The 103,214-nt window shown below is 64.7% G+C and overlaps 7 protein-coding genes across 11 annotated transcripts; 3 read left to right on the top strand and 4 right to left on the bottom strand.

The window, feature by feature from the left end:
* The first annotated feature begins 1,856 nt into the window (after nt 1-1,856).
* R3HDM4 (R3H domain containing 4) lies at nt 1,857-12,355 on the top strand. The gene is made up of 8 exons (XM_080826170.1): nt 1,857-1,980; nt 6,571-6,725; nt 7,111-7,235; nt 7,666-7,789; nt 9,514-9,599; nt 10,264-10,349; nt 10,433-10,488; nt 11,380-12,355. Exons 1-8 carry the CDS (start codon nt 1,898-1,900, stop codon nt 11,481-11,483), a joined length of 819 nt encoding a protein of 272 aa, XP_080682296.1. The 5' UTR covers nt 1,857-1,897; the 3' UTR covers nt 11,484-12,355.
* A 1,258-nt stretch (nt 12,356-13,613) lies between these two features.
* Nucleotides 13,614-26,376, top strand: MED16 (mediator complex subunit 16). The gene is made up of 15 exons (XM_080804323.1): nt 13,614-13,734; nt 15,560-15,738; nt 16,487-16,594; nt 16,939-17,108; nt 17,850-18,281; nt 18,783-18,888; nt 20,869-21,024; nt 21,125-21,336; nt 21,965-22,171; nt 22,381-22,591; nt 22,939-23,072; nt 23,597-23,789; nt 24,069-24,285; nt 25,224-25,307; nt 25,725-26,376. The coding sequence occupies exons 2-15, from the start codon at nt 15,606-15,608 to the stop codon at nt 25,849-25,851; spliced, it is 2,490 nt and encodes an 829-aa protein (XP_080660449.1). The 5' UTR covers nt 13,614-13,734; nt 15,560-15,605; the 3' UTR covers nt 25,852-26,376.
* A 2,568-nt stretch (nt 26,377-28,944) lies between these two features.
* On the bottom strand, nt 28,945-31,955 carry CFD (complement factor D). Of its 3 annotated transcripts, none has more exons than XM_080804327.1 (6): nt 31,808-31,955; nt 30,713-31,010; nt 30,034-30,190; nt 29,804-29,948; nt 29,400-29,657; nt 28,945-29,160 (listed from the first exon to the last, which is right to left on the bottom strand). In XM_080804327.1, the coding sequence occupies exons 2-6, from the start codon at nt 30,768-30,770 to the stop codon at nt 28,999-29,001; spliced, it is 780 nt and encodes a 259-aa protein (XP_080660453.1). In that variant the 5' UTR covers nt 30,771-31,010; nt 31,808-31,955; the 3' UTR covers nt 28,945-28,998. The 3 variants fall into 3 exon arrangements, with proteins under 3 accessions (XP_080660453.1, XP_080660454.1, XP_080660452.1); XM_080804328.1 differs by having other exon boundaries at nt 31,873-31,950; XM_080804326.1 differs by having other exon boundaries at nt 31,782-31,884.
* Nucleotides 31,956-33,339: 1,384 nt separating this feature from the next.
* Nucleotides 33,340-35,490, bottom strand: LOC308355200 (neutrophil elastase-like; the record flags this gene model as incomplete). The annotated part of the gene is made up of 5 exons (XM_080823239.1): nt 33,340-33,540; nt 33,702-33,932; nt 34,480-34,621; nt 34,877-35,033; nt 35,424-35,490. 5 exons carry the CDS (start codon nt 35,488-35,490, stop codon nt 33,340-33,342), a joined length of 798 nt encoding a protein of 265 aa, XP_080679365.1.
* Nucleotides 35,491-55,196: 19,706 nt separating this feature from the next.
* Nucleotides 55,197-60,574, top strand: PLPPR3 (phospholipid phosphatase related 3; the record flags this gene model as incomplete). Of its 3 annotated transcripts, none has more annotated exons than XM_080817674.1 (7): nt 55,197-55,271; nt 57,738-57,923; nt 58,007-58,148; nt 58,228-58,423; nt 58,504-58,561; nt 58,632-58,805; nt 59,198-60,574. In XM_080817674.1, the coding sequence occupies 7 exons, from the start codon at nt 55,197-55,199 to the stop codon at nt 60,572-60,574; spliced, it is 2,208 nt and encodes a 735-aa protein (XP_080673800.1). The 3 variants fall into 3 exon arrangements, with proteins under 3 accessions (XP_080673800.1, XP_080673801.1, XP_080673802.1); XM_080817675.1 differs by having other exon boundaries at nt 58,731-58,805; XM_080817676.1 differs by lacking the exon at nt 57,738-57,923.
* Nucleotides 60,575-60,997: 423 nt separating this feature from the next.
* PTBP1 (polypyrimidine tract binding protein 1) lies at nt 60,998-73,347 on the bottom strand. Its single transcript, XM_080809644.1, has 15 exons — nt 73,275-73,347; nt 70,686-70,716; nt 67,397-67,472; nt 66,932-67,104; nt 66,704-66,850; nt 66,439-66,609; nt 66,237-66,347; nt 65,992-66,166; nt 65,668-65,745; nt 64,821-64,969; nt 63,671-63,704; nt 63,142-63,234; nt 62,822-63,038; nt 62,548-62,625; nt 60,998-62,459 (listed from the first exon to the last, which is right to left on the bottom strand). Exons 1-15 carry the CDS (start codon nt 73,280-73,282, stop codon nt 62,327-62,329), a joined length of 1,674 nt encoding a protein of 557 aa, XP_080665770.1. The 5' UTR covers nt 73,283-73,347; the 3' UTR covers nt 60,998-62,326.
* Nucleotides 73,348-96,458: 23,111 nt separating this feature from the next.
* On the bottom strand, nt 96,459-100,194 carry MISP (mitotic spindle positioning; the record flags this gene model as incomplete). Its single annotated transcript, XM_080823372.1, has 4 exons — nt 98,502-100,194; nt 97,893-98,020; nt 97,064-97,102; nt 96,459-96,548 (listed from the first exon to the last, which is right to left on the bottom strand). The coding sequence occupies exons 1-4, from the start codon at nt 100,189-100,191 to the stop codon at nt 96,459-96,461; spliced, it is 1,947 nt and encodes a 648-aa protein (XP_080679498.1). The 5' UTR covers nt 100,192-100,194.
* Between the last annotated feature and the right edge of the window lie 3,020 nt (nt 100,195-103,214).

Raw genomic sequence — 103,214 nt, forward strand, 5'->3', positions numbered from 1 at the left:
GCACCTGTGACCTTGGTGGCAGGAACCAGGTGGAGGGCATTCTGCAAGGACACTGTTGACCCCCAAAACCCACACCCAGAAACTACCCCAGATACTACCCACGAGGCATGCCTCAGTGTGGCAGAATGCTCCTGCCGTCGCGGAGTACCACGCAGAGACAAAAAGAGGCAGTCATTGAGGAAACCGTGACTAAGAGGTGGGGGAGGGGAGAAACGGGGAAACAGGCCCTGGGCCCCTGCGGCACATCAGTCATCACCATCGCCAAAGACTCTGTGACAGGGGGTATTGCCCGTTCACCTTCTTTCCACCTTCAAGATTATTCTCGACCCTGGCCTAGAAAATCAGAAGGGGAATGAGCAGCAGACCAGCATGAGGAGAGCCAAGCTTGCTAGGAGGGAGGGACTCTTTTGGGGCCGCAGCTGAGTCTAAGGGCCTGGCAGAGCGCTGAGGGCATGGCTGGACCTTTGAGGTGGGGGCCGCGGGCAGCGGCGGCTCCTGGGGCACCGAGGGTCCACGAGGGGGTTGGGAGGGTGCCGCGCAGGTTTCCCGGGAAGGAGACTCCCGAATCAGGCCGAGGCCCACACTGCGCCCCTCCGACCAGCACGTTCATGGAGCCGCTAGTCGTCATGGGCCCGACCAGGGGACCAAAGGCTCCTGGCCCTCAGGACCCCCTGCCTGTCCCTCTGCCCAGAGGCGCCTTCTCCCCGGGGTTTGAATCACCATCGATTCCTGGGGCGTCTTCTCACATTTATCTATGTGACGTCACACAGCACGTGCTCTGGGGGCGTTTAGCAGTCCCTCCTCCTCATCACACTCCTCCCGAACCTGTTGCTCTCTATTTGTTAAAGCGATCTGGTCGTGTGTCCTGCACAATTTCCGGCAGGCTGCGTGTGGCAGGTTATCCCTGTGCTGTCACTTGACATGGTCCTAGACCCCCACTCTTCTTGCAGATGGAAGGGGGTTCTAGATTCCACGGCAGCTTTAATTCTCTTCTCTACCTCCCCCATAGCTCCCCGTTGCCTCTGAACAAAGACCAGACCTCCCCTCCCAGGACCTCCAGGCTCACGGATCCACCCTCTGCCGTCTACCCCCATCCCCCGTGTGCTCACTCATCACCCTCTCTGGGCACTCGGGATGCCCCAGGACCTTTGCACTGGCTGTTCCCTCTGCCTGACATGCCCTTCCCACTTTGCAGCTGACCAGTCCCTCTCTCAGAGAACTCCTCTTTCCTATCCCACTCGGTGGGGAAGGGGTCTGCCTTGGTCACTGCTGCATCCCCAGAGCCCATTACTGGGCCGTGCGCACAGGGGGCATTCGTTAAATGAAGAAATCCTTAAAGGTGAAAGGGGGTGAAAGCTGATGTCCTCCTTTTAGAGACGAGTAAACCGAGGCACCCCGCGCATGCTCCAGGGCTCCCCTGGAACACGGGCTGGGAGGGGCTGGTGGAAGGAAAAGCCAAGCTGGCGCTGGGGGGTAGGGGAGCTGGGGCTTGGGTCCTTTCACCTGTCCCCTGCCTCTGAAACGGACGCCCCTCCTCTCTCCCGGCTGCCCAGGCCTCAGTTTCTCCCGCCACCCTCCGCCCGGCTTCACGGCAGGGATCTGGCTCCCTCCCCCCTCCGTCTCCGCGTCTGCTCCTCGGGGCTGGGCGTGCCCCCACCCCACACCCGCAACCCGGAGTCTTGGCTGCGGTCCCCGTTCTCCGCCCCGGCTGTCCCGCCCGACCCCCGGGGCTGGGTGCCCGCCGCCCGCAGCCCGGGATCCGCCGGCTTCGTGGCCTCGGCCCCCGCCCCGCGCGTCCAGCTTCCAGGCTCCGCCCCGGCCCGCCTCTGGGCGCCCGTCACTTCCTGCTCGGGCCGAGAAGGCCCTGCCGGGCGGCGGCGACCACAGCGGCCGAGCCATGGTCGCCCTGGAGAACCCGGAGGGCGGCTCGGAGGAGGCGGCGGCGGCGGTGGGAAGCGCCCCGGGCGGGCTGCGGACGCTGTGAGCGCGGCAGGGCGGGCGGCCAGGCCTCCGGGGACTCCTACACCCGCTCTGCTCCCCTCTCCCCTGCTGTCCGGCTGCAGCCCCAGGCCGCCCCGCCCCTTCTCCTGGCGGAGACCCCCGAGCGCCGTGGGGTGGGGGTGGGGGGCTTTGTTGCCACCCCGGAGAGCCCAGCCGCGGCGCGTCCGGGTGTCTGGGCAGGGGGGGGCACACCCCGTCTGTGCGTTTACGTGCCTCCGAGGCCCAGAGGTGCCCCCCCCCACCCCGGCCCGGTGCCCGGGCGCTGACTCGCATGGGGGGGGTCTCCTGCGCCTCGCCCCCGGCTCAGGTGAGGGGTGCCCCTGCGCGAGGCGCCCCCGGAAACCGCTTTGCTCTTCGGGGTGTTTACGCACGGGCCGCTGTTCCTGCCCCCCAGGCTGGGTAGGGAGCCCCCCCACCCGCCGCCTGCCCGCGCTTGCCTGGGGGGTCTCTCGGCCCCCCACCTCCCGAGCAGACAAGGCCCTTTGTTCCCGTCCGGGTACTTGACAGATGCGACGCTTGGGGTGCCCCGAACCCGGGGGGCGGAGCCGCCCACTCCGGGTGCAGACCCGAGAGCGGCTGGGCTAGAGTCCTGTTTAACCGGGATGCTCCCGCAGAAAACAGCCGCCCACCCTGTGGTCCTGGTTTGTGGGGGGCAAGGAGGCAGCTGCCTCCTCCGTGTGTTGGCCCGGCCGCCTGGGCAGTATATGCCTCAGTTTCCCCATCTGTAAAACGAGGTATAGTAGCGGCCTCTTCTCAGAATGGCTGGGAGGGGCAGGGGGGAGGTCAGCAGCCCAGCAGAAGCGAGCAGCCATTCTTTAATTATAATCTGAAACATCTTACTGTGTAATTTGTTTCATTATACATTTATTATTACTCCTTTGTTACCTCCCCCTGGGCCTTCACCCGGAAGCCACGTGGGCTCTACAGATTGGGTATTTTCCGTCTTTCAAGGGGACTTACCCATCCGAGTGGGTATTAACCTGCCAGTGGGTCCCCCCGGATGTCCCCAATGCTCCTTCACCCCTGTGTGTCCCCGGGGGGTGCGGTCACTGCTGGAGGCCCCAGGTGGCCCCACCCCAGCCTGAGTCACCTCTGTGCTCCGAACCTGCCCCCCTCAGTTTCCTGCGCCGGGAAATAGGTTCCTCTCTTGCCTGTTCCTGGGGGAGGGGACTGGTGCCAGAGAAAAGTATATTTTAGCCCAAGAGAAAAGGTGCTCAACCTGCTTTGGCCACTGTTTCTACCTGGGGCCTGTCCACCTTCATGGGGCATGAGCAGCTTTCATGGTGCAGCCATTTCCCGAGTCCTGTTGGGGCCAGGAAGGCCAGGGTGCCCTGTCTGGGTCCCCAATTTCCCCATCTGTAAAGTGGTCTCTTTGGGTGGTCTGGGAAATAGCTGACCTGGCCCTTGGCAGGTGCTGGGGACACTCCTGTTCATAAGGGTCCGGCATGGGAGGTGAGGTGTTAGTAGTAAACAGGTGCCTGGGCCCCTGATTGGGCCAGCCAGGAGCAGGGCGGCTTCTCCCAGACGACGTCTGAGCAGAAGCCAGAATGTGCTGAGAAAGTGCACTGGAGGCAGCAGGCTCAGCATGCAAAGGCCCTGAGGTCGACTGTTCCTGGGGGTTTGAGGCCCTGTGAGGGTGTCCCTGTGCCTGGAGTGGAGGACCCGCAACCTTCATTACAAATCTGATTTACTGGGTATTTGTGGCCTGCTGCTTCTGCCCTGCCTGCTTCTGCTGTTCGTTCTTTCTTTCTTTCTTTCTTTCTTTCTTTATTTTTTCAGATTTTATTTACTATTTGACAGAGAGACACAGTGAGAGAGGGAACACAAGCGGGGGGAGTGGGAGAGGGAGAAGCAACCTTCAGGCTGAGCAAGGAGCCCGATGTAGGGCTCGATCCCAGGACCCTGGGACCATGACCTGAGCCGAAGGCAGACATTTAACGACTGAGCCACCGAGGCGCCCCTGTCCTCTCCTTCTTGAGTGGGGGTCCAAGCCCAGGCGTTGGCCCTGGAGCCCACATGTTTCTTGCCTTCTGCTGGAATGTGGTTGACGTCAGCCGCCTTGAGTTGGTGGTGGGATTCAATTTCCAGATGAGGTCGGGCGCATTCAGGGTGGTGTGGCCGTAGACAGGGACTCACCTTCCAGCGCTCAGCTCAGCGCATGAGGCCCACGAGAGGGTGGCGAGCCCCCCGAAAGCCTGTGGGGCCAGGCACAGACCCCTGTGTTCCCGGTGCTGGACAGGGCGGGGCTGGGCCTGGCCCTGAGGGTTCTGGGGAGCCATGGATGGTGGTGGGGCAGGGCAGGGCCAGCTGGGTTTTCACTAGGTGGGGGGAGGAACTCTGTGGAGTCAGAGGAGCAGGAGGCTAGATGGCTCACGCGGAGTGTTCCCCTTCTGACCAGGTTCCAATCCTGGTTCTGCCACTCTCATGAGATGGGGAGGCCCCGTTCGTCAGAGCCCCATGTCCCCAGGGCTCAACCCTGCTCTGACATCCCTGATAAGCACCCCCGGATGCGGACTCTTATCGGCCCCAGCAGGCTGCCACTCTGGGCTCTTTCCAGCTGCCAAGGTAGAGACACAGCACGGGAGCCCTGAGGAGGCTGGGGGTGAGCTGGGGCTCACGGTGGGGGTGCTCGGGCCTCAGGGGGTAGCCCTTAGTGGAGCCAGCCTCACAGTCATTGACTCGGTGCTGACTTGGTTTACTTTGGCCCGTCTTTGCTGGCTTCTTTGCAATGGTGGGATCGCGGTGTCATGACCCTGTGCCTCAGTTGCAATTCTGTATAATGGGTGTCAGTGTGATATCACCGGCCTCGTGGCGGGATAGTGATGGGGAAAAGGAACATTCAATCCAGGGACGATGCTGTGATCAACAGTGTGACGGGGGTGAGCTCCCCATAACAGGAGGAAACCAAGGAGGTGCTGCTGAGTCAGGCGGGAAGGGTGTCTGTCAGGCCCTCTTGGCTCTGAGTATCCCCTTTCAGACCCAAGGGCACCCACGGAAGCCATTTTTCTCTTCACGTGGCCGGGGGAGAGCTGGGGTTCCAGGTCCCACAGCAAAGCACCCTAGCTGGGGTTTGAACTCAGGACTGACATTCCAGGGTCCAGCCGTGCCGCTGCCTGCGCGCCCCTGCTGACTGGTGCTGGTTCCGGTGTGAGCTTGTTTGTGAGGCAATGGCATGGGTTTTGGGGGGAACTGTTACCCACTGGGCCTGGGCTGCTCACCGGCCCCGCTGGGACATCCACGGTGTGGGTCTCAACCTGTCTGCTTTTTGGAGAGATCACGGCCATTCTGCACCGAACAGATAGATCCTTAATGCTGGGGACGCTTTAGATCTGTGTAGGCCCCGAGGAGCACTGGCTTCCTCCCTAACCCTACAAGGCTTCTCCTCCAAGAGGTTCGTGGCTCAGAGGGGAAAGGCCGAACTTCTGTTTTTAGTTTGTGTCCTGGGAACTTTGGCTACTAGGAAAGTGTGGGGGTACTTTGGACTCTGGGTTCCACTTGGTCTTGGAGTCATGGTTTTTTTTTTTTCTTTGAGACCTCACCCCACGGGGCATGGCTGTGAATGTCTACATGGGGATTGCCGCGTCACGGGCGAGGGGGGCGAGGGGGGCGAGGGGGGCGAGGGGGGCGGTTAGCTTTGAAGCAGAACCAGTGATCAGAAATGCGAAGGCACGTGTCATATAGCGGCCGGGGGGCTCTGGAGAGGTTTTAACAGAGCCAAAGGGGACGAGCGAGGGAGCCAGTCAGAGTCTGGGGGAGTGTGCACCAGGCAGGGGCCCACAGCTGGGACTGTGCCCGGCATGCTGGGGGTGGGGCGAGGAGGCCACATGCCCTTGGCCCGTGGTCTGGGGGCTATCGGGGCAGACAGGAAGGCCAGGAACTCCTTGGCAGGATACCTCCTTCCGGTGCTCCGTGCGCACGCCGCCCCCCCCCCCCAGTGCCCCAGTATCTGCAGGTGGCCCTTGTGTCCCAGTGGGAGGCCCAGCCAAGCCGCTAATCCATCCCCACATTAATGCATTTGCTTGGAGGAGGGCAGATTAGTTGGGGGGGTGGAGGGGGGGCCCTCCGGCCTGCCTCTGGGCACACTCTGGGGGGGACACCAGGGGCTTGCGCACATGGGCTCAGGCCTCACCCTGAGCTGTTGGAGGCTGTCGCCTGGTTTACCGGCTGCCGCCAGGGAGATGCTCCGTTGGGTCACGTCTCCTGAGACCCTTGCGGGGCGGGTGGTGGTCCAGTCCTGCAGACGCTGGGGCCCACCGGCTTGCAGTTAAGGTCTGGAAGCCTGGGGGAGGCGAGAGGAGCTTTTCTTGGCCACCCACCCACAATGTGAACGCGGGCACGGGTCTTCTCTTCTCTGGCCCCCGGCTTACTGATCTGTCCTCACCATTGTACGGGCCTCCTGGGTGATGGGACCGTGAAACACAATGGAATTTGGGGGGTCTGGGGTTGTCCATTGCTGAGGGAGCCCAAGCCGGGGATGTCCCGGTACAGGGGCCGGATAGGGTTCTGCCTGGCGGTCCTGGCCCGGGTCGGCCCTGAGGCCTGCCTCCCCACCCCCACCCCGGCCCACAGGCCCCTTCCGCGCTGCCTGCCCACGCTAGCTGGCCCACAGGCGAAGAGGCTGTCGGCCTCCAAGCGGAAACAGCATTTCATCAACCAGGCTGTGCGGAACTCAGACCTCGTGCCCAAGGCCAAGGGGCGGAAGAGCCTCCAGCGGCTGGAGAACAGTGAGCAGGGCTGGGGGCACCTCCTGGGGCTTCCTAGGGCTCGCACGAGAATGGCCTGTATGTTGCTCTCATCTGCTGCTTTTGCCACGAGGCCGGCCCTGAGCTGGGCAGTGCTGGGGCGGGGCTGTAAGGAGCTCTGGGCATGGGGGCTTGGGTTCTCGAAGACGTCTAGGAGGTCAGCAAGCCAGGGAGAAGCAAGCGTTCTGGAGGTGGAGGCTGGGTGGTTTCTGTGCCTTCTGGGAGAGACGGCTGGAGCATGGAGGTGGGGAGACGGTGTGAGCCGGAGGGTAAAGGCCCTAAATGCAGAGGCCAAGGGTTTCCGTGGAGACATTTGGGGGGCCCAGATGCCACCCCCCCAGCCCAGAGATCATCTGCTTCCATCTAGCCCAGTACCTCCTAACCCTGCTGGAGACAGACGGGGGCACAGCCGGTCTGGACGACGGGGACCTGGCACCCCCGGCAGCACCCGGGATCTTCGCAGAGGCCTGCAGCAATGAGACCTACGTGGAGGTGCGGCTCCCGTGACCCGCCCGCCCCCGCTCCTGTTCTGGCTTCCACGCCACACCTGGCCTGTGCCGGTCCCTCCCTCAGGAGCGCCCATCAGCACCCAGCCCCCTCGGTCCCTTGATGAACACCGGCTCTGCTTCCCTCGGGGCCCCCACACCAAGCCAGAACTCCTACCGCACCCCAGAACTTTCCAGCACTCCTGATTCCTCTGCCCATCCTTGGGAATGAATGAGTCCACTGGGGGCTTAGCTGGTCCCCGACAATCCCCCGCCCCAGACAGGCAGGTCTGCGGGTACCCCATAAACTCTTGGCCAGCCCGGTGGGCAGAAGTGTCTAGAGGAGTATGTCCATACACTTGGGGGCCCTCTGTGGCCATTGGCTAAATGGAGAACCCGGGGCTCCTGAGCCTGGGTCCTGCCTGCCTCTCTTCTAGGTCTGGAATGACTTCATGAACCGCTCCGGGGAGGAGCAGGAAAGGGTTCTCCGCTACCTGGAGGATGAGGGCAAGAGCAAGACCCGGAGGAGGGGGCCGGGCCGCGGGGAGGACCGAAGGAGAGGTGTGGGCCTAGACGGGAGGTTGGGGCCACCGAGGAGTGAAGGCTGGGGGCCTGGCTGATCCTGTTGTGGGCGGGCCAGGGATCGGTGCAGAGAAGCCCTGGGGGACGGGGGGAGGGCAGCCTGGCGAGTGGGCGGTACCTGGGGGATGAGTGGGGAGGGGCCTGGGGTGGGGGGAGGAGCCTGGCCAGTGGGCGGTACCTGGGTATGGGTGGGGAGGAGCCTGGCGAGTGGGCGGTACCTGGGGGATGAGTGGGGAGGAGCCTGGTGAGTGGGCGGTACCTGGGTATGGGTGGGGAGGAGCCTGGCGAGTGGGCGGTACCTGGGGGATGAGTGGGGAGGAGCCTGGCCAGTGGGCGGTACCTGGGTATGGGTGGGGAGGGGCCTGGTGAGTGGGCGGTACCTGGGGGAATGGGTGGGGAGGAGCCTGGTGAGTGGGCGGTACCTGGGTATGGGTGGGGAGGAGCCTGGCGAGTGGGCGGTACCTGGGGGATGAGTGGGGAGGGGCCTGGGGTGGGGGGAGGAGCCTGGCGAGTGGGCGGTACCTGGGGATGAGTGGGGAGGAGCCTGGCGAGTGGGCGGTACCTGGGGGATGAGTGGGGAGGAGCCTGGCCAGTGGGCGGTACCTGGGTATGGGTGGGGAGGGGCCTGGTGAGTGGGCGGTACCTGGGGAATGGGTGGGGAGGGGCCTGGTGAGTGGGCGGTACCTGGGTATGGGTGGGGAGGAGCCTGGAGAGTGGGCGGTACCTGGGGGATGAATGGGGAGGGGCCTGGGGTGGGGGAGGAGCCTGGCCAGTGGGCGGTACCTGGGTATGGGTGGGGAGGAGCCTGGCGAGTGGGCGGTACCTGGGGAATGGGTGGGGAGGGGCCTGGGGTGGGGGAGGAGCCTGGCGAGTGGGCGGTACCTGGGGAATGGGTGGGGAGGGGCCTGGGGTGGGGGAGGAGCCTGGCCAGTGGGCGGTACCTGGGGAATGGGTGGGGAGGGGCCTGGGGTGGGGGAGGAGCCTGGCCAGTGGGCGGTACCTGGGTATGGGTGGGGAGGAGCCTGGCGAGTGGGCGGTACCTGGGGGATGAGTGGGGAGGGGCCTGGGGTGGGGGAGGAGCCTGGCCAGTGGGCGGTACCTGGGGAATGGGTGGGGAGGGGCCTGGTGAGTGGGCGGTACCTGGGTATGGGTGGGGAGGAGCCTGGAGAGTGGGCGGTACCTGGGGGATGAGTGGGGAGGGGCCTGGGGTGGGGGAGGAGCCTGGCCAGTGGGCGGTACCTGGGGAATGGGTGGGGAGGGGCCTGGGGTGGGGGAGGAGCCTGGCCAGTGGGCGGTACCTGGGGAATGGGTGGGGAGGGGCCTGGGGTGGGGGAGGAGCCTGGCCAGTGGGCGGTACCTGGGTATGGGTGGGGAGGAGCCTGGCGAGTGGGCGGTACCTGGGGGATGAGTGGGGAGGGGCCTGGGGTGGGGGAGGAGCCTGGCCAGTGGGCGGTACCTGGGGAATGGGTGGGGAGGGGCCTGGTGAGTGGGCGGTACCTGGGTATGGGTGGGGAGGGGCCTGGTGAGTGGGCGGTACCTGGGTATGGGTGGGGAGGAGCCTGGAGAGTGGGCGGTACCTAGAGATGAACGGGGAGGGGCCTGGAGTGGGGGTGGTGCCCCGGGGACCGCATGGGGAGGAGCCTGGCTTGTGGGCCGGCCGGAGGCTTGCTGCTCCGGGGGCTCCACGCAAGGACATCTTGCAGAGGACCCGGCCTACACACCCCGTGACTGCTTCCAGCGCATCAGCCGGCGTCTGAGAGCCGTCCTCAAGCGGAGCCGCATCCCCATGGTGAGTACCAGGCCAGGCTGCGTCTTTCCCCACCTGCTTGGTCTTTTTATTTATTTATTTATTTATTTGACAGACAGAGATCACAAGCGGGCAGAGAGGCAGGCAGAGATGGCGGGGGGGGGGGGGGGGAAGCAGGCTCCCTGCTGAGCCGAGAGCCCGATGCGGGGCTCGATCCCAGGACCCTGGGATCCTGACCTGAGCCGAAGGCAGAGGCCCCACCCACTGAGCCACCCAGGCGCTCCTGCTTGGTCTTTTTTGATAGCTTTTCTTTCTCCCCTTCCTAATCGGCGGTGATGGGAGATCTGCTACCCAGTGCAGGTGGTGTTGTTGGAGACGAGGCAGGGTACAGACCAGACCAGTGTGATCAGCGTGCAGGAACCAGGGCTGGGAAAGGGCTTTCCCCGAGGGTGGGGGGGCAGGGACAGTGAAGGTGGGTACTGCGGGATGCGTAGGAGTCCACCAGGCAGAAGGCCCAGGAGTCCAACAGTATGGCCATATCTCAGTCCTGCTATCTTTGGGAAGGGTTCCGTAGCCTCCTGGGGCAGGTCAAAGGCCACATCTGAACCGAGGCTTCTGGGCTCCAGAGGCTGCCCTGGGCGTGGGGCCTGGACAGCTTGTCCACAGTCTCGAGGTTGGCCTCACCCCAGGCCCGTTTCTCCCACAGGGAACACTGGAGACCTGGGAGGAGCGGCTGCTGAGGTTTTTCTCCGTGTCTCCCCAGGCCGTGTACACGGCCATGCTGGACAGCAGGTGACTGGGTGGCAGTGAGCGCCGTGTGGTCCGCCAGGGGTCTGGCCCTGGCCCACGGCCACTTACCGTCTGTTTCCCTCCAGTTTTGAGAGGCTCCTGCTTCACGCCGTCTGCCAGTACATGGACCTCATCTCAGCCAGTAAGTGCTGCTGGCCCGCAGGGCCCCACTGGGCTGGTGCGGCCCAGGGAAACCGAGGCCAGAGTCACGCAGGGGCTTGTCCCTCAGGGGGAGGCTTCTCAGGGAGGAGGGCGCCATGAGCCAAGGGTGGGTAGTGGGACAGCACGTTCATGCATCAGAGGCCCCCCGTGTGCCTGGCCCTGTGCTGGGCGATGCTGGGGGCACAGATGCTCCCTGGGAACGTGGGGCCTGTGCGGGCATCTGGAGCCCCCAAGACAGAGGCGGAGCTCTGTTTAGCTCGTCTCGCCACTGTGCCATGTGACATTGGCAAGTGCCCCCTCCTGGGGCCCGTGTTCTCTCTTTGATAATGCAGGTGTTCTCCTGACGCGGTCCCCCAGGGAGGGTCCTCACAGGCCCTTGCTGGGTCTGGGTGCCCCATGGGGTCCGGGCAGGATCCTCATCGTGGGGACCTGCCTGAGTTGCTGAGGAGACGGTTTCCATGGCAACTCTAGGCCGCTTCCTCCTCCCGGCTCCCTCCGGTGGACTCCGAACTTTGTTCGTTCCGCAGAGCCAGGACCCAGGGGCGGGGCCGGGGTGCTTCTCTGTCGGAGCTGAGCGGGGCCTGAACACAGAGGAGGAGGGGCCCTGAGCCGAGGGAGTAGGCGCGCTGGAGTGCACCCCCCCGCCCCCCCACCCCCGCCCCGCAAAGGCCTGAAAGCCGGGCGGAGCTTGGGGGGCACAGGGCTAGTTCAGGGGTGGGAGTGAAGGGAGGTGAGGGAGAGGGAGGGAGGTTGGTGGGCGCCGGGCCACCCAGCGCTGGATGCCAGAGGAGCCTGGAGGGATGGAGATGGCGACCTGGGGACCCGTGACTTGCGTAGTCCGGTCACTGCTGCCGCCCTTGCCTCCTCACAGGTGCGGACCTGGAAGGCAAGAGGCAGATGAAGGTCAGCAACCGGCACCTGGACTTCCTGCCCCCGGGGCTGCTCCTGTCCGCCTACCTGGAGCAGCGGAGCTGATGGCAGCCGCGCCCTCCCCGCCTCCCCCCGCCGACTCCTTGCGGTCGCGCTCTTGCCTCTGGTGGCTCTCTCTCACTCTGGCCCCTCCCCTGTCCACCTGTCCCCTTGAGTGCTGGGGGCTGGGGCCGCACCGGACTGGCCCGGCCTGGCCTTGCTCCTCTGGCTCTGTATTGCAGCCAGGAGACCCGGCCTGGTCACCTCCGTGTTCCTTCCTTCTGCTTTTCCGGCCCCGTTTGAAGCCTAAGCGGGGAGTGAAAGGCTGGGTTTTTATCACTTTTAATGAATTTGGCATGATTTGTTGTACATTTTTAAATTTCCCTTTTGGGAAGAAAAACCAAACACTTGCCCCAACTGATAAATGGGGGGCTTTGTTCTAGTCCCTGCTTTAACCCCCCACCCAGTTTTTTGCTTGGTTGGTGGGGGCGTCCCTGGGGCTCTGCCCCTTTTCCCGGGAGTGTTCTGTCGTGTGTGCGTGTGTGTGCGCGCCTGTGTGTGCCTGTGCCCTGCAGCCCTGGACAGAAGCTACATCTTAGAGGCTGGTCTTACCACCGTTTGGAATGTGTGTTGTTCTCCCCTGGTGGCTTTTGGTGGCTCTTGGGGCCCTTTCTGGTCTGCACACCTCCTCCCTTCATACTGGGGGATTGGGACTTCCAGCCAGAAGCGTCTGCCCTCGGACTGCCCCATTCTCCTTGCCGTGTCCCCTTGCTCCCTCCCCCACCCGGCTCTGGCCTGTTGCCTTGGGTTGTCCTTACACTGGTCACCCCGGCGTGTCCCACAGGAGCAGAGCTGGGGGACACCCCTCCCGTGTGTGTGGCTAGTTGTGCTTTGGGAAAAGTGGAGAATTCAATAAATTTCTGGTGCTCTGATCACCAGCTGTGGGTTTTCCTTTCCTCCAACAGGTGCTCAGGACGTGCTTAGGTCCTGGTCACGGAACGCTGCAGGCCTCAGGGGATGAAAGTTCACACGGAGTGACCACCCCCCCCCCCCATGGAAGGCGGGTGTGTGGGGAGATGCTCCTGGGAGCGCTGGGTCCATTGGCTCTGCTGCCCTGGCTTGTCCCGTTCCCAGGTGCCCAGGTTCAAACCCCAGCTCTGCCACTTCCCAGCCGTCAAGGGCCCAAAAGTCACTCGGAGGAGCCTCCTGGGGCGGCCAGAACGAAGTACCCCAGCTGTGGCTTAAAACCGCAGGAACTTATTGTGGCTCCGGAAGCCGGAAGTCCAAACTCCACCTGCGGCCGGCCGGAAGCTCCAGGGGCGGGTCCTTCTGGCCCCTCGGGGGTCCCTGGTTTCCTTGGCTTGTGACCCCCACATGGCAGCCCCGGCCTCCGTCTTCTGGCCTCCCCGTGTTCCTTCCCGTCGGCTTCCCTCTGCGGGTGTCTGGGACTGGCCGGGGGTCCCGCAGGACGTCCCCAGGCTGGGCGCGCTGCTTCGCTTCTGCCCCGGGAGGCTCCTCGCCCAGCCCCCGCCGTCGGGGGCAGCGGGTGCTGTGAGCCGGCCCCGAGGGCGGGTCTGTGTCGGTAACGGGACATCCCGCGGGGACGCTTGTCTCCTCTCGCCCGGGGACTCACTTCTCCCACCACTGAGACCAGCGGGGACCACGAGGGCCGGCGGCTCTGCAGGTGGCCCTGCAGGTGGCCCGTCGCCGGCTCCCCCGCCGGGGCTCGGTCCGGGGCTCTTCCCTCTCGGCCGCCGCGGGCCGGCTGCGCTGCGGAAGGTCCCGCACAGACGCCTACAGTGCGCGTCCGCGGGCCGGGACAAAATATGGAACGCTTCACGAATTTGCGTGTCATCCTTGCGCAGGGGCCATGCTAATCTTCTCTGTATCGTTCCAATTTTAGTATATGTGCTGCCGAAGCGAGCACGGTCTTCAGGACCGCCCGGGAGCTATTTATAGTGCTCAGGATGAATGACTTTACAGAGAGGGTGAATTTCCTAAAGAAAGGGTCAGCCATCTATTTTTTTTTCTTTATCTGCACAACATAGAGAACCATGAAAGGGAGCCTTCACTGGAGTTGAAAAAGCGTTCACTCTTCCACCAAATACAGCTCAGGTGGCTGCTGGGACGCTACCAAAAGGCCTATGCAAATTTCCGGGAGCGGGGCGGAGTCACCGCCTTCCCAGAAGTCCCTGGGAAGCGGCCGCGCTGCGCGGGCAACTCGCTGGTCCCGGGGAAGATGGCGGCGCCGGAGCCGCGGAGCTAGGGCGAGTGCGGGCAGCGGCTGCCCGCTCGGCTTGGAGTCTGGGCCGGCCCGGTGAGCACGGGGATGCGGGGCCGGAGGGGTCGGCTCGCCTCCGGCCGGAGCCCCCGGCCGGGGAAACGCAGCCCGGAGAAGGCGGTCCGGCGGGCCCGGGGCGGAGCCCGCGGCGGCAGAGGGCGGGCCTGGGTGGGGGGGCCGAGGGCGCTGGGCGCGCGGGCGGGGTCTGGGGTGGGTGCGGAGACTTGCGCGGAGCCTGCGGCGGACCGGGGGTGGGGCACGGAGAGCCGGGGCGGGCGTGGGGCGTGGGAGGCCCGAGGGTTACGGGGGGTTAGGCGGGGCTCCGGGAGGGCCCTGGGTCCGGCGGCGCGCGAGGCGCTGGTGTCTGGGATGGAGTCTGAGGGCTTAGGCCGGGCTGGGGGCTCAAGGGGCAACCTGGGAAGCGGAGATCGTGGGGGATGGAGGCTTTGGGGGCGAGACTTAAAGACTCGCAGGGGCTTGTGGGCGGGGCCTGGGTGTCCCCGTCAGGACCTGGGGGTGGTGACTGAGAAAAACGGGGCGGGTCGTCCGCGGGGCCTCCTTGGCCTGCCGCGGAGGAAAGAGCAGGAGCCCGTGCTCGCTGCTGGCGCGCCGAGGGCCGTGGGGAGGCTTCTCCACCGGGACCGTCGTCCGACTTCTCGGGTCCCGCCTCCGCTTCCCCTGGAGGTGGTGTCCTCGCGGCTCTCGCCGGTCTGCCCACGGGCCCTGCCGCGAGACAGACCCACGGCCCGCCTCGACGCGCACTAGCCCCTGCCCTCTTCGTGGCTCCACCCCGTCCCTGCCTGTGCGCTCCAGACCGCCAGAGAGGCCCTGGGTAGCTCGCGGCCCTCTGGGGGCCCCCCGCCCCCTGGGGTGAGAGCCTCCAGGGCCCTGTGGGACTGGCCGCATCACCTCCTGCCCCACCTTGCCCCCTTTATCCCTTCGCGCATCTGCTCCAGCCGCAGGGGCCTCTTGGCCACTCCTCCAGCACCCGAGGTGTCGCGCACCCTCTGCGTCTTGGCGCAGGTGTTCCCTCCGCCTGCCGTGACCTTCCCCCAGGCACGTGCGAGCCTCGCTCCCTCGCTGCTACGCTGGGATGCTGTTTTCTTGATTAGGCCTCCCTGTTCCTCCATGTTTATTTTATTTTTTTAAAGCTTTTATTGGGGGCGCCTGGGTGGCTCAGTCGTTCATTGTCTGCCTTCTGCACCGGTGGTGATCCCGAGGTCCTGGGCCTGAGCCCTGCGTGGGGCTCAGCGGGAAGCCTGCTCCCCCCCCCCCCCGCATATGTTCCCTCTCTCTCGCTGTGTGTCTGTCAAACAATAAAATCTTTACAAAACAATAAGAAATAAATAAAAGATTTTATTTATTTTTTAAATAAGATTTATTTGTTTACTTATTTATTTGACAGCAAGATCACAAGTAGGCCCAGAGGCAGGCGGAGAAAGAGGGGGAAGCAGGCTTCCCGCTGAGCGGGGCGCCCGACTCAGGGCTCATCCCAGGACCCTGAGACCGGGACCGAGCTGAACGCAGAGGCGCTCCAAAGATGTTAGTTATTGAGAAAGAAAGCACGAGTCAGGGGGCAGAGGCAGAGGGTGAGGGAGAAGCAGGCTCCCTGCTGAGCAGGGAGCCTGAAGTGGGGCTCATCCCAGGACCCTGAGATAGGACGCCAGCTGGAGGCAGACGTGTAACTGACTGAGACCCCAGGTGCCGTCCTTCCGTGTTTAAAATGCAGCTGCCCTTACATAGCACACGAGACCCTGGGACAGGGGTTGGGTTCCTTTCATTACCTGGGGTAAGTTAGCATGCAGCGTGGAGCTTGGTGTCCTGTGGGCACTCCGCGAGTGTCCGTGTCAACCTCCCTCAGGAGCTGCTGACCATCCTCCGTGTGTGACCTGTGGCCTGTGGGCACAATGGATCTGGCTTACGTCTGCGAGTGGGAGAGATGGCCCAAGAGTACCCACTGCCCGTCAGTGCCTCTGGCCTGTGCTTGGTCCTGCCGTAACCTCATTGCCTTCACTACTGACCTTCGAAACGACGACCAAGGTGTGTCTCCTTGCCCTCCAGCCCAGCCCCCCCATCCCTGGTGTCCCACTGGGGGGGCCTCTGGGTCTCCAGGCCTGCCTGGGAGCTGCTCCTCCCCCAAGGGGGCCCTCTCAGGGTTTTTTCCTCTGTCACCAGGGTTGGTGAGGACCGTAGCCTCACGGGTGTGTGCAGGACAGATGCACTGCGCTCCTGCATCTGGTGCTGGGCCAGAGTGGGGGAAAGACCCTGGAATCACCCCTTTGGGATGGAGCGGAGCAGGGGCGTGTGGTCCCCTAGGGCTTGGAGACTTGATGCCCAGTTTTCCAGAACTTACATGTCATTATCTTGCTTTTGGAAGCCTCAAAGTCACTTTGCCGGGACCTGTTTTCCGTCTGTTGTTGAATACTGTGCGCCTATTAGAGAAAACTAGAAAAGCAGAGAAATTTAGCTTAAGGAAAAAAAGTCGCGGAGAGATGCCCACCATTAGGGTTTGGAGGTCGTCTTCTTCCAGTCCTGTTTTCTGTGTCTCTTTGAAAAAACGTGACCACGCTTGTGGTCACAAGCCTGCTTTGGTCTCCAGAGGGAACCCAGGAACACAAAAGCCTGTTCTGCGCTAGCACTGGGGCTGTCTGCATGGTCAGCAACAGAGCAGCCCCCTGTCGTCCCCATGGGTGCGATGTTCCCTGGTTTCCTCCCTGAGGCCTCCAGGGGTCATCAGAAGCTTCGGGGTATTAGGGCTGCTGTGCTGAGCATGTGCTGTCCTCTGCAGACCTCACCCGCATGATCCATATCCTGGATACGGAGCACCCCTGGGACGTGCACTCCGTCAACTCAGAGCACAGCGAGGCCATCACCTGCCTTGAGTGGGACCAGTCCGGTGAGGACGGGCCAGGGGCGGGTGGTCCTGAATGGCTGAGGGAGACAGTGGTGCTCATCCTTGATCCTGAATCTCAGAGTATCGTGCTCTGTCTTCCTGGTGACGTCCCCAGAGTCCACAGCAGGGACTGGAAGCCTCAACCTTCGGCTTTGTGGCCACTGCTGTTCACATTCCCCAAGGGCACCCTTGTCAGGAGCCCGCCTTGTGCCCCTCCTGTGCTCCACTGCCGCCGGGCCTGCTCCTCCCAGGCCCTGGCATACTAGCAGCCATTGTCCCGGCCGACCGTGAAGGTTGGTAACCGTGAAGGCTGGTAACGCAGGTTTGCTCCTCCCCACCCCCAACAGGCTCCCGGCTCCTGTCGGCCGATGCCGATGGGCAGATCAAGTGCTGGAGCATGGCGGACCACCTGGCCAACAGCTGGGAGAGCCATGTGGGCAGCCTGGTGGAAGGAGACCCCATTGTGGCCCTGTCCTGGCTGCACAATGGTGTGAAGCTGGCCCTGCACGTGGAAAAGGTGGGTGTCCTACCTGAGCAAGTGGGTGCCGTAGGTGAGATCATTCACCCTGCTTGTCTGCCTGCTCCTCTTTATGGGGCTCCTCGTCTCCCGCCACCGGCATCCTTTGGTTTCTCTAGTCCTGGGCCCAACTCATGCTTGCAATCAGGCTGTCAGCATCTGCGTCTTAAGTGAGCCACCCATTTAACTGATGGCCACTGTCCCCAGTGAACTTTCCATTTAACTGAAAGCTGCTGTTCTTAGTAAACCATTCCTTTAACTGAAGACTGCTGTTCTCAGTGAACCTCCTATTTAATTGGTGGTTGCTATCCTTAGGGAATCATTGATCATTGATGGTTGGTTCTCAAAATCCAACCCACTGGGTTTTTTTTTTTTTTTTTTTATGGTTTTGTTTACTTATTTGATAGAGACACAACGAGAGAGGGAACACAAGCAGGGGGAGTGAGAAAGGGAGAAGCAGACTCTCTGCCGAGTGGTGAGCCCGATGTGGGGCTCGATCCCTGGACCCTGGGATCCTGACCCGAGCTGCAGGCAGGTGTTTAACAACTGAGCCACCCAGATGCGCCCCCCACCCCCGGCCTGGCACTGTTTAATTCAGTAATACCCCAGCATTCCTCTTTCTGTGCCCCCAGAGCAGGGTAGTCAGGTCACAGAGGGCAGAGCCCTAAAAGCTGGTGAGGGCCCTTAGCTGGGGTTGGGATTGGCAGTAAACAGACCCCGTGCTCCGTTCTCCCCCCATAGTCAGGTGCCTCCAGCTTCGGGGAGAAGTTCTCCCGTGTCAAATTCTCACCGTCACTCACGCTGTTTGGCGGCAAGCCTATGGAGGGCTGGATCGCAGTGACGGTCAGTGGCCTGGTCACCGTGTCTCTGCTCAAGCCCAGCGGGCAGGTGCTAACATCCACGGAGAGTCTGTGCCGGCTGCGTGGCCGTGTGGCCCTGGCTGACATCGCCTTCACTGGTGGTGGCAACATCGTGGTGGCCACCGCGGACGGCAGCAGCGCCTCCCCCGTGCAGTTCTACAAGGTGTGCGTGAGCGTGGTCAGCGAGAAGTGCCGCATTGACACCGAGATCCTGCCCTCACTCTTCATGCGCTGCACCACCGACCTCAACCGCAAGGACAAGTTCCCCGCCATCACCCACCTCAAGTTCCTGGCCCGCGACATGTCGGAGCAGGTGAGGCCCTGCCTGGAGGGTGCCCCTCTCTGGCTGTGGCAGCAGAGCTCCACACGCTTCTCGTCTCAAGCGCTGGGGTCCTGGGTCTGACGTGGACCTCACAAGGCTGAAACCCCGGCGCGGGTAGGGCTGGTCCCCCCGGGGCCCCAGGGAGACCCGGCTCCTGCCCTTTCCTGGCCCGCAGCCCCCGCTTCATCCTCCCCGCCAGTAGCACGGGGTCTGCCCGTCTCTGGGACCCTCACCTGCCCTCTGCTTCCCTCTCGTGAGGACCTGGTGAGGACACCGGGCCCCAGAGCCTATAGGTCTGGGAACTCGGGATGGGGTCCTCTTTGGGGACATCTTTGTGGCCGTTGGTCAGCGGTCACCCAGGGTAACCACACGTCAGTAAAGCCCCCAACTTCATGAAGCTCTGATAGTTTCCGTGGCTGCACCCCTGCTCGCCACCAGGACCACGTCTGCCATTCCGGCTGCACCCTCTTGACCAGCTGCTGCCGTCCCCAGGTGCTCCTGTGTGCGTCCAGCCAGACGAGCAGCATCGTGGAGTGCTGGTCCCTGCGGAAGGAGGGGCTCCCGGTGAACAATGTTTTCCAGCAGATCTCACCTGTGGGTGAGTCTCCCCACTCCCAGGGGCACTAGGCTCCCAGCACAACACGTGGGAGCTGTTCTAAATGGCTGCACAACGTCGGCTTGCGCTGCCCTCTTCGTCCCTGCTCTGCAGCCGCTTCATTCCTGTCCTTGAGAGCCTCCTGTGCTGGGGCTCAGACGTCAGGTCTGCCGGTCAGCCCTCAGGCAGGTGGCCTGACTGCCTCACGTCTGATGCTTCTCGCAGCGAGCGTGTGCCTGCTTGAGGGAATAGCAGTGCAAAGGTCCTGGGGCAGAGGCCAGGAGCTAGAGTGGCTGAGTAAGGGGGGGGCATAAATGGGCACTGCAGCAGCAGTGGGGGTACCTGCAGCCCCCTGGGCCACAGAGGGCACTTAATCCTAAAAACCAGAGTCCTCCAAGACGTCTGGTCTGTGGTGAGGAGACTGAGGCCCAGAGGGCGTGACCAAGTCCGCTCGGAACATGCCTACTGGCTCCCCTCCCCTTCCCCTGTCCCTGCAGCCACATGGAACTCCAGTGGCACCAGATGGCAGCGCGCCCCCCCCCCCCACACCAATGGACCCTGGGACATGCTGGCCCCACTTGAAGCCACAGAGAAGTCAGAAAAGCCCCTGGATTTTCACCCCCCACCCGGGGCCCAACAGAGATGATTTCCAGTAGATGCGAGCTGGGCTCTGTGCCGATGAGCGCTAATGGAGCCCAGAGTGGCTCGCTGTGCAGGGGGTACTGCATGGGAGCTGCTAATGAAGCTGTGTCGGGGGCCCCACGGCTCCTGTCCCCACCGGGCGGTTACATAAGCTGCACGCTGGGGGGCAGAGCGATTACCGCAAAGACTGTCCCAGCTGCCCTGTCCCCAGACCCCGCGAACTTGGGGAGCTTGTCGGTGGTGGGCAGGGCCACAGGTGTGTGTGGTCCCCTGCCCTGTGCAGACGGTGACCAGCCCCAGGGCCAGCCTGGCCATAGCCATGACCTAGCATTTGTGCCCGATCCGGATGCAGGTGGCTCGGCGAGCTGCCTGGACGCCGCCGAGGGTGCTGTTCCCCTCTGCTGTCACTGTTAGGTGCTGGATTGCCCTCTGTGGCCTTAGGCAGTCTCAGTGCTCTCTGGGCTTCAGTTTCCCTGGGGGACAGCGCTTGCTAGGACTCCGTCCCTGGGCTCATGGCAGGTTTGTAAGTTGTGACAAACCATTTAGGGCGGAGTTCTCAAGGCAGAGTGGTGGCAGGAAGAAGCTATGTGATAGCTGTCGTGGTGTGACAAACCAGCCCCGAACTCAGTAGCTCGAGGCGCAGCTCCACGCTCTGCTGCTCGGCCCCAGCGGTGTGTCTGCTGTCACCCTCCAGGTGGCTCTGGCTGCTGTCGGCTGGGCCCCCGGTCTCCCCACATGGCACGTGTGTCCCAGCAGGCTTGCCCCGGCGTGTCCCAGTGCGTGCGCACCTCATGAGTCTCTGCCTACGTCCCGTTTCCCGATACCCAGCAGCCAGGCCCAGACGCACGGAAGCCGCTCTGCCCGTCGTCGGGGGTTTCATCACCAAGGGTGTGGGTGCGAGGGGCGCCGATCTGTGGTGCCTTGACTGTCCGGCTCAAGCCTCGTGAGGCGGGTAGAGCTGGGGTCCCCCTGGGACCCTTAACGTCACAAGAAAACCCCACACAGGCTGGCCAGGTCTTGAGGGGGGGTGTGGTGGTGGGGTCTGGGGTGCGGTCTGTCTGTTGGTGTGTTGGCTCCTGCCAGGGGCACGGCAGCCTCACTCCCACCAGCCCCATCCTCGCCGTCCCGTGGAGTCCAGGGCAGGCGCGGGTTGGTTCAGATGCTGTCCCCGGCCCGTCGTGAACCGTGCAGCTGGCTGGGCTGTGGAGCATCTGAGTGGTCATTCTGGGCCAGGCCCCCAACGTGCGGGGCCAGGGGGTGGGGGGGCCCCTGCAGGGGTCTGGCCTGCTGCACGTCTCATCTTGTTTTGCTTTCTTGCCCACCCCCTGCCCCCGTTTGCAGTCGGCGACAAACAGCCCATGATCCTGAAATGGCGGATCCTGTCGGCCACCAACGACCTGGACCGCGTGTCCGCCGTGGCACTGCCGAAGCTGCCCATCTCGCTCACCAACACCGACCTGAAGGTGGCCAGCGACACCCAGTTCTACCCCGGCCTTGGTACCGCCCCCCCTCCTCTGGGCAGGCCCTGCCAGCCCCGACTGCCGGCGCATGTCCCCGGCCCTCCGCCCGGCTCAGCTGCCCGCGCTCCCACACACAGGGCTGGCCCTGGCCTTTCACGACGGCAGCGTCCACATCGTGCACCGGCTGTCGCTGCAAAGCATGGCCGTCTTCTACAGCTCGGCCACCCCGCGCTCCGCAGATGAGCCGGCCATCAAGCGTCCGCGGGCCAGCGGCCCTGCCGTCCATTTCAAGGCCATGCAGCTCTCCTGGACCTCGCTGGCCTTGGTCGGCATCGACAACCATGGGAAGGTGAGCTGTGAAGCTGCCGCCTGGCGGGATGGGGGGGGTGTGAGGCCCCGGGACTGCGGTCCCTGCTGCTTGGGCGGCAGGAGGTTCCTCGCCGGTGGGGTGGGCTCCTCCGGCCCTGGAGGTCTCGGAGAAAGCTCCACTGTGGTCTGGGGTGCAGAGTAGGTGCCCTGCCAGCAGGAGCCGTGAGGACGGTGGTTCTCCACCGCCGGGACGCAGGTAAGCGACCTGTGGCTCTGGGGCCTCATAGGAGCTCACTAATCCTTGCTCCTGGGGGCCTTGGCCTGGCCGATGGGCGCGCTGTGCACGCTTGCCCTCCGCCCCAGGCTGTGCAGACCCTGGACAGATCAGCTTCTGAGAGCCGCTTTTCCTCACGCCTCCTGCCTGAATCCACTTCCCGGCGGCCCCGTCCTCGGCGTGTGGTGCGGCAGGCCAGCCAGAGGGCCTCTCCTTGCCGGAGGGGTTCTGCTTCCAGAGACCCCCGTGGCCTGAGAGTGGATCTGCGAGGCCTGCAGAGGGGCATGGGGGGCTGGGGTCGCTAGGTGTGGGGCGGGGCCCGGGTCCCCTCCATTGTTCCCCTTCCTGCCGGAGGGCGCCGTTGGGCCCGGCCCTCACTGGCCGCTCCCCCCAGCTGAGCATGCTGCGCATCTCGCCGTCCATGGGCCACACGCTGGACGTGAGCCTGGCCCTGCGGCACCTGCTGTTCCTGTTGGAGTACTGCATGGTGACGGGCTACGACTGGTGGGACACTCTGCTGCACGTGCAGCCCGCCATGGTGCAGAGCCTGGTGGAGAAGCTGCACGAGGAGTACACCCGCCAGAACGCCGCCCTGCAGCAGGTAGTGCCCGGCTCGCGGCCCCGCCCCCCGGAGCCCGGAAGCCCCGCCCCCCGGCCCTGTTCTGCCCGAAGTCCGAGCTGGGGGAGGTGGTGGGCCTGCCGGCGCGGTGGCCGCTCTACCCTGCTCTGGCGAATGCTGCTTCCCGGGCTCCTGGGGGGAGGGAGTGTCCCTGCCTGCCGGCTGCTCCCATCCCCCGCCCCCCCCCCCAGGTCCTATCCACCCGGATCCTGGCCATGAAGGCCTCACTGTGCAAGCTGTCCCCCTGCACGGTGGCCCGTGTGTGTGACTACCACGCCAAGCTCTTCCTGGTGGCCGTGAGCTCCACGCTCAAGTCCCTCCTGCGCCCTCACTTCCTTAACACCCCCGACAAGAGTCCTGGTGACCGGCTGACCGAGGTCTGCAGCAAGATCACCGACGCCGGTGGGTCCCGCCCCCGAGTCCCTTCACGGGGTCGTCCTAAGCCCCACCTGAGGGGTGGGGGTGTGGACCGCCCAGGCACAGGGTGGGGGCGGTCACCTAAAGGTGTGGATGCATCCCATCCCTCGGGGCTCGCGGCAGAGCTGGGGACCGATGCTAGCCGCAGGGGAGCCTCAGCCGGGCCCTCCCGACGGCCACCCTGACCCAGGGTCCTCTTCTTCGAGGTCCGAGGTCTGGGGCACGGCTCTCAGGGTGCAGAGCCAGGCGTGCCCGTGTCCGCGCGTGTGCTGCACGCACCGCGAGGCCACGGTGTGCCTGACTGCCCGGGTGTGCCTGACTCCCCATCCCAGACATCGACAAGGTCATGATCAACCTCAAGACAGAGGAGTTCGTCCTGGACATGAACACGCTCCAGGCGCTGCAGCAGCTGCTGCAGTGGGTGGGGGACTTCGTGCTCTACCTGCTGGCCAGCCTGCCCAACCAGGTGCGCCTTCCCAGGCGGCCCCAGTCCCCCCTGCTCTGCCCCACCCCCCTCCACCCTCTGCAGCGGCGCCCCGCCCCCTGGCTCCCAACCCGCTTTGACCCTCTGCAGCGTCCCCCTTGTGCCCCAACCGTCCCTCTCTGTAGCGGTGCCCTGACCCACTCCCTTCCTGCCCCCCAGCCCCTCCGCACGGGACCTCAGGGGCATTGAGCTGTGTGCACCCACTCTCCCCGGGAGCTTGTGCAGACGGGTCTGCGCCATACCCGCTCTGACCTCAGGCCACGAGGGTGGCCAAGTGCATCTCCCGGCCCAGATTTAAGTCCATGGTCCTTCCGGGAGCGATTTGAAGTCCCTTCTCCCCTTCCCCACATGGGCTGCCCGGGGTAACCACTTTGCCTCCTCCCGGCGCCGCGCGGTGGCTGAGTATGCTCTCCGAGTGCCGGTGGCCCAGTGGCCTGTTGGCCCGGGTCTGCCCTGGCCCATCTCCCTGCGTGCCGAAGCCTCCAGCCAAGGGCCTCTCCCTGCAGGGCTCCCCGCTGCGGCCGGGCCACAGCTTCCTGCGGGACGGCCCCTCGCTGGGCCTGCTGCGCGAGCTCATGGTGGTCATCCGCATCTGGGGCCTGCTGAAGCCCAGCTGCCTGCCGGTGTACACGGCCACCTCGGACACCCAGGACAGCATGTCCCTGCTCTTCCGTCTGCTCACCAAGCTCTGGATCTGTTGTGAGTCCCCGGCCCTTGGCTCTCAGCCCCCCACCACGGCTCAGGTCCCGGCCCGGTCGCCCCCACCCCTGGGTCACACCGGCTTGGGCCCCAGCACCCAGCGCGGGTGCTCTCAGAGCGGCAGCCGTGTGCTTGTCCCAGGGCGCCGGACGGCACGTCTCCGGGTGGTGTCCCCTCGTTCCCAGACCCCTGCCACCGGGAAGGCTACCCGGTGCTGGTCGGTCCCGGGGCCTGTGCCTCCCCGGTGGGCAGTACATCCCCGCGGTCCCTTCCCCACAGGCCGCGACGAGGGCCCCACAAGCGAGCCGGACGAGGCGCTGGTGGACGAGTGTTGCCTGCTGCCCAGCCAGCTGCTCATCCCCAGCCTGGACTGGCTGCCCGTCAGCGACGGCCTGGTCAGCCGCTTGCAGCCCAAGCAGCCTCTGCGCCTGCACTTCGGCAAGGCCCCCACACTGCCCGCCGGCGCCGGCGCCCTGCCGCTGGACGGCCTGGTCCGGTGCGTGCCCGCCTCTGCCCCATGGCCTCTCCCTGCGCCGGGCCGGCCACTGCCCTCTGGCCTCGACCTGGACGCTGGCCCCAGGGACACCCCTGCCCCTTTCTGCATCCCTGCATTCAGTCGTCTGGGGGATACCACTGTGCCTCCGCTCTGCTATCCCCGCATGGAGTGTCCCGTCGCTGCCCTTTGTCTCAGGCTCCAGGCCCCGCAGAGCTGGACGGCATGCTGCGTGGCCCGTGGCTTGTGGCCCGCCGTGGATGAGCCTAGTGCAGGCACTGCAGCGCAGTCCAGGGGGGGACAAACCACAGCCTCTGGCAGGGTGTCCTCAGGGCCAAGGGGCCCCTTCCAGAAGCCCGCTGCACGCCACTGCTGCCGGAGAGCACGGGGCCGGCCTTCACGGCCCGGCCGCACCGCAGGGCTGCCTCTGTCCCCAGTCTTCAGGCAGGAAAGATGCGTCCACCCAGGGTCGTGCAAGGGCTTCCCCGTGTAGACACTCAGGTGACCGAGAGACTCGCGTGAATTCCCCACATGGTCTGTTACCTTGGGTGGAAATTTCAGAAAACATAAGCCAAAGGAAGACAGCCCTGTGTGATCCCCTCCGGGTGACGTGCTCTGTGAGCCCTGGCGTCTTCCTTCTTGTCTCACGGGGGGGGACTGCCCCGGGAGTCCAGGCTTGCGTTTGTGTTTGGGTTTCAAGATAAACTTTAAGAAGAGAGGGGGTCGATCACAAAGAGGTTTTGAGTTCAGTGATCTGGAACATTTAGACTTACTTAATACCCGGGTAGCCCAGCCCCCACGACCTCTCCCGCGGGCAGTCCTGTACCTTCCATCACCCCCGTGTCTGCAGCGGAGGGCTCACGTGTCAGCGGGGGTCTGTGCCCACTCACATGTCAGCGGGGGTCCGCCCCGAGCCGCTCATGTGTTCCCTTGTCCGCCAGGGCTCCGGGCCAGCCCAAGGTCGATCACCTGCGGAGGCTGCACCTGGGATCCTTCCCCACGGAGGAGTGCAAGGCTTGCACCAGGTGAGCTGCCTGCCGGCTCCTGGGACCGATTCCCAGCCGGCCCAGCCGGCCGTGGGGTGCCCGGTCTCACCCCGGGGGCGAGGGGGGGGCGAGCAGGTGTCTGCGTCCTGGTGAGCGCACGCAGCCTGTGCCTGCCCCGGGGGAGCTCTCTGGGTCCAAGAGGACAGAAGCAAGCATGGGCCCTGGATAGATACAACCCCAGTTGTTGGCTCACGACCCTGGACACGGGCTCTGGCTCCCAGGGTCCCCCTGCTAGGGAGCCGCCAATCATGGGCTCAGAAGCTCCACGACCCTCGCTCATTCGCTCCCAGAGGGGAGGGGGGCAGTGCCTGAGCTGGGCTGTAGGGGTGTGCGGGAGGCAGCTCGGCGCCCAGCGCTGCGTGTGCCAGGGCCTCAGCCTCCCGGCTCTGCCCCCAGGTGTGGCTGCGTCACCATGCTCAGGTCACCCAATAAGACGACAGCTGTCAAGCAGTGGGAGCAGCGCTGGATCAAGAACTGTCTGTGTGGGGGGCTGTGGCGGCGGGTGCCCCTCAGCTGCCCCTGACAGGCCCTCGCCGGGGACACGACGTTCCACACGCTCCGGACCTTTGTCAGGCGCACCGAGAAACAGCTGTCCTGGGAGTGGTCTGTGCCCTGTCAGCAGAGCGGCAGGGAAGGACGTGGTCTGGGGGCGTACGTTGGTCACCCACTGCCCCGTGGGTGCTGCTTTCTCTTCCTCGAAGCCTAATGGTGGATCCCAGGCGGGGGGACCCCGGCCACCTGTCCGCCCGTGCCAGGTGGGGACGGAGATGGGCCTGTGGATCCCATGGCCACGGGCAGGACCACAGTGCACGCACTGCCCTCCCCGGGTGCCCAGACCTCCAGCGGCTCCCGTGGGAACCCTAAGTCCCAGCTCCGGGGGTCCGGGGCGGCCTGGGCCTCTGTCTAGAACATGCCCTGCGAACTTGCGGGCCGTCGGGCGTTTGCGTGGGTGCTGCAGGCGGTGCCGGCAGGGGCACCTGCTTCCGTCTTCCAGCCGTGCCCCAGTGGCTCTGACCTCAGCAGGCCCAATAAACATCCCGCCGGCTCACAGGTGTCCCGTCTGTGCGGAGCTGCTATGCCTTCCCGTTCCCGTCCCCGACCCCGTTCTGGGCTCTTGTGCCCTCGCGTCTCACTGTCTCGCTGTCAGCGTTCCTCGAGCACCTAATGCTAATCACGAGGTCCCTGCGGGGAGTCGCGGGCCCGGCGCAGTGGGGGGGGCTTCTGCTGATGCCCGTGTCTACCTCTTCTGGACCCCCGCGTCCCCCCTTGATCATCCCATCCCCCCACCGGACACCAAGGCCTCTGGGTTTCTGGAAGCTCAGGCCTGGTTCCCCTGGGGTTCTGCCTTCTGTCGACAAGCACTTTCCCCAATTATGTCCTGCTCTGCGGCCCCAAGACAGAGTGCCCTGCCTGTGGGGCGGTAATTGGTTCTCTTGTTCTCCTGCAGGAAGGCTCTGGGGGTGCAGGCCAGGTGGAGGCCCCCGGGAGGTAAACGCTGCATGTATCCCTGTGCTCAGGGCTCCGTGAGCCCTGTTACCTGGCCGGGCCCTGTCGCCCACGAGGGCCGGCTATCGGAGCTGATGCTTTCTGTGGGGATTTGGCACTCGTGGGCCCACCCTGGGGGCAGGCTTGAAGGTGGGGAGCTGGCCCTTGACGGAGTTGGTGGGCTCCTGCTGCCTGCCTCGCCGCCCGCTCTGCTCATCACCACGGCGGTCCCCCTTTAGTGACACAGGGACCCCGAGGGCATCCTCCGGTGGCCAAGGCGTGCCTGGATGTGTGGTCCCTGGGGACGCACGGAGCCATCCGAGCCCAGGGTGGGCAGTGTGCCAATCATTGGTCTGCCTCAGACAGAGGGCAGAGGCGGGGATGGTTTTGGGGAGCGGGGAAGCAGCCTCTCCTCCCGGAGAAGGGCTCCACGGGGCCCCCTCCCGGACGGTGCCCAGCCCCCTCTGCTTGAAGCGTCTGTGGCTCCGGTTTGGGGCTCCTGCGGGCTTCTGCCCCTCGCCTCCCGCTGGGCCCTCCTCTTCTCTGCCATGTGTCCTTCTCAAGTCCTGCTGTTTAAGCTGGTTACTTGCTTTAGGGCAGCAGGCCCGTTTCGCGGTCACATTTCACGGGTTTAAGGTTGTGGTTTTAAGACATGAACACAACTCCCACCAAGAGGTGGGTCCGGGTCCCCTCCTCTCGGGTCTGGCAGGGCTCACCCACGCCTGCGTCCGAGTCTGCGGAAGCGATGCCCGTGGCCTCCTCATGGGTGGACATGGCCTTGCCCGCGGCCCCTCTCCCTGGAGCCCGAGCCACTGTGAGGAAGCCCATGCGCCAGGGGAGGCCGCTGAGGACGCCCACGGGCCCCCCAGACAGGGCAGGGTGGGGCAGGCCTCCCCAGTGCTTGTCCCCTTCCTGACCTGCAGGTGCCAGGGTCTGGGCCCCCAGCGTCGGGTCGTCAGCCTGCCACCGTGCTGGCTAGTTTTGAATTTCAGATGAACAAATGTTTTAGTACAAGCCTGTCCCAAATACCGTGTGATTACTCATGATACAAGTTGTTTTTCTGAAATTGCCGTTTACCTGGACATAACTGTATTTCTATTTGCCAAGTCTGGTAACCCCACCCCACCCCCAACCTGGACTATCTCATTCAGGAAATACCCGCTGAATGGATGAGTCTCCTGTGTTTGAATGACCAGCACTTTCGTTTCCCTTTCCCTTGGATTTCCGTACAGTTTGTTAAGTTTGGCAGGAAGCCATGAGCCCCATGGCCCTCAGAAGGGCTATGGGACTAAATGACTGTGAGCAGGCGTCTGTCCCCAGTGCCCAGCCCAGGACTGAGTATACATTAGGTGCTCACTAAGTGCGTATTTCATACAGAGAGTATGACTCCCAAGGTGAACACTCTATGGCAGGAAAGTGAAACTTGGCCACAGGTTCCAGCCCCTGTTCTCCAACCCCCAGTGGGGCCCATGACTTCACCTCTCAGACCCTCAGTCTCCTTTTCAACAAAAGGGAAGTCGTGAACCCCTTTGGTGGACCAAGCTTGTCACCTGGGGCCAGCAGGTGCTGGGTCTCAATGACTCCTCATCCAGGTGGGAGAAAGTAAAGGGCCTCAGGGCCTGGGTTCTGCCCCCTGACCTCCCTGTCGTTGCCCAGAAGGGTAAACTGAGGCCCAGGGTGCCAGTCAGTTTGGCTGCTCTAGGACACCCATCAACCTAACTCATGCTGTGACCCTGGGAGCCGCTGGAGAGGACCCCGAACGCAGGTGCAGGGGTTTGGCCGAATCCGGGCTTTGCCCGGAAGCTTCCCGGGACCCCAGGAGAGTCGCGAAGCCTCGAGCCTCAGTGTCTCGATGTGGGACATGGGTCGTAAGAACACAACTGACTTCGGAGGGTCTGCGAGCCTAAGGCTCAGCCCAGAGCGGGGCGTCGCACGCAGTGGGCCCTCCCGTCCCGCTTGGGAAGGCCGGACATCCGCGGGAGGGGAAGGGGCACCTGGGACGTGAGCCCCTCCCCGATCGCGCGTGGGAGAGTCGGGGCGCCCGGCTGCGGTCAAAGTGTGGAGCGGCGCCCTCGGGTCCCGGGCCCCCTCCCCCCGCAGCCGGCGGCGCGTGGTCAGGGCAGGCGGGCGCTGGCAGGACAGAACTTTATTGCTGGCCCCCGTGACCGCCGCCCCCCGGGAGCCCTCAGGCGGCCGCACCCTCGGCCAGCACGCCGTCGATCCAGTCCGCGTAGCTCGCCAAGCGCGTGTAGATGCCGGGCTTCTTGCGGTTGCCGCACACGCGCGAGCCCGAAGTGACCACGGCCTCGGCCACGCCGCCGCACACCAGCGGGCCCCCGGAGTCGCCCTGTGGGGACGGGCCGTGAGCGCTGCGTCCGCGCACCCCCCGGCCCCCGGCCCCCGGCCCTTCCTCTCCTCCCCACCCGTCCGGACCTCGGTCCAGCCCCGCCCCCGGGGGCGGGGACCACCCCGGCCGGGCTCCCGCCTCGGGCCACGCCCGCCCGCAAGCCCCGCCCCCGGGTCCTCCTCGCCGCACGCCCCGCCCCCTCGTGGCCCCGCCCCCTCGTGGCCCCCGCCCCCGCGCACCGCGCAGGTGTCGCGGCGGTTGCTCTCCCCGCACATCATGCGCGCGGTGATGGCGCCGTCGTGGTACGGGCGCAGGTTGCAGGTGGCGCGGGCCATCACCCGCAGGGACAGGTGCTGCAGGCGGTCCGGCCGGCGGCCCGCGTGGGTGACCACACCCCAGCCGGCCACGTCGCAAAGCGTGCCGGCCTCCACGTCGCGGTCCTCGCGCTGCCAAGGCAGGGGCTGCACGGCGGGGCCCAGCTGGGCCTTCTCTGACAGCTGCGGGACGGGGCGGAAGCGAGCGTCGGGGCGGGGGCCGTCCAGCAGGAGCGGGCGCGGCTGGCCCGGTGGGACGGCGGTCGGGGGTCGGGGGAGGCGGGCGGGGAGGCGTGCGGCAGGAGGGGGTGCGGCTGGACTTGGCTGACCTTCAGCAGCAGGAGGTCGTGGTCGATTGTGTCGGGCCGGCTGCCTGGGTGGGGCACTGCGCGGAGTACGTCGTACCGGCGCTTGGAGGGCTCCGGCTGCGACAGGGAGTGCGCGCCCAGGAGCACCTGCACCTTCCCGTCGGCCCTGGGAGTGGGGTCCACCTCAGAGCCGCGTCCCCACCCCACCCCCACCCCCTCGCGCGCTCTTCGCTCCGCCTCAGGCCACTCACGCCTCCTCCAGGCAGTGCGCCGCGCTCAGGACCCACTGCTCGGACACCAGGAAGCCGCCGCATAAGTGCCTGCCGTTCACCTGCACCGACGCCATGTAGGGCCGCGCGTGGGACACGGCCTCGCCGCCGCCCAGGATGCGCCCGCGAGGCTGCGCCGCTGGGGGTGGGCAGGTGGGCCTGAGCGCTTCGGGGCTGACCCGCGCCGGGCCCGCACACCTCCGTCCAACCCCCCACGCCCCGACCCCCGGCCCCGCTGCAGCCCACGCCTGGGATTCTGCCCACCAGAGCTGCAAACCGCGTTGAGGACCAGGGGCACAGCCAGCGGACATAATGATAGGGAGTGGTGGGGTCTGGGGCAAATCCCCCCGCCTGCACACTGCGCCTAACAGCCTCAAGGCAGATGTGAGCTGAGGGGGGCTGCGGTCCTGCCGGCCTCGGCTTTGCTGGCCCCCAGTCCTGTCCCCTGCAGCCCCGTGAAGCCACGGATCCTCCCTGTGGGGGCAGCTCAGGCCTTACGGTCCAAGTTCTGAATGTTCCCGCACTTGAGAGCCTTCCATTCACGTGGACTCTGTCCCCCTTCCTGTCCACCTAGTGGAGCCAGTGGGGGAGGGGGGTGCTGGCTGCCTGACTGCCCTCCGGACTGGGGACTCCTGCTGTCCCCTTATCCAGGTCCACTCACCACAGACGGCGGCTCCTAGGAGGACCAGAGTCACCAGGCGCATCCAGCGGCCTGCCATGTTGCTGCTGTGTGGCTGGAGCCTGGTGAGGGGGCACTTGTAGGGCCGTGGCTGGGGGCGGTGCTTCCGCCCAGCCGTCTGTTGGGTGGGCAGCCGTCCAGCTGGGGAAAGCGGCACCTGCCTGGCCTGCTTCCCGCCTCCCCAGCAGTGGGATTAAGCCCCCTCAGTGCTCCACCCCAAGAGTGCGCAGGCGGCTGGAGGGCTGGGCCAGGGCTGGTCCTCGCGTGGGCAGGAGACCCTCTGGACGGGCAGAGAGCAGAGCAGGATGGACCCACCCTCCAGCCTCTCCTGCCCTGGCCGCCCCCCCCCCACTAGCCCAGGCTCCCCAGGGTGCCCTCCCAGCCCCAAAGTTTCCCAACAGCAGCTGGAGGCCGGAGCTGTAAACAACCAGCTTCCTCCTTCTGCCCCTCCCTTCTTTCTCTTCCTCCCCAACTGGGAGAGGAGGTTGGGTGGGGGTGGAAAGGTCATCTGATGGCTTTGTCCCTGCTGGTTCTGGGCCTGATACCCCCAACAACTCGAGTATTAGAAAGGCGGCGCGTAGGGGCAGCTGGGAAGCCTGCTGGATACGAGTGATGGAAAAACCAAGTTAAGGGGCGATGAGGCGGCTGCCTTTGGCTCAGGTCATGATCCCGGGGTCCTAGGATCGAGCCCCACATTGGGCTCTTGCTCAGCAGGGAGTCTGCTTCTCCCTCTGCCCCTCCCCCTGCTTGTTCTCTCTCTCTCTCTCATAAATAAATAACAATCTTTTTGAGAAAGTAAAAGAACATGGGCGCCTGGGTGACTCAGTCGGTGAAAGCGTCTGCCTTCGGCTTAGCTCATGATCCCCGGGTCCTGGGATCCAGCCCCACGCAGAGAGCCTGCTTCTCCATCTCCCTCTACCCCTTCCCCCAGCTTGTACCTTCTCTCTCTTTCTGACAAATAAATTAAAAAAAAAAAAAAAAAGAAACAGAACAATCAAGTTGAACTCGGTGGAGTCTTCAAGGAAGTTTAAATGGAAATTTCAGGGTCTACCTTCAGGTGTGGCTTGACCCAGGTACCTGAATAATATCAGGTTTCTATGTTTCTGGTTTCTCCTCTCCTGTTTGGTGTCTTTTCTGCTCACCAGGCTCTCCTGTTGTGGGCCCAGGGGCCCCAGACTCAGCCCAGTGGCTCAGTGGGCCCTTTCCCAGAATTCACCTTCATTCTAACCAGCTTCTCAAGGCTGCGTCTGGTTCACTGAGCTTTGATTGCATGTCCCCTCCCAAACCAATCACTGTGAGCAAGGCATGGCAGGCTCTGATGAGCACAAGGTGGGTTACATGGCCCTTTATAAGGTGGGGATGACAGATCAACGTCTTGTGAACCTATGGCGGGGCCAGTGCTGGGACCACAAGGGTGGGGTGGACTGCAGTGGACTGTTTCATACACAGAAGAATAGAAAAAAATACAACCAGTGTGATTTGTTAGTTCCTAACATGTTTACTTATTAAAATCAGAAACTCTGAACAAAAGCCTGTTAGGGTATGGAGTCCAGATTATGTAAGAGTTGCAAATTGCGACAAAATTTGGGAATGACTCAGCAAGACAGGACAGTTCAATAAATAACCTTGAATACCCCCAGAGGCTGTGCTGGCGAGCAGAGACCGCTAGTGTGACGTTGGAAGCTACCCCTGGGTGGTCCAGTCGGTTAAGCATCCGTCTTTGGCTCAGATCGTGATCCCTGGGTTGGTCCAGGGATCCGGCCCCACGTCGGGCTCCCCGCTTCTCCCTCTGCCTGCTGCTCCCCCTCCCCTGCCTGTGCTCGGTCTCTTAAATAAGTAGGTAGGTAGATGATAGATAGATGATAGCGGCATGGACAGGCCGCTAGGCTGTACTACAGTGTTCCGTGGAGGAGCAAATTGGAGGGCAGACGCCGTAGCGGACAGGACCCGGGAGGAGGTGTGGTGAGGGGAGCGGAGGGAGCGCCAAAGCCCGGAAGAAGGAGAGCCCAGGCGGGTGACCCCCAGCCAAGTGGAGGTCAGAGGGGTGGGCGGGGCTGAGGCTGGTCTGGGGCCTGGACCTCTTACCTCCCTCCTTCCTGCAGGGAAACTGAGCCTCAGGGAAAGAGAGCCAGTTGCCCAAAGTCACAGAGCTGGGACTCAAACCTGGGCTCCTGGGCAGCGCGGCCTCGCACCTGTCTGGACCCCCAGTCCTTCATCTGTAAAACGGGGCGTGAGTAGGACCTGCCTCAAGGGCCAGAGAGAGGGCCCGCTGAGTGAACACGGGCGGGTCCTGCCCCGCGACCCTCAGGGAGCTCCTGCCGGGCGCCATCACCCCCCGCAGCACTAATTCCACCCGCTGAGCCTGGGAACCGAAATGGCAACTGGGCTCCTTCCATGAGGGCGGGGAAGGGGCTTCCTACCCTGATGCCCTGAGTTTGCCGCTCGTTGGTGACAGCACACTCTTGAGATTTCCCAGATGCTAGAGACCCCGCTAGACCCAGCGGCACAGCCACCAACACCCGGACACGTTCGTACAAAACAGAGAGGGTTTTTATTGTGTGTGATGCGAAGGGGGCCGTGTGGGCAGGGCCCGGCCTGGGGCAGCCCTTCTAGATGTTCCTGCTGGCCGGGTCCCGTGGGTGGACGGGCGGCCGGTCGTCCCGGCGACGGATGATGGAGTTTATCCAGTCTGCGAACTGGGCGACGGGAGCAAAGGCGTCTGGGTAGATCCCGGAGCCGCAGCCCCCGCGGATGAAGGAGTCGACGCCCTGGACGAGCCCATTGCAAACCAGGGGCCCGCCAGAGTCCCCCTGTGGAGACAGACAGGGCTGGGGGCCCGGTGTCTGGGGCTCGGGCCAGCCCCGCCGGAGCCCTCCCACAGAGACGGACAGGGGTGGGGGGTGTTGGGGGGCTGGGTGTCTGGGAGCAGGAGCGGGGTGGGGACGCAGGGGGAGGGGCTGGTGGTACGCACAAAGCAGATGCCAGCCTGCCGGCGGGGCACCAGCGTGCACACGTTGGTACGGCGACAGAGTGTGGTCACCACGGTCACATTGAGCTCCTGCAGGACCCTGGCCAGTGGCCGGGCCGTGCCCAGCTGGCCCCAGCCCATGGCCAGGCACGGGACCCCACTGCCCACGCCTTGATTCTGGGCAGGCAGCCTGGCCAACTGCACGTTCCTGTTGATGGTGGCCGACCCGTTGAGCTGCAGTGGGCCGGAGGGAGCGTCAGAGCGTCCCAGGGGGTGGGGAGCCATGACCCTCCCCTCCCCGGGCCTCAGTTTCCCCATCTCTACAGTGGGAGCGACCACAGTGGCTCAGAGCATCTCTGGACGTCTTGAATGCAGTAAACAATAGGTACTCAATAAAACACAGCATTCCAGAACATTCTCAGACAATAATCATAACTTGCAAGCACTGGGGAAGAGAGGGTTTCCTCCTTAAATCTCCCGCCAGCTGAATGTGGGGAATTTTGCCCCGTTTCACAAAGACAGGAGCTGTCCCTGTGCTCGGTCACATAAAATAAGTTTGTTGATCGACAATGGCTCAGAGCTTCCCCTATGATCTCATTTAATTTCTCAACGGCCCTGCCAGGTGGGGTTTGTTTCACCCTGTTACAGAGGTGGGGACTGAGGCACAACGGGGTGACGTACCCACTTAGAGCCGGGGCCCCAGTCACGTCCCGCAGTCTCCAGCCCCCTCCCCGGGAGTCCTGCCCTGGGCGTCCCCTCCCCACCCTCCCCGGCTTCCCACCTGGAGGATCACGATGTCATTCAGCAGCCTCTGCGGGTCGAAGCCGCTTTCAAAGACCCGCCGGATGGCAAATGATTGCGTGGTGGGCTCTCGCCGCCCCAGCTCATGTGCCCCCAGCACCACCACCACTGACCGGAAGTCCCTCAAGCAAGGGAGAGACAGGAGGTGACCGGAGGTGGCCCCGGTGGTGGGGAGCCCCCAGAGCTCAGCTGTGCCCCATCTGAGCCCTGGGGCGGGGGGCCTGGTGGGGAAGCGGCGCTCATGGGGCGCGGGGCGGGCGCGGGGCAGGCTCGGGGCAGACCCCCGGGGGGACGCGGGCTCCCGGTCTCCCTCTCTCCCCACACATAGATGTGGGACCGGGGCTCCAAGGAGGGAAGGCAGGATGGGGGGGACTCACAGACCGTCCACGCAGTGGGCAGCCGACATGACAAAGTTGGGGGCGATGAGGGTAGCCCCGCAGAAGTGGCCTCCGCGCCGCTGCAGGGACACCATGAAGGGCCATGCATGGGGCCGGGCCGCGCGGCCCCCCACGATCTCCGAGGCCAGGGCTGGGCCTGAGGACACCGGGAGGGGGTGGAGCGGTGAGGGCCATGGAGGAGCCCTGCGGGCCGGGTGTCCTCCGATGGGACAGCAGGGTGGGGGCTCCTCACGGGCCTGCAGCCCCGGTGAGGGAACTGAGGCCCTGAGGGCAGAGAGGACCTGCCACCACCTGCACCTCCACCCGGCACAGCTGGACTGAGACCCAACGGCTTCGGAGTCCCCAGGGTGCGACCTCTGGTTCAGCCCGGCTCCGGGCTCCCTGGGCGGCCTCAGCACTCAGAGCCGGCGTCCTCCTCTGCAGACGGGCCCCCTCGTCCAGTTGCTACCTCCCGACAAGGGCGAGGGGCCCCCAGGGTCTGGGCAGGCGGGGAGGGACGGACAGACAGACCCGTGGCCCCACTCACCACCCAGCAGTGCGGCCAGCAGCAGGGGAACAAGGGTAGGTCTGGAGGAGCTGTGGCTCGGGGTCATGGCGGGGCCGGGGCTCTGGCGTGTCTGCCCCCCCGTGCCCACCCGTCCCTCTTATAGCCCCATGCCTGGAGGCCGTTACAGGGGCCCCACAGTGGGGCCAGGTGTCCCCACTTCCTCTCCCCCACCCCGGGAGGTGAGTGACGGGAAGAGGAGGGTGGGAGGAGGTGCGTGAGGGGTGTCTGAGGGGTGCACGAGGGGTCCAGCAGGGTCTCAGCGAGGGCTGCACGAGTAAATGGGAGGGTCAGATAAACATTTTTTTTAGTATAATTAGCTCCCAAATATTGCACAGGACACACTTGTCTGTAGTTAGTCCCTGTTTACCTGATATTCACATAGAACTAGGTGTCCTGTGTGTTTACTAAATCTGGCACCCTAGGCCCAAAAGTCCTTGGCTGGGGCCCCCACGTGCCTCAGTTTACCCAGGGCACCGTGCGAGGTCCTGACATTCCACAGGGGCGGCAAGGCTGCTGGGCCCCCATCTGAGACGAAGCAGAGCGAGGGCCTCCCCCATGAGTTCCCATCCAGTGACCCCCAGGAGATCTGGGGCCGGCCCCAGGCCCCATGGTTCACAGCAGGGTGGGGTCTGCAGCCCTTCCTGATCAGGGCTGGGCCCTCCAGCCTCTCCGGCTGTAGCTCAGGCAGAGCTCACTCTCAGTGGGGCCAGAAATTCTGGGAAGCAACCCCAGTCCCCAACTCCCTGAGCGCCGCTGAACCCCCTTCCCACCCGAGCATGGCCAGCTGGCGGTCCTGGATTCCGGCCCGGGCCGACAGGCTGGGGCGCTCCTGCCTGGAGCAGCAGAGGAACTCAGTGGAACAACGGAGCTGGGGTCCCCAGGGCCCAGCCCCCACCCTCATGACCCCTGTTCCACTTCCCGCCTCCCCCAGGACGCTCCAGCTCCAACAGCCTGCCGGCCACTGTCGCAAGAAGCAACGTTCTCCGGCTCGGGCAAGGTTCAGGGGAAGGAGCAACGGATCCTCCTGCGGGGGGGGGGGGGGGGGGCGGGGGGGCGGGGGGGCCCCCAGGGCTGCCCAGAACTGGGGCCACCATGGGGGTCCCCTTTGTCCCACGTGGCCACAGACGAGTGAATCCCATACTCTGCAGGGGTGAGGACACCAGCCCTGCTGTCCCCGAGCCCGGCATACAGCAGGTGCTCCATGTCCACTCTTTATCCCCTCCCCTTGGTCTGATGCACAGTGACGAGGCCTGCCCCCTCCCCTCCTGGCAGGGTCCCCCCAACCTGCTTCGTTCAAGGGACCATAGAGCACTTAGTAAGAACCCCTTTCCAGTCTGGGGATGGGGGAGAGGGGAGGCAGCCCTGTCTTTGGAGGAGGTGGTTCTGCAGGGACGGCCGATTTAACCAACGCTGCATCTGTTGAGCACCATCTGTATACCACGTTCATCTGTGTCACGGTGGTCAAGTGTGCTGACTTTGGGTTCATACCCTCATGTGGCCGCTTGCCTACCGCACGGGTCCAGGCCACCGGCTCTAGTGCTCTGTGCCTCAGTGTCCCCGTTGGGAGGACAACAGCTTGCACACCAGGCTCTGTCTCCTGATTGGCCCAAGGATGAAAAGAACGGAGGTTTCTGAAGTCCTGAGACAAGAAAGTGCTGTCCTTGAGGGTTGTTAACCATTAACCTCCCTTAGGAGGGCAGGTGGGGACGCTTTGGGGAGCACAAGCCGGGGAGGCTCTAATTCCAGACCAGAGTGACCGGCGACTCCGAGGCACGTGCCGGCAAACAGGCCTGGCGCCCGCGGGCTGCGTGCACTTTAGGTCTGAGTTAGGCCACAGTAAGAAAGTGATTTGAGTATGGGGGGTGGCCCCACGGGGCGCAGACCCCGGCCTCCAGGGGACCCTCACTCCCAGAGGCCTCGACTCTGTGGTTTTGTGAGTCCCTGAGTCTCCACAAGCCCAGCCCACCTCCCGCAAATCGCCCCGACGCCCCAGTCCTCCCCTCCTGGGGTCTGATCCCGGCTGCGAGCCCGCGTCTCCGAGCCAGCGCCATAGGCATGAGCCCACGGGAAACCGGGGTGGCGGCGGCCGGATTTCTGGGCTCTCTGTTCCCATCAATGGGCTTCATTCCCTCCAGCAAGCCTCCCCGACCTCCTTCTCTGGGCACTAAAGGTCCCTCTGGGCTTTTTAGGGAAACCACTTCCCTGCCTTGGGCTCCTCAGCAAACATTTCCCAGGATCGGGCCAGGACGCCGGAGCTGGCAGGCTGCTTTGAGCGCGGGGCTCCTGCCCCCACCCCCCTCCCGCCAGGTCAGCCCCGCGGCAAGAGCTCCGGAGAGGGCGGGCGAGGGGTTGGGGGTGGGGGTGGCGCCGAGGCGCGCGCTGCCGCCAGGTGGCAGCAGAGCCGACCCAGAAGGGGAGCCCCACCTTCCCAGTCCGTGTGTCCCCTCTCTGAGGCCTGACGGCCTCCCTGCCACGACCACTCGCCCCCTCCTGGCCAAGGACCCTTACCTCTTCCCAGCCTCCGACCTCTCCTCTAGGCCCAGCCCAGCTCATTTCCGGGACCCCGCAGCCCCCTGACCTGCCCTCCTCCTTGGCCTTGCCTCGTCCCATCCACACCGCTGGCCTTGCTGGTCCTAAGGCTGAGCCCTCGCACCTGCTGTGCCCCTGCCTGCGGCCCTCTCCTTATGTTCCTCTCCATGCAGCGGCAGTCAGCTCGGTCATGGCCACCTCCTCCAGGAAGCCTCCCTAATGATCCCTGTGCTGGGAGCTGGGAGAACAGGGCTGGTCCCTGACGGCCAGGGTGGGGCTCCCTGGACAGTTCTGCGAAATGTCTGGGGTGACTCCATTTTCTAGACAAGGAACCTGAGAGACGGGTAGCATCTTAACCAGGGTCACCCTGCAGGGCTGGATTAAAACCCGAGTCCGTGTGCGTCCGGGAAGTGAGAGCCACCGTGACCGGGGCCCTCCAGGCCTCTGCCCCACCCCCCCATTCCTGAGTTTGGGGCTCGGGGACAGGGGTGCTGGGCGTCCTCGGCCACTGTCCGCACTAAGAAAGGCCAGGCAGAAGCCTGGGAAGGAGTTTCAACTTTCGCTGACGTGGCTGTAGGGTACGGGGCTCCCGAGAACCCTGCCGCGCGCCCAAGGGCCATCTGTGGGCGGGGGAGGGAGGAAGCCGCCTCCTGCTCACACTCTGCACACAGTTCCCCGACTCAGGGCTGTGGTCGCCCCCTGGCTTGGGGCCTCTGCGGGAGGGGTGGGGGGCCTCAGGGGCCACACTCACACCCCGCACGGGCCCCGTCCACGGTGGGGGGGCGGCGGCCGGAGCGCTGGGGGGTGGTACCGTCCCAGACCACAAAGGGGTCCACAGTCTGAGGGATGTGGCTGCAGACCAAGGGGTGGCTGAGTCCTCCAGGAAGGGTGGGGACAGGCGGGTGGGTCACCCGGGCTGGGCCCAGGTGGCCACGGTGTGAGAGGCTGGGGTGCCAGCTAGGGGTAAATGTTTGTCTGGATCTTTCCGATGCGCGGACGAGGAGGGAGATAAGGCCAGGGGAGAGCAGGGCGCACTGCATACGCGGCCCCTGGATTTGGGCTGTGGCTCCCAGAACAACACCGAAATGACCCTAACCCACACCTCCCCAAGGCGGGGAAGCCCCCAGACCCACGAAGGCTGCTGCATACACTCAGCCCACCCTGCCTTGTGGGGGTGAGGCCGGCCGGCACATCGCCCCACGGAAGCCCCCCGTCCAGGTCCAGGTGGGGACACCGAGTGCGGCCGCAGCTGCTCAGTGGGTGCCCGGCCACCCTCCGTCCCCCGGGCCGTCCCTAGAGTCCCTCTGTTCCAGGGCACCCAGGCCCCTCGGGAGCCCCTCCGGCCACGCGACCAAGCCGCCAGGAGCTGGGGACACGCACGTCCAGGGCAGATGCCGGGGCTGGAGCGAGCGACGGTGAGGCGGCGTCCGGGAAGCTGGGGGCACCAGCCGGTCCTGCTGGGGGCACGGGGCCCCCACCATCTGGGCATGGAGGGCGGCGGGGAAGTCCGGCTGGGGCAGAGCGCGGTCGGCCGACCCCACAACCTCCCCCCTGCATCCATGCGCGTCCTGCCTACGCCAAAGAGCCTCTTCCGGCACTGGCCCACACTGTCCCCTCCACCTGGCCCCTCTCGCTCACCCTCCGGCTCCACCTGGAAGTTACCTCCTCCGGGGAGCCTGCCCAGCTGACCCTCTAAACCCTGCCAGGGCTGTTTTCTCTGACTCCAGGGGCCTCTGCCTTGTAACATCAGTCACGTTGGTTGATTAGTTCACTTACAAAGCACGGAGTGCCAGCTGATTTCTTGGTCCTATGCTAGGCCCTGGGGATCCTGCCTCTGCCCTGGGAAGCCAATTTTCAGGGTGGGAGGGCCCAGGCCTAGGGGAGGAGGACTGAAGGTGGAGTGGAGGTGAGCAGGAAAGCAGGGCGGGTGGAAGTTACACCAAGAAGGGTAAGGTTGGCAGCAAGGCTGGGGTGGCCAGGGCCAGGCTTGGAGGCAGGGGCGCCCAAAGGGTGACTATGGGGCTGTGACTCTGTCGTTGCCAAGCCAGTTGCACATCCGGCCGTGTCCCAGCATCTGCATGGGGCTTTGTAAACAGCAGGCACTCCATAAATGCATACTGTGGGCTGAGTGATGGGGTCCTGCAGGCCTGCCGGCCCTGCCCACCCACTGAACGCTGCGCATGGCATCGCCGTTGACTTCAAACAAGTGAGCAAAGCTGACCTTGGCAGGCGGGCTCGCGGCCTGCAGGGGCGGGTCCAGGCGCCACACCCACCAGGCGCCTGTCTTCTGGCCCCTTGTTCACTGGCTCCCCTGCCCCCGAGACACCCAGAGCACAGACTCCCCAAAGCTTCCTGGGAGGGCCTGACCGTCTGGTCTGCGCTCTTGCCCCGAGGTATGAGGGGTGCTGGGCCTGGGGTCAGGACACGTGGCTTGAGCTCAGCCCTCCTGGGCCCTGTCCTGACACCAGGGGACCGGCTCAGGCTGCGCAGCAGGGGAAAGGCTTCACCTAGTTTGGCACAAGAGGGTTGGGCAGAGGGAAGGAGGGGGTGGCCTGGGATGGGGCCAGCTCCCCCCAGACCTCAGGGCAGGACTGACTCCCCCCCCAAACCCCAGGGAAGGGCTGCTTCCCCACTGCAGACCCCAGGGCAGGGCCAGCTCCCAGCAGACACCAGGGCAGGGCCGGCTCACAGGACTGCAGGGGGTGGACAGTGGGCAGCACAGAGCTTGAACAGATGCCCGCCATGTAGGGCCGTGAGTGGGGCTCAGCTTCTGGCCCACGCATGGTCTCTGCCACCACTGGGGCCCAGGGAGCCCCCAGACTGGGAGAGGGCAAAGCCACGGTGTGACCTCACCCAGACCCAGGACCTCTTGGAGCCTCTGTCTCCCCATCTGTAAAATGGGTGTCCCGTGGCTTGTCCACATGTCGCTGGGGTCTGCCGGCGGAAGGACGTGGGTCCGGGCAGAGCCACTGCTGGGGGGCGGGGGAGCCTGGCAGCCACATCCTTAGTATTTCTGAAGGTTTCCGGGGGTGGCAGCGCGCGGTCCTGAAGGCCAGGGAGGGTTTGAAGAAGCAGGAGGGGGAAGCCGGTGAGGCGACCCATTTTCCAAATGAGGAAACTGAGGCCCGTAACATCCTCATCCGGGTGAAGGCTCTGGACGGCCTCTGGCTCCGCCTCCTCTAGCACCTTCGTCACTGACCCGCCCGCCGGCCGCTACCCCCTCCGCTGTGCTGTGCGCCCCCCCTCGTCCCCCCGCCCCCTCGCGCCCCGCCCCGCCCCCTCGCGCCCCGCCCCGCCCCCTCGCGCCCCGCCCCGCCCCCTCGCGCCCCCGCCCCGCCCCTCGCGCCCCGCCCCGCCCCTCGCGCCCCGCCCCGCCCCCTCGCGCCCCGCCCCGCCCCTCGCGCCCCGCCCCCTCGCGCCCCGCCCCGCCCCCTCGCGCCCCCCGCCCCGCCCCCTCGCGCCCCCCGCCGCCCCGCCCCCTCGCGCCCCCGCCCCGCCCCCGCCGCACCGGCACCTACGGAAGCCGGGAGCTCACGTTTCCTCCCCAGGGCAGCCGCGAGGTTCTGCCCGTTTGACGGACGCGGAAACGGCCAAGCGGCCCCGAGATGCCCCATTGTCTTCGCGTCCCTCCCCTCCCCATTCATCCAGGCAGTAGGTGGAGCCTGCCCTGGTCCCGCCTCAGTGTCCCCGCTTCGGCCTGAGGGCCCTGGACGGACTGGCTTGCGGGCACATTCCCCCAGAATCAGCAGGGCCCAGGCGGCTAGACGGACACGTGGCCCAACGCGTGGCCAGCAGGGCGGGTGTGAGGGCCACGGTGGTGGGGCTGGGGCCCCAGGGGTCCCCCCTGCCTGCCGCCCCCACTTCCTCCTTGCACCATTGGGACCACGGGGAGCGCGGGAAGTTAGAACCGCACCCCGGGGAGGACGCAGGGGCGTGACTGTGTCCCAGGGGACACGGGGCAGTGTCCGGGCGTCTGTGGCTGCCGCACTGGAGCTTCTGGTGCCCAGGGGCTGGGGTCAGGGACGTGGCTCCACCCCAGCCCAGCCCCAGAGCCCCCACGGTGAACGACCCTCTGTCCATGTCTGCAAGGAGAAGTCCAGGTGGAGAGGAGATAAATGTTTTTGAGATTTGATTTATTTACTTGTTTGACAGCGAGAGCACAGGCAGGGAGCGGCAGGCAGAGGGAGAGGGAGACGGAGAGGGAGACGCAGGATCCCCCGCAGAGCAGGGAGCCCGATGCGGGGCTCGATCCCAGGACCCTGAGATCACGACCTGAGCTGAAGGCAGACGCTCAACAGGCTGAGCCGCCCAGGCGCCCCTAAGAGGAAATGTTTATGCATTTATTTCTAACTGAGAGGTTTAAACCTGCAGAAATGTAGAGAGAGGAACTCACCAAACTTGGGGACAAAAAAGGAAACGCTTTCTAACTCTTCATTTTGGAATGACATCATGCTTGCCGAAGTCAGAGGACGCCCCAGGTTTGTGCCGCCGGCTTCCCCCGACACAGCCGGGACTGCAGGCTGGTGGCCTCCTGCATCGGCCTGGTGTCCCTTGTCTCCTCCGCGCCGGGACGACCCCGCGGCCTCTCCTGTCCCTTGGCGATATTTTCAGGGACCTCACCGGTCTGCAGGGGCCCAAGTGTGCGGTTGGCGGTGGGCAGCGCTCCTGCGTTCTTGGCAGGAGACCCACGGGCGACACTGGGGCTCCTGGGTCACCGCCTCCGAGGCCGCTGCGGACGGTGCTGACCTGGAGCCCTGCCCGGTGGCTCCGAGAGCTCGGTTTCTGCATTGGCACACCCTCAGCCTGGCTGCGTCCCTCTGTCTGTCCCCCACAGACATCGGTTGGCTTCTGCCCTCTGGACGGGCCATGCCTTCCATCGGGCCAGCCCCTGTGTCCACGCACCCCGGGGCGTCCACCTTCGCCCGCGTGGGGGCCCACGTGCGCCTGCAGAAACCGCAGGGTCATGGGGCGCCCAGCCCCCCCACCGCGCCAGCTGGGCTGAGCTGCCCAGACCTCCGCCTCCCCACTGGTGACGTGGGGACAGCGATAGCACCGTCCTCAGGGCGGTGATGTTTGGAAGGTGCTCGACCCACAGCGAGGGTGAGGTAAGGGCGGGAAGGCACCTTGTCACCCTTGTCACTGTCCCTGTCCCTGTCACCACCCAACCCGGCTCAGCCCCTCCTCATTTCCCAGGCTCTTCTGGGAGCAGACACGCACCTGCCGCCTGGGCTCGGGTTCTACTGGGCTCTGGGGTCCTGGGGTGGACATATGGCCTCCTGAGCCTCAGTCTCCCCAGCTGCCGAGTGGGACGATGAGAACAGCCCTGCCCCATAGGGCTTCAGTTACCAAACACACAGAGGAGCTTGTCAGCCGTTAGCTGACAGATGAACAGACACACGTGCGGTCCCCACGCATGGGAGCATCCCCCAGCTGTGGACAGGAGCGAAGCCCCCACCCGCCACTCTGGGGACGGACCCCGAGCCCACAGCACGCAGGGAGGGGACCAGACACAGGAGGCCACACGGGGTGTGAGTCCACGTGTGCGACACCCCAGACCAGGCTCCTCCACGGACCAGAAGGGGGCTTGTGGGGGCTGGGGGCTGTGGGAGGGGTGTGAGGTGATGGCTGACGGGGACGGGGCTGCCGTTGGGGAGATGGAACGTTCTGGAAGTAGACAGAGGTGATGGCTGACCACCCTGTGAATGTACCTAATGCCACTAGATTGTAACTTTAACATGGTGAATTTTATGTTCTGCAAATTTTACCTCAATTAAAACACTGTTTTTTAACATCTGTGGGTTTCCGGGCCCCTCCCCGGTCTGCAGACACTGAGGCCCAGGGCCGGGACCCCTCCCCACTAGACCGGGCCTGGTCTTCTCCAGCAGATGCGCTCTCTCTCCCACCCCACCCGTGCCTGCGCCCGTCCCCCCGGCCAGGTGCGGCCGACTCCCAGGCAGGGGTACGTGTGGGGAGCAGCCCCTCTGGCGGGTTTCTGTGGGCGCGTGTCCCCAGGGAAACCGCGACCACCACCCGCGCAGACTGCGGCGTCGGGCCTTTAAAACGAGTCTTGGACGAAAATTTCCCACACAGGTGGCTCGACTGTCCAAAAAGGGAGCAGGTGCCAAGTGTCCCGGCCGGGCCACCCGGGGTCCTCCGTCCCGAGCCAGCGCCCAGCGGCCCTCACGGCCCCTTCCGGAGCGTGCGGAGAGAGACTCTGGGCCCCTTTACGCCGGACCCGGCTGCGGCCCCGCTCGGTCCAGGCTCTCTGGCCTTGGACCCTCACCCGCTCGCGGGGGCCGGCGCTGTCCCGACCCGGGCTAGCAGGTGGGGGGACAGAGGCTCAGGTTCTCACAGCCCAGGCCACCTTGTTGGGGTGAAGCCGTGTCCCCCGCTGCCTGGTTTCCTCGGACGGAAGGCGTGCACACACGGAGGACACCAAACTGAGGACAGGGCAGACAGAAAGTCCGCATGGAGTGTGGGCTCTCCGAGGGGCCGCGCTGGCTCCCGGCCGGGAAGGAACCCTCAGCACAGCGGGGACAGCGGCTGCGAGAGGACGCGGGGTACCTGCAGCCACTGCCCGCCGTGCGGGGTCAGTGCCAGCCTGCCCCGGGTCCCGTGGCCCCAACGACCCTAGAGGTGCCACCTGCAGGGTGTGGGGGAAGCCGCGTCCCTCTGAGCTGGGGGTCCTGGTCTGCCTGGCCTCCGCTACCCCTCGGACGAGGCCTCTTGTCCCTCTGGCACCGAGGGGAACCTGAAACCCGAAGGGATGGGGCATTCTCTTGGGGCCTCAGTTTGTCTGCCTGTGAAGCGGGCCTGAGCAGGGGCCCCTGACTCAGGGGAGTGAGGCGGGGGTAGCGTGGGGCTGGGGAAACCGAGTCCCCCGCTCCCACCAACAAAGGCCTGAGTGTCTGGCCAAGAGACCCGACACTGGTTGTCGTCGCTACTTTGTTTGGGGAGATCTCGCCGCAGGCGTGGGTTTCATGGACTTTTTTAGGAAGCAGATGGTGCACGTGTCCCAGCTGGGGAGACGGCCATGGGGCCGGGGGCTTCGGTCAGTCACGCCTTCCCGGGCATGAAGACGCCCCAGCTCGGAGAGCCAGCAGTGCAGGGAACCCGTCGGAAGAAAAGGGCAGGTGGCAAGGGCGGGGGAGGCTGGGGCGGGGGCAGCGGCCGCGGAAGGGCCCACACGTTTGTCCCGAGGGCAGCGTGGCCCTGACCACAGCGCGGCCTGGAAGGTGCCACAGGTGGCCGCGGGCGTGGGGCCGCCTCGTCCCGAGTCCAGACCCTCTTGCCCGCCCCACAGCCCGTCTCTCACACCGGCCTATTTATAACGGGAGCCACGGAAACTTCCCCAGGCTCCATGGAGCTGCTCCCGTCCATCAGTCACGGGCGGGACGATGGTTCCTCCCCGGGGAGCAGCCAGCAGCCCCCGCGCCCTGCTCGGGCTTCCTCTGGATGCTGGGACCGCCGGGCAGACCGTCCCCCCAAAAGATCAAATGGGATTCCCGTGTGGCCCCGAAATTCCCCTCCCAGCAAAGGTGAAGAACCGAACCATGACCTAGATCCACATGCATGTTCGTGACATGACTGGCGGCAGGCGACACCCCCGGTGCCCACCGCCCGTGAGCGGACACGCCATGCAGTCCCCACGTGCGGCAGCGTCCCCGGGCCACCAGCAGGAGCGAGGCCCCCACATGCGGCCCCGGGGACGGAGCCCGAGCCCACGCCACGCAGGGAGGGAACCAGACACAGAAGGGCACGCGGGGTGAGTCCACGCGTGTGACACGCCCAGAACAGGCTCCTCCAGGGACAGGAAGGGGGCCGTGGGGTCTGGGGGCTGGGGGAGGGGTGGGGGAGGGGTGGGCGTGACAGCTGATGGGGCTGGGGCTTCTTTTGGGGCTGATGAAATGTTCTGGAATCAGATAGAAGTGATGGTCACACAACTTTGTGAATGTACCAGATGCCATTGAACCGTTAAATGGATGAATTGTACTGAATGTGGATTTAAATAAAAGTTTAACCAAAAAAAAAAAAAAAGGGGGAAGGGAGTGGGAGGGGGAGGGAAAGAAACGAAGACTCCCGTGACCGGAGGCTCGACCTGTAGTGTGTCCGTCTCTCTTTCTCTCTTTCTCTTCTCTTCTCCTTCAAAGAGAAAAATACTCCTTTCTTGGGTCTGAGTTACGGCTCCAGGCCCCCTCAGGCCTCAGTTTCCCCCTCTGAATGATGAGCAGGTGGTGATCTCTTTAGGTCCTGAGCCACAGGCCTTTCCCTCTGGGCCTCAGCCTCCCAGTCTCTAAGACGGGATAATAGCAACTCAAGTAACCTTGGTGGCCGGTCAGTCTGGCTGAGCGCCGGGGGCTTCTGGGGTGCAGGGCAGCCCTGGGGCACCCGGGTTCAGGGCAGGAAGCTGAGGGACCGCTCTAGGCAGGGTGCTGGCCCCCGAGAGCCCCTGTCCCCACCTTCACGTGGAGAAGGTAGTCCCTGAAGCCCCACCAGTGGCCGGGAGAGTCCGAGCTGTGCTGTCTCCCTGTGGGCCCCAGGGCTGGAGGTCTTTGCGTGCTGCAGACCCCAAGTGACCTCCAGCGTTGCGGGGTCAGCGGTGCTGGTGCTCGGTGAGGCTCAGAGCACCGCCCGCGGCGTGTCCCTCCTGGTGCGCCCCCCCCCCCGGATTGCTGCTCTCTAACTCAGTACCGCATTCCTAACTCCACCTGGACCTTCCGCCGGGTCAGCCGTCTGTGGCACGCGGAGGAAGTCCCCGCAGGAGGGGCGGCTGGGGGCTCGCGCGGCTGAGCGGCAGACCCTCGGTTTGGGTGCAGGTCATGCTCTCCGTCAGGGCCGAGACCTGGGGGTCCTGGCTTCGGGTAGGTGGGGCATCTGCGGGAGATTCTCCTTCTCCCTCCGCCCCTCCCCCTGCTCACGCACACGCTCTCTCTCAAAGATAAATAAATTAATCTTAAGAAAAAGAAAGAATGAAAGTCTCTGCGGGAAAGACTGGAAAGCCTTGCGTCCCCGCCCGGCTAAGCCTCGTGTTCCCCCGCCTCTGGGTGCGCCAGCCGGCCCCCGACAGGTGGCTCTCCGACCCCCCCACCCCCGCCGCCACTGTCCCATGGAGACCCCACGGGGTGGTGGCCAAGGAGCCCAGGCCTTCTCCACATCTGTGCCACGTTCCTGTGGTGGCTGCGTTCTGTGGTCTCCTGCTGGGGACACGGGACTGTGTGTGCGATGAGATCCTGCCGGGCTCCCCGGACCCAGCCGCCCAGGCACCCACACTGCTGCCGTCAGGGGGCAGCTCTCTGCACAGCCTCTCGCCGAAAAACAGGGTCTCGGGGAGGTCTGCTCACGCCTCTCCAACCCCAGTGAGGCGAGGGGGTCCCCACCTGCTCCAGAACCTCTCGGGGCCTCAGCTGAGCCGTCTGTGCCCGCCCCGTGCCTTCACCTGCTCCTGGGCTGACGTCTGCGCACGGACCGTGGGACTCCTCGCGTGCCGGAGTTAGTGCCCCGTCTGTCGGGTGTTATTAAGTGTGCACGTGTATGTTGTAAATATATAGCCACATACACTAAATGCGTATTGTTTAACTTGCCTTTTTTCCCGTTTTTGAGAGAGAGCGCACGCGTGGGAAAAGGGGAAGGGGCACAGGGAGAGGGACACGCAGGCCCCCCGCTGAGCAGAGAACCCCACGCAGGGCTCGATCCCAGGACCCTGAGATCACGACCTGAGCTGAAACCAAGAGCCTGATGCTTCCCGGACGGAGCCCCCCAGCCTCTCTGAGCCTTGGCGGCCCCTCCCTCTGCCAGGGTGAGGGCAGGGAAGAGGGTCCTTCTGGCTGGAGGCCGGGAGCGCTAGCCCTGCAAAGCCACAGTCAGGAGGGAATGGGATTACTTAGTAAGGCTGCAGCCTGGGGGCAAGGGCAGGGAGGCCCAGGGTGTGGCTGGTGTAAGGTGCACCCCGGTCTGGGCTCCCGAGAGCTCACGGCCCCCTCCCCCAGGCTTGTCTGCTCCCACCGGGGAGTGGAGAACAGATACCCAGCCTGGGCAGATGGCTGCTCCGGCGAAGCCCTGCAGGCTCCTGCCACAAGGCCCCCGGGGAAAAGGAGGCCATTACAGGCCTCCAGGCCCTTACAGATGAGGAGAGTGCCCCCAATTCCCTGGCCCAGGCCCAGCTCCTTACCCTACTCCCAGCCCAGAATCCCAACCCGCCAGCCACTCTGACAACTTGAGCCTTCCTCCTGCAAATCTTGTTCCAACCCCAGGATCTTTGCACATGCAGGCCCTCATCTCTACGCGCTTCCCCTCGCCTTCTCCTGATTAACTCCTGCTCATAGTTTGGGTCCCAGATGCCTCCAGGAATTCCCTGATGCCCCAAGGCCGGGCCGGGCGCCCTGCCCCCCAAGGCAAGCATGACGTCCCGTGTGCGCCTCTGTCTTGTGTGTCTCTTTAGCTTGGCATGCCGGCTGGGACACAAACCCACAGTCCCCGGCTGCAGGTGCACAGCCCTACCCTGGTCCACGTCTGACTGCCCCCACCCAGGGGGCCTCGGAGCTCCAAAGGGGCAGGCCGTGGTCTGTGCTGTTCCCCACGGCCTCCCGCGATCCCAGAGCGCTCGACACTGGAGTTTAATAAACACCATTTCTCACGCTATTAAAACGCTCAAATGTTTGAGACATCTGATTCCCATTCAATGCTCAACCCGGGAGCTTCATCCCGGAGTAGCTCTCTTCCTGTGCAAGGAGTCCCCCCTGATCCGGGCACGGCCTGGCAGACAGTGTGCGAGGATGTCAGCCCACCAGTGTTGGGGCGATACTGGTCTGAAAGCGTCGTGGTGGCCTGGAGGACCCTGGGTGGCCTGCGGGTCAGGGGTACCAGCACCAGGCTCCCGCGGAGGCCGGCATCACGGTCCGATGGACGGGGAAACCAAGTCAGGAGACAGCCTCCTGGGGCCCAGCCGGGGCCAGAGCAGCAGCAACGTGAGTTTCAGTCCGTAGAGAGACCCGGGTTCCAATCCCAGCTTGGGTAGTCCTCTGCCACGGGATCCTGGCCACGGGGCTCCTCCCCGCAGAAGGAGAATCGCGGGTCTGTTCCAGGACAGAGATCTGGTTCCAGCTCACGTCTGGACAATCAGTACTTGGGAGCCAGGTCATGGTGGTAAAGGGGACGGGGCTTTATCTGGGAAATGGGTGACCTGGGACGAGGGGGACAGAGGCCCCGAAGGCCACCTTTCTCGAGGGATGGGGGCGGTGCGTGGGGGCACAGAGGCCGGGCGGGCTGTCATGTGCCGGTTGACATGACCCGGCCGGACTCGCCGGCATCCCGGGCAGGGGTTTCCGAAAGCAGGCTGGCCTTATCTTCTGGAAAGTCAGGCCTCCACCCCTCAAGGCCAGCGGTCTGCACAGCTCACGTGGGTTAGCCCTGCTCTCGACCACGGCCTTGGGCCCACGAGCTGGGAGCAAGGGGCCGGGTGCGGGTTCAGGTCTCAGACCGCCCGGAAGGCTGTGACCAGCCCGCCAGCACCGACAGGGCAGGGCCTGCCCAGGAGATGCCGACCCCACAGCCAGGTACCCGTCCCCCAAAATGTCACAGTCGTAGCAGCCGGTGTCAGTAACAACGTGGGGACGTGAGACGTCTCCAGTTCCGCTGGGGGGACGCGAGTCGGCTCCACTGGTGTGCCTGCCCCAGGACGCTTTGTGAAGCAGGGCTCACAGAAGAATTCACCGCGATTGCGCCCGCCACCCTGCAGACATCAGGAACGGGGCTCCAGCAGCAGAAGGCCGGCCGGCCGGGGCCCCCGCGGGCTCCTCTCTCCCTTAGCGCCCCTCGTCAGCCCTGTCCCCACCCGCAGGAGCAGGTCCTCCGGATTCTGCGGGCGGCACGGCCTCTGCTGCTGCTCCCGGTGGACGCCAACCTTCCACCCCTGACCTCCCACAGCGCCCCCGGGACCGGGCGGCTGGATTCCCTTCTGCGTCCAGATGAGGAGACAGAGACCCTTCTGCTCTCCGGAGTCCCCCCCATCTCCCTCCTCCCCATCACCGCTGACCGCAGCCCCAGAACCAGGAAATGAGCCAGGATCCAGCCTCCTCCCACCTCCAGAAGCGAGTCCCCTCGCCACTCGGGGTCCTGGTGGGGGTGGGGGGCGCACCTCAGTCTCAGCCCCGTCCCTGGGGAGACCCCGGCCTCCCCTCCCCACTAGGTCCAGGACCCTTTGGGCAGGTCTGGCTGTGTGGCTGGGGCTGTGTTGCTTTCCCTCTCTGAGCCCAGGGGCACGGGGGCTGGGACCTTTTGGTCCCTCCCACTTGGGCCTCCTGTCCTGAAGCTGGACCCCCAGCACAGACCGGATGTCTGGCTGGGGGTGGGCACTCGCTGGCCCCAGAGGTTGCCAAAGGCCAGCCAGCAGAGCCAGGAGTCTGCATGTCTGCCCGATTGGTTGCCTGGGGCGGCGGGGCGGGGGCACTTGGCAGCCCCCCTACCCAGGCACACGCCCTTCCCCAGAAGTGCGGTCAGCCTCTGCCTTGGGGAAAACAGGGTCTTGCCCAAGGCCTCCACCACCAACTGCTCCCAGGGCCGGCCTGGACTGCTCCAACAGGCCTGCCCCGTGCCTCAGTTTCCCCCGATGCAGGGTGGGTGAGGGTGGTGACGGTCGCTGTTGCGGAGACCCGGCGCCCGACACGCGTGAGACAGACGCCCACCGTGGTGGCGGCATTGGGAGCGCCCGTCCAAATGCCCTGTAGGCCTCCGTCTCCCCAGCCTGAGTGCGGGCGGACCCAGCCCCACCCACCCGGCCGTGGAGGCAGCAGGCCCGGGAGGGGGTCCCGCTGGCCCCCGGGCTGTGGGCTTCACCACCTTCTGCCTGTGTCGCCGTTTCCGCAGGACGTGAGGGACCCAGTCAAGTGTGCCGCGCGGGCGCCCTTCGGCCCTTGCCGGAGTTCCGCAGCCCCCACCGTGTTAAACAGCCCAACACCCCGGAAAGAAACCTCCGGACTCTGAGTGGCCCGCCCCCGGCCCCCCGACCCCTTCCCGTCCGGGGATGAGCCTGGCTCGGACGTGCCGCGCCCGTGGAATCCCCCACGGGGCCTTCTGTGACCAGCTCTTCAGGGACTGTCCACAGTGTTTATGCGGGAACTGGGCCGGGTCCTCACCCGCCCTCAGCCCGTGCACCTGCGAAGCGGGTAGAGCCCCCCGTGGCGCCCCCCGGAGCTGGGGGTACGGAAGCGGCCTCCCCTCCCTCACCTCTCAGCAGGGTCTTGGGAGGTCTGAGACACCCCGGACCCCGGAGGGGAAGGAGAAGCAGGGCTGGGGCATGTGCGGAAATCTTAGGGGGCGCCCGGGGGGCTCCGTGGGTTGAGCCTCTGCCTTCCGCTCGGGTCATGTCTCGGGGTCCTGGGACCAGCCCCGCGTCGGGCGCTCTGCTCGGCGGGGAGCCTGCTTCCCCCCTCCCCGCCTGCCTCTCTGCTGCTTGTGGTCTCTGTCTGTCAAACAGATAAATAAATTCTTTAAAAATAATAAAAATAAAATAAAATTAGGAAGTCTTAGGAGTAACAACAGAAAGACAAATGGTCCCGTTTCAAGACGGGCAAAGCCGCTGAGTGGACACTCAGGGACACTCAGGGACCGGCAAGGTGCAAACGGCCGAGGGCGGGGCGCCGGCTCGCGGGCGCGGGTGGGCGGAGCCGCAACTAGACTCCGCCCCGCACCCCCCAGGACGGCCCCAAGGAGAGACCCTGGAACCGGGGTTCTGGAGGCCGTGGGGGACGGGGGCCACAGGCACCGCTGGGGAAAGTCTGACCTGCGGAGGACACACCGCAGAGCAGGTTAGGGCCCGCGACGCGGACGGACCTGCGCGCGTGGACGCTGGCGGCCGCGAGCGTGGGAACTGCCCCACACGTCCAGCCGCTTGTGAGCGGATACACGTGCGGCCGCACGCGGGAGCGGCCAGGCGCCCGCACGTGTGGCCCCGGGGACGGACCCGAGCCCACGACACGCAGGGAGGGAACCAGACAGAGGAGGCCACGCGGGGTGTGAGCGCTCGTCCAGACCAGGCTCCTCCATGGGAGGGAAGGGGGCTCGCGGGGGGCCGGGGTCTGGGGAGTGACAGCTGATGAGATGGGGTCTGTTCGGAGTGACGGAATGTTCTGGAATTAGACTGTGATGACGGTTACACAACTCTGTGAAGATTTTAAAAAACCATTGCATGGCACAGTTTAAAACAGCTCATTTTTTTTAAGCTTTTACTTATTTATTTGACAGAGAGACACAGCGGGAGAGGGAACACAAGCAGGGGGAGCGGGAGAGGGAGAAGCAGGCCTCCTGCTGAGCAGGGAGCCCGATGCAGGGCTCGATCCGGGGACCCAGGGGTCATGACCTGAGCCCAACGCTGATGCTTCACCGACTGAGCCACCCAGGTGTCCCTTAAGACAACTAATTTTTAATTTATTTTCATTTTTTTAGAGATTTTATTTATTTATGAGAGCGAGCGCGTGTGCGCAAACAGGGGGAGCGGCAGGTGGAGGGAGAGGGGGAAGCAGGACCCCCGCTGAGCCCCATGTGGAACTTGATCCCAGGACCCTGGGATCATGACCTGAGATGAAGGCAGAGGCTTAACCGACCTAGACACCCAGGTGCCCCCAAACAGCTCATTTTTTAAAATGGGTTTATTTCCAAGGTGAGACTGAGAGGTTTGAGAAGGGTGGTGGCCCCCCATGCCTCGGGGACACCAGAGTGTCTGGAGCGGTGGGGGGCTCTTCCAGGGTGATTTTCCCCTCCCACGGGCGGCTTGGGGAGTGGGAGTCAGGGTGGAATGCTGGGGTCGTGGGGGCTTCGGCCAGGTCCTCACCCAGCCTCACGGTGCAGTGTCCCTTTGCGCCCCTCAGGCCTCTGCCTCAGTCCAGTGCCCTCAAGTCTGCTTCCCCTCTCCCCTCCTGATCCCCCCGCCCACCCTTTCCTCTCCCATGGACCAGGCTGGCCAGAGCACAGTGTAGAAAGTTCCGTCCCTTCCCACCCGGGAGCCCTCCGGGTCCCGGCGCACCAATCCCCCAGGAGCTGCCGTGGCTGAGTTAGTACCGGCATGTTTCTGAGCAGCACGCCCTGTGCTCAACCCTTCTTTCCCGCTAAACTCTCCCGTGGGTCCCCAGTGTCCCAGACCCAAGTCCAGGCTCCCCAGCTGGGGGATGTCTCCCCACAGCCAGGCTTTGCCCATCGCCATCACCGGGGACCCGACGGGAAGAAGGACCTCCACCCCGACCCTTAGACCCCCCCATACCCTCTCCCACCCACCCCTGCGATGTCAGGAGGGGCCCCAGGACAACCCTTCCTGCTCCTGCCCCCAGGAAGCACCCAAGAGCGATCGCCTCATTTCCCCCTTCTCCTCCTGCCTTTGGAGGGCTGTTTGTGGACACCTTTCAACACCGGGATTCCGAACCACTGCCCTCGCTCTGCCCCTGGCTGGCAGAGGAAACCAACGCCCACCCGAGGTCTCCCGGAGGTGGGACAGCCAGTCCGATGCAGCCCTTGTCACGCCCATTTACAGGTGAGGAAACTGAGGCCCCGGAGAGGTGGATTTGAACCCTCTGGAGCTCAGTCTTCACCACACAGACCATCGTCTTCGAAAACCCAAGGAGCTGTCTCTTTCATACCAGAAGGGTCAAAGCCACAACAGGGATGGGGTCTAAATGGCTGAATAGAAATAAAGACCACAGGCGACAAACAGGAGGCGCTCAATTAATGCAGGCCCCACCCTCTGCTCCCACGAGGCGCTTAACTTCAGGATTAGTCAGGGTCTGCCCACTTCTCAGTGGCTCCGCAGAGACTCTACAGGGTCCAGTATACAGTGGGCGCTCACGAGCTTGTGAATAAATGAACTGAATAAAATCCTGCCGTTTGAGGCCTGGCGACCTCGGACAGTGATTTAAGTTCCCCGGGGCCTCAGGTGCCCCCTTCATAAGATGAAGGGTCAGCCAGTCCCTACCCCACACGGTGTGCGTGGGAAGGGGGAAGCGCCCGCCAGCCCCAAGCGCCGCCTCGGCGCGCACCCCGCATTCACCGCGAGACCCGGACCTGCCGCCCCGCATCCCGGGCGTCGTGCCGTGCGCCTCGGCCCGCTGGGAGCCTGGCGAGGCGCCTGCAGACCCGCAGAGCAAAGGGCAGACCCCGGGAGGGCGCGCGAGGCGGGGGTGGGGGCACGGTAGGGACCTGGACAAGCTCCCCGGGCCTCTCTTGTCTCCAGACTGCGCCGGCGCTCGGGGCCCTCGCCATGGAAACGCGCCCCGGCGAGCGGCGGGCCCCGGGGAGGGGTCAGAGACCCGGCGTGGGGCGGGCAGAGACAGGCGGGGACCCGGCGAGACCCACGGAGAGCCGGGGACCCGGGGACCCAGAGACCCCGCCCCGCACCCAGCGTCCAGGAGGCTCCCGAGGCCGACGCGAGGGGCCCGGCAGGGGAGGGGAGCGCCGACCCCGGCCCTAGTCCGCCCCCTACGGGGACCCGAGACCCCAGAGACCCCCGAGGTCCCCGGACGCAGGGAGCGGGGGCCCGGCGCGCGCCCGGGGAACCAGCCCAGCGACGGACGCGCGCGGCGCCCCCGACGCGCCGAGACAAAGAGCCCCCGCCCCTCGCGCCGCACGTAGGCCGTCGCGGGCGCGGGGTCTCGGGCCGGGCGCGGCCCCCTCCCCTCCCAGCCCTCGCGCGCGCCGCGCCCCTGCGCCCCCGCGGGGGAGGGGCCGCGCTTTGTGCTCGCCGCGCCGCAGCCCCCGCCCCGCGCGCCCGCCGGCTCCGCCCTCCGAGCGCCCGCGCGCCAGGTGAGGGGCCTGCGGGCGGAGGGCCGGGGCCGCACCCCTTTTCCGGCCGCCGGGACCCTCCGTTCCCTACCCCCGGGCCCCGCCCTGACGCGGGCCGCGGCCCCAGCCGGGGGTGGGGGGGTGGGGGAGGCTCCTAAATCCGGCCGGCCTCGCCCTCTACTGGGCCCCTGCCCACCCCCTGTCTGCGGTGCATGGGGGGAGGGGGCGCGGCAGCTGGACTGTTTGGCAGCGCCGCAGTGCGCGGCGTCGGGGAGGGGAGGACGCGGGGCCACCCCTTTCCCCCAGCCTCAGTTTCCCGGGGCGGTTCTTGCGCATTTGTGCCCGCCCCTCCCCCGCAGGCGCTGGGCACCGGGTCCCCCCCACCCAGGGCTCAGCCTGCGCCTCCCCTCCTCCAGCGCGCCTTTGTCCCCTCCAACCACGGCCTGTGGAGCCCGCGGCACCATGATCGCGACCAAGGAGAAGAATAAAAGCCCGAAGGACAGCATGACGCTTCTTCCTTGCTTCTACTTCGTGGAGGTGAGGGGGGCGGGGGGCGTCGTACCGGTGGGGGCGGGGCGGGGGCCCCGGTTCCACACGCCCTCGGGGGCCTCTGCCGCTCAGGGACAGGAGTGGGCACAGCCAGGGTGCCCGGGTGTGGGGGTCAGAGGAGTCGGGCTGTGCAGGCCGAGTAGGAGTTCGGGAGGCACAGCCGCGTGTTCCGGGCTAAGGAAACAGCAGGGGGAAATGCTGGGGAGTGGGACCTTCAGACTGCGGTCCGGGTTGGTCGCTCACCTGGGGGGGGGGCGGCTAGAGCAAGGCCCTGGGGCCACCCGGTGGCTGGGCTGCAGGGTCCTCCTCCAGCGGGTGGGCTGTGAGGCCTCAGGGTCTGAGTTCAGAGCCCTCCTCTGCTCGTGCGGGAGGTTGGTTGGCGTCCGGTAAGCCTTTGACGGAACAGGCCTGGCACACAGTGAGGGCTTTATGAGTGTTTAGAAAAATAGACTTTCCATGCAGTCAAGTGGCGCATACTCAGTGCTGATGACGGCACAGGGGAGGTTTGTCCATCCTGGGACACATCCTGTGGCCACATCTCCCCCCCCCATCTTCCCCCATCCACCGTGGATCGGGGAGAGGGGAAGCCCCCCCCCCCCGTGGAGGGGTCCTGGGCAACACCCCCTCCCCCACAGGGTCACAGAGTCAGGCCATTGGGTCCCTCCACAAGGAGCAGAAACTGGTTGTTTTTCAAATTTGGATTCAAATCCCCATCTTCTTGGATCCTCCTCGCCCCCCCACCCCCGTCCTCCTCGCCCCCAGTCCTCCTCACCCCCTGCTCTCACCTGCGTCCTTCCAGAGAGTTCCACGCCCACTCAAATCTATCAGATGTGCAGCCCTTCCCCCCCACCTTTTTATTTTTTTATTTTTTTTTTAAGATTTTATTTATTTATTTACTTCACACGGAGAGAGATCACAAGCAGGCAGAGAGGCAGGCAGAGAGAGGGAGAGGCAGGCTCCCCACTGAGCAGAGAGCCCGATGCGGGGCTCGATCCCAGGACCCTGGGATCAGGACCTGAGCTGAAGGCAGAGGCTTAACCCACTGAGCCACCCAGGCGCTCCCCCCCTTTTAGACCAGCTTCTGTTCCTGGCTGTTTCCCGGGGAGCCCTCTGCTCGCAGTCCCCCAGCTCAGGGTGGCTGCACATTCAGGGCTTGTCCCAGACGCTCCTGGGAGGAAAACCGTTTGGTCTGCCCCACGTGAGCTTATCTGCAGATCACATCTCTGGGGACAGGCCCCAGAGTGCCCCCCACCGTGGAGGCCAGGCCGTTTTATGGGGCACCTGTGCCCGTTACCACCAGGCATCAGCACTGCATGCTAGTGGCCCTCAGAGGCTGACCGGTCCGGTGCTCGCAAGGCCCCGTGTCTGCGCAAAATTTGCTTTTCTCCGATTGCGACTCTTTCCTGAGTGTGTTCACACACACACAAGTCCGTGGGCGGGGCATTGTGTTTTGTGGGCCTCATATGCTCCTTGGTCTCCAGGTCTCCACATGCAAGGAGAAGTGGGTGTACAGAGACCCTCTGGGGGTGGTGGGCTCCGGGGCAGGCCTTGCCAGCAGGTGTTGCCGGCGGGGAGGAGGCTGGGGCAGAGGCCCCGAGCGGGAGCCAGGCAGGTGTCACGGCCGCAGCCACACCGCCTGGGAGCTTGGAAAGCCATGTCCGCAGAGCCGGACAGACCCATGGACGCTCTTCCCAGGCCCCGCCGGAAACCCTCTCCACTGTCCACGGCGGCCCCGGCCCGGTGGTGCTCTTGGTCGCGGAGGAGAGAATAACTAAACGCTCCGTGTGTGCTGGGCACTGTGTAGGCGCCTTCTGTATACTTAATTCATCCAGTTCTGTCCTGAAGCCCTGGGAAGTGGTGACTGTCATTCCCGTTTTCAGCTGAGGAAGCTGAGGCAAGGGGGCAGTGGAACCAGGATTCAAGGCCCTTAGATGGCTGGGGCCGCTTCACTTAACTGCCCTGGGCCTCATTCCTGCACACAGCGAGCATTCAATAAGTGCTCCTTGGACAAGAGCTCAGCTCCTTAACAAAGCCAGCTTTGCTGTTTTCCCCTCTGGAGACCCCCAGTCAGGGCTGGACGGAGGGCCAGGACCCCCATGAAAGTGGCGTCGAAGGCAGGAGTGAACAGGGAGGTCTCTCTGGGCTACACCTGCCTCTACTTCGCCGTCCGTGAAACGGAGAGGGCCACTTCCTGAGGCAGCCAGGCCCCTCGTCCCCCCGGCGCCCGCGTGGCCCCTGTGGGTGCTCTGGTTGGAGACCCGGGGCCCAGAAGGGAGAGCCGGCATCCTTCAGGGGGTCCCGCTCAAATCTGAGCTCGGTAGCTGCGCGCGGCCGGGAGGAGTGAGGGACGGCTGAGGGACGGACGGGTGGACCGCACGGACAGATGGCTGCATGGGGAGGGATGGGCGGCTCGGTGAGCAAGGGTGGGGTGACCCTGGCTGCTGCCCCCCCCAGCTCCCCATAGTGGCGTCGTCCATCGTGTCCCTCTACTTCCTGGAGCTGACGGACCTCTTCAAGCCGGCCAAGGTGGGTTTCCAGTGCTACGACCGCGCGCTCTCCATGCCCTACGTGGGGACCAACGAGGAGCTCATCCCGCTGCTCATGCTCCTCAGCTTGGCCTTCGCCGCCCCTGCGGCCTCGGTGAGTGCCCGGCGCGGGGAGGCGGGGTTGGGGGCGCCCCGGGACCGAGCCGGCTGAACGCCCCACGCCTCGCTGTCGGGCAGATCATGGTCGGCGAGGGCCTGCTGTACTGCGCGCAGTCCCGGCTGTGGGGCCGCGGCGGGGGCCCGGGCGGGGCCGAGGGCAGCATCAGCGCGGGCGGCTGCAGCTTCAACTCCTTCCTGCGGCGCACCGTGCGCTTCGTGGGTGAGTCGCCCCCCCACCAGTCCGCAGCCCCGGCGCGCGCCCGGCTCCCCGCGCCGGCCCTGACCGCGCCGCCCCGCAGGCGTCCACGTGTTCGGCCTGTGCGCCACCGCCCTGGTGACCGACGTCATCCAGCTGGCCACGGGCTACCACGCGCCCTTCTTCCTGACCGTCTGCAAGCCCAACTACACGCTGCTGGGCACGTCGTGCGACGCCAACCCCTACATCACGCAGGACATCTGCGCCGGCCACGACGCCCACGCCATCCTGTCTGCGCGGTGAGCCGCCCGCGCCGGCCCTGCGGGGGGCGGAGGGGGGTCGAGCGCCCCGCCCCGCGCTCACCCGCCGCCTCTTCCAGGAAGACCTTCCCGTCGCAGCACGCCACGCTGTCCGCCTTCGCGGCCGTCTACGTGTCGGTGAGTCCCGGCCCGCCCCCGGCCGCCCCGCGCGGGGGCCGCGCTCTGACCCGCCCCGCCCCGCCCCCAGATGTACTTCAACTCGGTCATCTCGGACGCCACGAAGCTGCTGAAGCCCATCCTGGTGTTCGCCTTCGCCATCGCGGCGGGCGTCTGCGGCCTCACCCAGATCACGCAGTACCGCAGCCACCCGGTGGACGTCTACGCGGGCTTCCTCATCGGGGCTGGCATCGCCGCCTACCTGGTGAGGGGCGGGGGAGGCCGGCCGCACCTGGGGAGCGCCGCGCGGGGGGAGGTCCGAGCTGGCGGGGCGGTCCCCAGGGGATGGCGGGATTGGGGAGGTCTGTGAGCCGGGTGAGGCGGACCCCCAGCCAGGAGGGGGGAGGGGGTGGGGCTGGCCTTGCCCTGGGCGGACTCTGGTGGGTCTCCTCCCTTGGGATGCTGCAGTCAGAGTCTCAGGGGCCAGCCTTGCCGCGTGTTTCGAGTGTGAGTGGCCTGACCAGAGTCTGTCGCCCTGGGGAAAGGGGGACTCCGCCCTCTGAATCTGCACCGAGGGCCAGCCTTCTCCCCTCAGACCGCCTCGGCAGGTTTGTTGCCGGTGAGAAGTCTGGTCTTCAGCCCCCGCCTCACCCCCAGGCCTGCCACGCCGTGGGCAACTTTCAGGCCCCGACTACAGAGAAGCCGACGGCGCTGGCCCCGGCCAAGGACGCGCTGAGGGCACTGACCCAGCGGGGCCACGACTCCGTGTACCAGCAGAACAAGTCTGTGAGCACGGACGAGCTGGGCCCACCGGGGCGGCTGGAAGGCGGGCCCCGGCCGGTAGCCAGAGAGAAGACCTCCCTGGGCAGCCTGAAGCGGGCCAGTGTGGACGTGGACCTGCTGGCCCCACGCAGCCCCATGGGCAAGGAGAACATGGTCACTTTCAGCCACACGCTGCCCCGTGTCAGCACACCCTCGCTGGATGACCCTGCTCGCCGCCACATGACCATCCACGTGCCCCTTGACGCCTCCCGCTCCAAGCAGCTCATCAGCGAGTGGAAGCAGAAGTCGCTGGAGGGCCGAGGCCTGGGGCTGCCGGACGAGGCCAGCCCTGGCCACCTGCGGGCACCAACAGAGCCCATGGCGGAGGAGGAGGAGGAGGAGGAGGAGGAGGAGGAGGAAGAGGAGGAAGAGGAGGAGGAGGAGGAGGGCGAGGAAGGGGGTCGGGCCCCCCCCTCACTCTACCCCACCGTCCAGGCCCGGCCGGGGCTCGGGCCCCGGGTCATTCTGCCCCCGCGCGCCGGGCCCCAGCCGCTGGTGCACATCCCCGAGGAGGGGGCGCAGGCGGCCACCGGCCTGTCTCCAAAGAGCAGCGCGACCGTGCGGGCCAAGTGGCTCATGATGGCAGAGAAGAGTGGGGCCGCGGCGGCCGCAGCCTCCACACAGCCCCGCGTGGCCAACCCACCGCGGCTGCTACAGGTGATCGCCATGTCCAAGGCGCCGGGCGGGCCCGGCCCCAAGGTGGCGGAGACCGCCTCCTCCTCCAGCACCAGCTCCGACTCCTCGCAGTACCGCTCGCCGTCGGACCGCGACTCGGCCAGCATCGTCACCATCGACGCGCATGCGCCCCACCACCCCGTGGTCCACCTGTCCGCGGGGAACGGGCCCTGGGAATGGAAGACGGCGGGCGGCGCAGCCAAGGGCGTGGAGGGCGAGGGCGGCTACGAGCTGGGGGACCTGGCTCGCGGCTTCCGCGGGGGGCCCAAGCCGCCAGGGGTGTCCCCCGGCTCGTCCATCAGCGACGTGGACCAAGAGGAGCCACGGTTCGGGGCGGTGGCCACGGTGAACCTGGCCACTGGCGAGGGGCTGCCCCCGCTGGGCGTGGCCGACGGCGCGCTGGGCCCCGCCAGCCGCGAGTCCACGCTAAGGCGCAAGGCCGGCGGCCTGGTGCTGGGCGAGCGCGAGCCCGCGGGCGAGGCGGAGGCCGAGAGCTACTACCGCAAGATGCAGGCGGCCCGGAGGTTCAAGGACTGATGGCGATTTGGGATGGCGCATGGGGGTATAGGTGGAGGTCACAGGGCGGGGCTGAGGGGGGCGGGAGAGGGGGGCTTCACCGTCAGACAATAAAAAGTCAAAAGCAACCAGAGTCCTGGCTGAGTCACTGGTGTGAGGAACCCCCATGCACAAGGGAGGGGGTGCGGGGAGCCAGGTCCTGACCCGCAACCGGGGGTGGGGGCGGCCAGACCCTGGGCACCCTCGTTTCTGGCTCCCCTGCGCCCGCCCGGCCTCAGCAGCGACGGATGCAGCTGAATTCACACGGAAGAGAAACAGCAGCGAACACAGGCAGAATAAAGAGGAGATCGAGTGCGGGGTGCGGAGACATTTATTCCAAAGTCCAGCAGAGTGGCCAGCTGCCCTCTACAACGTGAACAGAAGAAAGAGCCTACAGAACAGATAGGAGTTGTAAAATTGCTTTAATTCGGTTCTCTCTGCATTACAAGCCGCTGGGGGGGGGCCGTGGGATGCGCCGCGCTCCCCGTCACAATACTGAGCCTGTAACTGTGGGTTACCAAAATATACAATATCTGTGTCACCTTTATAAAAAACCATGTTTGCTGCCCCTCGTTTTACAACAGGTATAAAAAAATTATAAATATTTACACCCTTGTTCCACCCCAACACGGAAACTCGAGGGTCCAGGCCCGAGGGAGGGGCTGGCCAGCATGGGGTCTGCTTGCAGGGGAGCCCCTTGGACCCATGAGTGCAGGACGATGGGCAGGAGACAGTTAAGACTCGGGGGCCGCTGTCCCTCTTCCTGGGGCCCCAGCGTTAGAGGCAGACAAAACAAACAAACAAAACTTTGGTCCAAAATCTGCAGGAGAGCGGAAACCCTGAAAGTTTAAGAGCGCGTGTCCCCCCTGGGGTGGGGGTGGGGGGACCGTTAGGTGTAAGGCATCTGGGGTGTCCTCGGGAAAGACCGGGGCTCCCCTGCACCGGCCTGCCCTGGAAACTGTATCCTGCCCCGCGACTTCAGCACAAGGAGTAAGGTCGAAAGCACAGTATGCAAGGTGAGAGCACAAGGACACGGAGAGTACACTCATACCACTTTTATCTTGCTATATAAAAAGTTACTTAAAACTATCTCTTTTGCATATAAATGAGATTAGAGTATTTGGTCAACTCGAAATATTGCTGGGCACAGACTCTGCAGCTGCGTTGAAGCGTAATACAGAGGTTCCAGGGGCAGAGCTCGGAGCTGGAGGCAGCCAGTGCCCGCGGGGCCTTGCCCCGGGTCCGGGTCCCTGGGGCTGGGGCGAATCACACACTTGATTGAACGGGCTGGGGCGCCGGCTGGACCCTGCGGCTCACAGCCTCCCGCTGCACCAGGCACATGATCCCACACGGGAGGGGGAGGCCCCCCCAGCCCCCCACCCCACGCCCACGGAGGGGCTCCGCCAGAGCAGTGGGTCGTAAGGCACAGGAAAGCCGAGTCGAGGTCTGGGAACGCCCACCCCCCAGAGGCTGCAGAAGGCACGGGCTGGGGGGGCTGGGGGGGGCTGGGCGCACTGTCCACTAGTCACCGAGAGCCTGAGGCCGGCACCCCATCTCCCCAGGGTAAGTAAGGTGAATCGGATTTAATTTTTTTAAAAACAGGTAAACTGATTTCTCTTTTAAAAAAATAAAATCTCTGGTCTTTTAAGGTCACTTCAGCTGCTTTTTAAAGTGGCTTTTCTCTGGAATGATGGAAGTTGTGGCCGGGCACCAGCAGGCTGGTCCACAGCAGCCCTAGATGGTGGACTTGGAGAAGGACACCCTCAGGTGGTGGTTCTCGCCCAGGTCGTGGTTGTGCAGGTCGATGAGCGCCTGGATGGCCTCCTCCACGGAGCCCATCTGGATCAGCGCCATTTTGCGGTCCTTCCTGGGGGCCGGGGAATGAGGGCAGTGAGGGCAGGCCTGGGGGAGCGGGGCCAAGGGCAGAACAGGGCTGGGGGGCAGGGGGCACTCACTGGAAGAACTTGAACCCCTTGACGATCCCGCCATTGCTGGAGAAGAGGATCTTCAGGTCGTCCTCAGACACCGAGGGCCTGCGGGGAGAAGGGGGCTGAACACGGCTGCTTCCCGGGAAGGGCCGGGAGGGGCGCCGAGAGCCTTAGAGGGGCCCAGGAAGGACGTTCAACAGGCGCACCCCAGCCCCTCCTGCGCCGGCGCCTCCCTCAGCAGCCGGGGAAGTTCTGAATACAACCGAGAGCCCCCCCCCCCCCAACCGCGCCCAGCACCTACGGGATGTTGGAGAGGTGCAGGGTGGCTGAAGGCGGGAAGATGTTCTGGAAGTTCTTGGAGCCAGGCTTCTTGAAGCGGTGCAGGGGGGAGTTGCCATAGTCCTTGGTGAGGCCCTGGTCCTCCTGGCCCTCGCGGGGCAGCTGCACATTCTGGTGCTTGGACAGCGTGATGCGCACCGGCTTTCCGTGCAGCTTGTGCCCGTTGAGGTGGCTCATGGCTGGGGGGGGGGCGGACACGTGTGACTGCAGGCGCCATGGACACCGCCCTGGGGTGTCCCCCCCCCCCGGCCCCGCCCCGGCCCGCGGGCCTTGCCGCCTCACCCAGCTGCGCCTGGCTCCCGTCGGCCATCTGCACCAGGGCGTTCTCCTTCTTATTGAACAAGATCTTCACCCGCTGCACGTCACCATACACGCCTTCGAGAGCACAGGGACAGGCACTGAGCCGCCTGCGGCCCAGAGCCGCCTCCCCCACCAGGCCCCCCCCCCACCGCCCCGCGCACCCCGCAGAGGGCCGGCTCTTCCCGAAGGTTGCTTATTCTGCCTTTGGGCCCTGCGTCTACCACAGGGAGCGTTACCAGGAGGACTACCTTCAGCAGAGAAGTCATAAAATCCAGGAAAGGTCAATGGCCAAGAACCATCACTTTAGCATGCTACCAACACGTTTTAACTCTTCGAAAAGCATGCAGGGCAATAAACCATGCGTCTACGGAGTCGGGTAAATACGCAAACCGAAGGCAAGCCACGTAACGAGGCCCAGGGCCCAACTGCAAACTCATAGTACGTCTCAGGGCGTCAAAAATAACCTCCATTAAATGAAAACAAGGTAATAAAAGTGTGAATGATAACATACCGAAAAGAATAAAGAGGCTTTGGGGTGTGACTCTCTTTAGAGGACAGCAGAGCAAGGCAGCGAGGGACAGGGAAAGGGAGAGGTCAGGGGGCGAGATGCCAATCGTCCACCACGAGGAGGCAGCCCCGCAGGCGTGCAGGTTGATGGATGATGAAGTTGTCAGGATGTTAATATTCAAGGGCAGGTTGGTTTCCGGAGAGCAGGGTTTGGGGGGAATTTTGGTTTTTTTTGTTTATTTATGTTTGGTTTGTTTCAAGCAACAACAGGAAGCAGGAGAACCGTGCGGTCAGTTGGCAAAGAAATTCCGGATCAGGGCAAGAAAACATTGGGAAAGGGGAAGGGGAGAAAAGAAAAAAAGTAGCAAAAAAACACAGGTCAGTAAATACATAAGAAATACGAGCGCTCCATCAGTCAAGATCTACACACATTACAAGTCACAGGTTCACCTCGCCGCGCAGCAGGAGGCCCTTCCCCGAGGCGGGCAGGAGACTGTGGGGCCGCTGCCTCCCGCGCGCCCGCTGGACGGGCCCCTGCGCCAGGCTCACACAAGCACAAGGCGGAGCGAGTCTGTTAGTGGAGGGCTTCGCCGGTGTCGGGCCCGGACGAGCCGCGGGCCGGCCACCCCAGGCCAGGAAGTCACAGGAGGGGCAGACAGATGACAGAACAGTCTGAAATGCTCATTAAGGCCGGTCCCGACTTCCCAGAGTTAAAGACCGCGAGCCCCCGCCAGCTCACCCGAGCTCGCTCTGAGCTGGACGCGGCCACGGGGACGGGCACAGCACGGCCATCCCCCGGCCCGTGGCGGCGGGGCGCTGCTGCTCCCACGGGCCGCTTCAGACCCGCCCAGTTCGGCTAGAGATTCTAAGGACCACTCTCGCGTATCAAAAACCATTTCGACTCTGCGTATTACGGAATTGGAAATGTCAACAAGGCGTAAAGAACGAGAGAACTCTGAGCACGGAGGAAGGAGGCAGCGAGCGGGCCAGCGCAGAGGGGCTGCACCGCGCCCCGCAGGGAGACCCCTGAAGGACCCTGGCTCCTGGGGCAGACAGGAGCCCAGCCTGCTGCCCTTCACACTAACTAAGACCCTGAGTGTGACTCCCCCGCTCGTGCTTCCGGGACCGACAGCCTGGAAGGAAGAGGCACGTACCTCGGGGTTGAGGTTGCTGACCAGCAGGACAGAATTCCCCGCCCCGGCCAGGCCTGGGATGGCAATCCGGCCCGCTGCCGCCGCCGCCGCCGCCGCCGATGGGATGGCCAGGGGGGCCAGCGCCCCGTGCACGTTAGGGACAGACAGGCCTGGGGAGGGAAGGGCGGTCGGGAGGTGAGCAACGGCGCCCAAGGTTCACTGCCAAGAGGCGAGCACGGGTCCTGCCTGTCCTCATGCAAAGGAGTCACGCAGGAGGTGCCCGCGGCCACTCGGCCCAGTGCCCACTGGGCAGCCCTGCCGGCTTCTCCTTCCTCTCTTCACGGCACAGCTTGCACCGGGTCTGGACCCGCCTACATGCGCCCAACAGTACAACAGCTCCGCTCCTCGGATGCAGAATCGAGCCCCGGGCGGGCCGCCGCCGTGCGTGCATGCAGGCGCCCGTCCCCATGCAGACGACGAGCCGGTAGGCCCCGCGGGCCCGAGCCTGTCTTGAGTGCAGGCCGGCCCCCGGGAGAGACGCTCACGTGCGCCCACGCGGCTCTGCTTACCGGACCACTTAAACGCATCTACGAGGGACACAGCCCTCCAACCACCGTGCGTGCTCGTCCTCGCCCAGAGGTGCTTTAAGGGAACCAGACCAGATACTGTGGGGTTAGCAGGTTCTCTGCATGGCCCTGCCCTATGACTGCCCTATCCAGGCTCCTCGGGGAACCCAGAGGCCCGCACCCAGGAAGGCGGGCTCCCCCCGAGACTGCGCCCACGTCCGCTGCCCGTGGAAACAGAACTACTGAAAGGTGTGTGGGCATGCACAAGCGACGGTGGGGACCAAGGTCAAGTGTTTGAGTACCTGCGGCTTGAGGAATTGCAAAGGTGGGAGGGAAACCAGCTCCTGCATACGGAGAGGCTGACATTATACCAGGTGCACCTAGGAACAAACGAGACACTAATCATCGCACCCACCACCTCGGCCGCAAGCGAGGGCTGCGTGTGTCCGCGACCCACACCCAGCAGGTGGCCTGGGCCGGGAGCCATGTGGCCCTGCAAGGAGCAACGCGCACCAACCTCCCTGGGCAGAGCCAGCGTCACGGGGCGCCTGGGGCAGAGACTGAGCTATGCGTCCTCGCCTCCCACAGCACACGGTGGGTCTTGGGCACCCAGCCGGGCATCTTACCAAAGGCGGCGGCCATGGTCTGGTCCAGCGAGGGCTGGCTGTCACCGGAAGGCAGGTCAGGGCGCGTGTAGTCCCGGCTCTTGTCATTGTTGTACTTAACGTTGAGGCTGGTGAGCTTGGAGAAGTCGATTCGGAGCGTGCAGCAGGCGTTGTAGATATTCTGTCCGTCCAGCGACTGCAGGGAGAGGCCCGTGAGCAGCCCTGGCTGTGTGCTGGCCGGGCGGGGATCCCAGGGCCCCACTCACCAGCTTGGCGTGTTGGGCGCTCACAGGGTCGGCGTACTGCAGCAGGGCCTGGAACTGGTTATTCTTGGTAAAAGTGATGATTTTCAGAACCGTACCAAACTTGGAGAAGATCTGGGAGAGGAGGAGTGCGGTCAGCCTCTGCCCAGGGACCCCTGCAGTCCGGACCAGGACCCGAGCAGCCGCAAGCCCCCGGCCATCTCACCTGGTGGAGCACATCCAAAGTCACCGGGTAGAAAAGGTTCTCCACGATGATCCGCAGCACCGGGCTCTGGCCGGCCATGGCCATCCCAGCGTCCACCGCGGCAGCCGAGGCGGCCAGGGCCAGGTTTCCTGACTGCACGGAGTTCACCGCCTGCAGTGCGGCCTGGGCCCTCTGTGGGGGCAGAGGAGCAGTTCCCGCCCTGAGTCCCACGTCCCCAGCTCCCGTGCTCACCCGCCCCGTCCCGGTCCCCTGCCCGGGGACGCACTGCCTGATTGGGCGAGCTGTCTGTCTTGAGCTCCTTGTGGTTGGAGAACTGGATGTAGATGGGCTGGCCGCGCAGCACGGGGGTCACGGACGTGTAGTAGTTCACCATGGTGTTGGCAGCCTCCTCCGTGTTCATCTCGATGAAGGCCTGGCAGGGCAAGGGCATGAGCCGGGCCCAGCCCCCCGGGACCCTCCTGGGAATGCGGGCTCACACGGCTCAAGTAGGTACCTGATTCTTTCCCTTCAGCATCAGGAGATTGGTGACCTTCCCAAAGGGGAGCCCCAAGGAGATGACCTCGCCCTCCGTCACGTCGCCCGGGAGCTTCCGGATGTGAATCACTCTGGAGGGCACGCCCGCACTTCTGTTGTCCCCCTTAAACTTCTTGCTATCGTTCCCATTTGCTGCAGAGAGGAGCGGTTTGTAGGGCACAGAGCACCACGCGAGTCCGATAAAGCCAGCTTCCCTCCTGACTGCCAGGCCACAGTAAGGACAGGGCAGCCCCCACGCCTGGTACCCACCCCGCCTGTCTGACCGTCCACCGGGGAGTCAGGTGAGAATGAAACGGGCTCCAGGGCGTAACGGCCAGGACCAATTCACCCGAGTGTCCTCCAAGGCAGCAGAGCACACGCGGACGGATGGGAGGATCCCCCCACCCCCACCCAAGCCAGGAACCGGGAACTGCGCTGGGGTTACCTGCAGAAGCCGAGTTACTGCTCATGATAAAGGGTCCGTTAGTGACGCAGGCAGAGAAAAGCTCGTCGGATCCCCGCTGGAAATAGAGAGGGGGTGTGTGGAGCAGAGCAAACACCAGAGGACCTCCCCAAGACCCCCTGTGCCCACCTCTCTGCTCCAACCCGGCTTTAAGATGACACCCGAAGCTGTGACCACTCCTCCCCAGCCACGGTCTCATGGTCCTAACCCCACGACACTGCTCCTCTTCCAAGGGCGCGGTGGGGAACCACCACCCCCAGGGGCTTTGCCCTATGTCACTGCCATCCCACATTCTGCAGACCCCGTGTGTGTGCGGACAGGGCTGCACGGGGACGAGCCCAACCCCACTATCCTGGAGAGCTCAGCTGTAGCCCTGCCCGTGTCAAGACTGGGGGACCATCTTCGACAACCACAGGGCCGCTGGCAGGCCCGGGGAACAAAGCCCCCTTGTGTCGCGGCAGCCACTCGGCTCAGCCACAGGAGCCGCCCTATTTTCCAGGCGTCTGAGGGAACCTGAGCCCTCACGGCTTTTAGTCAGACAAAAACACTACCTCTCGACGCAGCGGGCGGGCGGTGCCATCCAGTGAGGGATGGGGGCTCCTGGGGGAGCCCGTGAGGGTCTGAGGAACCCTAAAAGCCCATTCGCGTACGACACCTGGGACATGTGGCCTCCGCTGTCTCTCCACAAACGTGTGCACCCGCCGGTCTCAACGCGGCGCACGTCAGATGGACCCGGGGCCTAGCAAGCCTGCAGCCGTCCCTCCCACGGAGGCCCGAGGACAGAACCACTCTCGACAACGGCCACACGGGACGTGGACCTGGCTCCCGCCTAACACCTCTGCCCTCTGCAGGCCGGACCCCAGGACCAAGATCTGTGTCCTGCGCTCCACGACCAGGAACCAGGGGTAACTCCTCAAGGAACGTCTGGATGCAAAACCGGGGACCAGAAGAGTCGAGGCCCAGCGCCGCGGCAGGGGCAGGGAAGACCAGCCGACCCGGGCCGCCGGCAGCCTCACGCCTTCTCCCCCAAACCGCCTTTCCCAACTGCCCACTTGGCCTCGCACAACCGTCTAGGGATGCTCAGGGGCCTTCCCCGAAGCTGGTGCTGCGGCGCCCGACAACCCCTCAGAACCCCCACGCCCAGCAGCGCGTGAGTGCAGCACAGGGGACGCCGAGACGCTTACAGACCGCCCTCTGGGCTTATAAGGACCAGGAATGGCTGACCCGCGTGGCTCAGAGAGCTCCAGCAGGCTTGCCCCCAAACCCAGGCGCCAGGATAGGCCGGCACCTGCAGAGGGACTCCCAGCCCCCAACTCTGGAGGCCACAGGCCCCGGGCTGCCACTCAGAGGCCAACGGCCCACAGATCGGCACCACAGCTCAGAAAGAGGAGTGACAGCAAGACTTGGACCTGCGCGAAGTCTGACGTGATGGGGCACGTTAAAAACCACCACCCAGCTGCGGCTGGCCTTCAAGGCTCCCGAGTCCGGCGACCCCACGCCCAGGACCCAGAGCATTTAGGACACTCACCAAGGGGAGGCACGTCCAGATCCCACTAACCTGAGCCACAGCAAAGCCGGTTCTGTCTCTGGCCTCAGAGACCCTGACCTGCCCCCACAGGCTCACACAGGACCCCCCAGGTCTACAGCCTCAGAAAGGGCTTCTGGGCGCCTGCCTCTGACCAGGAGCGGGTGGGCCTGTGACTTCCAGGGGGAGCAGCATTCCCGGCCACCCTGTCCCCCTGCAACCATGTCCCGAGGACCAAGTGCCCACTTGTCAGCTCCCGCTCCCATCCCCCACCCCCAGGACACAGCTCCAGCGTCCTGAGCAGCACCTTATGGCACTGGGACACCGAGGGGCTCAAGGGGCGACTGCCCGCAGGGACAGACCCCATGCGCAGCTGGGCTAGGCCAGGCCCTCTTCCTAGCCAGCACTGGGGAGGCCCCACTGGCACGTACCCCAGAACCCATCTACGATCAACAGGATGAGACCCTCAAACGTGTACTCGCTACTGAGCTCAGGGCCGCTCTGCCGTGACAGCAGCGGGTAACCACCTCTCCCACCGAGCTAAAAACCTCGACAGCAGCCCCTTCCCGCACAGCTGGCCACATTCTCCCTGCAGGCTGGGCACAGGTTTGAGGGGTAGTGCCCGGGCAGCGTGCTTCAGCCCCCGCCCCAAGCAGAACACCCCCAGGGTTTCTGTCCGTTCAGCTCTGATTCTGGAAGCAGAGGTCCCCTGGGAACAGGATTGCCAAAGGGGGGCCACTCCAAGGACAGCCGCTGAAGAGCTGCTCCAGCTGGAGAGCGGCTCCCACAGAAAGGGGGAGGATGACTCGCAACCCAGACATTTTCTGCCATTGTTACAAATGCTCCAGATGAAAGTCCCTCTCCCCCTCCTGCAGCCAAACAAACAGGTTTTATCTGCAGGAAGATCAGGACAGGCAGCGTGTGAAGACAAAAACCCACTTGGGAAAGTGAAACCCAGCCCAGGCATCATGGCCGACTGACCAGAAACCATCTGGCTGCCGGCTCAGGTCACCTGAGCCCCCAGCAGGGAGCTCAGGAACCTCAACCGTGAAGGGGGGACACCCCCCGCGCCCAGCCACCGCCAGGACAGAGCTGGTAACCGGCGAACCAGCAGTGCTCGCCATCAGCCCCAGGATTCCTGGAGGTCACACACCTGGGCGCACACAGGCCTGGTCCTCCACTGGGGGCAGAATCACCTCGGCCCCACATCCTGTGCGGAGAGCGCGTCCCCGCCAAGTGTGCCTTTCTCACTTGTCCCACTCGGAAGTAACACAACTCCTGCGCAGAGACCGCAGGGCTCTCCTTCCCCTCACTTCAAAAAGGCTACGGAATCCTTCACAGCAGAAGCCATCTGATCCGTACCACCGCCAGAAGCAGCCCCGACTGTCCTCCAGCCCCACCACCCACCCCACAAACCGCCCGGGACATAACCAGACTTTGACGCAGTCCACGTCAAACCAGGGGCGCGCAAAGCCTCCGTGGGCAGGTGTCCCCTCAGCCCCACTGTGCAGCCGCTTCAGCCTGAGTGGGTACAAGCAGGTCTCTTGCCAGCGGAGAGGCCCGGAGAGGCCCTCGAGCCCACAAAGCCGGGAAGGCCCGGCCCGGGATGGGTGTGACGCCCCTGGGCGGGGCCACACGGGGGGGGGGCCCCCCCCTGGCACTGGAAGCGAGCAGAGGGGCCCACGCGGGTCAGGGCAAACTCAGGCTGAGCGAGCGTGAGGAGGAACCGGAGCCAGAAGCGCCTACCTTTGTACCAACTGCTATATCTGGGACAATGCTGTAGAGAGAAAGAAAGGACAACAGTTAGCCAGGTGTGCTGCCATCTCGGCAGGCGGGAGAGGCCATCCCTGTCCCAGCTGCTGCCACCGGGATGTTGGGAGGCCCCCCCCACGGCCACCAGTGTGGCCTCTGGCTGCACAACATCCCCCTCCGAGGCCCTCTGCTAAGGAGACAGCAGAAGGCAGGGAAGTGAGCGTCGTTCTGTGTAACCTCAACTTGAAAAGGAGCCACCATTGTCTTCCAGCTCCCCTCCCTCCCAGCAGGACCCCAGGCCCCGCCTCCAGACCTGCCCCAAACAAAGACACCCCCTGCAAAAACCCCAGGAGGGACCCTTGACGGGGAGGTTCAAGTACTGTGGTCTGTTTCACGGAAAACGGAAGCACTTCAGGAACGTTTTCAAACGGGGAAGGAGACCAGTGAAAGAGAGGCTCACAGGCCCTGGGGTCAGACCTCTGGATCTGGGGGGCAGGGACTCAACACTCAAAAGATGGAAAGCTGGGGGGGGGGTTTAGCTCCGCAGAAGCGGTCACATAAAATTAACACCACTTACTCATCAACCTGGCTCCGCGTGCCTGGACTTTCTCCCCGCCTCAAGCGGGCTGCACAGAAGGCGGGAAGAAAACATGGCTACCGGAGGGAGGGTTCCCACAGCCCTGCCCACCTCCGCTCTCAGTACCATCCAAAGGCACTGCTGTGGCACCTACAAACGGACCAGGTCTTCGCCAACTCACGGGCATCATTCCAGGAAAGGGTTTACCCAACCGTGTGCCAAGGCCTGGAGGTCCCTGGACAAACCCACCCGTGTCGTCATGATGGCCCCCAGCCTGGCCAGGGAAAGGCTGTCGCAGACTGAGACCTGGCAGGGGCCCTGGGGCAACCACCTGCGCCCCCCTCAAAACCAGCTTCCTGCACTATTTCCCTCTTTGGTTCGGAGACCTCCTGGTTCCTTCCCTCCTGCCCTCGGGAAACCAAATTTCCAGGACCCAAAACACTGCTGCGGTCATGAGGTCCACACCCCTCACCTGCCCTTCCTCTCCCGTTCAGGGTCCTTCACAGCAGGGCCTTTACCCCTCCCCATCAGAACACAACACACCACACCACCACCCCCGCACTGATTATCAACTGACTTTTTAAAAAAGCCCTCCTGAGCCAAAAAAAAAAAAAAAAAAAAAGCTTCGCAGAAAACCCCAAAGAATGAAAAGCACGCAGCTTCGCGCGCTGACCCGGAGCGGCTCCGGCTTCCCACTCCCTGGCAGGGCCTCGCGCGCAGGAGGGGTCTCCCAAGAGACGGCCTCTCTGCGGGGGTCGGGGAGCCCTCCCCGGGCAAGGCCACGGCACGGCCGAGACCCTGCAGCCAGCGCTCGCCGGCTCGGGAGGCGGCTGGAGGCCGGCGCCCCGCGCCCCGCGAGCAGACCGCGCTCCTCCTGCGGCAGCGCTCCTGCTCGAGGCCCGGATGCGAGTCTGCCCGAAACCGATCATTTCAAACCCGAGGCTCCGGCACACGTGACCCTGCAGGCGTCGAGCGCCCCGCCCGGGGGTCAGCCGAGGGACGGAAGGAGGGCGCGCTCGGGATCCGGAGAGGCGAGGCGAGGCCACGCCGCCCGCGGGACCCTCGGGCTCCGGAAGCGCGGCCCCCGCCCAGCCCCACGGGAAACGACGAAGCGCCCGCTCAACGCCAGCGCCCACCCCTTCCCCCCGGACCAGCAGCCCAGCGCCCCAACACCCCAACACAAAAGTGCCCTCCGACACAGGCACGTCGGCCCCGTGTCCCAGGACCTGCGACGAGCCAGCGCCACCACGGCCCCGGCCCGAGCGGCTGCTCCGCCGCCGGGGGCTCCGCCCGCGGGGAACGGCCGGCCCCGAGCGCCCCCCGCGGGCGGGAACAAAGGGGGGGCAGGGGGGCCGGGCGCGCGGCCATCCTTTGTGGGTAGACGGGGAGGGGCCCGGCGGCCGGCGGGGGCGGAGGAGGGCCCGCGCCCTTCCGGGCAGGAGGGCGGCGTCTCCCGGCCGCGCCCGGGCCCCCGGCGGGCGGGGGAGGCCCAGGGCAGAGTCCGCGCGGCGGGAAAGACCGCGCACGCGCAGAGCCCAACGGCGGGGGGGGGGGACGACGCGGAGAGCTGCGCACGCAAGCGCGGAGGCTCGACGGGGAGCGGGAAGGGCCACACCGGGCGCGCGAAGGGGGTACGGGGAGCAGGAAGGCCCACACGGGGCGCGCGAAGGCTGGCGCGTGCGCGCGGGGCACGGACGGGAAGCGGGAAGGGCCGCGCGGCCGCCGCGTGCCTTCGGGCCCAGGTCCGCGGGGGCCGGAAACCAGCAGGACTCGGGCCCGGCCCACCCCCTCCCAGCCCAGGGGGCGCTGCCCGCCTGGCAGCCCCTGGCAGCCTCCCCTGCGGCCGCGCCCCAGGCCCAGGGAGAGGAGGGACCCCGGGGGCGCCCGCGAACCCGGGCGGAGGCGGAGCGACGCGCGGCCCGCGGTCCCGAAGATGCCCGGGCGGCGGCGAGGGGAGGAATGGAGCGCGAGGCGGCCGTCGGGGAGCGCGGAGAGACAATACTTACCCGTCCATTGCACACGGAGGAGACCCGCAGGGGACGGAGTGGAGGCGCCGGAATAGCAGGAACCGACCCAACGGCTCCGAGTTATAGACTCACAAAATGGCGGAGACGCCCGAACACGTCCCCCGCGCGCTCTGCCCATTGGCTCCCGCCACGGGGAGGGGGCGGGGCGGGCGCCGCGGGTCCCTGCCATCGCCTCCCAATGGCTCGGAGGCTGCCGGGGGGGGTGGAGCCAAGAGGAATGGCAGGCGGCCATTGGGGAAGGCGACCGTCCGTCAGGGCTCGAAGCGGAAACGGCCCGTGGAGACGGGGGAGGGGAGAGAAGGCGGGATCATATCACGGAGGCTGAGCCAGTGAGCGAGCTGCTCTCCCGCATGGGGCTTTGCGAGAGAAGCCATCTTGAGAGTGGGTACGTGGCGAGTCAGGCGGCGGGAAGCGCGCTTTCCACAGGGCTGCCGCCATCTTGCAAATGGGCAGGGGCCGTCCACGGGCATGAGGGTGGGGGTCGCCATCTTGGAGTCGGGCAGGGAACCTGTGAGGCTCCATCTTGCTTTAGGGCACGTGGCTGAAAAGGCTGTTTCGCACCGAGCCCTCCCTCCTAGGTTGGCACGCGGGGAAGGGGAGGCCGCTTAGCCCGTCTCGGACTAGCCAGGGCTCCGTCTGCGCGGCTGGTCTCCGATAGCGAGAGCGTGATGTGGTGCGGAATGGCCCCCGACGGTCCTCCCGCAGCCCTCTGCCCTGGCTGCCGGGACGGGGGAGCTGAGGTCCGCGGGGCCCCGCGGCCGGCCGCCCTGCCCACGTTGGGGGGCTGCGCCCCGGGCGCGCAGAGCAGCGTCCCGCCGTCCCGGGCTATGCAGGGCGGGCTGCGTCTCCACCTCGGCAGCCAGGGAACGTCCTGAACGTGTTCCCGAGAGCGCTGGCGGCAGGGAGGGTCGTGCAGGGCGCTAGGGCGGTCCGCGCGGGGGGCAGCGAGTGGACGCCGGGCGCGGAGGCCACCGCCCTGATGCCCGTCGCTGTGCGTCCGTGCGGAGGAGGGGGTTTCCAGTCTGGGCCTGACCGGAGAGCGGGGAGGAGTGACCTTTGCTGCTCTGGGTGGAAGCCCGGCGCCCTGCGTCAGGCCGGCTTCGCTGGAGCACCAGACCCGGCGCCCCCGAGCCTCGACACACCTGCACGGAGGCCTCCCGGCCTGTTTCCCCTGGGCAGGCCATCCAGCCCCAGAACCGCTAATCGGGAATGTCCCGGTGGCTTTAGGAGGGTCTCTGACACACTCCCGCGGATTTGCTCCCTCCAGGGCCCCCTTGAGCCGTGCCATGGGTGCCACCAGGAGCCAGCTGCTGGTCTTCCTTCCCTGGGCACTGGACAGCAGCGGGGAGCAAGGGGACATGGCAGTGTCACAGCCCCGGAGGGGGAGAAGAGCGCAGCTGGCCCTGGAGACTGGAGACTGTCAGAATGGTGTTGAAACCCACTTCCCGTCACAGCCCCGCCAGGGGTCCTGGTGGAGCGCTGGCGGCCGGCCGGCCCACACCCCCACACCACTGGTCGCCTGCCTGGTTCTGACGTCATTTACACAGGCCTCCTGTGTGAGGCTGACCCTTTTGGGGGGACTCTTCCCTAAAGTACTCTTTCAGGTCCTTGCCCACGGCATTTCTCTGAAGTGCCCCACCGAGGTGGCTGAGCCGGTCACCTCTCATTTCCACAATGCACTGGCGCTCGGTACCCATTCACATCCAGGCCAGGGTTAGGTAGAGAATCTGGCAGGGAGGCCAGGAGGCCACGCCAGGAGCCGTCTGCGGCTGAGATGAGGTCCTCTGTGTCTCAGGTCGCCCCCGAGTCTTGCTGGTTGCTGGACCCCAAGGTGAAGGGGCCAGGGCCTCTGGTGAGAATCCATACTGATCTCCACGGTTAGGAGATCCGCAGGCCAGAGAACTGAGACACAGATGTACCCTCCCGACTAGACAGCCCAGCGTGTGCGGATCAGATGCCTCATGATGGGGAGGGCCGAGAGGGGCGGCTCTGGGGGTCTTCCCAAGTCCTCTGTGCCCCAGCGTGTACGGATCAGATGGACGCCCCTGACTTCAGTAGGAGCCGGCCCGGCCTCCTCTTTCTCCCACCCCAGCCTTGCCCGCCGGCTGCTTCCCTCGTGAGTGATTCAGGGATGACTGTGGACCAGTGATCACCTCGTGTTCCGTGTTCCGTAGAGTTTGGAAAAGGGTCCTCTCCGTGGCAGAAGCAAGGGAGGGAGGAGCCAGAGGGGGCTGGAGACGGCCAGCGTCCCGGGGCCCTGGCAGGGAGACCTGCTGGGGTCCCATTCCTCTCTTCAGATCAGAAGTGGGGGGGGGTGCCTTGGTCCCTCAGTTTACTCCTTTGTCAAAACAAAGAGGCAGGACCAAGCCAGGCCTCCCTGTGGGCTTTCCCCTGTGTTTCAAATGGAAATGGTTAATGGTTTCAGAATATTTATTCATGTGTTTGTTTATTCGCCCCTGGATTATAAAAGCAATCGGGTGGGGGCAGCGCAGGGGTCCAGAGAGTGGGCTCAGGGATGTCACCGCATCTGCCTCCCAGCTTCTCGGAGCCATTCTCCATACAGACTGTGTTTGAGCAGGGGCTGGGGGAACCAAGCGGGCTGCCCCCAGCCCCTGCAAGCTGGAGCCCCACCCCTGCCCCAAGCTGGGTGGCCAGGATCCTGGCCTGGGTCACAGAGAGCCGGGAGGCAAAACCAAAATGGCTTACTCTGGCCTGATGACACACCAGAGCCTGCCTCCTGCCCTGTGAGGGGGGCCAGACTCCCCAGTCCCAACGCTTCGAGCCCATCCTCCTCTTCCATTACGGTGGGGGTGGGAGCCTCTGGCTTCTCCCTCCCCTTCCCCCACCAGGCCCTGCCCAGCCCCCAGCCCCTGGGGGAACCCTGGCCCTGCAAGGTCCTTCCCGTGAATTGTCACGGTCACCTCTCAAGGGCCTTCTCACCCCGGACCCCATTCCAGAAGCAGCCACTCCCCTCCGCAAACCCAAGAACGCTCCCTCTCTCCAGGGCCTGCCCCCGAGCTGTCTCTTCGCCCCAGACAGCCTGACTCGTACCTCCCTGTGTGCTTTCCCGTTGTAACCGTTTAATCCTCCGCTAGGAAATACTTTCATTTCCTTTTCCCAGATACAGAGGGGTTGGGTGAGCTGCCTGAGCCTCCCAGCCTGTGCGAGGCCCCACCCGGCTGGACCCAGGCCACTCCACCTTGGCTGGAGGGCAGCGGGGGGTGGGGCAGACGGTCTGGCCAGTGCTGCAGGGGCTCAGCCTAGAGTTACCATGAGACCCGGCAACTCTGCTTCCTGGCGTGCACCCAACCCTCACCCACAGCGGCAGGACTCAGCCAAAAAGCGGAGGAACCCGGTGTCCACCAGCAGGTAACACCCAAGGACACCCAAGGTGCCCCCCACGCGCGGGAGCGTCCCTCGGCCACGAGCAGGAGCGAGGCCCCCACGCGCTGCCCCGGGGACGGACCCCGAGCCCATGTCGCTCAGGGAGGGGACCAGACACAGGAGGCCTCACGGGATGTGAGTCCACGCGTGTGACACGCCCAGACCAGGCCCCTCCACGGAGCGAAGGTGCTCGTGCGGGCCCGGGGCTGGGGAGGGGCGGGGGTGACGGCTGACGGCCAGAATTTCTCTCCTGCATAGTCTCAGGCTGACTGCAGTGAGCGTTGCACAGCTCTGTGTACCTTAAAAGCCTCTGGACTGTAGACTTTGAAAGGGTGAGTAAGGGCGTGAGTTACGTCTAATAAAGGTGCTTTTGAGAACTTCCTGTGACGCCGGGAACGCCCTCCCCTGGGGAGCACCGGTGGGCAGAGCTGAAGCTGCCGGCAGGGGGGCAGGGGAGTCGCCGGAATGCTTCCCCCGAAGCCCAGGCCGTCCACCTCCCGTGTGTTTACCCGAGAGAAATGTGTAGGAACGGGTCACAGCAGCCGGGCTGGGAGACAGTACTGGCCGGGCGGGGGGGTCGGGGGCATCTGGGGACGAGGCTCGGTGGTGGGAACAACGGGCGGGATGTAAGTTACAGCTTAGTAAAAATTCGGCCGAGGAAATACTGTTGATGGTCCTGCTCCCACGAGGTCCGCATGGCACAGGATGGCTGAGCCTGGAGAAGCAGGGGAGCCTCCGGCCACAGCATAGCCCCTGCCCGCCCTCGCCCCTGCCTGTCCTCACACGCAGGTCTGTCCAAAGACACCTGACGGGGCACGCGGTAGTGACTCATTAACGTCGAGGTCACAGGTGACGAGCACCACAAACACGGCACGTCCAACATACGCATTTCCTCCAGAGGGCACGTGGCGGCCTTCTCGAGGCCGGGGACACGTGGGCCCGACCTAAAGCACTTGCCAAAAGCGCAAACACGTGCGCAAACTAGACCACAGATGGGGTCTTCTTGGGGCTCCGTCGGTGAAGCATCTGCCTTAGGGTTGGGTTGTGATCCGGGGGTCCTGGGATGGCGCCCCATCCGGCCCCCTGCTCAGCGGGGAGCCTGCTTCTCCCTCTGCCCCTCCCCCCGCTCATGCCTTCCCTCTCTCTCTCTCAAATAAACAAAATCTAAAAAAGAAAGAAAGGGTCCTTCCTTCCAGCCTGGGCTGACCCCACAAGGCCTGGTTCCCCACAGCAAGACCGTGCCCACCAGCTACCCCCGGTGGACTCGGGAATGACCACAAACTCACCCGGAGCATCAAGCCCCAAGAGACTTGACAAACCTGCAAAGAGGTTGTATAAACACCTTTGCAAATACAAACAAACCCCAGGGGTCAGTGAATTTGCAGATCCAGAGTCCGTGCAGAATGAGAACCCACCGTCATTTGAGTCTGCACCACCCAGTAAAGTGGTCCGTGGCCGCACGTGGCTGCTTAAACCACATTCATCACGACCCAAGTGCGATCAGCCGTGTGGGTGCCCGTCACACCCGCCGTAAACTCCGGGGTCTACACCGGCACGGGCGGGAGTCCCAGCCCACAGCCGGACACGGCGGCTTCGTGCCTTTCCTCACGCTTCTCTGCTTTGCGGGGCCAGAGGTCTGTCTCCCCCATCCGACGCCCCTCCCAGTCTTTCAGGCCCCCACACGTGGGCAGGCGGTGGGGCCGAGGCACAGGCTAGATGGCGCCCCAAAGAGCCGAGTGGAGGGAACAGCATCGAAGGCACAGGGAACAGTAACCTTGGGCAGCGGAGGGTCTTGGGGGGGTGGGCTGGGCGGCCGCGCAGCAGAGAGGGAAGCGCGCAGACTCTAACCAGCAAGGTGGGAGCGTCCGGTAAGACCCTGGGGAGCCCCACGTCTCAGCCGCATGGCCCCGACTGGGAGACGTCCCGCCGCAGTCACCCGAGTGCCCTGGGACGGGACGGGCAGCCGGAGGGGCTGGGGGCGGCCGCGAGGGGGCACGTGCGTGCAGGGTGGGCCCAGGGAGACACACCACGGGCTGGGAACCGACGGGCTGTGCGCGTTTTCAGGGAAAGTCCAGAGACCCGCGAGGGCCGGCCAACCTGCACTCAGGAGGGGGGCTCTTGGGGACGGCAGAGTCGCGGGCAGGCGGTTCCCAGCTCTGGGAGGCCTGTTCGGGCCTGCGCTTGCGGGCGGGCATCTGGAAGACTTACAGCTACCAGCACGAGACGGTTTTTCCGGCAATGGCCTCAGTGAGACGCAGTTTACACACCACGATCCCTCCGTGTGTGTTGTACCGTCCACGGTCCCTACGCACTTGCAGGGTCCCGTGACACCACCAGCTGATCCAGAACCTTCCATCTCCCCAAAGGAAGCCTTGTCCCCATCAGCCGTCAGCTCCCGGCCCCTCCCCCAGTCCCCGGCCCCTGAGAGCCCCCTTCCCATCCCGTGGACATGTCACACACGGGGACTCACACCGCACGTGCCCTTCTGTGTCTGGCTCCCTCCCTGCGCGTCGTGGCTCGGGTCCATCCTGGGGCAGCTCCTGCTCGTGGCTCAGGGATGCTCCCACGTGTGGTGTTTGTCCGTTCGTCCTTGGTAGCATCCAGGCTGTCCCACGGCACGAGCCAGACATGTGTGCAGGTTTCCATGTGGACGCCTGTGTCTTCTCTCTTCTGGATTTGGTTTGCGTTTCCTGTGGCGGCTGCAGCAGGGACCCGCAGGCCCAGCCGCTCCGGGGAGACTAGGGGTTCCAGAGGCCAGTGGTGGAGATGGGGGGTACCAGAGGCCTGCTGAGGCCACTCTCCGCAGCGCGCAGACGCTGTCTTCTGCCCGTGTCCTTGCGGGCGTCCGTGTGTGTCATCTTCTCCTCTTTCTGTAAGGACGCTGGTCACGCTGGCTCAGGGCCACCCTTGTGACCTCATCCTGACTGGGTCCCCTCTGTAAAGACCCTGTGTCCCACATGGCCCTCACCGGGGTTGGGACTCCAGCACACCTGTGTTTTGATGTGACACGATCAGCCCAGGACAAACACCCAGGAGTGGACTCACTGCGTCACACGACAGCTCCATGTCCAAACTTCTGAGGGACCTGCGGACAGTCCTCCCCCATGGCTGCCCCGATCTGCCACCCACCAGCTGTGTCGAGGGCTCCTGTCCCTCCAGCTATGCTGGACGTCACTGCTGCGGTCCCCCTGGTGTCCCGGGACCCCGTCCTGACCCCACAGGATTTCCGTTGTCCCTCTGCTTCGGACCCTCCGGGCCGGGACCCTGAGTCCACTGTTCCTCGTGTGGATGCCCCGGGAGGTCGGAGGAGGGCCGGCCGGGGGTCCCGCAGGACGTCCCCAGGCTGCGTTCGTCCCATCAGGGGTCCCTGCTGTTCACACGGCTCCTGCCTGCAGACGCTGTGTCCTGGCCGGCTGTGCCGGCCGGGTCCACACCATCCTCGTGGGAAGGGGTCGCTCTGCACTGCCCACATGGGGGGGCCAGGGTCTCTCCATCGAGGTGCTGATGGCAGAGACGCAGGCCCAGAGGTCATGTCCGGGTGTCCGTTGAGCAGTGAGCCGCGGGGAGGTGGACACGTGCACGACCACAGGTAGTAACATGGGCAGCTGTGCCAGCCCCACCAGAAGTGGCCGCTGTAAGAGAGCGAGGCAGGAAGGGGACAGCTGCTCTGAACCCGGGGTGCAAGCCGGTCCCAGGGGAGTCAGGGGCGAGAGCACAGGAGGGAAGCACAAAGGTCCGTGGTGGGTTATATCATGGCCCCCAGCACGTGTGTCCACATCCTGACCTCCAGCTCTGTGAACGCAACCTTATTTGGGGTCTTTGGAGATGGAATTAGGTTACGCTGAGGCAGCCTGGGAGTCGGGCGGCCCTGAGGCACCGCCCAGTGTCCTTGTAAGAGGGAGATTCGGACATGGACGCAGGGAGAAGCTGTATGATGATAGAGGCAGGGATTGGGGGAGGTGGCCTTGACCCTGGGGGCACCAAGGTTGCTGGCGATGCCAGGCCGCCCTTCCACACAGAGCCGGCTGCCCACACCTTGGTCGTGGCTGCCAGGACACTTGGAGGACACTTGAGGCGACCTACGGAAACCCCGACTGCCCGCTCACGGCCCTGGGGTGATGGTGACAGGCCCCAGGAAGGCTGGCTCTCCCGCGAACCTGTTGGGGGCTGGGCGGGCGGGACAGAGGCTGTGAAGAGCGAACGGAGCCGCTGGCCTCAGCTCTGCAAAATTCATGACAAGGAAGATGTCTCAATTATGGGGCCGGAACGTGAGCCGAGTGGTAAGCGATCCCGTGGCCACCTGCTCACCCGCCCCCGCCTGTCCACAGGGTCACAGGCACAGAGGGGCCGGCTACCCCCACCGCCCCAGCCCTGGCCTGGTGCTCTGTGACCCCCCCCCCCCGTGGGGGCGCCGTGGCTCCTGTCGCTCGGGGCCTGAGGCCCGTTCTCAAAGGGTCCAGCGGGTCCAGGCCGGGTCCAGGCCGGGTGCACGCCCACCGGCCGGGGCGGGGACACCTGTGCTGTCATGCTGGGGGGGCTCCAGGCCTGGGGGCGGGGTGGGGTGGACCCCCAGAGCAACCTGCCCCAAGTGTCCTCAGGGGTCATGCACCCCAGCGGTTGGGCCCCTGTGTCACGGGACGGGGGGTCCTGGTCAGAAGCTACTTCTGAAAGGGTCCAGGCACAGAGGAAGGACTGTCCCCCGCCCCGGGCGGGCCTGGACTCTGGGCCGGAGGCCGAGCAGCCGCGGGGTTCATGACAGGTGACATGTGAGACCCGAAACACCAAGCCCCTCACTGGGGCCATGTCAATATTTTATAGCGGGACAGACACCTGAGCCCGCATCGCGGGCAGCTGCTCCTGGGGCTGTAGGGACATCTGCCTGGGCCCAGGGCAGCGCCAGCCACCCCCCCTTGGTCTGAAGGCGCCGGCAGGTGACTGATGCTGAGACGGCTCCTTCCCACAGCAGAGACGCTGTGTCTCCATCTGCCGTTGTCCGGGGCCCCGAGGGATGGGCGCCGGGCTGGGGGGCGCCCCCGAGGGACGGGCGCCGGGCTGGGGGGCGCCCCTGAGGGACGGGCGCCGGGCTGGGGGGCGCCCCTGAGGGACGGGCGCCGGGCTGGGGGGCGCCCCCAAAGGGGCTGGTGAGGCCCGTCCTGCACCAGCCGGGGCGTCTGCTTCCGGCTGCCTGGGAGGCCAGGGGAACCGGAGGGACAGGAAGGGCCGAGCCACGGGCTCCAGATTCCAGGGTGGCCCTGGATGGACATCTCTGCCCAGAGGCTGGCCGAACGACAAGCTGCACCACGAGAAGGGGCGAGGGCAGGTCACGCACGTGGGCCCGGATGTCGGGCTAAAACCCCCGTCCCTGCCCGGCGGGATGTCCGTTCCTCCGGAGGGTAAACACGGCCACCGTCCGACCCTGACACAGAAGGTGTGTGGTTCCACGCGCGTGACACGCCCAGAGCAGGCTCCTCCATGGACGGGAAGGGGCTTGCGGGCGCCGGGAGCTGGGGGGTGGCCGCTGACGGGGATGGCGCTTCTCCTCATTCCTCCAGCTGTTTGTCCACATATGTCCTCCGTGAACTTAAAACCCGTGTGTCGAATACCGCGTGCGTCAGGCCGCGGCACAGAGGGCGGTTGAAACGCCCCGAGTCCGCGAGACCTGCCTCTGGCACCAGGGGACGTCCTGGCAGGACGGGCCCGTAGCTGCTCGTGCCCCCTGGAGGACAAGGGCAGCGGCTCGCCGTGGACCGCGCAGACCGCATGCCTGGCCCGGGGCCGCGGGTACCTCCCGAGCCGTGGCTGAGAATGACCCGGTGTCCCGAAGACCCGTCACCCTTGTGCTTTCCGGCCACACAGCCCTCTTCCCCCGGCTCCAGACCCGGCCCCGGAGCCTTCCGCGTCCCCTTCGCCTCGATGCGCCTGAACCCAAGCCCGGGTCCGGCTGACAGTTAAACCCAGGGCTGCGGTGGAGGCTGGGGACGGACATCCCGGAGGTCGGCCCGAGGGGTCAGCCCGAGGGGACCACAGCGGCCGTTTTGAAGGCCTTGGAGGCCGTTACCCGGAGCAGGTTTTAAACTTTGCATTTTGTAGCTTTAGTCTGTTTTCTCGAGAAGAAGTTCCCCTGCTCTCTCTTGTGCCCGTTTAGTAACCAGAAACTTCCCGGAGGATCCTGAAATTCTTCCTGAAACATCATTTTTAAAAGGAAAATGTGGCAAAACACACGAAACATAGAATGTATCCCTTTAACGGCTCCCTAAGGGCCCAGCCCGCAGGCGCCAAGCACACTCACGTTCGTGCAGCCACCCCTCCCGTCTGTCTCCAGAACCTTCCACCCCCCCCAAACAGAGGCTCTGGAAAACATCGTCTTCAACATGGTTTCTGACAGCGGCACTTCCTTCCGGTCCACCCGCCACGAGGGAGCCCCCGGCCGTGGCGGCCACGGGCCCTCATCTCCCTGGCCATGCCCCCCCTGCCCCGGGCCGCGCACGCTCGGCGCCGGACTCGGCTTCTCGATGCGCACGCACGACCCGCGGGGGCCACGGGCCGCCGCCAGCCCTAAACCCAGGCACTGGTCAGCACACGCGTGCTTCTGGCTCCCCTGGCCCCACATTCCACAGGGGCCATCAGCCTCCCCAGCACAGACGGGCTAGGCCCTGCCACCGGTCTGATCCTCTGGCCCTCGGCCCCTCCCTTCAACCAGCCTGTTAGCCAACAGCCTTCCTATCTGAACAGCAAAGGCCAGCAAACTAGAAGAAGAAAAACCCAGGAGGGCTGAGGTGACAGTCTTCCTTTCCCAAAACCCAACGTCCTTATTTTATTATTATTTTTTTAAAGAAAGCTACATTTTGCCTCCCACCCCAAGCTTCTCTGTCCAGCCAACAGGGTTTAAATTCCCAGACGTTCTTCTGGTGGAAAAGTCTAGAATCAGGAGGGCGGGCGCAGGCCCCCAAGTCAGCTTCTGTGCCCGCCTTGTTTTCTCGGCAACTTCCTTTTTGCTGAAGATAAAATAGGTCCCGACAATAAAAACGAACCTACTGAGATGGCGTGTTTATCTCCAATGGCCTCTGGCCTCCGGAATGTTCTTGTGTCATTTCCAGATATTGTGTGGGGTTCCGGCAGAGTGCACGACAGAGCCGGGACGCGCCCGGGCCACGGGTCCAGAGACACGGTGTCTTAAAAAGCCTGTGTTTCTCCAACAATCCGCAAACCTTGTGGTTATTTCTTCTTGTGACACATGTCTCTGGAACCTTCCGTGGGGGTATCGCTTACACCCCAGACCGGGCAGAATTGAAACCACGGGGACCTCCCACCCGGACCCCCAACTGCCCTGACAAAGGACACACACTTGCTCACGCGCTCAGCTCTGCGGGGTGATGATTTCTTATCAAGGACTCACACCGGGAACGGAAGGGAGCCAGAAGGGTTGCTTTTTTGTTAATAATTCTCTTTGCTTCTCGGCAGGGAGCACGGAGAGGCTGGAGGGAGACTGGGTGGGCCCTGCAGGCCCCGTGGGAGGGGAAACGGCCCACAGGCCTGCCATTCCTCCTCTCCTTCCCACATTGTTTGTTTGTTTGTTTTAAATGAGGGCCGCCAGGAATTCCATTTCCTTTCAGATTCTGCTGGGACTTTGTAACCCTCGGAGAACCAGCGCCTGGCCAGGGCACAGAACATTCCAGTACCCTCCAGGCTACACCCCCTCCCCTAGACGCCCCCAGACCCTTATTTTCCCTGGGCTGTGCACAGCTGGCCACAAGCCCCCAGGCTGGCAAGGGCACCCCTGGCCCCGCGGTCCGTGAGCCTCCCCCGTCACACCCAGACACCCCTCCGTGTCCCCCCCAGCTCTGGCTGTAGCAGGGGCCGCTCGCAGGCGGGGCTGGGCTGTGGTGGACCCCAGAGCGTGGGTCCAGGGGCGGGGATACCACCGTGGACTCCCACGTCCGCATCCAGCCTCCCCGGTGAGGAAACTGAGGCAGGTACTGAGCCCAGGCCTCGCGCGTCTGGCGCACAGTCGTGTCTTTCCGCTGTGTCCGCTCTATCCAGTCATAAAGCAAGGTTCCCGTCATTCTTCTTTAACATTTTTATTTATTTGAGAGAGAGAATGGTTAAGAGCAGGGGGAGAGGGAGAGGCCGAGCAGGAAGCCCCCACGCGGGACTCGATCCCAGGACCCACGGTCATGACCTGTGGGAGGCAGACGCCTCCGGCGGCCCCACCCGGCGGCCCCAGGTCAGCCTCCCGGTGAAGCAGGCCTGGGGTTCCAGACTCACGGACCTTTCGCACAACGCCCAGCATGAGCCGAAGTCGCACAACAAACCAGACGGCACCAGGGCAGGAGGGTGGCCAGCCAGACCCAAGCCCTCCCCGCGGGCGCCAGCGAGGGTGGTAGGGTCGGGCGGCGGGGTCTGGCGGCTCACGGTGTCCCTTCTGCTCGGAGGTCAGAGGGCAGAGGCTTCCCGATTGCTCGGGCGGCGGCTGGAGTCTGACGGTTTTCCCCAAATCCTCCGCTTCTGAAGGGACTGGATCCGTCCGGGCCCTTTACCAGCCTGCGTGGGTCGCTGCTTATCAGGTTATCGGGTCTGCATGTTCTCTTGGCTGCTGGCACCCCCACCCGGAGTGCGTGACCCTTTCGTGCCCTCTACACGCTGTCCTGAGTCCCGAGGTCCCCGGTGGGATGCCACCAGGCCCCGCAGCCCCTGCTGCTGAGCGTCCCAGAGCCCAGCAGGGCATGAGCGGGCCACTCTGGGAGACACAGGCCGCCCGCGGAGGGGTCACCGGGCAGGGGTCCCGCGGAGGGGTCCCGGGGAGGGGCAGCGATGGTGGGAGCTGTTTTACTGCCCAGATACTGACAGTATCTCTAAAATGCAGGCATGGGCGGCCCCTTACAGAGCTTAGGGGCCGGGTCCACGGGGAGCCCTTGACCTCGAGGTCTGCCGGTGGGCAGCGCAGGTGCCGAAGTCTCTTCCGCGAGCCCCCGACCGCCTCCTGGCAGGTAACATCCGCCAGGCCTCGGCGCAAGCCTGCCAACCTCGGGGACGCTGGTCGAGATGAGACTGTTCTTGGGAAGTGGCAGAATCCCGCAGTTCTGGAGCGCGGCAGGGGCCCCGCTCCCGCGCGGGGCCTGCGTCTCTTCCCGCGGCCCTCGGTCAGCCCAGCCCGGAGCCGCACGCTGGTCGGTCCCAGGGAGTGGCCATCAGCGTGGCCCCGAGCACCATTCCTGTGTTTCCCTAACTTGAGGGGAAATTCACATAATGTAGAATTAACCATTTTAAGCGAACAATCCCATGGCATTTGGTGCATTGACTATATTGTGCGACCTTGCCCTCTGTCTAGTTCTGGACATTCCGTCTCCCCAACAGCAGCCCCCGGCCGGTCCCCACCAGCCGTCACTCCTCCCCTCCCCCAGCTCCCCCTTTCCCGGCCCCCGCGAGCCCCCTTCCCGTCTGTGGAGGAGCCTGGTCTGGGCGTGTCACACGCGTGGACTCACATCCCGTGAGGCCTCCTGTGTCTGGTCCCCTCCCTGAGCGTCGTGGGCTCGGGGTCCGTCCCCAGGGCAGCGCGTGGGGGCCTTGCTCCTGCGGGCAGCCGGGGATGCTCCCGCGCGGTGGGGGCAGTCGGCCGTTGACAGACAGACAGACAGACATCAGATTTGTCTGCCTCTCCGCTGCTGTGAACGGTCCGCTAGGGTTTTCCTGAGCGGCTGCTTCGAGTTCTTCCGGAAACACACCTGGAGGCAGGGTCACGAGACCCACACGTTGACGCCCAGACAGGCTGGGCCGTGACTGTCCCCGGGGCAAGAGCGGAGAGGACCCAGCTCTGGCGCAGTGCCACACACCCTCTGGGGCCCCGAGGGTGGCCACGCTCGCATTCCACACCACGTGGTTATACCAAGGCCTGACCAGCCAGAGCGGACGAGACGTAAACAGCGGCCTCCGCGTCCCCGGCCTTCTCCACTCGTCTTGGCAGGAAATGAGGTTTTGTAACTTCAGATGGGGAGTCTCATGCCGAACCTGCGGACCGGCTAAGAAACACGCTACCGAGGAACAAGGGCGGGCAGACGTCTGCCCGCTGCAGGGCAGGAGCACTGAGCTGCGGCTCTGCCCCCGCGGCCCGGACAGGTCGGGAATCGGGCTTCTGGCGGCCCTCATCGCCGTCTGCGGACCGACCCGAGCTCTTTCCCTCTGCCCTCCATGTGGGAAACCTGAAGCCGCGGTTGGCGGACTAGCTTCCCAGTGACTCATACATGAGCTTCCTTGCCTGTAAAATTTATTTCTAATTAAAACATGCAATATTTTACTTTAAACAACTTGGTCTGTCCAAATAAACCACTAGGAAAGTCAGAAAGCAAAGTACAGACTAGGAGAAAATACTTGCAGTGCATAATCCAACAAAGGACTAGGGTCTAGAATATGTAAAGAACACCCACAAATCAATGACAAAACTCAAACAACCTAACTTAAGAAAACGGACCAAAAACTCAAAGGGCCATGTGGTGTGTGACCCCATTTATCTGAGATCCCTAAAACAGGAAAATTCACAGAGACAGAAAGCAAATATGTGTTACCTGGGGCTGAGGAGGAGAGTGGAGGGGGGTGACTGCTAATGGGGACAGTGTTTCTTTCCAGAATGTTCTGGAAGTTGATGGAGGTGATGTCTGCACAGCCTTGCGAATGTCTGATCAGCCCCCAGACTGTACACTTTACAACGGTTACTGGGTAGTTTTATGTCATGCCAATCTTCCCACAACCTGTAAAAGCAGGGCCAACGGAGGTGGCTGCCAACAGCGTCAGACCACGGGGCTGGGCGCCGGCCGCGGCTAGTCAGGGGGCTGGCCAGTGTCTGCTGTTGTCACTGCTGGGATCGCCTGGAAAGCTCTACTGCCGCATGACTGGCCCCGCCCCCCAGATGAGGGACACAGCGAGGTCCAGCAGCTTCTCCCACGCGAGGGTAATTCCAGGCTCCGGCCAGGTGGCCCTGGATGCCTGCAGGGTCGGGGGGCCAGGGACCTGCCCCCAGCCCTGGAAACAGCACCAGGGACTCATCCCCTCTCCGTGTGCGGAGCCCAAGGACGGGGCTGCCAGAGGGACCCTCCTCTCCATTGCTTCACCCGGTAAAAGTGTATTAGCGCCCACCGTGTGGTGGGCCCGGGCTGGGGCTCCATTAGGTGACTTCATTTTACCCCTGAGGTCAGGGCAGAGGGAGCCCTGAGCCCGAGAGCAGCCAAGCCGCTGTTAGCAGCCTGAGAGCAAACCCAGCAGTCCCTCCACAGGCCGACCCCACCTGAATCCCACGGGCAGTCTTTCTGGGCCCAGGGGTCTTTGTGGCATGAGAACCTGCCTCACAGGCACCCATTTATTCAACCAGAATTTACTGAGCAGCTACTGTGTGATAAGGGGGAGTGGAGCAGACACTTGAACAGGTTGAGGGAACGAGTTGAAGGGGCATTTGGGGAAGAGTGTACCAGGTGGAGGGCATAGCACGTGCAAAGGCCCTGGGCTGGACTGTACCTGTCTTGTTGGAGGAGTAACCCGGAGGCTGTTGATTGCAGCAGAACGAGTGAGGGGTAGAGAGGGAGGAGGTGAGCTCAGGGAGGTGACAAGAAGACTGGGGCCTCTACCCCAAGGCACCAGGGAGCCCCGGAGGGTTTCAGGCCGAGCAGGGACCAGCCCCAGGCGGTGCGCACCGGCGCCCTCTGGCGGCAGCGGGGGGAACAGGCCGTGGGTGGTGGTGGGAGACGAGGACGGAGGGGACTGCGCTGGTCCTGGAGGAAGGGGGAGGAGGATGAAGGTCGGGGTGAGGAGATGGGGGTAAGGAAGGGGGAGGAGATGGGGGATGGCGGGGGGGAGATGGGGGAGATGGGGGGTGCGGGAGGAAGGTGGGGGCAGGGGGTGGGGCAGAGAAGAGGGTACGGTGGAGGGAACAGCGGGGAGGTGAGATGAGAGGGATGGGGGAGGGCTGGTGGGGGGGAAGAAAGGGGGACGGGGCGGTGGGAGGGCGGTGGGGGAGATGGGGGATGGGGGATGGCAGGTACAGCAACAAAGGCTCGGGGAGGCGGCATGGAGGTAAGAGGACGACTGGGGGGGCAGGGAAGATGGGGAGGGTTAGTGGGGAAAGTGAGGGGCAGGAGGGCTGCTTGGGGGGGCCAGTGGAAGCCCCCCCAGCCCTCTCCCCTGCCCCGCTTTGCCTCCCTCCGAACCCCACAGGGTCTGTCCAACGAACCCCCGGAACTCCCTGCCCTTGCCAAAGGCTCTTTGCCACATGCGCTCTGTGGAGTTGCCTCCCCCCGACCCCAAGCAGGAAGCCAGCGCAGGAAACTCAGTTCACAGGGGCAGGCCTGGGAACAAAATTACACGTTCTGTTTGGAGTTTAAATTACAAGGAAATTACATATATATACCTAAAATAATGCTGTTTTAACACACCTACTTTCCGTTTTTTAAAAAACTACTTCGGTGTTCTAAAAAAAAATCCATCGAAAGGTTTTTAGATACAGAGAAACGTGTACAAAGGGCGTGTTTTCCTCTAAAACAGCTTGGTCAGGCTCTGTCCGCCACCACTCCTCTCTTTGATGTCTCTACCAGCCTGGGGCACTTTGTGGGACTGGGACGCCTTTACCCCTATCTGCACGGTCAGGGGGCTCTGGGGAAATGTCTGCCCCTTACTGAGTGGGAACTTGAAAGCAGCCGAGGACCGGCTCCTCTAGGGAGAGGGTGAGCGCTGCGGCGGCGGCACCGGTTCTGTCTTGCCGCCCTCTGGTGGCAGTGTGCACTTGCTTTCTCCGCCTCCGACCAGGAAGGTTGTAGGTAAGTCTCTGGTTGTCTGATGAGGATTCATTTATTTACTTGGTCGATGTAAGAGCCGAGAGCCAACATTGCTCAGCACTGACTGTATGATCCGATGCTTGGTAACCGTCAAAATGTGTCACCCCAGGCTGAGAGAAGAGACGCACCTTGCCCATGATCATTCGGGGGTTCCAGGCAGACCTGGAACTTGAACCTGGTGCTCTCAACAGAGAAGGGAAACCCAAATAGCAGGTCTGGGTCCTAGAACCAGCTGAGCCTGAAGTCCTACTTTGACTCTGACTGTAAATTCTTGTGTCAAAGCCCGTGAGTTGAGTTTGCTTTGGATTGAAGACCCTTTGGCTGTGGCCGAATCCAGCATCAGTATTAACCCCAAGCCCCGCTGACCAGTTCTGTGACCCTCTGTGAGTCATCTAATGCTTCGGGTGGCCTCAGTGGCATTATATGAGATACTGAGCTTCACCAAAGCCAAGAGGTCCCTGATGACAAGACCCACCCATATTTCGGGCTCTAGAGATGCAGGCTTTCTTGTCACTGGGGAGGCTCATCCTGTGGGTGTGAAAGAAGCTTCCTGAGCTGATCCGGACGCCGCGTGTTCTCACACAGCTTGGTCGGGAAGCCGTTCACACGCAGTCCTCGGCGGACGACCGGCCCCCAAAGATGTCAGACCCCAGTCGCAGAAAATGGCAAACGTTACTTGATTTAGCAAGTGTCTTCGTGGATGTGCCTAAGGGCCTCGAGGCAGGGCGGCTGTCCCGGGTTGTCCTGGGGGGCCCTGTGTGCCCCCATGAATCCTGACTGGCGGGAAGGGGGGATTTGGGGCACAGCCCTGGAGCCTCCGGAGCCACCGGCGTTGCGAGCCACCCCGGGAAACACACAGCAGCGGCCCCAACATCAGAGTGACACACAGAGCAGCCCGCACCGTACGCACGTTCAGCATCCGGCCACACTGTGCCACCAGCCCCCCGGGCCGCAGGCCACGCTTGCTCCGTGTTGGGACATCCTCCGGGCACTGCAAACGCTGGGGACCGGCCCGTGTCACAGATCAACACGCCGAGGAGCAGAGACCCCCGCCCGTGGCTGCCCAGTCAGAATGCCACGAGTCACACTCCCCAAAGCTTCCGCGGAAAGTCACATGCTGAGGTTCAGGGTGCATGTGAATTTGGGGGGCCCTATGTAACCCATGGCAGCGGCCACCTTTGCGGAGCGGGGAGCAGGCACCCTGCCAGTGGCTTCAGGTGAAAGGCCAGGTTTTCCTGTGACTTGGGTCCTGCTGGACAGACACGGGGTCCCCCACGGCCCTCTCTGCTGGCTCCGGGTGCCGGGCGCCCCTGGGGCCTTTAGCACGCTCCTCGCCACGAGACACGGGCCCAGGTCCAGCGTGGCTCTCTAAAACCCAGTCCGCCCTGGCCCAAGAACAGGGAATTCTGAAAACAAGGGAGAACTCCAGATTTTAAGAAAAAATGTCCTGATGTTTAAATGTGGCAAATCCTTTGAAAGCATCTTCTAATGTAAGCCGCTGATGGGGGGGTGAGAGGAGTCTGAGTTCCGACCGCAGCCCTCCAGCCGCCGCACTGAGAACCCGAGGGCGAGGAAGTCTTCCCCCCTGCGCTGCATCTGACCACGAGCCACGGGCTGCCCCATTTCTTACAGGGAAACTGAGTCCTGGAGAGGGGAGGCGGGTGGGTGACTTATGCTAACCTGGTGAGTAGGACCGGGGGCCGAGGTCTGAGCCCAGTTTCTGCCAGCAGAGCCCACCTCGGGTTGTCCCAAGACGACCAGGATTCCGAGGTGGCCCCAGATTCCTGTCCCCAACCCCTCCCAGCGTAGCTCCTTGAGCGTGGGTGGGATTTGGTCAAGGTGGAGGGCTTTTCTGATGTAACCGGGGTCTCCAAATCAGTCAGCTTGGAGTCCCTCGAGAGGGAGATCATGCTGGTGGGCCGGCCCTAATCCGGAGGACCCTTAAACAGGCCAGAGAGGAGGAAACAGCCAGGCCGCCAACAGCTCACCGTGTGGCAGGCACTCGGGGCGGCCGGCCAGAAAATGGAGACCCTGTGCCCCCCAGAGCAAGAACAAAATTCTACCAACGCCTGACAGGGCTTGGGAGCCCGTCCTTCCCCGGCTGAGCCTTTGGCTGCGCACGCCGCCAGGGGACACCTCCCCACAGACTCCGGGGACCCGGAGCCGGGGCACTGACCCGCTGGGCCGGACCACCACGGATCCCAAGACGCCCTGAGAAAACACACGGGTGTCGTGGCAAACCACTAAGTGCACGCAAACTCAGCTGACACCGTCCGTTTGCCAAAAGGCCCTTCTCTGTAATAGTCCGTGTCTGGTTTTTACGTTAGGCCTAACACATCCCAACTACATTTCCAGAGGAGCCTCTTTCCGCCTTCCAACCCGACTCGCCCCTGGCTCCCTGCTGCTCCCAGAATGACCCAGGGGAAGGAGGATGTGGCCAGATTTAGCAAATAAAAGTACACGGCACACAGTAAATTTGAACTTTGGTAAACGATGAGCGGAATTTTTTACAGCAATAGTAGGTCCCAAATATTGCATGGCACGTAGAGAAGTCAATCGTTGTTGTCCTGAAATCAAATTTGGCTGAGGAGCCTGAATTTTAGCTTACCCTTGCCAACAGCAGCCCCACCTCCACACGTGTAAGGGGACGCGCACCCGGGGCTTGGCCTCAGCTGGCTGCGGGACCCAGGGCAGGGCACATGGCCTCTGTGCGGGCTCCCAAGCGGGGCGGGGGGGGGGGGCATCACGTGTGCCCATCCGCTCGGCAAGTGCGCAGGGGACTGGGGAGCGCAGCCTGGCTCCTGGGCCTTCCTCCTCCACGCAGGCCTGCAAGAGCGCGTCCCAGGAGCGCACAGCCGCCGGGCGGTGGACTGGATCGAGGAGCCCGCACAGAACCTGGCCGGCATCTCAGCCTCTCTAAGGCCCTGGGAGAGAACGCTCCTCCCTTCCTGGATCGTGAGCCTCGGGAAAGGATGTCTGTCCCTTGTGCAGAAGAATGCGGGGCGCCAGGGTCACGCAGACACGGGGTTTCCAAGGGGCGCGCCAGGGTCAGCCCCACTCCGGCCTCCCTCGCCCCAGAGCCTGCTCTGAGGTCGTTCCCTCCTCCGAGATCCTCCTCGTGCAGCCCCCTCAGCGCAGACCTTTTGGGGACAGGAGGTCTGGCGGGAGGGCAGGGTTCCCTCTGGGTCCGGAGGGCACAGAGGGGTTTAAGGACATCCCACCTGTCAGGCTGTTGGCGTCGCCACTGCCTGCGCCATCAAGAATCTTACAGCACATCGCACGTTTTAGGGTACTTCTAATTTGTTAAGCAAATTGTAGGCTCCTCTGGGTGGTCCCCAAGGGCCTCTGCTTACTTTTAAGGGAGTACTTTTTCTTTCACTTTTTAAAAATCTTGGTAAAAGGGGCGCCTGGGTGGCTCAGTGGGTTAAAGCCTCTGCCTTGGGCTCAGGTCATGATCCCAGGGTCCTGGGATCGAGTCCCATATCGGGCTCTCTGCTCAGCAGGGAGCCTGCCCCCCGCCCCCGCCTGCCTCTCTGCCTGCTTGTGATCTCTGTCAAATAAATAAATAAAATCTTAAAAAAAAAATCTTGGTAAAATACCTGTAATACAAAATTTACTAGTTTAACTATTTCTAAGTGCACAGCTCAGTGGTGTGAAGCACACACTCCGCCACCCTCTGTCTCCAAACCTTCCATCCCCCACACGGAGACTCTGTCCCCACGAAGCACGGACTCCCCACCCCTGCCGCAGCCCTCGCTCCCACCCTCTCCTGTCTGTGTGGACGCGACTCCTCTGGGGGCCTCTTGGGAGTGGGGTCCTGCGGGACGGGTCCTTTTGGGTCTGGCTGCTGTCGCTGAGCCCCATGTCCTTGGGGTCCCTCCGCACCGTGGCAGGGGTCAGGGTCCCCCCTCCGAGGCTGGACCGTGTTCCTGCCTGGGGACGACGGCGCCGTGTGTGTCCATCTGTGGACAGACGCTGGGTGCTTCTCCCTTTAGGCTGCTGTGACTCGTGCTAGTGTGAGCACAGGTGGGCACGTATCTCTCCCGGTCCCTGATTCCAGCTCTCTTGGGGACACACCCAGTACTGGAATCATTGGGTCACATGGTTGTTCTATGTTTCATTTTTTGAGGAACTTGTTGGTTGTGTAAAGGTGACTAGTCAGACTGAACACAAAAAGGACTGCCTTGTGCTCCTGTGGCTGGTCTGTCTGCTCCCCTGTCCACATCCAGGGACCCTTACAGGTGGCCCTGGCATCCTGGCAGGGGGCAGGGTGGGAGGGGATGTGGCCATCATGTGCCCATGGGACACGCAAGTCTTCCCTCCACCTGGTGGCCCGGAGTGGGGTGCAGGAAACACTGTCCCTTGCCCCTGGCTGGGGGAGCGGGCCGTGTCTGGCCTGCTCGGCAACCCCTGCCCTGGGGTCGGGCAGCCGGCAGGCGCCCCAGCGGCCAAAACAGACCCAGCACCTCGAATGGCACGGGCCCAGGGGCTCCGGACCCCGTGCCCCCGACTGAGCCCCTCTGGGGACAGACTGGCACACGACAGAGCTGCGCGGGTCGCAGAGCCCAGAAGTGGGAGGCTTGGGGGTGGATGTCACGTGGCCCCAAGAACCTGTGCCTCGTAGCCCTGTCTGGGTGACAGGGGGGTGGCCCTGTGGATGTGACCCGCCGGCCTCTCTCCCCCAGGCAGGAGGGCCAAACCACAAGGGCCCCTTCCAGACTCACGCTGGGGAAGCGGTTTTCTGTTTCTGCGGGTCGCTGCAGCGCCCACCCGACCGAGCAGGGCTCAAGGACAGAGAGGAGTATGTGGGGAGAGAGACAGAGGAAGACGAGGTTGGGGGAGGACGTCACTGTGCTGCAGTCGCTCTGTTTTGGGGAAACCTTCACAGGCCACAGGGCTGGAGACATTCTGGGCTCCGAGGACAGTCTACTGAGACCACAAGAGCTGGTCCCATCATGGGACAGTCTCAATCCTGGGACAATGGCGGGGGGGTGTGTCTTCCAACCCAGATGACTTATGAATGTGCCCCTTGGGGACACGGCCCATATGCAAAGAAGTGTGGCAGGATTGGGAAGGGTGACAGAAGGGGCCACAGGGGAGCCCAGACCTTCTGCACCTCAGCTGGGTGCCTTGTACACGACCCGTGCAACAGTCCCAGGCAGCCCTGAGCAGAGGTAAAGCAAGGTTAGGTGAAGAGGGGGACCAGGAGACTGTGTAGCGTGCAGAATAACAGTCCCATAGACGTCCCCATCCTGGTCCTGGGATATGCCACCTCCTGCGCCAGAGCGGACTTTGTCACTGCCCCGAGGTGGGGGTGACCTTGGGTCCCCGGGGAGGCCGGCGTCCTCACCAGATTCTCACGAGAGGGAGGCAGAGTATGGGGGTCCCAGAGACGGGCAGACCCCATGCTGTTGGCAGGGAGAATGGGGGGGGGCGCGGGCCAGGAAAGGGCAGGAGCCGGGTCTCCCTGGGACCCGGGGGGCACTAGCCCTGCCCGCGCCGGGGTTTTAGGACTCCAGAGCCCAGAACTGTGAAAAAATCGGTGTGAGAGGTCCTCTGTCGCAGCAGCCGTGGGAGGCTCTCACACCCTGAGCTGCGGAATGGAGGGACAGGCCTTACCGGCACTGGTGCGCCGACGCGGCCGGAAACGGTGGGGGAGCCCGTGAGACTCATCGCAGGGCCGTGTTTGAGGCCCTGAAACTGCCTTCCTGAGGGTGGGTGGGGCCCACATCTGGTTCTTGGAACCAAGTCAGAATTGTAGGAATCCCAGAGGAAGCTCTGGTCAGCGAGGCGCACTCCGCAAGGCCCAGGCAATCCCTGTGGACAGAGACCTTGCCTCCCCCCTCAGACTGGGGCCGTGCCTTCTCCCTCGGCCTGTCTCCGTTCCGCCCTGCAGCAGCACCCCCCCAGCCCTGCTCCTGCCCGCCTGCGTGAGCCATCTGACGCGGGATCTCGTGGGACAGCTGCCTCGGTTCCCCGGTTCCCCGCAGCTCAGCGGCAGGGGCAGCAGCGGCGCAGTAGTGGGAGGGGCCTGGAGGCCGAGGCGGGGAGCGAGCTGGGAGCCGGGGCCCATCGCTCTCCCTGGGTGTGGGGGGGAAGCCGGGGAGCCCCGAGGCCACGCAGAGGGCTGCAGCGGAGCTGGGACCGGGGCCCAGCGTCCACAGCCTTGCCCAGAATGACCATGTCTCGGGAGTGAGCCCCGCACCACAGAGCCCGAGCCACAGCCCTGCACCATCCCCTGACGCTGGGAGGCTCATACCTGCCGCGCGTGCGCTTGGCACCGTGGCTGACGCTGTGGGGCCAGCCAGGCAAGGGACCGGCAGCCTCACCCATGTGATATGCACTGAGGCTGGGTGGTGGGGACAGGCCGGCTGCCCACCCGGGCATCAGTCCACAGTGGGCAGGCTCCGGCAACCCTAACCCTAACCCTTTTCTCCACCAGGTGCGGGGCCATCCCCACGGGGCCTCATGACGTCCGCATCTTGCTGGGCGAGCCACAGGGGTGGGGCTCCGGGGTGGGTGGCACAGAGACCCTCAGATTGGGTGCTCCCCCCTCAGACCCGCGGCTCCCGAGGGGGCCAGGACCCCGGTCTCCTTCCTCACCAGCCCCACGGCCCTTGGACGAGCAGGAACACTCACATTGGCACCAGGGGTTGCCGTCCTCCCCTTCTGGACCCAGGGGTGTTCCGTCTGAGAAGCACAGTGGACACAGGTCCTATTTCAACCCCAGCTTTAGATACAGAAAGCAGAACAACTGCTCCAGGAAGATAAAAACAGGAAAGAAAACCCTCCACCTGAAAACACAGCCACCCTTGGGACTGGCAGCTCGGGACCCGTGGTTGACCACTGGTGGGTTTCAACAGGACCCTATGTCCTGAGGTCCGGGTTCAATCCCAGGGGCTCCGGGGTCAATCCCAGCAGCGCCCGTGGGGCAAGGTGCAGGCAAGGGCGTCCCGTCCCCTGCTCAGTCCTGGCTCTCGCTGGCATAGATGCCCGCTTCCCAGCGCCTCGCCATGGCACTCTTGTGGTGGGTCACCCGCGTGGCTTCTAGGACCTGTAAGAGGAGCCACGGAGTCTCCATCGGGATCCCGACCCCCCAGAAGTCTTCCCCACCGCCAGCTCGGAGAGGGATCTAGAGCAGGGCAAAGCAGGCTCACTCCCCTCCTCCGTTTCAGACTCTCTACCTCTGGGAACAGAGCCAAGGAATGTGCTAACCCATGCTGAGACCCACAGCAGCTCAGCTGCCGGGGTCTGGCATTCTGGACCCAGTGCAAACACAGAGTCCGCAAATCCGCAAACGGGCTGTCTCAGATGAGTCCCTCTCTCAGAGAACATGCCTTTGCCCCCGGCCCGACCCACCCCAAGCCTTCAGTGTGGGGTAAAGGGGTGGCACGCAGAGCTCGCTCCGCGGCCCCCAAAGCAGGTCCCAGCGAAGCCCACCCCAGGCAGCCATGAAGGACCCGCGTGCCCGCATGCAGAAGAAAGGCTGGGGGGGGGGTGCTGCACGCCCCAGGCAGGGGCACAGATGGGGCGGGAAGGCAGAGGCCCTGTCCCCAGAGGCACACTCACCTCCGAGTCGATGTGGTCTGAGGCACTGATGCCGGCATACTGCAGGAAGGGGACACGCATCAGCCTTGGGCCCCACGCCCCGCCCCAGAGCGCCCTGGGTGGCACGGTCCCGCGAGTGCCGCCGTCACCCCAAACTCAACACGGTGCACCATGCACTCCCCCTCAGTGATGGCCTGAAGCCCCATTCCCAACCCTTTTCTCTCTGCAAACGTCGCCATCGTGATAAAGACGGTCAACGGTCACGGTCAGCTGAGCCGTCGTGCCCAGGCCCCGTGCCCAGGCTCATAGGGGGGCCTTCTTACCGTCCTGTGCACTTTACAGTAGGGAGCCCGCGGTTCAGAGAGGGGCGAGGGTTGGCCCAGTGTCTGGCGCCAGCAAGCGGCAGGACTGGGACTGGAGCCTGGACTGTGGGACCAGGCTGTGAGCCTGGGCGGGGGCTAGAGCTGGTGGTGTTCTCCGCGGGCCAGAGATCCCGCCCAGGGAGGCCATGGCCTCAGCCCTCGGAGGGCGATGCCTTGAGACCACTGCCGGGGACACAGGGCGACAGGAGGGACGACGCTGCTACATCTCACCCCCCTCCTGCAGACTGACCTGGGGGCCGCGCAGACATGGCCCCTGGCGGCGGAAGCCTGGGTGTGTGGAGACACCCAGTGTACCCAGTCTGCTGCACTTCCAGGCGGGGGAGACTGAGGCACAGCCTCCCACAGGGCAGTGAGGGAGGCCGGCTTCAACCCAGGTCACGCCTGAGGCTCCCTCACGAGACCTGTGGTCCTAACGGGGTGCCAGACTTCCGCCAGGCCTGGGGGGCCGGCCAGGGCTCGAGACTCACCCGCTGCTCCTTCCTCCTCTGCTCCGGGGCCGTGTCGGCAGGGGCCTCCGCCGTCCACACCAGGCCCGAGTGCAGGTGGACGGGGCTGAAGAGGTGGCTCCCCGACACTGCGTAGCTGCCCGTGACGCCTGCGGGGGAAAGAGCCATCAGGGAGGGTCCCCGGGGCCGGTGAAGGCACAAGGCCTGGGAGACTCAAAGTCTCTGGCCAAGGACCGAGGTCAGGAGACAGGCGGGCGGACAGACAGACAAAGCGACAGCGAGCTGGGGAAAGGAACAGACTGACCAGAATAAGCGGTCAGGAGACACTGGGTGGACAGACAGGCCCCCTGCCCCGCGAGCACAGACCGCGACCCAGAGGGCGCGGCGTCCGCAGACCGTCTGCACCGAGAGACCGGCATCCACGCTGACAAACCCAGACCCCGGGCAAAGCCGGCGCTCCGTGCGGAGTCCAGGGCGTCGGCGCCCACCAGCACGCAGAGTGGGCTGGGGGAGTGGACGGGACCCCCGCCCCGGGACTCCCCACGCCGCGCCCCTCCTGACGCGCGCACCCGCGCCCTCCAGCCTCCCAGGCCGGAGCAGAGCCGCCGCTGCCCGCGCCGCCGTCCTCACCCGAGGCCGCGGAGGAGCTCCCGGAGTCCTGGTCGTCGTCGTGGACGGGGGGCGGGGAGAACACCTCGGGGAACAGGGCCGCGCGCCGCTCCTCCGCCACCTCCCGCTCGCGCTGCAGGACGCTCTCCACCTCCCGCTCCAGCAGCTCGGACGACGGGGGCCTTGGCCGCCCCGGCGCTGGGGTGCCCCCCGCCTCCCAGCCTCGGCCGCCGGGGCCCTCGGCCCGCGGGGGCACATCCGGGACCCGGAACCGCAGCGGGCTCAGGTGGAAATACTCCCAGCGGACGACACCCCCGTGCGCTCGCCTGCGCCCCTGGGGGGGCCGTGGGCACTCGCGCTGCGTGCCGGGGGCCGTTCCAGGGGCCTCCAAGGGCCGCCTCGGAGACCCCGCGGCCCCGACGGAGTCCGCGGCCCCGGCCTCGTCCGCAGAGAGCCCGCGGGGCTGGGCGCGGGGCTGGGCGCGCGCCTGGACGGCGGGGACGCCCGGGCTCCCGGCGCGCAGGAACGGCTGGTAGGCGTCCGCCGGGATGCGGTTCACCTTCCTCACCTGGGGGCCGGGGTCAGGCGCGCCGCCGGCCGAGGCCAGGTCCAGGATGGAGTCCGAGCTGAAGGCTCTCCGGAGCCCAGACTGCGGGGCCGGCGGGAGCCTGCGCGGCGTGGCCGCCGACCCCTGCCGCTGCCGGTGGTCCTCCTCACGCCGCGTCCCCTGCGCCAAGTCCCGCTGCACGTAGAGGGACGGGCGCCCTCGCTCCCGCCGTGGGGCCGCGGTCGGGCTCACCGTGGTCAGCAGCAGCGGCCGCGTGGGGATCTGCACCAGCTCCTGCTGGCTGCTCGCCCGCCGCAGCCCCCGCTGCTCTCGCAGGTCCGCTTCCCGCTCCTGGGCTAGCCGGATCTCCCGCTCGATGGGGGTCTCCTTGGGGGGCTGCGGGGACCCCGCCTGGGCCGGGGAGGCTGAGTCATGCGCAGCCTGGACGCCAGATGCAGCCGGAAGGCCCCCGACCCTCGTCTCTGGCGGCAGCACCTCCCTCTCCCGGGGGTGCGGCGGGACAGGACACGAGCCGCCCGGGAGCGGCCCCCTTGAGGCCCCGGGGGCCTGACCGGCGCCCGGCGGAGCACGAGCAGGGGCCACGCGAGCTGCGGGGTGCAGAGGAGCCGCGGCCCCGGCCTGCTCCAGGCTCAGAAACTGCCGCCTCGCCGCCAGGAAGTCAATCTGCCCCCTGTCCACGGCGCGCTCCTCCAGGGGCCCAGGCTGTGGCTGCGGGCTGCTGGGGTCCGGGAGGCCAGGGGTGCCGCGGAGCGTGGCCACCGTGCTGCTCTTCCTGAGGGCCTGGCGGTGGATGACCGCCCAGCGTCCCTGCTCCAGGTCCCCTGGCCGCCGAGGCTGGGCGTCCCTGGCGTCCAGGTGGCAGGCCTTCGCCTCCTCATCCTTGTCCCCCTCCTGCCAGCGCGTCCACCGGGATGACCGGTCAGCGAAGGCGCGTGGGCTAGAGGACGCCCCCATCCTGGCCGCATTCAGCCGGGCCTCTTGGTGGGCGGGCCACGCCTGTGGCTTGTCCTGGCCCCAGCCGCTGGCCTCTGGCCCCGCATCCACCACCTCAAACGTGTAGCTGGTGTCCCCACTGGGGTCCAAGCCAGCCAGGCGAGGTGAGCGAGCGATGCTGAAGATGGGGTGTCTGGTCACTCGGTCCATGTCCTGGGGGTCTCAGCTCCCCAAGGCTCCCAGGGGCGGAGGTGCTCCGGGCTCGCTGAGGAAGGAGAAGGGAACAAGGGCCAACAGGTCAGGAGACGGAACTTCTCTTGGGGAGAGGCTCGATTTCCAGTCCCTTCAAGGGCAAAGTCCTGGCCAAGGGGCCTCTGTGATTGGTTCCAGGATCGGTGAATGAGCTGGCCTCACCAATCAGAGCACTCTACCCTCTGGCCTCTGTGATTGGCTCAGGGATGGACATAGGACCCAAACTGTCCTAGACCTGAAATCCTGATCTGAGCCTTGGCAATTACTGTGGAAAATAGGACCCTCACCCACCCTGGCTTGGGGGACTGGGAATGTTTGAGCTCCTGGATCCAGCCACACCTGGATCCCACTCCTGTGCTGACTCGCCCATCTGCCCCCCAGTGTCTGATGTTCGTGGGTGCCCCACTCCTGCTACTGCCCTCCCTGCCCAGCTCGCCATGGCCAGACCCAAAGCCGTCCCCAGGCGGCCTCCCCGGGCCCCTGCGGGGACACGCTCTGCCTCTTCCAGACGCACACTGTGAGGCTTCTTCTTGATGTGATGTTTTCATCAGCGGGCCTGCCCCTCACTAAGAGATGTCAGGGGAAACTGAGACTCAGAGAGGTGTGGTGGGTAGCAGGGACTCCCGCTCCCGGTTCCTTCCCCTACCCTGCTTAGAGGGACACTTTATCCAGTCCCACTCAGTCCCCCACCTCCGTGCCATAAAGCTGGGACAGGCCAGGGAACACCTTGGACCTTGTCCTGCTGGACCGGGAAGGTCTGGAGCCTCTGGGCCACACCCCAATCCAGTGCCCCAGGGGGGACTGGCACCCCTTCCAGCATTGGAGTTCTGCTGAACACAGTTCCAGGAACCCTGTCCACCAAGGTCACGCACCTGCTCTCAAAGCTCCGGGGCTCCCGGCCTCTCCTGCAATTCTCGAGGCCTTTGTCTGGCCCCCGCACGAACCCCCAAACTTCACAGGCATCCCTGCCCCACATCCAACCCGCCTCCTCCCACAACTCCCTCTGCCTGGAAGCCTTCATTTCTACTCCTCTACAGCCTTCTTACCGGCGGCCTGCAGGACACCTCCTCCAGGGAGCCCCCCCCACCCCGGATTGCCCCTGCCCTTGGAGCCTGTTGTCTGAGCATTATCTGCAGCCTGGCTCAGCACCGAGTTAGGCGTCCCCTTTCGCAGCCGAGGAGAGAAGACTGGCCGTTCCCAGCTCTCCGAGCAGCCCTGTCCTTGCGCGCACCCTCGGTCCTGTCAGAGCGGCTCTGTCATCGGCTGTCTTTTGGCCAACCTGCTTGTAAAGGCCGTGGTTCTAAAAAGGAAAACGCAGCCCCTCCCTGAGCTGGAGAAGCGGCATTAAGCACCGGGAAATCCATCCTGGGAACGATGTCGGAACTGGCACGCATCACATCGGCTTTTGTGTGTATCAAATACTGAAACTATACTTGGAAAACCAGTAGTTAGAGACAAGCAGGCCTGGGTCATAAACCCCGGCCAAGGGGACGGAGCCCCTGCCCCACAAGCACACAACCCCCATGGAGGTGTTCTCCCTGAAACTCACAGGGGTGGGTCCATCTCTGAAAGGGGGTGAGCTTCTTCGAGTCTTGTCTTCTCCCGCTGGAGGCCATCAGCCCAGGGCCCTCCCGCTAGTGGACCAGACGAGCCTTTCCCTGCGGCCCGGAGTCTGGCACGCAGCACGGATTTCATCAGGACCACTGCGTAAGGCGTGGTCTCTGCACACACAGCTCGTCCCGCGTGCCCAGGACGTGGGAGTCGGGCTCGTTTCTGCCACAGACCTGGCTGCCCCCCAGGGCCTCCCCTCCAGCCCCGAGCCCTGTGCTGACCCTGAGGGCTGGGCGGGAGTGTGCCCAGGCCCCGGATATCCTCAGGGAGGGCAGGCGTGGGAGGGGGTGACATAGGAGTGTTTGCTGAGCGAGCAGGTGGACGGTCACCCAGCAGGATCTACACGCTACACAGGACATCGGTTCCGGGAGGAAGAACCACCTGCCGGGAGGGTGTCTGGCTCGCGGTGGAGTCGGGTGGAGCACGGGTGGGGACGCTGCTTGTTCCTGGTCCATTCCTGCCGGGTGATTCACCGAGGCCGCTGGGGCGGGGCTCGGGCGGGGGCTCGGGCTCAAGGCCCCAGGGCCCCGCTGGCTTGCGTCCTTAGGAAGCCCTCTGCTCCCCGTGGGCCTCAGCGTCCACACCTGGACTGTACGTAGAGCCCACGGCACTTGGCTCCATGCTGAGACCTGCCATGCACAGTCAGTGCCCTGAACCCAGTATACAGTAGGTGCCGCCTAAGTGCTTTCATGGTGGTTGTTAATATCATTATTATTCAAACCCTGGACCCACCACGGATCTCAGGCAGGCTCCCTCCTACAACACCTCAGTCTCCCTGTGTGTGGGCTGGGAGGACGCTGCACCCACACGGGGCTGGAGGAGCAAGGAAGCCTGGGTGGGGTGACCCCAGGGAGGACCCCGGGAGCTCCTCACAACAGCCCCAGAGCCCCCGGCGCGGCCTTCCCGGAGCTGCCCGTGCACCGGGCACCGCATGCCAGCACCCAGGCAGCTCCTCTTAGGGCCCTGGGACGGGAGCAGAGAGAACTGAGGCCCAGAGGGGGGCCGGTGCTCACCCAAGGTCACGCAGGGACAGAAGCGTAGGTCCTAAAGCCCGAGGCTCTGTTCCAGTCAGTCACCTCCACTTCCAGGAAGCTCCCCGGCCCCACCCTGCCTCACACCGATACCAGACCCAGGTGGGGTTTAGGGCCCCTAGAGCCACGCACCCGCCTCCCACTCTGGGGCAAACGCCCTTTGGAGGCGTGGAGGCTCACACAGGGCAAGGTCTCACGGCAAAGTGGGGGGCAGGCACTCGGGCCTGGGCAGAGCCTCCAACACCTGGAGACCCCAGGACTCTGAACAGAGCGTCTGCCCGAGGCCCACAGGCTCCCAGCCGGACCCCCTCCCAGGCCAAGCCTGCCCCACCCACCACC

Source organism: Martes martes (genome assembly GCF_963455335.1).
Source record: "Martes martes genome assembly, chromosome: 1".
NCBI classification, from domain to species: Eukaryota; Metazoa; Chordata; class Mammalia; order Carnivora; family Mustelidae; genus Martes; species Martes martes.

Excerpts from the sequence above, each read along its gene's own strand:
- R3HDM4 (XM_080826170.1), top strand. The coding sequence starts at position 1,898 with ATGGTCGCCCTGGAGAACCCGGAGGGCGGCTCGGAGGAGGCGGCGGCG. Across the intron at positions 6,726-7,110 it reads CCTCCAGCGGCTGGAGAACA|CCCAGTACCTCCTAACCCTG; the intron begins GTGAGCAGGGCT and ends GCTTCCATCTAG. Across the intron at positions 7,790-9,513 it reads CGGGGAGGACCGAAGGAGAG|AGGACCCGGCCTACACACCC; the intron begins GTGTGGGCCTAG and ends GACATCTTGCAG.
- MED16 (XM_080804323.1), top strand. The coding sequence starts at position 15,606 with ATGGATCTGGCTTACGTCTGCGAGTGGGAGAGATGGCCCAAGAGTACC. Across the intron at positions 22,172-22,380 it reads AGAACGCCGCCCTGCAGCAG|GTCCTATCCACCCGGATCCT; the intron begins GTAGTGCCCGGC and ends CCCCCCCCCCAG. Across the intron at positions 23,790-24,068 it reads CACCAAGCTCTGGATCTGTT|GCCGCGACGAGGGCCCCACA; the intron begins GTGAGTCCCCGG and ends CCTTCCCCACAG.
- CFD (XM_080804327.1), bottom strand. The coding sequence starts at position 30,770 with ATGGCAGGCCGCTGGATGCGCCTGGTGACTCTGGTCCTCCTAGGAGCC. Across the intron at positions 30,191-30,712 it reads CCTAGGAGCCGCCGTCTGTG|CGGCGCAGCCTCGCGGGCGC; the intron begins GTGAGTGGACCT and ends GCCCACCCCCAG. Across the intron at positions 29,161-29,399 it reads ACCGCCGCGACACCTGCGCG|GGCGACTCCGGGGGCCCGCT; the intron begins GTGCGCGGGGGC and ends CCGTCCCCACAG.
- PTBP1 (XM_080809644.1), bottom strand. Across the intron at positions 66,610-66,703 it reads ACAGCTCGCCCAATCAGGCA|AGGGCCCAGGCCGCACTGCA; the intron begins GTGCGTCCCCGG and ends CTGCCCCCACAG. Across the intron at positions 63,705-64,820 it reads TCAGCAACCTCAACCCCGAG|AGAGTCACACCCCAAAGCCT; the intron begins GTACGTGCCTCT and ends TGTCCTCTAAAG.